Below are 144,179 nucleotides of genomic sequence, written 5' to 3' on the forward strand. Positions count from 1 at the left end.
CAGGTACTGAGATTCGCCGAAATGGTATGAGGGAAATGTAATTAGCCTCTGTGGGCAGAGTGAAGATGCTGGGGGTGGGGGGTTTGCTCAGAGTCGGATAACTTGAATGCAAGTATTATTGATCTGAAATGTTCACTCGGTTTCTCTCTCTCTCTCTCTCGCAGATGCTGTCTGGTTTGCTGAGTGTTTAGGTTAAAGGAATGTTTAATTGTTCAAAGGGATAGGGTGGATATTTCCACCGACAGCAGCGTCAGGGTGCAGAGGACGAAGAGAGATTGTTGAGAACTTGAAAGGAGTTGATACTATGGGTAATTAGAAAATAGGGCAAATATGACAGACACGGGCTTTTTGTTGAGAAGGTGGAGGTGAACAAAGAATATTGTTTCAAATGATTACATGTTGCTGTGAAGTCCATCGAGAATGTTGATGGCAGCAGATTCGATAATAAAACGGATTTTAAAATGAAGGTCTGAACACACGTGGCAAGGGTCGTGGTCATAACAATTGTATTTCTCTTGGCTCAGATTTGTTTTCTCCCTGTGATCCTATGATTCTCAGATACGCACATAGATGTAAGAAAAATAGGTGGGGGGGGGGGGAGCTTGCTGTGGAGTCGGTTTATATATATCAGCAGAACATCGTGTGCTGCAATATTCTCTGATTCCACAAAACCCTCCACACCTCTACCCGTGGTCGCAGATCACCCTTGATGGCTGAGCGTTCATGAGAAGCCGAATCACCCGATATTCAAAATCTAGTTTTTGGCGATGAAGAGACGCAGATATAAAGTGTATGACAAGGGAAGAGAGGAAAATCTGGCAGAGAGGAAGTAATGAGAGAGATAGTGCAAAGAACGAGCATTGCGCACTGGGCTAAATGATATCTTGTCCTGTATCCTTGTTTGAATACTAGAGGATGTTCGCGGAGTGAGTGGAGTTTTTTTTTAACCCAGTGATTGGTGGCTGCCAGGGAGAGTGGTGGAAATAGATGCAATTAAGAGGCGCCAAGATTGATGCAAGGAATAGAGGGAGATGGTTCATGTGCAAGCAGCAGAGTTTGAGTTTAACTTGGGCATCATGTTCGGCGCAGATACATAGGCTGGAGGGCCAATTTCTGTTCTGTTCTGTGTAAGCCTCTGCACCTGCGTTACCCTCGAAATGCTGTCATCTCCGCCACCAGTGGTCACACTGATTGAGAATTACTCTCCAAAATCTTTCTTCTCAAAGCCCTCCTCCAAGGAGCCTCCAAACCGATTCCTTTGATCAAATGTTTGCTTGCTCGTCAGTATTCAGTTCGTGGTGGCGATGTTGCCTGATATTTTTCTTGCGAAATGCTTGGAATATTTAAATATTTTAATTAGAATCATCATTCATAAGCCGTCCAAAATGCCCGACCACACTAGTCCCACCTGCCTGCGTTTGGCCCATAACCCGAGTCTAAACCATCCTATCCATGTATCCGTCTGAATATTTCTCAAACGTTGCAATAATATGTCTCCACCACCTCCTCCGGTAGCCAATTCCATCCGTCCACCATACTCTGGGGGAAAAAAGTTACGCCTCAGGTTTCTATTAGATTTTTCCCCCTTCACTCCGGTTGGCGCCACCATAGGGATCGGACCGGGGTTAGAATCCCGCGCTGTCTATAAGGAGTTTGTACGTTCACCCCGTGCCTGCGTGGGTTCTCCCCGGGGCTCTGGTTTTCTCCCATCGTTCGAAACCTACCGGGGGTGTAGGTTAATTGGGTGTAAATTAGACGCCACTGACTCGTGGGCCGAAATGGCCTGATACCGTGCTGAATGTCCACATTTAAACTTTTTACAATCACTTGAAATCTGTGTCCTCTGGTTACTGATGACCCGAAAGGTTTGGCTGTTGCAAAGCAGTAGCATGTTAATATACAGGTTCCGAAATGACATGTCATCTGTCTTGGTAATAACCCCAATCTGACAGCGGTGTGATTTAAATGCTGACATTTCCTACAGTGTTAACTATTAAACTATTGCGAACCTGGCACACGTTTCCACATCTTGAACAATAATATAATGTGGACTGTGAAGAAAGAAGGAGATCTCTTGACATCCGGGGTCATTTAAGACACTTGGGAAAGAATCCTGATCAGAAAGAAATGAGGCGGTGACGGTGGAGAATCAAGTAAATTTAAAAAATCTCGGATAGAATTCTTTAACAATGCTGATTAAATGGTTTCAGCTATTTTAATGTCTGAACCTGAAATGATATGCATGATTTATGAAGTAGGTGGCCCTTCACGTACGTTTTAATTGGCCCCCTGAGGCCGTCTGTTATTTATCAGACTTGCAAATTGTCGCTGTCCGAGGTACCGAAACTGGTTTTCGCAAATCAATCGGCAACAGTTCTCCATGCGGCTGTTTGCCGGTCGAGTTGGCTGAGCTGTTTTCACACGGCAATACAGAGGGACTCCGGAGAGGATTCGTTCGTGGCGGAAGCAAGTCATCCACGCCGCTGCAGCGGTCATGGAGAAACTTGGCGTCCAAATGAACGATCTGAACGCCGCCAATAGCACCAATGATATCGCCCAGTGGAACGGAGCGTTTCAAAACACCGAGCTCAAACCGCTGCAAACTGCGATCCCGTTGATTTTAGCAGCTCTCTGTTTGGTCGGTTTTGCTGGGAATGTCCTCGTTGTTGCCGTTTTGATCAATAACGCAAAAAAGGGCAGAACTTCCATGATAAATTCGTTAATATTCAACTTGAGCGCGGCGGACCTCCTGATCATCATGTTCTGCGTCCCGTTCAGGGCTATTGCTTACTCCAAGCCATTCTGGGTGCTCGGCTGGTTCGTTTGCAAAGCGGCGGATTGGTTTTTCCAGAGTTGCCTTGCCGCGAAAAGTTTCACCATCGCTGCGCTGGCCAAAGCTTGTTTCATGTATGTGACGCATCCGTCCAAACAAGTCCAATTCAAGGGTCAGAGGGTCGCCGCGCTCCTCATCTCCGGCTGGGCGCTTGCCTTAATCCTCTCGGTGCCTCACTGGCTCTTGGCAAGGATGAGCCGCGAAGGGGAGAAGGTGATGTGCATTCTTGACTGGCCGGAACATGCATCCAATTTCCTGACAGTTTTTGCTAAGTTGTATCCTGCTTTGGTGTATTGCCTTCCTGTGTGCTGTACCTTCACTTATCACTGGAAGGCTTTTCGGAGATGCAAACGGAGAGGAGCCAAAAACCAGAACCTGCGGAATCAGGTCAGAGGAAGGCGACTGACCTCGATGCTGTTCGGAGTCAGTCTTGCCTTCGCCGTCATGTGCGCACCAGAATGGGTGGTGTGGCTTTGGTTTCGACACATTCAGAAGGACGACCCCTCGCCACCTGCAGCTTTCATCCTGTTCTCTCAAGTCCTGGTGTTCAGCATATCTTCGCTCAACCCGCTTATCTTCGTCGTGATGTCTGAAGAGTTCAAAGAAGGTTTCATGGGTCTGTGGAAAAGACTGATCTCCAGCAAGCCACGAGCATCTCTCAATCTGCCAGGCGCCCAACTCCAGGAGACCAGGTCGGAGATCAACCCGGCCAACCTGCCCCGGAGCCAGGAGGAGAAAGCTGTCCAAGTTCCAGACAGTGACCTCGCTCAAGGAAAAGCAGAGAGCCCCGCGGACAACATCGTCCTGTCCGACATGGAACAGTTTTGGCACGAAAGAGAGAACACAGTGGCCTCTGAAGAGGCCGATCCTGTTCCCTGGGAACATCAGAGCGGATCAGACGCTCCGCGCCAGGAGAACAGTGGAAAGATGTGAAGGAGGGGGTGGTCACTAGCAGTTCTGTAAGATGGGTTAAAATTAAAATGACACTATATTTACCAGGGATCCAAGTCCTATTACAAGCGGGATGGGGAGGGTACCTTAATCTGGTTCTAAAAGGAGGAACGGGGGCTGCCCGAATTGTTCTGGCAAATCGGGTATTCCAGGATTGATGCAATGATTAATGAACATGTTTTGAGCTGACAAAACCCGTGTCAGCGGGGATGGAGCTGTTCCTGGATGGAGGGGGTAGAGTTGCCCAGTTAATTGTAGCAAATAAACATGTCTCCAAGTGAAACAATTGAAGCAGGTCACCCATTAAATAATTGAATGGCAAACCCGTCACCACCAGCCCAATAACCAGTTATGGACTTTCATCCAAGCGGCTTGTTTTTTCCGTAGTCATCTATATTGTCTAGGCTATACCATGTAATTATTTTTTATCAACTCAATCTTTTGTTGGGTCGTCACCCCGATTTGAACGCTTTAAGATTGTGAAATTCCGCACAAGGTACTGCGCGTTCGTGCTGAAGGTCTCGCTGTGTTTTATGTGCTTTAGCTTGTATCACCCGTTGTGAAAAAATACTCGTGAGTGACGGTGGTGGTGGTTTTGCTCAATGCGTCCTGGCTTTAGAAGCCCACCTTATCTTAAACCTCTACCACTGAGGTTATACCTCTATCGCATATATTGTATTTTAGCCGTTGTCTTGGCCCCTTTTTCTGCAATGTGTCATCTCAATTGACCTTGTGCATCCATCCATGCCTGTGACCAAGTGCAAATCACCCTTACCTCCCTATTTTCCATGTGTAGAGTAATGGTTTGTCAGAATGTATTGAATATGAAGTAATATTTAAATGTTAACCGTTTGGTCTCACTTTATTTCTGGTGATACATATCATACATGTTGCTCTGTGGGCGCAAAATAAATTGTTCCACACTTCACTGTGTTGGTCTAAGTTGCCTGCTAGAAAAACAATACTTTCACATTGCTCAAACGTTGTAACCAATTGTGTTAAGGTTGACTGACCCCAAATCCTGTAACTGGTGCAGGACAGTAGACCTGAAGTGTGCTCAGGCACATAGGAAAACTATACGTGATTGCCGATTTGTTCATTGGTCCACAGACAGATGAGGAATAATCCATGAGCAACCAAAGGATTTTAAATATTGCAATTGGCTTTGACAAAAGGGTATTCAGGGCAAAAGTCAATAGTCAAATCAATCTTTGCCTTGAACATCCCCTAAAGTTCAGATTATGTGAGAAACTTGAGCAAATACATTGAATACATGCTCCTACCTTATCTTTCCCATACAATAACTAAACAGCCTCTTATCCTGGCTTGGCGTCACCCAGGATGAAGAGCTGGTCAATGCCGCTCGCCGTTGGAGTGACTTTCAACGTCTCTCCTTATCCCTGCTCAGTAAGAGTCGCCCTGGTCAGAGGCCTTATCTGTAACCTGGGGGTGGTGGGGGGCGCTTAATTAATGGGAAATCCATTGCCCCATTAATTTCCCATTCAACCTTATATCCACACATTCCCATCAATTTCACTGCTCACCCACTATATGTGGGATAAAGCCCATGTAATCACAGGGAGAACGTGCAAACTCCCCCAGCACAGGAGGTCAGGGTTGAACCTTGGGTCACTGTTTCTGAGGAACATCTCCACAAACTGCAAGTGTCACCTTTTATTAATTAAACTCGGCCACTAAAATCACTTGAATTTATGATTGACAATACTTCTGACCATATTTATAACTTAATTCAAAGCAGAAATCATTCCAAAACTTAGAAAAAAAAAGATGGTTTATTGCAGTAAACATTTCAACTAGGCAACATTTCCAACACCTTAGTAAATAAAGTCACTTTGAAAACTTACATTTAAACACAAGTAAAAGCTTAAATGTTACAAAGAAAACCCCTTTTGAGATCAGTGACTGATTTGAAAATTACTGGGAACTAAATGCTAGTTTTTACAAGAGCTGTATTGCACAGCCATTTGGTTGGACAAATGACCACACTGCAAGTTTGACATCAGCTGTACTAGTTTTTTTTTTAAAAAAGTTCTTATTTTACACAACTGATGAGTCAAAACTTCAACATGATGACAAGCTGGTACAAATGTGTCCATACTATATACAAAACTGGACAAGCAGACACATTAATACTGCACACACGTTGATAAGTCTGGCAGATGGCTCATGCACAAGTCTCAGTTGATGGGGAGCCTACTCATGCTCAGGAAAGTTTTGGTGTTACTTGGCTGATCGCCGGGTTGGCTCTGATGCAGTAGGAGGTGGGGGAGGTCCTCGCCGATCAAGATCATCAATATAAGCCATAATGAGCTTGCGTCTCTCCTCTGGCACACACTCTAATACTAAGTACCGCTTGTCATTCTGAAGGATCCTTTCGATGTCTTTAAAATGCTGATCTGACTCATGTAATAATTTCCTTGATCTGGTCGGGTTGCGGGGGGGGGGGGGGGGGGGGGAGAAGAGAGAGAAGGAAGTGAGAAAATAAAAGCCCATAATATTTTGATTTGCAGCAAATATAAACAAAAAAAAACAGCTGCTCAAGGAAAGAAATGTGGTTCACAGCTGTATTTTCCAACACCCAAAATTTTCTGCATTGACTGACATTAAACTACCCAGTTGTGCTGTTTGTTTTGACCTCACCTTACAGATCTCAAACTAGATGCCTCTCTGTTGCTGTTATTTGCCACCTGCTTATCATGAACAATGTCTCCTTGCTTTCTGAAACCCTGATGTCTCTCAACTTGCCTCAAGCATTTGAGATGGCTGACCATCCTTCTCCAAAGCCCATCCTCAATCTAAGAGGGGACTTGCTCAGATCCAGCACTTTGATCTATCTCGTTGCAGTGAGAATAGGTCCAACCATTGTATCTTTCACCAACATTACTTCCAATCTCACTACCTCTCATCTCAGCAACATATTTCTTTCAGCCATCATCAGAAAAGATGTTTCACATACACAATGGGTGCACAATCTGCTCCACATCACCACAGCACCTCTCAGTGCAGCCAGACTGTTAGTCCTATCTCCTTGTCGAAGAAAGGTCTAAAGTTGCTTCAATGAAACTAAGACTAAAGTTGTCCTCTTTGATACCATCAGGTATCTATTCCATCTCATTATCCTTACTACTACTACACTAGACTCTTGGCAACTATGTCATTTTTCTTAACTTGAGCAGTTTCAAATCCCATGTCATCCATATTATAATGACTATCCACTTTCGCCTCAAAAGGAAATCCAATCAAACTTTGCTTCACCCCCTCATCCATTGTTGACATCCTAAGCTGGGTTTTTACTATCACCAGACAAAACTGTTTAACAATGGTAAAGGCATCTTCTCATCATCCATTAACAGAACTCAACTCTGCTGCCTCATTCAGTCAGTCATACAGCAGTGTCCAGGCCACCTGTTATACCATTTACCCTTGTCCGAGTAACAGTGCTCGAGGCTTTAGTGATTCCAGTACATGCTTCTTAACTGTACCAAACTTAATTCACCCTTTTATTTGATAGCATGCACTGGTTAATTGACTCAAAGATAAGTTCTTATCACCCTTCAGGATCCCCTCACCAAAACTTGGTATTTCAACTCTCCATACACTCTGCATCTTTCAAGTTCATCATCTGTACATATACAACCAGATGAAACAGCATTTCTGCAGTCAACTATGCACACAGTTACACACAAAACACTTCTCACAAGGTACATAATAATCATATACATCAAAATAAATGTATAAATATTCTGGGATAAGTTAATCAGTTTCATTTATAAAGACCCAAGGTTACAGGATACTGTTAATCTCTAAGCCTGTGGAAAGAAGTTATTTCCCAGCCCAGCAGTCCTGGTTTTGATGCTCCTGTACTTCCTTTCTGGGAGTGAACGGTCAACCCTCAGCACAGTTAACTTACCTGTTCGTGTAATGTTTTTGAAGTGCCAGCAATCCGGGGTCAAATCCACCACTATCAGTAAGTTTACGCTCTCCCTGTGACCACGTGGGTTTCCTCCAGGTGCTCCTGTTTTGTCCCATGTTCCAAAAAATGTAGGGTGTTAGTTGATTAATTTGTCTCGTGGGAGTATTTGGGCAGCAATGGCTCATGGGCCAGATAGACCTCTTACCATGCTTTATTTATAAATTAAATCAACATATAATTCATTAACCATACTCCATAATTCACCACGGCTCTGAAATTTCCTCCCTCAAACTATCCACTGTGAACCATTTATTTGTGATCAGCTGAGATTACTCACCTGTAAGTAATAAATTTGGTCTCTTTCAACAGTGTTCTAAAGTCTGCTTTGGCTGTGATGTACTTGTCTCGAATATATTCTTCAAATTCCCTCTGCTTTTTCTTAAAGACAGCAAAAGTAAGTAAGTACAGAAATGTATTTGGATGAAAGACTAAACACTTGGAAATTCTGGTAGCAAGTCAATTACCCTATCACTTGATGAGAACTTGATACAGCGAGGATCTTCTTTGATCACCTTTTTCACTTCCTTCCATGTCGAGGTGAGAGTAATCTACAATGCAAAAAGATCAAATGTGAGCAACAAACTCACAAGGCAATGCTGACTAGAAGTTCACACAACAGTCAGTGATCATTAATCCATCACAAATGCTGCTCAAGCACATGTTGCATGCATTTCAGATTTGCACCATCTCAGCATTGTGCTGCTTCATTTAGGAAAGTTTTAGTGGTGCAGCACTGAGCATTTGGAAATTCAGGCCTTTGCCCAACTTTCAGCACCCATGACAAAGGGCTCAGGCCCGAAACATCACTGGCTTTTGCTTTCTGACCTGCTGAGTTTCTCCAGCACTTGCGCGGACCCTGCTTGCGCGGACCCTGCTTGCGCGGACCCTGCTTGCGCGGACCCTGCTTGCGCGGACCCTGCTTGCGCGGACCCTGCTTGCGCGGACCCTGCTTGCGCGGACCCTGCTTGCGCGGACCCTGCTTGCGCGGACCCTGCTTGGAAATGCAATGCTTTTTCTATAATCAAATCCATTTTGGCAATTCTAATTCTGGCAATTCAAATTCTGTATGGTTGTGGGAAGACCTGCCTCTACCACCTTCTCAGAGTAGAAATATTCACTGGGTGAAAAAATTCAAGTTTATTGTCATCTGATGGCACAATTGCAATCCAATGAAACAGCTTTCTCCGGTCCTCGGTGCAACACACAGACACACAACTAGACATAACCCACATACAGACAAATACATATGCAGGACAAGTATTCACATTACATACAAATAAATAAATATTGTTTCCATGAATGAGAGTCTTAGATTGTTAGTCTGAGCAGTCACTTTGGTTGTTCAGCATTCTCACTACCCGTGAGAAGAAGCAGTTCCTCAGCCTGGTGATGCTGGCTCTGAGATTCCAGAATTTCTTTCCCAATAGGAGCAACTGAAAGATCCTGGGTTCTCAATGATTTTGCGCACTTTCTTCAGACAATGATCCTGGTAGGATTTGGAATGTTTAGAAGAGTGGACTGAAAAATGGCAGATGGAGTTTAATACTGAAAAGTGTGAAGTGCTTAATTTTGGAAAAAAATAATCAAAATAGGACATATGCAGTAAACAGGAGGGCAATGAAGAATGCAGAAGAACAGAAAGATCTAGGAATATCGGTTCATCATTCTTTGAAAGTGGAATCTTATGTGGATAGGGTGGTGAAGAAAGCTTTTGGTATGTGGGCCTTTAGAAATCAAAGCATAGAATAGAGGAGTGAGGAAGTGATGTTGAGACTATGAGGAAGGATATAAATAAGGTAGAGAGGGTTCAGAGGAGATTTACTAAAACAGTGTCTGGATTTCAGAATCCAGATTACAAAGAAAGTGAGTCAATTAGGTCTTTATTCAGTGGAGCATAGAAGGTTGAGGGGGGATTTGACAGAGGTATTTAAAATTATAAGAGGGACAGATAGAGTAGATGTGAATAGGCTCTTTCCCTTGAGGGTAGGTGAGATTCAAACAAGAGGTAATGAGTTAAGAGTTAGGAGACAAAAGTTTAGAAGTAACATGAGGGGGAACTTCTTCACTCAGAGTGATGGCTGAGTGGAATGACCTTCTGGAAGAGGTGGTCGCAGCAAAGTCAATTTTATCATTTAAGGAAAAGTTGGATAGGTATATGGATGAGAGGGGATTGGAGGGTTATGGTCAAAATACAGGTAGATGGGACTAGAGGAGATCACTTAGATCAGTACGGACTAAAGGGGCCGAGATGGCCTGTTTCCATTCTGTAATTGTTATATGGTTATAGATCATGTCAATTGGTGTTGTGGGGGGGGTGTGGAGGTGGAGGGGAGAGGGAGACTCACTCTTATGCTCCTGTGGATTGGCCTCAAGAGCACAAAGAATCTAGTGCTCTCCTCTACAGTTGACTAGTGGATGATGGTCAATTCTGGTCCTCCTGAAGTCCACAATCATCTCCTTCATCTTGGCCATGAGTCTCAGGTTGTTACTTGAACCATATCACAAGATTTTCCACCTTTTCTTTGTAGTGCAACTCATCATTGTTGCCAACTCCTGTTTTGTCACCTGCAAACCTGATGTCACTTTTGGAGCTGGATCTGACGATGCAGTCATAGGTCAATACCATGAACCAATCGAAGAAGGCTAAGCACACAGACCTGAGGTGCACGAGTCCTCAGCATGAAAGTGCTCGATGTTCTGCTACCAACTGTGGTCTTTCTGTTAGGAAGTCCAGAATCCAGTTTCAGAGAGGGGTGTTGAGTCCCAGCAAGCCTCAGATGCCAAGCTGAAGTCAATGAACAGCACCCTGGCATATGAGGTGTCTTTCTTCATGTGGGTCAGGGCAGAGTGAAGGGACAAGGCTATAGCATCATCTGTGGAATGGTTTCTTCTATAGGCGAATTGAAATAGGCCCAATGTCTCTGGAAGGTGTGCTTTTATGCATTCCATCACCAGACGCTTGAAGCATTTCATAATAGTCAGTGCCACAGGGTGATGTCATTGAGGCCTATAAGTGTCATCCTCTTGGGTACCATGATGGTGGCTGTCTTGAACCCTGCACGTTTCTTCATCTGCTCTCCTCTGATCCCCTCGAACCACACTTTAACCTATATCCACTGATCTTGGACATAACTGTCATGGGCAAAGGTTTCTTGCTATCCACCTCTTAATTTTGAACACCTCTATTAGATCCCCTCAGCCTCCAGTGACACATCTACTAGGAATCAGTCATGCTTACCGCTGAAGTCTCATCCAGAAGCTGGCGAAAATGCTCTCTCTTCTTTTTTGTAAGAGCCTCTATATGTTCACTGAATAATTTTTCTTTCTCTTCTCTTTCCAGTAATGATGCAGATTCCCAGCGGTGGTCTTTCCGAAGGGACCTCCTGGTATCTGACCATGTAACATCTGAAGAACGGACCTGAAGCATCAAGAGAGAAGAATTTTTAAAAAGTAGGAAAGGTGCTGGAACACAAATGACTAAATTGTATTTTCAAAACATACAAATGAGGGGGAAAAAAAGTCAAGATGTATTGAGGCATTGCAGTTGAAGTTTCTGAAGGGAATAAATAACTGCTGATTCACTAGTCTTTATCCATGGATGAAGAGAAACAAGGTTATATGTTTTACCAAGGATGAGAGAATTATGTAATGTTATCAATGAATAATCAGAGAATATTAATGGGTAATTGGCAAATTCGGTGAGTCAAAAAGAACATTCAAGTAGATTTTGAAACACCTAATCTATTATTACAAAATGTAAAAATTAAAAAATGAAGCCTCCTGGAAGGCAAAAAGGGGAAATAAATTCAAAGCAATGCAAGCCTTGCAGTTCACAATATTTTAGCTGCAGAATTTTTGCTCTCAAGGAAATATAAACTTCTACATTAGGACTGGATGGGAACAATAAACCAATGTGCTTAAAACTGACCCCATTTAACAGCTAATGCAAATACCAAACAAACTCGCTCAAAGTGATAATTAGTCAAGAAATTAGATTATTCAGCAGTGCATTCCTCAGATGAAATGACAGCTTATGCTGTCGATTATAAACATATGGGCTTATTACCATATCAGACAAAAGGGCTTTGAAATTCTGAATGGCTTCCTCTCGTTTGTGTTGCTCACGTTCTCTGTCAATTTCCTTGGTCTGCTCAGAGCGAGCTTTCAGAACTTCTCTCTCCCGCTCTCTCAGACTTGCTTCTATTCTTGCCTGGCGCTCTAGTTCCTTCTCCTTATCTGAGTCCATGTGCTGTGAGGAAAAGATGGCAAAGTTACAGAGAGGGTTTACAATAATTCCACTTTTATAAAACAAAATATTGTAACCTGTATTGCTATTTCTTGAATTAAGAAGTTTAAATGAACACCAAGATTTATCGGGAAGGACATACTTCGGTTGGAAAGAGGTAGTAGGTAAGGCAGCACAATGCTGTCAACTGCTCAGGAGGTAAGCTAGCACATGGGCTGAAATGCATGACCCAGCGGAACTTCCATGTTCATATCTTCTAGCTGAATTTCTAAAAATTGCTCATCCATCACCACCAGTGACAGGGTTGTTTAACTCTCTCCAGCACAGTTAAACTTCTGTTTTACACTGCTGGGCAGATACCTAAAGTGGCCAAGGCACAAGATAGCAAAGGCACACCATAAAGCTTGGAAGCAGTTTATTTTTTCCCCCAAAGGTTATTTTAGGATGGGCATGAACTTATTCCCAGTTAGTGGGGTGGCAGCAAGTTTTCTTGAATCTATGGTAGTCTTGAAGAAAACCAAATGGTTTATCCAAATGGGTTGGGCTTACTAATAGGCCATAGAGGATAAACCAGGAATGAAACAACATAATGGCACTCTAGTAGCTTTAGACTCTTCCCTCATTTCAATTACTCAAAATAGAAAGAATTTGCAAATTGCTTTGTTAGCAGTTAAATTCTTTTTCTCTTTATTATCAGTCAAACATCACTCTCTTCACTCAATTTTCTTTTGCCTTCCTGCTGCCTTTGACAGGTACAGGATGTACAAACCTCAGGCATGCTGTGATGCTGCTGCTATGCCACACAAATAAAAGCAGGCACTCATACGGTAACACCTGCTCTGTGCACTCTCACCAAGATATCATTTGTCCTTTTCACTCCTGAAGCTCAGCCAACTAATCCAAAACTCAAAGAGAATGGCAGAACACCCCAGTAGAAGTCTACATAACCATCTTTCAGCCTCTAAAAATAATCTTATTAACTGTGTACTAAATATTATTTCATATATATACATTTAATAGGAGCCAATGCACCACCTTCTTCTGGCCGCAGCTTTGATTTCATTGGCAAATCCTAAATACAAGATTAATCAAAACACCTGAGACCTACTGCCAGAATGTGTATTGCAACTGTGAATACTGATTTAGGTCTTTTCATATTATTTATTTTTCTGTCTTGGCAGAAATTGTGGTAATGTGGCGGCCCGTAACCGCAGAGATCCAGCTGGCACAACTCGCGATAATAAACAGCAGCATAACTCACTAACGTGACCCCAAGCATGGCACGGTTGGAAGCTGGAGGCAGTATGAGACCAGCAGCCATAAAATGGCATAGGCCAAGCTGCCCAGCTAACAGAAGCTGCTTTCAGGTGCATTATCCACCAAGAATGCGCCTGCAGTAGCAAATGCAGACCTGTGGAATGGTCGCTCATGTGGCAGCCCTGAAAGCACTGCACTGTCCACCTGAAAGGGACAGGTGTAGGAGAGGCGCTTCGGAGTGCACTCCAGCTCCTGTCCTTTTGGGATTTTGGGGCAGGGGCAGTCGCTGCGGGGCTGTTAGGCAGCGGGGAATTGGGTTGCCAGCTGATTGTCATCAGCCCGGCCCTTAGCAGCTGCTTTCAAGCGGCTGCATTCAGGTGCCTAGAGGGACTTCAGTGCTCCAGCCATTATCCCTCTTGGAGGAGGGTTGGAAAGTGCGCCTTGGAGGAGCGGCCTGCTCTTTCAGGTGGCCTTCCTGACAGCCCGCATAAGGGTAGAATATGCGGCTTTAATATCGGGGTATTCTGGCCACCTGAAATAGCCTAGAGTAACACCAGGCTGGGGAAGAAGAGTATTCATATGCAAGAATATTCCCACGGGCGGTGATGTCAGCCTATCAACCAAATGGCAGGAACTTCGACTGTATAAAAGGAGCATTTCCAGACTCAATAAAGTCAGAGCTTATCCTCCCACACTGCGATTGTGTGTGTGTGTGTTTCTTCGTAGCGGACGGCTAAGGTAATTTAATTTATGCTATTATAGCTGTTGTATCTGGTGTTCCTGTGTGGTTTCAACAAAAATTTCAGTGCATGGCAGTTATAGCAATAAACTCTCCACATCATCACCTACTCACTAAGCCATTTGAAAGCAATACTTGGATACTTGCTTACCTTGGCCAGTTTCTCCATGTACTGTTTAAAGAAATCCTCCCTTAGTCCAGAACTATCCACGGCTTTGTACCGCGAGTCACTTTCAAATTTCTCCTTTACTTTGCTCCAGCGTAACTGACTGTCGAGATGGTGCTCGGATAGCATATCGAAAAAGTTGCCTTTTATCTGCTCAGTTTTGATTCGTAGATTATAGAGTGGATGGAGCAGAAATGAATACAGAAAATCAGGATGCAGTTCAGCAATTTTGAAATTTTAGTTATCACTAGCTTACTGACTTACCTCACATTGAAAGTGAATATATACTCTAAACTGAAACTAACAAAATGTGCCTTCAGGCATGAATACTAAGAAGCATTTTATAGAATTAGATCTATTTATTTTGTTTTATTTGGACAGGGTGGTTGGATATGTATTTGAATTTGTCAAAGTCAACAAAGCCGATTTAATTAATAGTCTGAATAATGTAAAATTTGGTTTTAAAAATTTTCCATGGAAATACTAATTATTTTTACACATATTTGTGTCAAAAAAAAAAACTGGAGTCACTAACACCACACGCAACCTCCTTCAACTTGAGCAACCATGCACTGCACACCACCAGTCAATGGCACACTCAAATCTGGAGTGGCTATGTCCAGTGCTAGGTCAACAGTGCTGCAGCTAGAGGAGGTGCTTAAGGTGGCAGCTAATGACAACAACTCACATGGACAAGACCAGAGTATCAAAGGTGCCAAACTGGTCAGCACCCAGTTTTAAGAGGAGGAATAAAAAAGACTGACCAATTTTAAATTAAGTGTAACCAACTGCAAATTAAATCAAGAATTTAGTACTTGATCCAAAACCCGGTTTCTCACAGGAACCCATCTATATACCATCCACCTCCATAAAAATGGACTCGATCAATTAAGGATAATTGTAATGTTAAGCAATAGCTTAAGACAATTTTATGGACAAGATGGCTGACGTTAAACACAAAATAAATATCTCTACATGTATTTTATACATATTTAACAGCTGGATTTTTGTTTAGAAAAAGTTATGCACGACAATCATTGGAAACCAATCAATGTTTTAAATACTTTGAACACTCCAGTTAACTTAAAGGTTTTCAGTACAAAATTAAATCAATAAATGGCAACTTTAATGCAAGCTACTTGGTTTTGGTTACATAAAACAAGCAAGCATAAAATGAGACTGAAATTACATGAATAATTGGTATAGTTACATGAAGCTTGCTGAGTCTACAGTGTGATTAATTTCTGTGCTTAAGGCTAAAAATTTATAAATTTATTCAAATTCCTGTTTTTTTTTAAAGATTCAGTGTTAAGATTAAGATCATGTAGAGACTGACTTTCATTTCTCCCCATCTTTGCATCATTAGTAAACCTGGAAGTATTACACATGGCCCATTAATCCAAGTTATCAATTTAGATTATGAACAGGTGATCTGATCCCTGTGGCACACTTAGAATATGCAGCTTTCCTACCAAAATCACAGATTTATTTCTATTGCATTCTCCCTGTTAACCATTCTTCCATCTAGCCAGTTTATTTTTCACCAGTCTCATATCTTCTCATTTTATTTACTCATATTTAGCATGTAATTTATAGAAGGCCTCTTGAAAGTTCACATCCACTGGTTACCATGTGACAATCTCCTCAAACACCAACAAAATTGCCAATCACATTTGCTTAATAATACTAGGGTGGGTAGCAATGATAGTTGTGAGAAATATGTTTATGAACTAGAAGCAGGAGTTAGGCAGGTTAAGTCTATTAGTGGGGATGAAATAAATGGAATATAAAGGGGAAAAATGTCCACTTTGATTTAAGAAACAGAAAAGTACAGTATTTTAATTGGTGATAGGTTGATAGTTATTGTGCAGTCTGGGTATATTGAAATTAATGTGCAGGTAGAAGCAAATAATTAAAGTGCCCAACAGTGATTTGTAAGGTGATTTGAATAGGAGAGAAAATGTATCTCACTTAAAGTATAATGTACTTTGAATATTGCGTGACACATCCAGTTTCTCCAGCTAAGGAAAGATGTACTTGTGATAGAGCAAGATCATCCTTTGATCTGGGCCTACACCTCTGCTTATGAGTCTTCAACCAGAAATATTAATGGCATCTTTCTCTCTCAAAGACGTTGCCTCACCTTCTCAGTGTTTCTTACATTTTATGTTTCAGATTTACAGACCCTGGATATATTTTTTTATTTTCATATTCTCTGGAATGTAAAGTTGGGTCATGTCATTGGAATATTCTCATTTATTTCCACCCCCACCCCCCCCTCCACCAAGGATGAAAGGGTGGATGCAGGAATGAATTTACCTTTGACTGGAGTGTCTTGAGTCTGAAGTTAGAATCTTAAGATGGTCATTTAGAACTTAGAATATAAGAAATTTCTAAACCCAGACAGAATGGATCTCAAGAATTCTATGCTAAGAGGGTAGTGGAGGGGCAGTCCTTGAGTTTATCCAACACAGAGATCAATACATCTTTGGATATTAGACAATGGAGAAAGGTGGAGCACATTCTCTGAAGAAAGTAATTTATTTTTGTAATCTAAGTAGCTATTTTTGTGGCTCTGCATTAAGGGACGGATGGGACTCAGAAAGCTTCACAACATGTTTCCATACCATTAAGTTTGTAACTTGTTAAATTTTAAACAGGATTACATTAAATAAAAACACAAGTTAAAATATCTTTACTTTACAAAAGTTAGCAGTAAAATTTAAAAAGTCAAAGAATGAACTTGATCTGGTTCTATCCAGATCTTTTTTGATTGTTTTGTCTTAACACATTTCTGGGCACAACTTGCACTTCACAAGGAAAAGAACTAAAAAAATGTAAAGTACCAGAGCTGCGGGAGGCTAAAGTCACCACACAGAGAAACACCAATTCTTTCCTCACTAGGGATTCCCATAATACTTTGTCAGTGATTGACAGCTGTCAGACTGAACTGATTGATAGGCCGCACAGCACAAAACTGTAAAGACTATTCTCGTTATGAAACAGAATACATAAAATGGTTACAACGGGCTTTAGAAAACATCAAAATGCAAAAAATCAACAAGTTACAATTTCTATGGCAATTTTTGAAAATTAACATGCAATATTCAAATAAAAACATTTACATGTAAAAATTACAATTCAGTAATAACATTTAAATTAGGCAAGATTATTAATTATTTTCAAAACCATTTAACAAATTACCCTCTGAAAAGCATAACCATTATAAGCAACTTCAGTTAAGACTTTAAAGCAAATGTAATCAAATGTTAACATTCATTTTTTAATTTCTTGTACAATTTCTGGAAAAAATTGACACGAATAGCAGTTACTTAACAAACTCCTGTTTGCAAATGTCATAAATGATTAGGCTTCAGAGGCTGAAATAATCTCATTCGCACAACACACAGGGACTTCCGGAAGGCTTACAATGTGTTGCTATCATAATGTTATTGACGCCACCTCCCTGCCAAGCTGCCTCACAGTAGAAGCCACATCCCCAGGGCTCTTGATATCACAGCCACATGGCATTCAAATCTCATTACTTTTTAATACATGACCTTTAGTTTTGATGCATGCTCATTTACACACTAGATTTTTTTCCCCTCAAAAGCTGCCAGGAAGCCTAAACATAAAAGTGCACTCTGAAATATATAAGCACTCATTAAAAATGAAGTTTTCAGTTAGCTTGATTTCTGTGGGGAGGGTCTGGCATCTCTTACAATCACGCTCTCACCACTCACACCACCGGAACCACAACCACCTTACCTTCTCTGTGCGACTCTTCGAGTCTTCTTTTTCACGCTTCCTCATGCTGGTAATAAACTCGATAAACATGCTTTCCCGATCCTTCATCTTTTCAATGGCCTTGAATCGGGAGTCCTTGCCATATTTGGAAGCAAAGTCACTAAATGTGGATCTAGGAACGTAAATTTGCCAATAAAGAATTCAGATGAGATGCAGAATAAGTATAATGCAGTAACAAGAGTTTCATTTAAAAATGAGGAAATAATTGCAGCCCCATTTGCCACTTTTATTCTGCAAGCTTTAATACTTTGCATATTTCCATGTCAAACACTTTTCTGGGTCAGATTTGGTCAGATTTAAATGCTTTTTTTTTCTTTTTCAATTGTTTAATTTAAAATTCAAAGATTATGCTCATATTTGACAATACTCTTGCATGCTTTTTTTTATTTGAAAAGGCTGCTATGGATATTATTATTGCTATTGCAGTAATAATTATTACTTTTGCTATTCACTGCCCAATAAACATTTTCTCAACTGCACAATATTCTCTATTGGATTTAAATATCCAAGGCAATCCATTATTTTGCAACTGAAGAACAAGTGAACTTGGGTCAGTTTTTACAATACTCTTCCCAGTAGCACAAATGCTTCCTTGGATGGAAATGCTCATACTGTGATAAACTGGGAATTGAAGTTTCAATCAGACTACAAAACTCAGCAGCATAGGAGACCAAGGGACTTCTTTCCCCATTTACACCACTGAAAGCCACACTGGTTCTTTGCACATTAGGTCTGATTATTTGAGACATCCACATATCTCACCTAGAGATATCACACAATTTAAATATCAATTTACAAGATAATAGTGTTTAGCAGCTTCAATCTTTTAAATCACGCTGATTACAAGAATCTAATTAATTTCTACATGAATGATAAAAAACATTCACAAAGATCTAAAAATTCAAATTCCTCATTAAATTTCAAAATGTGCTCCTGCAATATGAAGTTCAAGAGTTTCCATGGAAAACTGTTGTAACCTAGCAAAAGGCTATGTGATCTACGAGAATACTTTGTATCATCTACAAATTTACTAATCCAATTTGCCACCCTATCATCTAGATTGTTAATATATGACAAACAAGCAGTGGGCCAAGTACAGATCCCTGAGACACTCCACTCAACACTAGCCTCCAATTCGACAAACAATTCTTCACCACTCCTCTCTGGATCTCCCATCCAAACATTGCTGAATCCATTTCACTACTTCATCATGATACCTAATGGTTCCACCTTCCTTACTAACCTCTTATGGGGAACCTTGTCAAAAGCCTTATTAAAGTCCAAATAGACAACATCCACAGCCTTCCCCTCATCAACCTTTTTAGTAACCTCCTTGAAAAACTAAGATTTTTTAAACATGATCTATGACGTACAAAATCATGCGGACTCCTCTGAATCAATCCCAGTCTTTCCAAATAGTTGTAATAGGTGTTGTGGACAGCGAGGAAGATTATCAAAGCTTACAGGATGATACAAGATAGTTAGAAGAGTGGGCTGAAAGATGGCAGATGGAGTTTAATACTGATAAATGTGAGGTGCTACATTTTGGTAGCACTAATCAAAATAGGTCATACATGTTAAATGGTAGATAATTAGGGAGTACAGTGGAACAAAGGGATTTAGGAGTCATGGTACACAATTCCCTGAAAGTTGAATCACATGTGGATTTGGGTGGTGATGAGGACATTTAGTATGTTGGCTTTCATAAATCAGAATATTGAATACAGGAGTTGGGATGTTATGTTGAAGTTGTATAAGGCATTGGTGAGGCCAAATTTGGAATACTGTGTGCAGTTTTGGCCTTTGAATTACAGGAAGGATATAAACAAAATAGAGAGAGTGTAGAAGAGGTTGACGGGAATGTTGCCAGGGTTTTAAGGTTTGAGTAACAGAAAGGTTGAGCAGGCTTTATTTCCTGGAGTGAAGAAGATTGAGGGGTGAATTGATAGAGGTATTCAAAATTATAAGGGGGACAGATAGAGTCAATATGGACAGGCTTTTTCCATTGGGAGTGGGGGAGATTCAAACAAGAGGGCATGGATTGAGAGTAAAGGGGGAAAAGTTTAGGGGAAACATGAGGGGGAATTTCTTCACACAGATGGTGGTGTGGAATGAACTTCCAGCAGAGGTGGTAGAAGCGAGATTGAAGTTAAAATTCAAGGAAAAGTTGGATCGATATATAGACAGGAGAGGTATGGAGGGTTATGGGTCAAATGCAGGTCAGTGGAACTAGGTGGGAGATGTTCGGCATGGACTTACAAGGCTGAACTGGCCTGATTCTGTGCTGTAAATTGTTATATAGTTAATACTTAAAACAGAAGACTAATATTAATGCATTTTATGATACCAGTCAATAAATGAGCAAGTTCAGGGGAAGAATTTTCCAGTCAAAGTAGTCTTTCTCCTATTTGTGAAAATATTACGTATGGTGTAAAATCAAGGCTTGATAATAACCATTTTGTGGTACCTGCATCTAGAGCTACTCTGTTGCCATCGGTGAAAGATTTTTGGCATTTTATGAAAACCAAACAATTCAGTAGCAGGCAGAACTCCACAAAGGAATTGATCCAAAGCCACCTGACCTTAGAAAGGTTCTCTTCCCAGTGAGTAGGCAGCTATTCAGAGCTCTGTCAAGAGAAGTTACAAGACAGAGGAAGAGATTGAAAGATGTGTTCAAAACTTTCTTGAAGCAGTGCAAAATTCCCCTTTCTTTCTGTGAGTCATTAGCCTATGATCAAAGTGGAGAAATAACATTTTGAATGATATAAAGAACATTGTGGCCATGTACCAGCAGCTCAGCTCAGACCCTGCACAAGAAGCACCTTGCCAATGCAACCTATGGTCCACCTCACCTTGAAAATAACCACCTGTCTCTTCCACAAGAGGGGATGCAGTCCCCACACTGTCCATCTGAGATCCACTAAAACCAGAATAGATAAAAATTATCCTTGATTCCTCAGAGTGGCTATAAAAGAGGGTATTTCTATCCAGTCTAGTGGGCTTATCAGTGAGCTGCCAATCTGCTCCAAAACAGGGTCCCCTATTTCAGGACCTAAATTTTGCTGCAACTTTCCATCACCTCTCAGATTTCCTAATATGATCTGGAAGGCCAAATGTGCTGAGAGCGCTCTGGTTCCAATCAATTAGACCTTGCATGGCACCAAATCATACACTGTAACAAGATCACGCAAGTCAATCAAAAACATCTCCACCAAATAACAGCTGAGAAAACAGTCCGTCAAACTGTCAAGTTTAGGCAATGCTTCTGAACTTCCCTGATAGTTGGAGCAATCAAAATACACAACATATTTGAAGCAAGAAAAATGTAAGGCCATAATGTTTATCCTGGCATAGAATCTGAGCAGAGTCATCAGCATGGAAGTTGTTAGTGCTCAAGAGCAGCTATTCTCAACAGGGGCTCTATGGTCCTCCTGGGGGCCATAGCACATATAAATAAAAGCCTTTTCTTTTCATCTCACACAAATATTTTAATAAAAAATGTAAACTGAAGGAGAAAAGTATGGAAGAAATCAAAACGACTGCTTCACAGGGAAGGGGCCCACAAACTTTGAGCAGAATCCTAGGGGAGCTATAGCTGCTCTAAGGTGGACTCCACATGGAGACCATGGGTGGAATGTATCAAAAGAGTAGAGACATTGGGATTTTTTTATGGTGATGAACCTATAGCAAAACCTCAAACTTGACTGAACTCAACAGCAATATTTACCCATTATGAATTGCTCTGCCACAGTAAATAGTAAATTTCAAAGAGATGTTGGTGATACAAGAAGTCTGTAGCAAGTGCATTATTAGGGCTACCCTCAGAAGGAAACTGAGTGCCAGAACTTGGTTTGATAGCAAGAACAGTGGTAAAAGCAAAAGGATGGTTAAATCCTTCACTGAATTACCAGACAAAAATGTGAACCAGTACTTAAAAAGTAATTTGCAAATTTTCAGTGGCACAATTTCCACAGCCCTTGAAGTTAATTAAAAGTTAATAATATCTCAATTATGTACCTCAAGGATTTCAAGTTAAGAACATCACTTAAAGGACACCACAGAGATAATGAGGGTTTTCAAGGAAAGGAAACCTGATCTGATCTTCATAAAACTCCAGATGTTCTCCAATGTGGCCAACTGACAAAACCAGTTAGGAATGAACATTCAGTGCCAGCACACACACATTTGGAGAATGGATAAGACACTTGCCTGGGTGTTAACTTTGCATCCTCCAGTAATTTTTTAAAATCCTCCTTTGATTGCTGTAGTTTGTTTTTCTTTTCCTTTCGCTCTTCCTCAGCTCGAGTTTTCACATACTGATCAAACACCTGTTGTGTCACATTGCACGCATTTTTGAATAGAATTTCAAGATATACTTATTAAAAACTGGTAAAGCAGGATGCACACATTTTTCTTCTTTGTGCTATTTATTCAGTCACCAGATCAAATCAAGCTTGCTGGCCAATAATGAGCAGATTTTAAGTATCTTACAGGAATATAATACAGCTGAACCTGAATTATAATTCTTCAGATAACTGTTACATTTAAGTAAATATCAGCAATTGTGTATTTCCACTTTTATCAGCCTGTGCCAACATCAAACGCTTGCCCATGTAGTGAGTAAACTGGAAATGACCACTCTAATTCCATCTTTACAGCAGTAGAACATCTCAAAATATTGGACGGCAGTAAGGATCAGGAAGAATGGATGATGATCTATTGTCTTTGTTACAAAGATTAAATATTACATCACGAGTTTTTGGGATAAGATTAAATCTATCAGTTGGGTGCAAACAACAGGTGAGATCATCACTGGGATCTCCCTTTCCTCTTTTGACCACATTCACCTGGAGTTTTGTTTAAATAGGGCTCAGATTCTTGAGGACCCTTTCCACCCAGCACACAATCTTTCACACTATATTATCATCAGGCAAGAGGCACAGGATCAACAAAATCAGGAATCCCTGGCTGCAAAATTGCTGAACAATATCCTATAAATGACTAAATCATTCCAAAATATTTATATAATATTTACTTTAATCATATATTTATGTATATATGTGATTATTATGCACTATGTATTGTGCACACTGTGGTCTGGTTAAATGCTGTTTTGGTTGTACATGTACAGTCAAATGATAAATTTGAAATTGATATGATCACTTTAGAAAAATAAAACACACAAGGAAATTACAACTATAATTTAAGGCAGTTTAGGGAAGCAATTTCAGAGCTTGGGGAGCTGAAAGTGTGCCCAGTTAAAGTAATAAACAGTTTAATGCAAGAAATTACATTCTTGTCAAATACAACCTTCAGTGAAGATGATAGATTTTATCTACTGGGAAATTAAAACCCACATCCTAAAATCAATATTCCTTCTTTTCACTTGCACGTTAAAGAATATTCTTGGAGAACCACGAATTATCACAGCACAGAGCATATCAACGTCGCTCTTCTAGGACACGAGCAAGAATTCCTAATCCCTACCATGTTTTCCATTGCCCCATCTTTCATGTTTCCTCTTCTATTTAATCATAAAAATGGAATCTGCTTCTGCTTATTTGACAGGGATTTCCAGATAACTATACACCATGTGAGAAAGGTTTTACTGTTACCTCATTTGTTTGGTCAGACTTTAAATCTTTACTAGTTCCTGATCCTTCTGCCAATGGCAGCTTTTTTTTTTCCTTCGCTGCACAGGTTCTTTACAATTTTGAACAATGATCAAAAGACTGCTCAAAATTATGAAGCAAAATTCCACTGATAATACATCTCACCCAAGTTCCAACCCAAGCAAGGAATCCTCCCCTCCCTCCATTCTTTCCTGGTGTTTCTCTCAATATGAGGCTTCTCCCTTCAACAGCAACAAACTTCTTGGTGGAGACGGAATTAATTCCACTGGCTGAAGGTCAGATGTTCAGTGAATGCCAAGGAACTATGTAATGAGTGATAAATCTAGGGTTGCTAACATGATGGAACTTTACTTTTGTACTTCATTTTAGTGGGTTTTAATTATTTGGTAGTGAGTGAAATAAATTCACATTTTTAAAATTTAATTCACTTTTTAAAATTAAAGCCATTTTAAGTGGTGCGAATATGTCAAATAGGGAATGAAAGACTTGGGAAATGCCACCTGACATCAAGATCATGTTTGTATCCAACTCTTCAACACTTATTGCACATCAAATGTGACCTGTCAAGGTTTTGGATGTTTACCAGTTCTTAGGAAACTGAATCACAAGTCTTCTAAGGAAATAGAGCAGAATGGAGAAGAATACACTGGTATTTTTCTGCTCCCAAATTTTAATGGGTCCTATGTTGTGATAACCTTCTCTTGGTCAAACACTATCTTTTTTTTACCTGTTTTCTCTCCTTTGGATTAAGGAGGAGATATCGCGGATCAAAAACAATCTTATGAAGTTCCTTCTCCCATGTTGAAAATGCTGAGACCTAAAATGAGAGAAAACACAAATAATGACTAAAGCTGAATTCATCCAAACCTTTTGAAGTGCTGGAGATTAAAAAAAAATCTTGTAAACATCACCCAAATACCAATTCAAATTCCAATATATTTTTACTGCCACACAAATCCATGACTAATGATGACATTATCAAGCTCCACTGAAGTTCCAAGTAGAGCAGGTAACAAGGTACCGATCATCATTTTCCAAGCTTAATTTTGTTTTATATTAATATTGATTTTACTCAATATAGCAACTGGGAGTCTTCATTACCCCTGGTCATGTCAGGATTTAAAAAAACAGCAAAGGCTTTTGCTTTCTGTCACTGCACCTGTACTGAAAATTATGGTCAAGTGTCAGATCACTTCTTATGGTCAAGTAACATGTCAGTGCTAACCTTCGAGAAATGAATCGCCAGAGGATTGCTTGTGCCTGTGAGACATTACTATTATAGTCAGGGAAAAGGGACAGAGGATGTTGGTTTCATTTATTTTTGGTCATTAAACCAGAAAATCCATCTGAAGATCCATTAATTCATGCCCATCATTTCACCTGAAGTTACACCACCACCTATCTCAATTAGAAATGACAAGAAACAGTGGGACACTGACAATTTTTCCACTAATTAGCCTTGAATTTAACTAAACAATCAAGATATCAGTCAACTAGTTTCTCATTAAAAGACCCACCACTAGGTGACATTTAAGATGACCACAACAGGAGTTCTGACAAAACCAAAGCCTTGAAGTTTGATCTTTTGAATGCAACCACTATTTAGATTTCATGGCTTTAATAAAGTTAGGATTTTTTTTTCAGATATTGGAATACCTGAAGTTCAAGTCATCGTGTGAAACCCAAAATGTTGGGAAAATATTGAAGTCCGTGGAGTTAAAATGTGACATTAGGTGTGTAACGTGAAATTATGATAATTTAGTCCTTTATTGCGGCTTGTTTAAAAATTAAAATTATTTTAACATTTTATGAATGTGCCGGCATGCATGACAGCTGAACTGGCTAAATACTGGCTAAAACTGACTAAATAGCAGAAAAGATGATGCTGGACTTCAAAACACTGAGACCCGAGAATAGACTGAAGAGGAATGCTGCAGATTAACATCCAAAGATAATGACACTTTATAAAGACATTGTTGCAATACACATTTTTAAAAAATATACAGAGAAAAAGGCATAAATGCCATTAAGACAAAAAAAATTCATCAAATTAGTTACTTATCGAGTCCAGGGTGAACCTTTAATTTTAATTGATGGCAAAACAGCAAGCTGGAGCCTTTGAGAACATTGAACAATGAACTGCTGAAGGAATCACCAAGTCAGACATCATTGATGAGTGGAAATGATCAGTCAACATTTCTGAATGGTTTTGAAAATAGGTCCCAACTCAAAATGTAGAGCGACCATTTCTGTCCACAGATACTGCTTGATCAGCTGAGTTCCTGCAGCAGCTCTCATTGTTTGCCCAATATTCCAGTATCTGTAATTTGTGCTTCTCCCTTGAGAATTTTGAAATGTTGGCTGGAGCCTATTCTCTTTTCAATCTTACAGGAAAACGCAGGGCATGTCCTGGCTATGATCCAACTCCCCAATAAATTTTGCTGTCAAATGTGGTGTTACAAAAATGGTTACAGGAAGTTTAAAATTCATGATTGCCTTCTGAAAAGCATTTATAATATTTTCTTACACCAACAAATCTTGCTGTTAACATCAGCACTGGCTAGACCTACAGATTAATAGAGTGTAAATTAGAAATGAAAGAAGTATGATTAAGACACAGATAATACACCATGGAAGAACAACCTCCCAGTGATTGTATGTCTGATAACATGGATTAATTCAGTACTGAGCCCGGATTCAGTCACATCAGTGTTTGTAATCTCAGATGGGACATTATTCAACACAGGGCAATAATGGTTATATGAAGAATACTGGGCTGCCCATTATAATGTAATATTTCTTATGTGCAAGATTAAGCTGCAGAGATGAACCATGAAAAACCTCTAGTCACTCACACTTACTGCTTTTCAGGAGGGTATTCCCATTACTATGACTCAATGTATGGGGGTAGGGAAGGGTAAGAAAGCAACAAGGAGGGTAATTAATTTAAATTACAGTCCTAACTTTCCAGAATCTACATCTTTCTTCAGATAACATACACCTTCTCAATTCATAATGTGACCACATGGCCAAAGAAGAAGAAATAAAAAAGGAAGTGAACAGGTGTGGACTCGAAAGGCCAATATGGCCTGTTTCCACTCCGTAAATGGTTATATGGTTAAAAGCAGGAATGCACATGTTGAGTATAGGCATGGAAACATCAACAGGACAGTATGGCTATAGCCTATTCTCACTTCTGCAAGAGCAGTGCCATTTTCCCCTTATTTTAAATCAAAGATACAGTAATTTGAAGTTAATAATTTGACACCAATTTCTTTAAAGCTATGAATATGCAGAATTTGTGGGAATGGACAGGAGACAGCATTATTCAATGCAATGTACAAGAGATAAATTGGGTCTATTTGATGCCACAAGATTTCTCCATTCACCAAAATAACAAAGACAAACACTACTATATTGTGTATTTTACATAGTACAGCTTCAAATTGAATAAGTGAGCAGCATGCCACCTTTTCGTGAAGTGGAACATGATCTTTGGTTTAGCTCTCAGTTGCAATCACCTCACCATTACTCTGACGACCACATTTGCACTGTTTCCAGGACTCATGGAGAACTGGCAATTTTCATCATCTTCAATATCAACATACACTGTGCTTTCATCTTCAAATAATCCACTTTCACTTCACCTTGTTTATCTGTATTTCACAGGATATGGTAGCAACCATGTCTGGCTTTCAACCATGCCTGATCCACTTCCCACCTGGGCCCTTGCCTTCTAGACTCATAGATAAGTTGCAACCTGCCACACCAGCCTCCTGATTCAATTGTCCATCATCAATAATTGAATGTGATGTTTAACTTGATGCCACCAAATACATCTTCACTCCACCCGAAGTTCGAATTCACTCGATCTTCCAAAGGAACTGTTGTCTCCATTGAATCGTTCACTTGTCCATCTTTTCTACATCCACTCTGCTTTTCATGACATCTTCCAATGTAACTGCAGAAGAATCAACACCTATCATTTCACCTCTTCATTTCCCACCTTCTGTGGGCAAACACACCTTCCAAGTCGGATCTCATTTGTTGCTCTTTCAATTTAGAAAAAATGTATTTGTTGCTCACAACATGGTCTCCTCTACACTGGAGAAGCCAAATGCTAATTGGGTGAGAACTATGTAAATCACCACTTTCCCGAGGATGATCTCGAGCTTTCACTGCCTGAAGCTTAGTATTCCCCACCCCATTCTGACCTCTTTTCCTCTGAAGCTCAGCAACTCTGAGAAAGGATCTGCACCCTGAAATGTTAATTCCATTCTCTTCCACTAATTCAACCTGCCCTTTTTATTTGAGCTGCAGAGCATCTTAGCTTCCATCTAAACACATCACAGTCTCAAGGATTAGATAATGAATTCAACAAATATAGACAACCAGCTTTTACAGCCACTAAAAGAACTGGAAATTCCTGGCGACAAGTCGTGAACTTGAAAGGTTAATGGTTTCTCTCTTCATAGATGCTGCTGCCTGTGTAGTTTGTGCATTATCTGTTCTGATTGCAGACTTTTGCCATGAACTGAGTTTCACTCCCTCAGTCTCCATTTCACTCCTAGTCTCTCCTGCTTTCATTCACCTCTTAGTTTTATATTCCCTGGGCAGATTAAAATGTCTCTACCACCTCTCAGCCAGCAACACTGCTTGCAAAATTGACTTGCTCATGGTCATATTTCCAGTATTCTTTCTCTTCTCTGCAAATTAAAACCTGTTTATTTTGTATGGTTTTTAAGTACTTATGAATGGTCCACAAGCTGAATTGTTAACTTTGTTCGGCTCCTGAGTTGTTGCTCGACATGCTGAGTATTTTCAGCACATTTTATTTTCATTTCAGATTTCCAAGATTTTCTTTTTGACTTGTAGAGTTTTGTCAAGGAAAATCAACATGAACACGTATAATAAATTCACCAATGAATGAACTTTAAAAGATGTTGTCATGTCAATATGCTAGAAAGTTTCCAGTGTCACTGATATACAAATAATAATCTGCAATTGTGAGAGGACTGCTTCTAACAGCATCAGCATATTCTTGCAGTTGGACCACAAGCAGCAGCTTTGAAAGAGTGTGAAAAATTTATACAGGCTCACTGTCTGTTACACCTTGCCTACAGATTTTACATCGATGCACCCATTTAGCATGGCTTTGATACTCATCCACCTTAAGTCATTCCACCACAAGAACTAAATGACCATCAGAATTGCTTCAATAGCCACACAATACCTTCAGACTCTGTTTCCACCATTTGGATGCTTGCAATGTTCTAGCTCTAATTTGCATGGGCAGTGCATAAAACTGCAGGATTACATCCTGACCTGATTGGAACTGGAAAGCGACCTTGAGTAAAAATTCTGGGTGATTCATAAGGTATGCCTTGTAAGAAAACCAAATCAAACAGTTAATTTGCAATCAGAGCTGACAGGTCATCAGCCCCCTGGAGAAATGCAATTCTTGCAGAAGTAATAAACTCAATCTTAAAATCATGGACAGTTCTCAACTTGGATTGACATAAATCAGCATGAAGATCCAAATAAACAGTTAATCAACAGGTTGTACAAAATGGAATACTGCATTAACCAACACAAAAGACTTCAAAAATATTTGAACAGTCACAATATACACTTCAACAAATACATTGGAAATAAAAAATTAGCGTCAGTATTAATATGACAAAACTACCTGGTTTGCCAAAAAAATTGCTACTGTCCTTGAGGCAAGGAAATCACCTATCTTGACATGGACTGAAGAGATTGAATCTTAAATGCCCTTTGAAAGAGCCGAGCTGAGAAAGGCACTCGGTTCAACAATAAGGGGCAGGTACTAAACATCAGCCTTCCTTCTGAAATCCACTTATGAGGAAATCATACATCAAAAAATAAACCCACATTCAATGAGACTTATTTTTAAAGGAAGTGAGATTTCACATCAGGCAGAACCATACAGATGGAATTATCGATGTTTATACTGCAGTAATTTGAAGTAAATTTGCCTCATGTTGCCCAAACTCTGGACATGTCACAACTCTCCCAAAAGGAGGCTCTTGAAACAAGAGGCCCAGATATCACTTGGCACTGAAAGGTTTTCAACATACAACAAGTTCAAGAAAAAATGCTAGATTTCAACAGAGATTGCATGATCTAAATAGTCACAGTAAAACAAAGGGCATATCAGTTTTGGTCTTAAAATCTTCTCTTTGCCAACTTTTGCACAGAAGTAGAGCATCCACAGTGGTTCTTACCCCTCTCTCAAGAAGCATATCCCTGAATTGTTTCATGCGAGACTCCAGAGGAACTATGGCCCTCTCCCGTGCTGCCTTAATTTCAGCTTCCATAGCTGCCTCCTTCTCAGACTCTGGATCTTTAAGGTCATCCTTCCTGTAATATTTTTTGAATTACAAAAAAACAACCTTTACCACCCAACAAAGTATAATTTTTGCAGATCAATGGTGATAAAATATTTAAAAGAACAGAACCAGCGAAGGTTAAAGAGTGCTCATTTTGATGAGATACTGGAGAGCTGAGAATATTGTGTCTCCTCCAACTTCAATTAGTGACATCAAGAAGACAAAGGACTGGTGTTGCAAGTTTTCCCTGGTTCAGAAATCCATAACAAAGGAACCACAATATCAAAAAGAGGGTAGAACATTTAGTACTGAAATGACAGGAGATTTATCACTCAGTTTCTCTACTTTGGTGAGCTGTAAACAATTTGTTATTGATTACAATGGAAACAGATTTTTAGGATGTTAGAGGGATAGGGGACAAGATCAGCCATGATTTTGTTGAAAGGCAGAGATGACTTGATAGGCTGAATGGCCTACATATTTATGTTCTTATGAATAGATGATTAGCTTTGTATGCAAAATAAACAGTATTCTAACTGTTTGAATCAAGGAACTCAGCAGACAAATTGACTACACAAATAGCAACACTTACTTTTAAAGCTTTACTTACTTCCGCTTCTTTGCTTTAATTGGTTCATCATCATATTCATCCTCCATCAGGTCAGATTCTTCTCTCACTAAATAAAAAAGGCAATGATCAAAACTAAATAACACGTCTTTTCCATGTATGCTGCACAGTTTTATTTATTCAAAATTTAATTTCAAATATTTTCTTAGGCAAATGAATTCATGCTAAACCTTAATAAATTCAACACCATTAATAAATACTACCATCTAGAGAAACTGGTACAAACTGCATCAAAATGCACAGGGTTGGTAGGTTACTGGGTTTCAGGATTGAAAGGGCTTCTACCGTGCTATATCATTAAAAAAAAATTTTTTTTTTTAAAAATCAATCAGAATTTATTGTCATGAACAAGTCACGAAATTTGTTGTTTTGCGGAAGCATCACAGGGTAAACATGGATATAAACCACCGTACAAAAATAAATTAAAATATTCAACAAAAAGTTAATGTAAGGCAGTGTCTTTGATTCATTAATCACTCAGGAATCTGATGCAGCAGGGAAGAAGCTGTTTGTCTCTTTACATGAATTGATATACAAAGAAGCAAAACCAACTGCCAATGGGAAAGATAGCAAAGAGTCAACTAGGTGATTGAATGTTAAAAATTTAAATCTTAAATATTTGAATCAGTTCAAATTAAAAATTCTTGACCAATCAAGCCAGGCTATCTACTTTCTAGAATGGTGAGTAGCAACAACCATTTAACATAATCCAGGTCACCAAATTCACAGAAAGCAGTGACAACATTCTCAACAGGATATCTTCTACACTGTTTTCTCATTTTAGAAAAGTCAGGATTTGATAAAGTTAATTATGTTATTGAAATTACATCTTCAACTGCACTGTGACTTAGGACACAATACACTGACACTTGCATTGCTAATCCAAGTATAAAGGCTTGGAAATAAAGACAGAGAGAAAACACTGCTTACAACAATAACTAGGATTTCTCACCAAGTTTCTTCTCAATGTCAGAAGACTTTTTGTGAGGAGGTTCCTGGATAATTTTGTCAACGTCAGCTCTTCCAACCAGTTCATCTGGCCTATCCCACATTGACAGACGTGTTGTTGGGTTATAATAAAACACTCGCTCATCACCAGTCCATACAACACACCTAAAAATGAAGTATTTCATTGAGAAGTTGAGCATTATTCTTTTAAACTGACAAACCAAGACAAAGAACCAAAATGACAAGAAATCAAAGTTAAGAAAGAGGTAATTCAAGGAACAACGGACAAAAGTATTGTGATTTAAGCCATGAGAATTTTTCAGTGGACTAAAGAATTAGAAAATATTGTTCCAGTTCTGAAGTCCTTGGAAACAATATTGGAACCTAAGACAAGTCAAAAAGACTATTGCAATACATTGAAACAGCATTGTAGAGACGGTCTTAGATCAATTGATGAACCTTCAGTTCAGGATGAGTGGTGTCATGAATGCACAAAAGAAAGCCAAAGGATAATGTAGCAGGGAAAAATCAAACCTGAAGGTGAAAGGAAACTGGTTCAGAAAGGCCAAGTTCAATGCAATTTCTCCTGGGGGGTTGTGGGATAGTTAAAAATTGAATCCTCAAGAAAGTAAAAATTTTCAAGCCACCAGTATGTCATTTTTTTGTTGCTTTAGCACCATCTACTGGAAGAAAGGCATGGTTTTACACACTGAGCACTGAATTTAACAGGAGATAACAACATGGCACTGCTGCCTCACTCAGTATCTTGCTGTGTAGTCAGTCTTCGTTCTTTTTTCACTGGTTCCATCAACATTGAGAGATCAATTCATGGAGTAGAGAATCTAGTATTGAACCATGCCACTTGAAAAAAACATGACATTAGTCTTCAACTAATAAACACATCTCAAGCAGGCTAAAGCTTATCCAGATTTATTTAAACCAGATTAGTGCGCTTCACACTTAATTGGGAGGAAAGAAATGCACCTTTACTGATATCTTTGGATCTTGAGCATTTTTCAGATTCTTTCTTCTGATAATTTTTTTAGCAGTTTAAGAAATCTTAAGTTAATTTTATGAAAAAACATTGATGACATTTATTGCAGGAAACAAAACGCCATGAAGTCAGAGTTGTAACAGCAGGGAAACAAGTCCCTCAGTCTAACTCGACAATCCTGACCAAGATGCCTTCCTGAGCTAGTTTCATTTCCCTGCATTTGGCCTGTATCCCTTTAAACACTCTTAAATGCAAATATACCCAATTCCTCTGGCAGCTCATTCCATACACTCTAGGTGAAAAAGTTTCTTTCTAAATCATTCCCCACTCACCTTAAACCTCTGCCTTCCAGTTAGACTCTTTACTCTGAGAAAAGGACTATTTACTTTATCCTGTACAAGTTCACCCCTCAGCCTCCTTCGCTCCTGGGAGAGCAGACCTAGTCTGTCCATTCGCAGTAACATCCTTGCTCATCTTTTCACCACATCACGAGCTTAATTACATCATTTCTATAGCATGGCAGCCAGAAGTACACACAATATTCCAGGTATAGCCTCAGCAACTTCCCTTAAAGCTGCAACATGACCACCCAATTCTTGTATTCGATGCCCCTTCCAATAAAAGGCAAGCCTGCCATACACCTTCTTAACCATTTTGTCTATTTGTGGCACCATTTTCACGGGACTCTGTTCTTGTAACTTTGGTCAATCAATTCCATAACTTCCCCGAGAACCCACCATTTAGTGTACAAGACCTGCCCTGGTTTAACTGCCCAAAGCACATCACTTTGTATCTGATTTATATTTCATTTGCTATTCTTTTACCCACTTTCCCAATTGATCTTGATCCTATTGTAATATTAGACAATACTCACTGTCTGCTACAGGGTGGCTTGGTTAGCACAGCACTATTACAGAACCAGCACCCCAGTTTTGAATCCAGCACTGTAAGGAGCTTGTACGTTTTGAGCTTGTAAAGGTTCTATTATTGTCACATACTACTACATTTTGAATGCGACATGCATGGAATTCTTTCTGGCAGACACAGAGTCATCACATTGTGCAGCGCCCTCAAAGAAACCCACAGCAACTAGTGTTCCCAGGCAGTCTCCCCTCCAAGTCCTGAGCCTGCTTCACTTCCGAGATAAGACTCCCTAGGAACACAGGTGTCATAGCGTCTCCCACCCATCAAAATGTATGGGTGTTGCAGATTAAATGGGGTATTTAGGTGGCACAGGCTCATAGGCCATAAGGGCCTGTCACCATGCTGTATGCCAAAAATGTTATTATACACCAACAATTTTGCTGGCATCTGCAAACTCGCTAATCTTGCCACCTACATTCTCATTGAGATAGTTAATATACGACAGGTGATCAGTACCAATCCCTGAGGCATAACATTTGTCAATGGCTCAAAATCAGAAAAACAGCTCTCCACCACCCCCTCAAGCTCCTTTCACTAGACTAATTTTGAAACCAACTGGTTAGCTCACATGATCTAAACTTCAGGCTAGCCTTCTATGCAGGATTTTATCAAAAGCCTTGTCAACTTTGACAAGGTCTACCATCCTGTTCTTGTCAATCATCTTGGTCACCTCTTCAAAAATATTCAAAACGAGTTCAGGAGACATGATTTCAGACAGTATGCCATGCTGGCTATTTCTAATCATTTATTGAGCTTCAAAATTCAAAAAAAATCCTCTCTCTCAGCATCCCCTCCAGTTACTTGCCCACCATTGATGTTAGGTTCACTGTCAGTAATTTTCTGGGTTGTCCTTGCAATCCTCCTTAAATAAAGGCACATTAGCCACCGTCAAGTCTTTGGGTTCCTCAGCTGTTGCCAAATAAGATAACAAATCTCTGTCAGCTCCAATTTCATCCTTTGCTTGCTACAACACTTGGTCAGGTCCTGGGTATTTATCCATGCTTACATTTGCCATGCTCAAGTTTGCCAACACATTCAATTTTAACAATGATGCGTTTCAGATCACTTTCTTAAAACACTGCAGCATGCAACCCAATCCTCTTCTATAACATTTTGAGTTCTGATTCTATATGTGAATTCAGTGCTCTTAGATTGTTTTGAGATTCCTTAACATATCATAAAATAACAGGTAGCTCCCAAAATCCAAGCTTACAACTAAAAGATATTTATACAATAAACTCAAGAGTTCCTAAAATAATGGGTTTCCTTTATTGGAATCAGATTGGCTTTCAAAACAGCTAAAATTGCCTGCTACTGTGCCATATGTCTAAATTTAAATGTAAGAGTAAAGGCAAAGTGACACAAAGTTCTGTCTCAAATGACAATGAATAATTTGAAAGAAATCGATGAATTTCCATAAGATTCCTCATGTATAATTCAAACAATTGCTTCAACCAAGGAAAACAATCTTCCATCTAACTCAAAGAAATTGGGTGAATGGAGGCCAGCAATGTTCATATGTATTAATTGTGTAAAATATCTTGCACTTAATGGGTACCTTCACGTACAGGTTACCAATCAACAACCCAAATGTCATTCAGAGGAAAGTAGGTAAAAATCACCCTTTTTCCTCCCGACTTCATGGGTTGAGTTTCAAAACCTGCAATAATAAATGAATTTCAAAATTGATCAACAATGTCAAAATAACTCCCAAATGACAAACAGACAGAATTTTTCATAGGTTGCAATCTCAGTTGTTGGAAGCACAGACAGGATTTAATCTGAATGTTGCTTTTACAATTTAAATCAATTCAGAAATTCATTGCTTAGTAGATAGCTTTAAACCATTAGAAGGAAGAATAACTTAATAAACATCTGTAAACATACCATGGTGTGCCTGGGACAGGGGTGGTAGCCACAGGTTTAGCTTTTTGTGCAGCCTTCTCTTCTTCAGTCAATATCTCCTCCTTTGGCTCCTAAAGAAATTAGAGCAACAGACTGCTGTTTTATAAACATTTATTGATCAATGCTGCAGGACATATCCAAGCTCTTTCTCTTCTTGCACAGCTCAAGCTTGCATTATGGAATGCTGTTGGCAGGATGCAATATTAAAAGAAGTTACCAACCTGCATCTATTGCAAGCTGAAAATATCACCAACAGTTTTCAAACCTTTTTATTTCCTCCAATGTGGTGAAAGTGCTGAATGCAATTGCTCAAAAGTCTCTAGCAGCACAAAGTTCAGCAAGAACAAAGTTGTGTGCTAAAGCATTAAATGCATGGAGAAGTTAAATGGACAACGATGAATGCCATTCTTGCACGATACCCACTTAAATTGTGAAATACATCAGCAATGTGGATGTCTCTCATAATCATTGTTCTGTTGGAGGATAAACTAGTTTGTGACATAACTGAATGCACTTGATCACATTCAAAGTGGGAATAAATTGCATTTTAGTACATACAACTATTATCAATAAATATTACTTTGGTTAAAATTCAGATTCAATTCAGCCTGGAAGCTCCATATTCACTTTTACTGATAACTGCTTTTAATTTCCACAAACAACATGGCAACAGGCTATTTCGGCCCACAAGCCTATGCTGGCAATTACATCCAATTAACCCCCAATACGTTTCAAATAGTGGGAGGAAACCGGAGCTCCCGTGAAAACCCACATAGATACAGGGAAAACGTACATGCTCCTTACAGACAGTGTGGGATTCCAACCCAAGTCCCTATCGTTGACTCTGTAACAACATTATGCTAACTGTGCTGTCAAATACAACAGTGATAAGATGAGCATTCTGGATAATGTCCACAGTCATACGCATTATACTACTTTACACCTGTGGTACATTTCAAAAAGAATTGATGACAGAATGCAATTTGAGCCAGGGTAGAGTTGACCAGTTTCAAACATCAACCTGAAGTATAACAAAAATGCAGGAAAAACTCAGCAGGTCAAGAAGCATCCATAGGAAGTAAAAGGCAATAAACGTTTCAGGCCTAAATGTGGAATGTGGAAAAACCTAAATAAAAAGATGGGAGGAAGGGGAGGAGCACAGGTTAACAGGCAAGGGTAATAGATAGATTCTTTCTCTTCTACTCTCCCATGTGAATCTAAGAAGTAGGACATTCGGCTCATCGATCCTGTTCTGCCATTCAATAAGATCAAGGCTAATCTGATGATTGGCTCATCCCCAGCTACCTGTCTTTTCCCCAATATCCCTTAATCCCCCGACAATGCAAAATTCATCCAATTTTGAGTCAAATGTGTTTACTGAAGTAGTCTCCACTGCTTCCATGGGTAAAAAAATTCCATACATTCACTCTCTGGTAAAAACAGTTCCTCCTCATCACTGTCCCAAATCTCCTACCTGTAATCTTGAGGCTATGCTCACTAGTTCTGGTCTTACCTACTTCCATTTTATCTATTCCTTTCATAATTTTTACATTTCTTTATGATCCATCTCATTCTTCTGAATTCCAGAGTTTAGTCCCAAATGATTCAATCTCTCATCACGGCTAACTGCCTCATCTCTGGAATCAATTTAGTGAACCTCCTCTGCACTGTCTCCAAGGGCAGTACATCCTTCCTCAAATAAGGAGACCAGAACTGCACTCAGCACTCCAAATGTGCCTCACCAGTAGCCTGTACCGTTGCAGCATAACCTCCCTGCTCCTAAAATCAGCCTCTCTAACGATGCAAATATTCCATTTGCCTTCTTGATAGCCTGTCTCCAAACTAACCTTTTGCGATTCATGCACAAGCACTCCCAAGTCCTTCTGCACAGCAGCCTTCTGCAATTGCTTGCCATTTTAGTAATAATCTGATCTTCCATTTTCTTTCCAGTGAATAACCTCACATTTACCATCATTGTTCCCCATTTGCCAAACCCTTGCTCACTCACTTAACCTATCTATATCCTCTGCACAATTTGCTTTTCCACTCAATTTAGTGTCAACAGCAAACTCAGATTCACTACGCACAGTCCCCTCTTCCAGATCATTAATGTATATTGTGAACAGTTGCTGGTCCAGCACTGACCCCTGCAACACACCGCTCACCACTGATTGCCAACAATAAAAACATCCATGGAACATAACTCTGCTTTCCATTGGTTAACTAATCCTCTAATGCATGCTAATACATCATCCCCAACTCTATGCATCCTTATCTTATGGCACCTTATTGAATGCCTTCTATAAATCCAAGTAAATAATGTCCACTTGTTCCCCTCCTCTACTGCACTTGATATACAGTGCCCTCCATATTGTTTGGGACAGACACCTTATTCCTTTATTTGCTCCTGTGCTCCACAGTATTAAATTTGTAATCAAACAATTCACATGTAATTAAAGTGCACATTGCAGATTTTATTCAAGATTATTTGTCGATTTTGGTTTGACCATGTAAAAATTACAGCACTTTTTCTACATAGTTCCTCCATTTCAGGGTACCATAATGTTTGGAACATTTGGCTTCACAGGTGTTCGTGATACTTAGAAATATTTAATTAGTTCATTAGTGCGGGTATAAGAGAGCTAGGCTTGCTTCTAAGCTTTTGAGCACCTTTGAAGTCTGTAGTTGCCATTTTTCCCACACGAGGGTCAGAGTTGTGCCAATGAGAGTCAAAGAAGGCATTATGAGGCAGAAAAACCGCAACAATGAGAGATATCACCTAAACATTAGGATTATCAAAATTAACTGAGCGTATTGGTGAGCTCAGTAAATGCAAAGGGACTGGTTGGCCAAAGAAGATCTCCACTGCTGGCGACTAAAGAATTCTCATCATAATGAAGAAAAATACCCAAACGCCTGTCCGACAGATCAGAAACACCCTTCAGGATGCAGGTGTGGACGTGTCAATGACTACTGTCTGTAGACTTCAGGAACAGAAATACTGAGGCTACACTGCAAGATGCAAACCACTTGTTAGCCACAAAAGCAGGCTGGCCAGTTTACAGTTTGCCAAGAAGTATATGAAAGAGCCTGCAGAATTCTGCAAAAATGTCTTGTGGACAAATGAGACCAAGAATGATGGCAAGAGCAAAGTGTGGAGGTGTAAAGAAACTGCTCAAGATCCAAAGCACACCACCTCATCTGTGAAACAGATGGCCTGGGCATGTCTGGCTGCCACAGATACTGGCGCACTTATTTTCATTGATGATGTGACTATTGATGGCAGTAGGAAAATTAATTCTATATAAACATCTAGCTCCTCAAATTCAAGTAAATGCCTCCAAACTCATTGGATGGGGCTTCATCCTATAGCAAGACAATGATCCCAAACATACTGCTAATGCAACAAAGGAGTTTTTGAAAGCTAAAAACTGGAAAATTCTTGTATGGCCAAGTCAGTTACCTGTTCTAAATCCAATTGAGCATGCCTTCTATATGCTGAAGAGAAAACTTAAGGGGACAAGCCCAGAAATAAGCAGGAGATGAAGATGGCTGCAGTAGAGGCCCGGCAGAGCATCACCAGAGAGGATAATCAGTACCTGGTGATGTCTATGAATTACAGACATCAAGCAGTTATTACATGCAAAGGAGATGCAACAAAATATGAAACATGACTACTTTAATATACATACCATTGTTATGTCCCAAATATTATGGTACCCTGAAAAGAGGGGACAATGTAAAAAAAAAAGCACTGAAACTTCTACATGGTCAAATCATAGTATTAAACAAATACACCTGAATAAAATCTGGAAAGTACTTTTTATTCCAGTAAGTTTGTCAAACGAGACTTTTCTCTGCTGAATCAATGCTGCGTCTGCCTGATGGGTCCAATTTGTTCCATCTGCCTATTTATTTTTTTAATGAAAGCTTCAAGCATTTTCCAAACTACAAATGTTAAACTAACTGGCCTATAGCTCCCTGCCTTTTGCCTACATCCTTTGCATGCCATTCGCCACTTCCCAATCCACCAGGACCAGCCCAGTTCCAGATAAATTATCAGCAAAGTGTCAACTATATCTTACACCATTTTGTTCCGCATCCTCGAATGTACTGCATTAGCACCCCTTCTTTAGTGATCACCACTGTATCCAGGTCCTTACTTCCCATCACATGCATACATGGTAGACATGTCTTCCACCTTGGAGACAGACTTAAAATACCATATATTGCTATATAAGGTATTGGTTGTATAGGACGACTCAGGAATTTCCACCTAAAATGGTGGTTTTGAGCAAGACGATCCCCAAATCTGACACTTACCGTTGACCAGTGGATACTTTTAAAAGCAAATAATTATTTTAATCACAAATTATCATTTAAAGATTTACATTTTATTTGGGTATTTTAAAATAAACCGCTGTTGGCTCCTCTAACAAGCTGTTTAAAGCCTGTACAGAGTCAACCAGGCGGAAAGATCCCATGGAGGAAGCACTGAGACTTCACAAATAACTAATGGGGCATGCACAAAATTGCATCAGAGCTGGCGGTGTTGAGACTTCGTCATCAAGGTAAAAACTTAGTCCTGGCGTATAGGACAATGCTGAATTTTAAGGTCAAATTTTAAGTTGAGGATCGTCCTATAAAACAGCAATTTAAAGCCTGCCATTTCCTCATTCCTCCATGGGATCTACATTCAGTTTAGTCACCTTTTTCTGTTTTATGCAATTATAAAAACTTACTCTCCATTTTTATATTTTGTGCCTTTTTTCCCATAATCTACTTTCCCTTTCTTTATTGTTCACTTTGTGGTTCTTTGTTGCTTTTTAAGGTTTTCCCAATCTAGTTTTCCATTGCTCTTGGTGACATTGTTCAACAGGCTTTGAGTTTGGTGCTTTCCTATATTTCCTTAGTTATCCAGGTGTGGCTGCCCCCACCTTTGCTGTCCTTGCTATTAAATAGAATATAATGGAAGAAGCTGAGAAGTGATGGGGGAGAGGGCAGAGGGCTATGGGTAGCTCTCTGAAAGGAGGAATGGAAGAGTGGGGAGCTGCACCAAAGTTGACAGTGGAGAAGGAAAAGGGAAAGAGAGGGAAGAGGGTGAATGGAAATTGGAAAGGTCAATATTGATGCCATCTGGCTGGAGACCGCAGAGAATGAATACAAGGTGTTGTTCTGCCAATTTGCAGGTGGCTTCAATTTTGCAGGACAGGATATGGACAGATATGTCAGTGTGGCAATTTTGTGTGGAATTAAAATGGTGTGTAGAATTGAACTCCAACCTGTTCTGAGTGAGCTCATCCCAATTGAGGCAAAAATAAATGATGCTACAATTATCCTCCCAAGCCATCAGTTAAAAGATAAAAAGAAATCAAGCAGAAAAAGCCCTGTATTCTTACAAGGTAAACATCCCATGATGGCCCTTGAATGGAGCCAAGCAGCTGCTGCACAGCCTTCCCACACACCTCTTTCTTCTCTTTTGGGGGCTCTTCTTTAGGCTCCTCAACTTCCATTTCCATTGGTTCAGGCTCCGCTGGCTCTTTGCTCAGCTCTTTGGGCTTCTCCACTTCTTTTTCCACTATATAGAAAAAAATAGGATTCAACATTTTGCAGATATTCCTGGTTTATTGAACTCGACTCAATTAAGCACGAAGCTAATATTCCCCTTCATACGAAATGCAAAGCCGAGAATACAAATGAATCGGACTCCAAAAAAATCATTGAAAACGACACTCCGCATGATGGAGAGAACAGCAGGAGGTACTAGAATAGTTATCTCCACATCTCGCAAAGTGTGCTCCAATAATAGCTCCAGAATCTGGTAGCTGAAGCTACCATAGAGCTTTGGAAAGAAAACAAATATCAAAATATCATGTGTTCACTCCATGCTTTGTGTCGCACTACTCTCAAGTTTATCAGTCCATTAGCCTAGTTGTGCTATAATTAGGGGAGGGATATAAAATCACTCAAGTCAGAGTTCTGCTGCTATCTTAATCGGACCTGGTTCTCCTGATTTCAAGTGAAATGGGACTTTTCAATTCAGAGAATCTCCTGGAGTGGTCATTTAGTGTGATCATAAAGTACTGGAATACTATTAATCTCAATTAAAAGATGGTTCTGACAAACATGTGAACACATAACATTAAAGTATTTTTTGAAATTTAAATTTAGCACAAGTTAACCTGTTACTGAAATAAGAAAACAAAGGATACAACTTGTTTGTGGAAGCATTTGAAACTATACGATAATATGAAGCAAGAAAAAAAAAGAAGCCATCAAGCAGCAGTAGCCATGGATGCCTTACCCAGGTATTTGGTTACGTAAAGTTTGGGAGCAGGCCAATAATTTAAATCCCAATGTTTTATTATATGCTAGTAGATCCAGTCATTCTTATTTAAGAACAAAATGAAGGAAAGCAGAATATGCTGCTGGATCTATCCAATTTTATCCAGCAACTATTCTTACATGTCTAATGCATCTGGAGTGAATACAGAGAAGCTGGATGGACTCAGTGAGTCAGGCAGCATCCATGGAGAGAAACAGTCACTGGCTGGGTTTGGAGCCTTCATCAAGATGAAAAAAGGAAGGGGAGATGTCAAGCAATAAGGTGGGGGGGGGGGGAGAATAAGATTATAAAGGGGACAAGAGAGATGATGAGGTATTGGACAGAAGGTGGAAAGACAGATAGGAGAGGAGATCAATAAAGTGAAGGCAGGGAGGTGTCAGAGAGAAAAGCAAGAATGCGACAAGGTAAAGGAGAGATGAAAATGATGGAACCAGATAGTGGTGGGGAGTGGGTATTATTTAAAATTTGGGGGGGGGGAAAAAAATCAATGTTCATATCACTGGGTTCAAGGTTATCCACGAATAAAATGTTCCTTTATCCTCAGGTTTGTGCTTTACCTCATCCTGGCAATAGATGAGGCAGAGGACAGAAATGGAATAGTGAGGGGAATTAAAATGTATGGCAAGTTCCAGCTTGGACCTTTAGACAGAGAGCAGATGACCAAAACGGTCTACTTGATCATCTACTTCAGTACAAGATGTGAGCAAAAAATAGGCACAAGTCTTTATGAAGAGCTCAGGCCCAAAACGTTGGATGCTGTGTAACCTGCTGAGTTGCAAGAATGAAGTTTTGAAATTGTTTTCATGATGTGGGTGAGGGCAGGCATCAGACAACATAATGTGGATAGTATGTATTTGTTAGACTGGCGTAAGACTGATGGTTTAAGCAACAAGAGATATGAATCATTGGAGATTCTAAAGCTATAACAGTAGCATAGCCAGGTTTTGATGCTGGAGGAGTGAGCACAGCCACCACAGCTGTGAGCATGTGCACATGCATTTTGCAAACAGCACACCTGAGGGAGTGAGGGCGCATAAGCAACCACAGGTGTCCTCTTCCCTCCCTCCTTCCTCCCTTCCTTCCTCCTATCCCCTCCCCTTCCTTGAAAGAAACAATGAATGACTTGTGGCAGCTCACCACTAGGCAGGTAACTTCTTCTTTTCTTTGGCTTGGCTTCGCGGACGAAGATTTATGGAGGGGTAATGTCCACGTCAGCTGCAGGCTCGTTTGTGGCTGACAAGTCCGATGCGGGACAGGCAGACACGGTTGCAGCGGTTGCAGGGGATAATTGGTTGGTTGGGGTTGGGTGTTGGGTTTTTCCTCCTTTGCCTTTTGTCAGTGAGGTGGGCTCTGTGGTCTTCTTCAAAGGAGGATGCTGCCCGCCAAACTGTGAGGCGCCAAGATGCACGGTTTGAGGCGTTATCAGCCCACTGGCGGTGGTCAATGTGGCAGGCACCAAGAGATTTCTTTAGGCAGTCCTTGTACCTTTTCTTTGGTGCACCTCTGTCACGGTGGCCAGTGGAGAGCTCGCCATATAACATGATCTTGGGAAGGCGATGGTCCTCCATTCTCGATGCTGACGACCTCTGCCATCTCGAGTACTTCGACGTTAGGGATGAAAGCGCTCCAATGGATGTTGAGGATGGAGCGGAGACAACGCTGGTGGAAGCGTTCTAGGAGCCGTAGGTGGTGCCGGTAGAGGACCCATGATTCGGAGCCGAACAGGAGTGTGGGTATGACAACGGCTCTGTATATGCTTATCTTTGTGAGGTTTTTCAGTTGGTTGTTTTTCCAGACTCTTTTGTGTAGTCTTCCAAAGGCGCTATTTGCCTTGGCGAGTCTGTTGTCTATCTCATTGTCGATCCTTGCATCTGATGAAATGGTGCAGCCGAGATAGGTAAACTGGTTGACCGTTTTGAGTTTTGTGTGCCCTATGGAGATGTGGGGGGGCTGGTAGTCATGGTGGGGAGCTAGCTTTCTTCAGTTTTCTTCAGGCTGACTTCCAGGCCAAACATTTTGGCAGTTTCCGCAAAGCAGGATGTCAAGCGCTGAAGAGCTGGCTCTGAATGGGCAACTAAAGCGGCATCGTCTGCAAAGAGTAGTTCACGGACAAGTTTCTCTTGTGTCTTGGTGTGAGCTTGCAGGCGCCTCAGATTGAAGAGACTGCCATCCGTGCGGTACCGGATGTAAACAGCGTCTTCATTGTTGGGGTCTTTCATGGCTTGGTTCAGCATCATGCTGAAGAAGATTGAAAAGAGGGTTGGTGCGAGAACACAGCCTTGCTTCACGCCATTGTTAATGGAGAAGGGTTCAGAGAGCTCATTGCTGTATCTGACCTGACCTTGTTGGTTTTCGTGCAGTTGGATAATCATGTTGAGGAACTTTGGGGGACATCCGATGCGCTCTAGTATTTGCCAAAGCCCTTTCCTGCTCACGGTGTCGAAGGCTTTGGTGAGGTCAACAAAGGTGATGTAGAGTCCTTTGTTTTGTTCTCTGCACTTTTCTTGGAGCTGTCTGAGGGCAAACTACAGGGGATTCACGTTGCTCTCCATTGCAGGCAAAATCTTCGCTAGGATTCTACTAAATAGAATAATACCTAGTGTCGCCGAGAATATTCTCCCAGAATCACAGGCAGGTAAATAGGTCCCGCTTATAAGCCACGTGACGGGGCAGCCGGCCAAAATGGCGCCATCGGGGGTGTTCCCTTCCTCCCAGCACGGGGCTGAGGGGACCACGTGATGCCCGGGTGACGTCAGCGCTCTCCAGCGTGGTTCTCAGCCAGGTCCGGGCTGGGAGTACAAGTACAGCGCAGCAGCCTACAATAAACTTGTCTGCTCACTGAGCTCAACCCGTCTGGTTGTGTGTGTTCTTTAAGCAGTGTAGCTGCCACGACAATTTGTGACCCCGACTGGTTCAAACGTCTTTGAAACCATCATGAGCCAGCCTGAGATAAGTGCTATAGCCGTAAAATTGCTTGAATTCTGGGTTCAGGAGCCGAAGACCTGGTTCAGCCACGCGGAGGCTCTGCCAGGTTTCATCCGACATGATCAAATTCTACCATGTGGTCGTTGCACTGGACCAGGCCACTGCCAGACACGTGCTGCACCTCATTCAACACCCACCCGCTGAAGACAAATACGAGACCATCAAGCGAGTGCTTACCAGATCCCTCGGACTATCCAGACACCAGCGTGCCGCTCGGATGCTGCACATCGACGCCCTGGAGGACAGGTCCCCAATGGAGCTGATGGACGAGATGCTAGCGCTCATGGGTGACCACACCAACTGCCCACTCTTCAAGCGCATTTTCCTTGACCATATGCCCCGGGACATCTGGCCACTGCTGGTCCAGGAGAGCTTCACTGACCTGAGGAAGGTTGCCCAGAAGGCCCAAGAGCTATGGCTCGCACGATTCCTGAAGGGCTCAGCGGTCCAGCACGGGTACGACCACGCCAAGCCCGCCCCTAGTGATGCAGTAGACCATCCGGCCCCTGCAGGGGCCCCCACGAACATAACCAAGGCCACAGCATCTGCTCCAGGCCTCTGCTTCTACCACCAGCACTGGGGAGCCAAGGTTTGGAAGAGTCGTCAGCCCTGCTCGTTCCAGGGAAATCACCACGCCGGCCGCTGTTAATGGCTGCAGAGGCTGGCCAAGGACACAGCCTCCTCTACCTGCGGGACTCAGTCAGTGGACAGCGGTTCCTCGTTGACACTGGAACCCAGATCAGTGTCATTTGGCCACGGCCGTCGAGTCCAGGAACCGACCTTGTGGACTCCCCTCCACGTGGCCAACGCAACAGAAATCTGGACGTATGGAGACAAGACAGTCCACTTCCAGATCGGCCAACAAAATTTCGCGTGGAGGTTCACCGTCTCGTCCCTCCTGACTGCTATCCTGGCTACAGACTTCCTCCTCGCACAGAGGCTTCTGGTAGACATTCGAGGTAGGTGCCTGGTAGACACCCGTATCTTCCAGGTCATTCGCCTCGACGCCTCCCGCTCAGAGCAACCACAGATGGCCTCGATCAGCACTCCCAGAGACGAGTTCCAGCGAATCCTGGACGAGGTCCCAACACTCCTCAAGCCACAGTTCTCAGGTGCCTCGCTGCGCCACGGGGTGTTCCACCACATCCCCACCCAGGGCCCACCGGTTCATGCCAAGGCACGCCAGCTCCCGCCTGACAAGCTGCAGATGGCGAAGGAGGAGTGTTTGCACCTGTTGGAACTGGGGATCATTCGACGGTCTGACAGCCCGTGGGCCTTGCCTCTCCACCTAGTCCCGAAAGGCTCCGGTGGCTGGGATCCCTGCAGAGACTATTGACAGCTCAACGAGGCAACAGTTCCTGACCGTTACTCCATCCCTCACATCCAAGACTTTACAGCCAACTTGCACGGTGCGAGGGTTTTCTCCAAGGTTGACGTGGTGCGCGGATATCACCAGATCCCGGTGCACCCTGAGGACATATTCAAGACGGACATCATCACCTCCTTCAGCTTGTTTGAATTCCTGCGCATGCCGTTCGGGCTCAAGCACGCCGCTCAGACCTTCGAGCGCCTCATGGACTCTGTGAGCGGGGACTTGCATTTCGTCTTTATTTATTTGGACGTCATCCTAATTGCCAGCAAGGACCAAGCGCAGCACAAGGCCCACCTATGCGCCCTTTTCTCCCAGCTGGCCGATTTCGGCCTTACCATCAACCCGGCCAAGTGCCAGTTTGGGAATGAGTCCATGCAGTTCTTTGGCCATACAATCACGGCCAAAGTAGCCTCGCCTGCCGCTGCGAAGGTCACCGCTATCAGGGAGTTCCCATGCCCGGACAGCCTCAAGGGGCTGCAGGAGTTCGTGGGTATGGTCAACTTTTACAATCGCTTCATCCTAGGAGCTGCACCATCAGGCAGCCACTATTCGCCCTCATCGCAGCCAAGCACAAAACGCTCACTTGGAACCCAGAAGCCTGCACTGCATTAAAGGCCACCAAGGACACCCTCGCGAAGGCCATCATGCTCGCCCACAGACCTGCATATGCCACTCTCTGTCGATGCTTCTGCCACAGCCGTCGGTCCCATTCAGGAGCAGCAGGTGACTGGATATTGGAAGCCGCTGGCATTCTTCAGCGGCCTGCTCTGCCCGCCGGAACGCAAGTATAGTGTCTTTGACCGCGAGTTACTGGGCATGTACCTGGCGGAATGACATTTCCGCTATTTTTTGGAGGAGAGGACTTTTACCATCTTCAATGACCACAAACCCCTCACCCAGGCACTCACGATGGCAAAGGATCCCTGATCGGCCCGCCAGCAGCATCACCTCTCCTTTGTGACAGAGTTTACCACCGACTTTCGGCACAAGGTGGGAAGGACAATGTGGTTGCCGATGCATTCTCGTGACTGGCCATCTGTGCACTGACGCCCAGCCTAGACTTTGACCAGCTCGCCCGGAACCAGGAGTCTGATGAGGAGACGAGGGCCTTCAAGACAGCCATCACGTGCCTGTGATTCTGAGACCTCCCGACTCAGAGCGGCAAAGGCACCATCCTGTGTGATATCTCCATGGCCATCCCATGACCAGAGATTCCCCAGCAGTGGCGCAGGCAGGTCTTCCATCACATCCACAACCTTTCACATTCATCCATCAGATCCACGGTCCAGATGGTGGCAGAATGGTTTGTATGGCTTGGGCTGTGGAAGCAGATCATGGGCTGGGCCAGAACATGCACCAATTGCCAGACGTCCAAGGTGCACAGGCACACCAGGGTGCCCGTACAAGAGTTCGAGCACGTCCGGGAATGGTTCAGCCACATTCACATGGACATCGTCGGGCCCTTACCCATTTCCTGGGGCAACTGTTACCTGTTTACGATGATGGACCGCACCACTCGCTGGCCTGAGGCGATCCGATTCCAGACGCCTCCACCAACTCCTGCTCCTGAGCACTGTTGCATGGTTGGGTTGCCTGGTTCGGCATCTCAGGTCACCTCACCAGTGATCAGGGCGCCCAGTTCACATCTGCGCTCTGGGCACAGCTCGCCAACAGGTTGGGGATCCAGTTACACCGCACCATGTACTACTACCCACAGGCCAATGGACTGGTCGAATGTCTGCACCGCCACCTTAAGTTGGCCCTCATGGCCCACCTCACCAGTCCCAACTAGGCGAGCAAACTGCCTTGGGTGCTCCTGGGCATCCGCTCTGCTCCCAAGGATGATGTGCAGGCATAATCTGCTGAGCTGGTCTACGGTGCGCCGTTGGCACTACCTGGTGAGTTCGTTAATGCACCTCACAATCCTCAGTGGTCGCCGCGTAAACTACTTCCTCACCTCAGGGCACGCTTGGACTGTTCGAACCCCCACTGCCACCCAGGCATGGCACTCACCCATCTCACATTCCCAGCGAACTGCTTTCTGCGGAGTACGTTTTCGTTTGGCGGGGCCCGACCGTGGCACCTCTGCAGCAACCATATGAGGGGCCATACAGGGTTGTACAGTGTTCCAGCTCCGCGTTCATGCTGGACATTGGTGGCAGGCAAGAGCTGTATACAGTGGACAGGCTGAAGCCAGCGCACCTCGATCCCATTGTCGTAGCCCAGCCCAAGAAGCTAGGTCGACCGGCGAAAAAGGACATTGGCGCCAGTTCTTGGGGGGTGGTGCTGTGTGGCGGCTCACCACTAGGCAGGTGAACTGGCTCCGCTGTAAGCCACGCGGCAGGGCAGCTGGCCAAAATGGCACTGTCAGGGGTCTTCCCTTCCTCCCAGCACAGGGCTGAGAAGCCCGCGCTGGGGGACCACGTGACAACCGGGTGACGTCAGCACCCTCCAGCATGGTTCTCAGCCAGGTCCAGGCTGGCAGTATAAGTACAGCCCAGCAGCCAGCAATAAACTAGTCTGCTCACTGAGTTCAACCCATCTGGTTGTGTGTGTTCTTTCAGAAGCAGTGTAGCTGCCGCTACAGACTTTTCTTTTATACCTCTCCCAACTCTTTCGAGCTGAACAACCATGGATGTTCCTGTAGAGTGTGGAAGTGAAACTGATGGAGGAAATGTGGTAGACAATCTGTGCAGAGCAAGTTTCCACAAAAGAAAATGACCACACACTTGTTACATTGGTCACGGGAAACCCTGGCATCATCTTACATTCAATGATCTATTATACAGGGCAAAGCAATCTTTCTGCAGAAGTGTTGGGATGATTCCTTGAGCTTGAAGTCAATGGCATGGTACCAAGATAACAAACATCCTTGGCTTACTACCACACACCGGAGTCTGGTGTGTGCATGCGGTAGGCCGAATGGACACAGGGAGGCTTTGGAGTCTGGACTCAGGCATCGAGTGCTCCAGCGTAGACTGAGGAGAGAATTCAGAATCATCTGAACCCTCCCCACAGCAGTCAGCCTAAAGGTGCACACCAGAGATCATGACGCCAACTCCTAACCTTCCCCTCGGCCTACTACTGCACACGCACATCAGACTCCGGAGCAGTTGGACGTCAGGAGATCCAGTCGACCTGAACTGTGAGGCACAATTTGCAAATCAATCCAGTTTTAAAATTAAACAAACATTTTACTCTCCCTCTCTGATTTACTGTTTGAGCATAAATTTCATATTCATTTTCGGCCTTATGTTTGCGCAATTCAAGCATGCACAGCATCCAATCCACACTATCTCATAGCCCAATCAGCAGGGAGCATACACAAGGAGACAGCAGGACAGATCAGAGACGTCTGTTTTTGAACTGTGAGACTACGGCATCTGCGGCAGATGCCACTGCACCATAATATCTAATATTTTTATTCACTGCACTTTTAAAGATTGGATTGTGGGATAGTCTTGGTTAGTTTTGGGCTCGAAAGATAAGAGATAATTGAGTCAAACAATTGGACAGAAATAAACCTGTTCTGAAATTATATTTATTGAAGTAAAATTCTTTACTCTGTTTATCATTTGCACATAAAATTAACCTTTTTTCTTGGATTGGTCATTATAGGTTTTATTAATTGAAAAAAACAGCTGGCATCATTGCCATATGAAGTGTAGAATGAAGTTGGACATCCAACCTAATCTGCTGCATTTGGTATACTTGGTGGCTTTCCCTTTATTGGCGAGACCAAACTGAAGTAGATGATCAACCATGAGTATACAGAATCCTGAAACCGGCCTACAGATTCTATTTCTCTATGATTATAACTACTGCTCTCATGTTTGCTAACTCATGCCAACTACTTCTAATCCTTCCATAGTCTCACCCTTAGCTCTCTCTAAAATCTCTCCTTGTCGTCACTTTGAGATGATACTGTACCTCTGATACTGATCTCCTGTCCACACACTACTTTAAATTTTCCAGCTCACAAGCTCTGCAATTCCTACTTGAAAACTCTTCATTTTTCTATTACTTTCTCCTCCTTTAGTACAATTCCTATACCAAGCCCTATCTGCTCTAATATCCTCTTATGTGATTCAGTGCCAAGTTCTGTAATGTTACTCACCACCTGGAAAAGTTTTATCACATTACAAACAAAAACACACATTCTTGCTCTTGGCCTGATCCAAGTGCTGGTGAAGTGGAGGGGGTGGGGAGAAGAAAAGAGGGGTTGGGGACGAGAACTACCATTGCTAAACTGGATATGCATGGTTCAGGTCCGATTCAGGCATAGCTCCACTATCCCGAATGGGCAAAAGCTTATCACCTTTGACATGAAAACCACCTTACATACTTTACATTCCACTGAGGACCTAATAATCATAGGTCTGTACTTCAGTTGCCTTCCTTTTGGAAAGGAATGGTTACCTTTCTCTTTGAGTTCCTGTGGTTTCTCCCATGTAGATTCTAAAGTCCTGTTGTTATAATAGTATATTTTGCCATCACCAGTTTTATATTCCATCCATTCAGTTCCTGGAATACCTCCGGGAAGGGCAGCTGAAGAAGCTATTGTAACCTGTGGAGGTAACATCGGCACCATAGGTGGGGCCATTCCTGGCAACATACCTGAAATGGAGAACAGTATATTGAAATTACAGCATAATGGCTACATTTTTATTCTAGACAAAAAGCAAGATAAATTCATGAAACTTGATTACAATAGAACCTGTTTTGACTATCCCATCACAAAAAATAAATAAATCTTCTCATCCAAAGACACAAGCTTTCTAAGTATTCAAAAGTTATTTTCACTGTTCTCAATCTTTACATCTTGTTAATAATGTTTTTGTCTGAAAGTACATTCAATTCCTTTTATTTAAGAAGAGCACAATGTCAGGACAACCATTAACTTCAATGGTTCGAGTGGATGCAACTGTTGTGGTTAAGTTGGTGTTCCTCTTGACAATACTGCCATAAAATCAATTTGTTCTAATGTAAAATTTTAGGAAAAGAAAATGGAGTTGAAACTTTCAGAACAAAAATATTCTTTTATACTTTTTCTATCATTTTCATTGCTTCCTTCACTTTCTTTTACAAGTTCATTCAATTTCACACTTCAAATTGCAAAAATATGCAAAATGCTAAACCATCTTGAGGTTCATTTTACATCTTGCAAGATGAAACATGCAGAATGAAATAAGAAATCAGAATCCTGTGCACAAGATGGAAGCAAACATTCAAGCTAATCAAAATGTGTTCAGCTGCTTCCTGCAAGTTTGGAATAAGCTTGTGCCCTAACCTGCAGTATGATTAATTAAAAGCAGGGCAACTAAAACAAGTTTCCATTTGCTTCCAAGGGAAACTCCACCCACAGTAAAAACAATCATAATTTACTTAGTATGAAAAGAATTCTAAATGTAATTTAAGCAGAATATACAAAAACTTTATTAAAATGAGACCTCTGCCTTATTTTAATTTGTGGTTCATGTATTTTTTTTTTAGTTCATCAGCAGAGAAGCAGATCAACATCAGAATTCAAAAGATATTGCACAATGCTTCAAGTAATAATTTCAGCAGGATTTTTTTCATAGCTATTGTTGAAACAATGAAAGATAAACCATATTATTGTGTGGCATTTGAAATGTTAACTTTTGCCGGAATTACCATTTTGCACACATGAATTTTCAAAATGACAACACTGCTCAGTCAGCAGCACATTTGGTCCTTGAACACAATTTAATAAGTGCCTGGGTAAAGATTAGTGAACATTGCACATTCAAAAAGAACCCTTTATTGCAGAATAATCGAAAAGACTGAAATGGCATCATCTTTCAAACAAAATCAACTGCATCTCCTCAGGGAAATGAAAGATCAATTCCCAATCCTATAAGAAGATAATGAGCTTATGCTTTCCTTTTTTCGATAATCCCCGCGTTTCTTTAAGATATTGAAGATATGGTGTTGTTCATTATTTAATGTTAAAACTATTCCACATGGATGTATTTTTTCCCATGTGACAATCAACATAAATTACCTTAATGGCTTGAGCATCACAGTTCTTTACCAATGTTACGCCAAATATTCTCTCATCTCAGAATTGCTGCACACCATCTCTTACTCACACTTATAATGTTCTAGTCTAGTGTGCTCATGAACAATATCCTTACAAACCACATTCTGGATACTCAAGAAATAAAATTTCTGAAGGACCCTCAAAGCCAGTGAATGCTGAAATGTCCAACACAGAATTGTGTATTTGGGGATACTTGAAACAAGTTTTCTATTCATCAATGTTACATTAAAAAACCTGTGGACTACAACACTATTTCACCTCAAAAATGGGCTGGGAAACCATCTAATAAGTGGGCCGCAAAGACATATGGCCTTGAACCTCAAACCATTTGTCTAGAGATATTGCTCACTGGTTAGGATTTGACCAACCACAAAAGAGAGATAACAGGGTCTTTGCTCACTCTAGATGCAAGAGTCAACACAATGGCAGAGTAGCGCCATGAAGTTCAGAGATACTTTTAATTTATAATATTAAAGCCTTCTTCACACAACGCTGGAATTCCTGTACTTTTTATAACCACAATTATTATAATGGCAGAGTTCTCCTTTCTTTCAAATTGGAATGATTTTGTACTGAAAATACATCAACTAACAAACCAAAAAGAAACAGGTTTACAAGAAACTGCAGAACAAAATTACAAAGACAGTTTTGTGGCAACAATTAAAGGCATGCATGCATCTAGTTACCATACATGAAGAAATGGATTTGTACACAAAAGCACTGGTTAACAAAGATAGCACAGGTGGATGGAGAGGCTTTTCTCAAGCACTAACAAACAAATCAATACAAGCAAAAATATTGGTGAACTACATTAATTTTACACATCCCCACCACAGCCCAAAGCAAAACTTTGGAAAGCATGGCATTTTCAAAAACTAATGCTAATAAAGGGCCCCAGAGTGATTCTTTCATTGTTGGAACATTTGTATAATGCTATCTAACAAAATAAAGCCAGAGGTTTGGGATGAGTATTTAGTTGGACAGTTAAAATAAACTCATAACATTCAAATATCATGCCACTAATAAGACAAAAAGGACTAAGTTAAAGTATTACCATTCTTGGCGGTAGTGACTGTCTTTACATACGGGCAGCTGACTATTTGCATCATTGCTACACCTGTAAGAGTGGATAAGCAAGCATGTTGGAGAAAAAATAGGTGTCAGCTGCTGTAATGACTTTAAAGCTGCATTATAGTAAAAGCATGTTCCAATTTCTCACCAAGATAAATACTTGGGAAAAATACAGTACAACATTGCAGAGAAAAGTGTCCACATCAAATTATTCTTCCTCTGCCGCTGTTTGAAGTGTAAATGCAAATTGGCATTCTGAGGGATTTAATGGTACAGTGCATTCCCATGGTATGTATACTTATCCTGGGTAAACATTTAAAAGGAACAAACTTGTGAATATCTTGACACCATTTTAAAAAAAAATACCATGTCATACAGTAACATTAGGAAAGCATCAAGACATTTGCAATGCCTGAACTAAACAGAGTAACAGATCAGTGAAAACTAGGGTAATTTAACTATCTTTAATGCAACTTTATGGGAAGGTATACTTTTAAGAAAATTGTTGTGATTATTCATACATTAATACCACAGTCTCCCGATGAAACAAGGGAAACCGATTCATTTAAAAATCACAAAAAGACACAACTGAGGTATGCACTTACAGGTAAGTGGAGTAGACTGTACTTGTAAACCTGCAAGAATTGACATAGGTACATCCTCAGGATCTAATAGCGGAATCGGTCAGATAATGTACAGAAAGTATGAATTACTGAACATCAAGTGCACATACCAAACCTACTTCAGTCAGAATATATGCACATTTTCAAAAGGAAACAATGAAAACAAATTTAAGTCAGAATATAATGCAGCTTTAAACTAAGCTGGAATCAATTTATTACCAACTGATACCAATTCCATCCAAGAGGAGACAAAATGAAATTGTGCCAAATATGGTTAGTAATTACTTCAAAAATGATTTTTCACCAAAAAAGCTAAATTAAATGCAATTTTTATTTTGCTCAAAAGTGGAAACTGGGAAAAAAAATCAATCCTATTATTAAATTCTATCAAGTTCTGTATTTTTAAATTATTCAAGCTACTCAAATCTATTTTCATTTTGTCCGTTTGGTTGATTTGAGATAAACCAGTGCCAGGTCTTCTGGATGTGGAATCCAAGTTTCTTCACAGCAAATGTTTTACTTCATTCAACTAAAGCAGAATTGAAACTGCACCAAGTCTCCGGACTTCAAATCCAAGTTCCAGCAACAGAATCAGGAGAGGGAACATTTTCATCCTCTCTCACGATGGATGCAACACCTACCTATTACAGCACTTCAACTTAACTAAGGGCATCAACTCATATCGTACAGTTAGTTCCTGTGAACTATCAATACCGTAACTAGCTAAGCCATGAGAAAGCCAACTCAACAAGTTTAAATGTGATTTGTGCAACTGGCACAACTCTCCATTTCCAAATCAAAATATTCCTTTCAATTTTTAAAAGTAATTTTCTCATTCACCTCAGGACTTCCACATTCCTTATGATCTTTGAGGCTTCTTTCATTGTCATTCAGACAATAATACTCTTTTTTTGGGATCCCAAGTGACTCCTCATTTGTGTGCTTGCCAACATTTAAATCTGCCTTGCTCGCAAGCCCTTTTAACATCTTTGCAATTTAAAGCTTCCATGCATTATAATGAAAGCTGTGCATGTGAGTAAATGGTATTTTATCCCACCACATGCCAGTAATAAACAAAACAAAAACAGCTGCAGCTCTAACATCGGTTCTTTCAGTCACCCTGGCTACATGCCATCAATCCGAGCCTTACTGTATTATTCTCCTGATGCTGAACTAATCTCAGTAATTTTATATAGCTGAGGATGCTCAGCTAGTCTGCGCAATCCTCTGGGGTAGGGAATTCCCAAGTTTCATACCTTGACGAAATTCCTCACCTCAGTTCAAAATGGCCTCATTCTAATGACCCCAGTTCAAGCCTCCTCGGTCAATTAAAACTTTCATCACCCATGCATCCGCCTTATCAAGTCCTTTTAAGAATTTTGCACATTTCAATGCAATCTCCTTCTAAACTCCAGAGAATAAAGCTCAGAATGAGCAAAAAGACAGGCGCCCAAATAAGTGCCTTTTGCTCATACCTTGATGAAGGACTCAGGTCCACAACATTGGTCTTCTCTATAAAGAATGCATCGTGACCTTCTGAGCTTCTGCAGCATTTATCTGAAGTGAATATTTCTTGCAACTTCCTCCGACAGCAAGTCCACCCTTTCCAAGATAAAGATCTCAAGTTGTACACAACATTCCGGGTGCAGTGTCACCATGACCCCAAACCACTGCAGTAGAATTTCCTTATCCCTGCAATCAAATTCACCCAAAGTAAGGGCTATTTTTCTTCCATCATTGGGCTGTAGCTGGATGCTCTACAATCACATTTAGATCCCTTTCAACACAACCCAATTTCTCACCCTTTGAAAAATACTTTGCTTTCCTGACCAAAATTTACATAGGAGTTATGCCACTGCAGGCAGTATTGCTTTAGCAAAACAGTTCAAACATCTACTTAATGATAAAGCCCATTAGGTCTGACACTCCGCATTTCTCGAGAGTTTCTGCTCTACTGCCCATGTGTCCACAGAAAAACAATCTGCCTGCCGACACACTGTATGATTTTGTGACCAAAGCAAGTCAGTCATATGATGCTAAAAATCCACCAGTGTGCAGCATATTGCTCCACCCTGCAGCACAACCTTGTTCCATGAGAGCTGAAATATTGTGCAGCTGAATAGAAAGAGTCACCTGGATAATCTAATGCAGAGCACTCTGCTGATCACAATAAACCAGAAAGCAAAAAACTTCTTATTTCTTTCATAATAGTTCACTCTTGTTTCATCAACACAAATCCAATTACTATATCATATTCACTTTCCAATGCACAATGTTCCATCATGGAGACAGCGGAGAGTATAAACCTTGGTGTGCATATAAAGGACAACCTACCCTGGACATACAACACTTTCTCATTAGTCAGGAAGGTGCAGCAGCACCTATATTTCCTAAGGAGGTTGAAGAGGGCAAGGCTATCGGCCACAATCTTGACAGCATTTTACAACAGCACAATTGAGAGTGTCCTTCTGGCTACATTATTGCGTGGAATGGCTCCTGCAAAGCATCAGACTGGAAAGATTGTTCCTTACCTTCCCTACCCCTGACCCCACTGAGAGTTGATGACAAAAGCCTGCTTTAGAGATAAGGGCAAAAGACAAAAGAGCAGAAACAAAATAATCTATTATAAGGATGCAACCACTCTCACCACAAGGACGATAATACCAAGAAAAAAAATCTTCAGACATTTTCCAACGAAATTGTTGGTTTTCTTTGGTATGAGCTCTCTGGACACAATTTGGGTGTCTGGAAGATTTTTGACTCTGACGGTGAGTTTTAATTGAAAGAACTTATGATCAATCCCTCAAACATCTCAATATGTAAAAGAAGTACAAATTAGATAAACAGAACAGTACAGGCCCTTCAATCCACAAGGTTATGCTGACCCTTAGACTGCCTCCTACATAACACTCCACTTTAAATTCCTCCATATGCTTGAATTTGACCAATGAATCTGCCTCCACCACTGACCCAGGTCGTGCATTTCATGCACCGACCACTCTCGGAGTAAAAAAAATTTCTCTCATACCTCCTTTGAACTTCCCTCCCATTACCTTAAAGCTGTGCCCTCTTGTATTGAGCAGCGATGCCCGAGGAAGGAGGCACTGTCTGTCCACTCTATTATCTTGTCTACTGCTATCATGTCTCCTTTCATCATCCTCCTCCTCACCAAAGAGAAAAGCCTTAATCTCTGCTCATAAAGCATACTCTCTAAACCAGGTAGCATCCTGGTCAATCTCCTCTGCACCCTTTCCAACACTTCCACGTCTTTCCTATAATGGGGTAACCAAAATTGGACACAGTATTCTTAGTGTGGTCTAACCAGAGTTGGTAGAGCTGCATCATTACCTCACAGTTCTTAAAATCAATCCCTCGACTTATGAAAGCTAATTCCTACTACCCTGTTGAACTGTGAAGCAACTTTCAGCGATCTGTGGATATAGACCACCCCCAGATCCTTCTGCTTTACCAAGAATCCTGCCATTAACTTTGTACTCTGACATGGAGCTGTCCTTCCAAGTGTCACACTTCTCTGAATTGAACTCCATCTGCCACTTCTCAGCCCAGCTCTGCATCCTATCAATGTCCCTCTGCAATCTTCTACAATCCTCTACACTATCCACACCACCACCAGCTTTTGTGTCATCTGCAAACTTAACAACCCACCCTTCTACCCCCTCTTCCAAGTCGATGCAATCACGAAGGCAGCTCGCCAGCCGCGATACTTCGTGAGGAGTTTGAAAAGATTTGGTATGTCACCAAATTTCTGCACAGGTGTACCGAACCGCTGAGAACACTGACTGGTTGCATCAATATCTGGTATGGAGGTGATAGTGCACAAGACCGAAAAAGAAGATCAAGAGTTGTCAACTCAGCCACACAACATGGACATTAGATTTCACTCCATAACAGACATTTACAAGAGTCAGTCTCAAGAAAGCAGCCTCTATCATTAAGGACCCTCACCACCTCGACAACAGCCTCTTCTCATTACTCCCATCAGGAAGGAAGTACAGGAGCCTGAAGATAAAAAAAAAACCAGGTTTGTCCCCTCTGCCATCAGATTTCTGAATGAACAATGAACCAGACACTACCTCACTTTTTCTGATAAAACACACAAATGCCAGAGAAACTCAGCAGGGCAAACAGTGCCTTTATGTAGCAACAGAGAAGACGCATCATCAAAGTTTTGAAACGTTGGTGATGTACCTTCACATCTACTACATAAAGGCACTGTTTGCCCTGCTGAGTTTCTCCAGCATTTGTGTGTTTTTCACATAATCACGGTGTCAACAGAATTCTGTGTTTTACCAACTCACTTTTTCTCCTCTTTTACATAATTTTTTTAATTATATATTTATGGAAATATAATTTATGTAATGCACAAACTGCTGCTGCAAAACAATTAATTTTGTGACACATGTTCATGACAATAAATCTCATCTGCTCCAAAGCAGAAGAAATATAATTTAGAATTTTTTTTAAAGAAAGTTACAGTTGTTTTGGGGCTGATAGTGCTGGAGAGGTGAAGATATCTGGCACAGTTGGAAGTGAAACTGTCAGAAGAATTTAGGAATGGGAAGAAACCAGGATGCAAAAAAAAAAACCCAGTAAACTCAAGACTGTTGCCTCAAAATTCAAAGGTTAGGGCACAGAAAGTAATCATCCAGGAGGGGGATGTGAAGGCCATGTGAAGGAGCTAGTCAGATGTAGGTTAGAAGAGCTCTCCATGAATAGTGATTCAAAAGACAATTCAAAGTTATCAGACTAAAGATTTTACTTGCTTAAAGTAGAAAGTGATAGGTACGAAAAATAAGACCCCAAAAGCTAAGGCTGAAGAAGTTCAAAAGTCACCGAGATAGTCCGCAGAAAGTCCACAAAGGAGTGGTGAAGAAGGTGCTGCCATGATGTAACACCCAATCTGCAAAAGTTGCTGGAAACAATGGAGACATTAATGAGTGGATGATTTTCTAAGGTAGCAAACGTGCTAAGAGAGATGGCAGACAAAATATTGGCGACGGCACTTGAAAACCTGATAACTCGGACGGACCAAGCCAAAAATAACCTGATAATGGCTCAAGAAAAACTGAAGGCCATGGATGAAAATGCAATGATATGGAAACTGGACAAACAACTGCTGCTGGATAAAATTGATCATATGGAGAATTTCAGTGGAAGGAATAATTCCTTATCATTGGGCTAAAAGAAGGGACTGAAGGGAATAATCCTGTGGTATTATTTGAGGAATGGATCCCACAAGTGTTGGGAACAAGAAGATTCAAAGAAATCTTTCTTGTGGAGAGAGCCCACTGGACCCTTGGCTCCAGAAGACCAGATGATCAAAGACCACGACCGGTCCTAGTAAGATTTCTGAGTGTCCAGGATCAGGAAGCGACGTTAAGAGCAGCAATCGAATATGCCAGGGAAAATAATGACCCATTCGAGTTGGAGGTTAGAAAAGTGTTGTTTTATCAAGATCTTCATGCGAACTTGGTTAAACAAAGGAAGGAATTTGATTGAGTCAAATGACAAATGTGAACACAGAACATGCTCGATGTTATACCCAGCAACATTATACCCAGGATCGTTGTATCGGAGGGTCCTCGAAGATTCTGTAAATCTGCAAAGGAGGTAGAGAGATATACATAAGGACTATAAGGGGGACCTCAGAATGGATTCCAGTAAGAACAAGAAAAAGATAAAGTGAACTGTGAATTTAAAATCTGGGTAAAAGGAAAAAAGTTTAAATTTTGAATTGTCTTTATTGGTTAATTAAAGTAGTATTGAAATGTATAAAGAGAGCTCGGGAGAAGGTGAATACTTAGTAAAATTGTAGCAGGGCAGATACCCCAATTTAAGGGGGTTAATGGCGCTAGAGACGGAGAATTTTTGCAGAGTGGTGCTGAAGTTGGGGGGGGGGGTTTCTTAGATACCATGGGCTCTTTTTGCCGGTTTCTGGGTTTCTTGTTTACATCACCGTCAGTGCAGGGGCATCACACATTTTTTTTAAAAAGGGAAAAAGATTACTACTGCATGAATAAGCAGAAGGGTCATATGGTAGAACGGGATATGTGTAAATATGAATATTAGTAAAATGTTAAGATTTATTAGTTATAATGTTACCAGTTTAAACAAACCCACGCTTGAACTTTATTTATTAATTTTATTTTTGATTTTTCAAAAACTTATGCAAATCCAATAAACTGAATTTTACATTCCCTTTTCACGTAATATAATTTATAGAGTATTTATTTCCACTTCCTTACATTCTCCCCTCACTATCCCTTGAATTATTCAAATACCAAAGTATAAAAATACAGACATACAAAAAACACCTAAATATCTACAAAGAAAACGAACCTCCTTGAAGCTAGAGGACTTCAGATATTAAATAAAAAGAGGTAGGGGCAAAAACCACACACGTTGTCTGTGCCAGGCACACATGAAAAATTAAAGGTGGACATAGCTTTTCGACATGAAACTCACCTTTCAAAATTGGAACAAAATAAAAGAAGGAATGGGTGGGACATCATTACATCTTCTTTCAACTCCAAAATAAGGGGAGTGGCAATTTTAAATAACAAAAATATACCAGTGTTGGTTGAAGACACATCCATTGATTTTGCAGGAAGGTTTGTAATGGCACATTGTCAGATATATGCAGAATACTGGATGCTTTTGAATATTTATGCTCCGAATTTTGATGATGAATCCTTTATGCTGAATGCCTTCTTAAAATAAGTGGAAGGAAGACAAAATGTATTGGTTTGAGGAGATTTTAACTTTTGCTTGGACCCCCCATTCCTGATAAATCAGCGAAGAGAGTGACTAAAGCAAAAGCTGCGAAAGTTACTTTATCTTTTATGAAAGATTTAAATCTGATAGATGTATGGAGATAATCAAACCCTAGGGTGAGAGATTATTCATTCTATTCTCTTATATGAGAATTGATCTTTTAATGTCTGCACAATTGGAAAACAGAGTGGCTGAAACGGAGTATCTGACGAGATTGCTATCCGATCGTGAACAGCTAACTCCAATGAAGCCATAAAAACAAGAGTGTTTATAGAGGGAGTCTTAATTCTACGATGCTGAGAATGACAGATTTCTGTAATTTTATTAGGGGACAAATAGAATTGTTTTGTGAATGAATTGTCCCTGTACTAATGATATTTTTTTCATATGGGACACAGTCAAGGCCAATTTAAGGGGACAGATAATTTCATATACTAAAAAAACAAATGACTGGGGTTAATGCTCTGGAGAAAAATAACAGGGCTGGAAGAAGAGTACCAGGGATTATGTTTGAAGGATAAATACAAGACCTTGGAAAATTTTTAAAAAAATGAAATACAACACATTGCACACACATAAAATAGAAAGAATTATTTTTAAAATCGAAACAGAAATATTATGAATTGGGAGATAGAGCACATGAAGTTCTGTCATGGCAATTAAAGGTGGAAGAGGCATCAAGGATGATTAATGCAATCCAAAAAGAGCCTGATAAATTAACATATAATCCAAAAAATTAATGACACTTTTAAACAATTTTATATGAAACTACAAGTCAGAATTGCTAAGTGACTCTAGCAAGATAGATGAATTTCACACAATAAAATTGCCAAAATTGGAAAATAAAGATCAGATGGAATTCAATGCCTCCTTTACCAAAGAAGAAATTAAAAAAGCCTTGAATACATTACAGATGAGCAAATCACTGGGGGAAGATAATTTTATGGCCAAGCTTTACAGACAATTTAAAGATCTTTTGATGCCTCTTATCGTGGACGTGGCAGGCCAGGCAGCAGAGACTCATACTCTCCTGGAATCCTTCTCAACAGCCATTGTCACAGTGCTACCAAAAAAGAACAAGAGATCCGCTGAGACAGTCCTCATATAGGCCGATTTCTTTATTAAATGCAGATTAGAAGATTCTGGCTAAAGCACTAGCTAACCGACTAGGGAAATATTTAACAAAATTGATATATCTGGATCAGGTTGGCTTTGTTAAAATAAAAGACACTCTGTGGATAATTTGTGTAGATTAATCAGAATAATTCATCTGCCTAAGTCTAAAGTAAACCCAAATATAACTATCTTTGGATGAATAAAAGGCATTTGATCGGTTAGAGTGGCCATTTCTATTCAAAGAAGTTTGGAATGGGGTGTATATTTATTGACTGGATAAAAACCCTTTATCATAAGCCAAGGGTCAAAATTATAATGAATGGTCAGATGTTGTTGATGTTTCCTTTGAATAGATCCAGCAGGCAGGGGAGCCCACTGTCTCCAGGTTTCTTTGTTTTGGCGACTGAACCATTAGCAGAAGTTATAAGGAGGGATCCAGCATAAAGGAATTCAGAGTTGACCAGGAAAAACAAGAATAAATCTGTGGCACCTTCTCAAGCTCTTTCTGGAAAACAAAGTATTGTTCATACCTTGGTCGAACTTTGACCACAGCACAAGTTATTTCCTTCCAGCAAACCCACTTGGATGGCCCAATTACTTTAAATTCATTTTGTTGCTCTGCGGAAACCTCTGATTAAAAAGATTGAGCATTTTCTCAATGACAGATGCCAACAGCCAAAACAATTTGTCGTTCTCCTTTGTTGAATAAAGGAATTAAATTCCATCTTCTCTATCATTATACATTATCTAGACAAACAAAGAAAGTGTAACACCATTTTATAAACAACCCAAGTTACATTAAACGCTTTGGAATTAGTGTAGAATGAATAATCCCTTCACATTGCCAACCTCGTATCAGCAAAAGGTCAAGCAATCACCCAAATTTTCAAATGTCTGAATAGAGGATAACATATACCACTATCTGTGTAAAATTCTTCCATGCATTCACTCCAAGGTCAGAAGCAATAACTTTTCACCAAAAGGTGAAGGTCTGGTTAAATGGCAATTCGTGAGTTTAGCTTCACCTTGTCAGCTTTGTGAATGTCTGAGGCATCCTTTTTACTCTGAGAGTATGCTTTCTTTAACTTGCACAATTACTGATCATTCTTCTCACTCCCTCACATTGTCAGTTCTCAGCATCACTCACCCACAATTACCTGTCCCAAGTTCCACTCCCCACATCCAAATAACCTATCCCACAAACCCCACAGCAGTTATCTGCCCAACTTATTGCCTTACCCCTCTGCTCACCTTCAAGCACATTTACAATAGCCCCACCCCTGATCATCCAATTGATTCCCATCCAAACTTTCTGGTCTGATGCTCTCTTCAAACACCCTGCCCATATTTCACTTTCAGTACAATATTCCAGAAAAAAAAGCCTTCTATCTTGCAAAATTCTGCAAGCCTTCTTTTTAAAAAGGCCACACCAAAAGATGCTTCAGACCAAATTTGAACAGCCTCTCGTCCTTTGAGGGGATGAAGCAGGCCTTTCATGTTATTTTCACGTACAACTTTCACTTTCTTTAGCATTTGGAACTTGTGCCTCTTCATTCCAAAGTTAGCACAAACTTTCTAAAACTAAATATTAAAGCAACAAACAAATTCTCTTGAGCCAGGATTGCAGACAAATTTGTAAAACTATTAATTTTGAGAACCTAGTTGAAATTCTGAGTGAACAAAGAAGCTGAAGGGATTCAGTGAATCAAATAGCATCCATAGAAAGAAACAGAAAGTTAATGGGTTACGATCCTTAATCAAAGAGTACCCCTTCTCCAGCGAGATATTAATTGTTAAACCTAACAAATTCAGCTCCAAAACGCAGGTAAATATTGAATATGAAGTTCAACAGCTAAAACTATTGATGTCAATATAATTTTCTATTCCAAAAATCAGAGCAAGTAGACATTACAGCAGAATAGTTGACCATGAAGCCAGGAAAAAAAAGCCTACTGGATTCTTGAGACTCAATTTTCTAATCTTAATGGAGCCAGCTTTTGACAGCTGATTTCAGAAACGTATGCATCTATTATTCTGCACAAAACATGTACCAAAAAAATGCATCGCGAAGTGGTCGACTTTGCATCAGAAACTGCAGGGATGGGAGGCAGAGAATTCCAGCTGCAATCTTCTCTTAATCTGAATTCTATTCGAACTATCATGAGAAGGGGTTGGAGCATGCAGGCCAAAGGTATCTAATTTTACAAGATGGAGAATAGTCTTCAAAGTTAGAATCTTAAATTCACCCATCTCTCCCCTTTAGCACAGTAGCACTTTGCAGTTATCTATCAGACAAAAGGTTCCATGCCCCTACCTCTCTTCTTGGGACCCAGGAAATGTATGTTGGTAGCTCTTCTGCTTTTTAAATTGAAGTGTTTTTTAGTTAGATGACTCAGAATCACTGCTGAGTCAAGAAGTGTCCAAACATCTTCATTTATATAGATGCACAAATTCACTTAACTGGTGGATTATTTTAATTGCCAGAGGGTTAGCTTTACTGACCTGTTACTGCAGAAAGCCAGGACATACACAAGAAATACAACCAAAATAGAACACACAAAATCCAAGTTTCAAGGAACAGATGCAGTACCAAGGAAAGAAAAGTGACCACCAGGAGAAATGAACAAATGGACACGAGTATCATTACTTTCAGAGAAAGGCTATCTTACCTGGCAGTGGAATTGGCATGCCGGGCAATGGCACACGGAAGGGCGGCACCATCACTGGAGGAAAGGCTGGGATTGCTGCAGCTGGCTGAGGCACTGAATGCGGCTGGGGTACAGGTGGGGGCATAGCCTGTTGCATGGACTGAGGTGCAGATTGCTGCGTTGCACTGGTAGTCACGGCTACAGAGACGGGCGGTGTTGGGGTTGCCACAGAGGCAGCAGGTGGAGGTTGATCGGGAGCTGCAGATACCAGTGGAAAAGTAAAGCTGGCACCGTCACTTGACACACTCCTCATACTTTTTCCAAACCCTTTTAATGCTGAATAAGTTGGTGTGCTTAATCGCATATGATCTGTACCATTGCAAATGAAACAAAAGGAGCTGTTGGAAAAATACATCATACCAAACAGGCTATGAATGCCTTAACTTTTCTATGCAAGTAAAATAAGAATGGCAACCATCTTTGAATAAACCATTTCTTAGATATACCTTTCAGGTTTTGTTTCACAAAACCATAGACTGTACTGCAAAATCACGTCATGGACACTAGCAAATGCCCCATCAAGCTGAAAGAATAAAAATGAAATTGCATATGTCGAAGGGTTGTGGTAGTGAAGATTTACTTTACCATCCTCTTGTAAAGTATCAGTATTTCATCATTTAATTTAAAAACTCATGCCCAGTGTACTTTTAGACATACATACAGCACGGTAACAGGCCCTTCTGGCCCATGAGCCTGTACTGCTCAATTACAACCAATTGACCTACAACCCCTGTACATTTGGAAGGGTGGGAGGAAACCGGAGCACCTGGCGAAAACCCACAAGGACATAATAAGAATGTACAAACTCCTTACAGACAGTGCAAGATTGAAAAAAACTAAACATTTCCAATAACCAAACATACTGAGAGCTGAGGCAACATCAGGTGACTATCACTACACGCTCATTCTATCCACCACATGGCTGCAGAACACACAGCCTGCCAATAATCATGTGAGTAACTTGTCCAGGTAATTCTGACTGCATCTCCTAAAGCTGCAATCTCTGCCACAACAGGCATAGCCAGCAATGTCACCGGCAGGTTCCCTACATCATACTCCATTCGTTGTTGGAAATGCATCACAGCTCCTTCATTGCTTCAGGGTACAAATCCTTAAACTTCTTTTCCAAAAGTATTATAGGAGCCCAAGTACCAGAAAGACCATAGTTGCTGGCTAAGGGCAGGCGATAAATATTTTATCTGTGTCTCCAGAGTTGCAAGCACAGGGAAGGATTCTACAGTCAACCACATCCATGCTGAACATTTAGCTTACCTGCACTAATCCCATTTGCCTGCATTAGGTCCATATACCTCTTTGCTTAGCTTATTTAAGTGTCTATACATGTTTCTTAAAAGTAGCAATTGTTTCAGATTCCACCACTTTGTATGAAAACCAACCTCTTCAAAAAAGTTCCACAAATACTACTTTCACTCACCTTAAACCTACACCTTCTTTTCAAAACCTCACACAAAAAAGATAAACCTCGTCTATGAATCTTATAATTTTGTATACTGGTACTTCTTGCAGGTCAGACTATCATACAAGGGAAAACAAGCCCACCCAGTCCAGTCTCTCCCTCAACTCAAGTACTTCAATCCAGGCAACCACCTCTTGAATTTCCTCTGCACTCTTTCCTCTACAGAGGTAATCAGAACTGAAAACAATAGTCCAAATCCAGTAGAACAAATATTTTGTGCAGTAATTACCCGAATATTTTGTACATCAATTCACCTCATCTGTGAAATGAAAAACCTCCCAAACCTGATCAGACCAGTGACTATCTCACCGAATGATATTCTCTGCCAATGTACTACTTCTGGGCACCAAGTAAATTTCTCCTTGCAGTCTTAGTTCCATAACTCATTTCAACATTTAAAAAGCATTCTGTTTTAAAGACCAACTTCTGAAGAAATATGACTCTCGTTTGATCTTCTTGTTACTAATATCAATAACAACTTCTAGCTTCACATTCATGATGAAAAATGCTTCCCAAAGTTGTCCATCTTGTACTATCAACACTAGAGGGAGTGTGAACACAGCTTTTCTGATTTATGGAACTTAAACACTGAATCGATAACAGAATGCCCATCTTCAAAAATGGACTTGAACTACCCCAACACATAAATTTGTTCAGTTATTATACTTTAAAAATACACTTCATCTTAAACTTTCTTGTGCAGCACTGTAGATTAACCAGTAGTTTTTTCCACATGTGCCAAGATCAATTGTGAAGATTAATGAGGTCAAAAATAGTAGTTTCATACATCTCAGTCATTGTCTGGGCTTTAAGTTGGATAAATTTGAAGGAAAAAATTGTTTGCATTTGTAAAGAGTCTTGCACAACCTCTGGAGGTTACAAACAATTAACAAGTGAAGCATTGAATTGCATTATAAATTAAATGTTTTAGACCTCACCATCAAATCCAGGATTTATTGTCCTATTCTAGTTACCCCTGGGGCAGTGATGAGGAAACTGCCACGAAGGCTGTAATCTCCCAGCTATGGGTTTGTTTCTAAACTCAGGTGTTGACTGTGTGGAGTTCACACTTGCCGGAACCCTGGCTTCCTCCCAATTCCAATGACATGCTCAGAGATCAAATTATCCCTTGATATCAATGGATGGCAAAAGATTCAAGGAAAGTTGTCAGGCATACAAGAATAAGTTTACACAAAAATGTTGGAGAAAATCACCAATGTTTTCGTTGAAAGAAGGAAACGGGAACAACAGTACATGCAATTTGGGCATGTGAGAAAGTGGAAAAGTTTTGGGAAGATCTAAACCAGATATTAAATAAAATCACAAAAAGCAACATATCAAAAAATCCAGAGATCTTTCTTCTAAGTAATATAAGAAGTAAAGAACTTGGACTCGATTTGGATGGAGCACAAAAAAGATTTATTAGGATAGCCTTAGCTGTAGCAAAATAATGTATTATGTCAACCTGGAAATTAGAAGATAGCCTGAGAATACAGCAATGGTACATAGAAATTAATAAATGTATTCCATTGGAAAAAATAACATATAATTTAAGAAATAACATCACAGTATTCGAACAAATTTGGGAACCGTACATGGAACACAACAGAGAAGTCCTACCGCGGACCTCCACCGCCTAAAATGACAGAAGGAGAAGACGACGAAATGAAGTCAACACAGCATTCTTGATGTAGCAAAGATAAAGAGACATAATTAACATTTCAGGCCTGAGCCCTTCGTCAAGGTATGAGCAAAAGGTAGGCAGGCATCTGAATAAAATAAAATGGTGGGGAGAGGGGCAGGAGAAGAGGCACAAGAGATCACAGGTGGATATGGGTGGGAGGGCACAAGTGAAAAAGGCTGATGAGATGGAGAGGGAGATGGAGAGCTGGAGGAAAGAAGACAGAGGTATGGGGAAGAGAGGGAAAGAGCGCAGTGGGCTAATGGAAACCGAAGAAGAATATTTGGTGTTGCTCCTCCAATTTACAGGTGGCCTTGGTTTGGCAGTGCATGAGGCTATAGAGAGATACGTCAGCGTGCAAGTGTGGCACAGAATTGAAATGGTTGGTCACTACCAGAACCCTGCCACTGATGCGGACAGAGCGAAAGTACTCAGTAAAGCAATCTCCCAGTCTGGGCCCAGTCTCTCCGATGTACAGAAGGCCACAAAGGGAACACTAGATTATCCCCACAGATTCACAAATGAAGTGTGGCTTCATTTGGAAGACTGGGGCCCTGAAAGGTGGTGTGGAAGGAGGTCTGGGCGCAGGTGTAGCACTTCCTGCAGTCACAGGGGTAGGTGCCAAGGGGGTGATTATTGGGGAGGAATGAAAGGACAAGGGAGTCATTGAGGGAGTGGTACCTATGGAAGAGGTGTCTGGTAGTGGGATCAGATTGTAGGTGATGGAAGTTACAGAGGATAATATGTTAGATGCAGAGGCTGGTGTGATAGTAGGGGAGAAGGGAAATCCAGTCCTTGTTATGTATTGGGGCAGATGTAAGTACCAAGGCAACATGGGGTTGTGGGTAAGTGTGGATATGGCACAGACGTAAAAGGCCAAATGGCCTCTTTGCAGGTTTTAAGAAATTACTTAATTGGAAGTAATGATTAGGTTCAGGGATAAACTTTGTTCAGAATTGTAAAACTTCTCTGCTCTTCGACATGATTCAGGTAGGGGAAGATGAAAGACTTCATGATTAAAAAGGGGCCATGAGATTATTAAGTGTACTAAAAGCTGACTAAGTCACCTGCTGAGATCAATCCCAGGTTGCTATGGAAAGGAAAAGAACAGATTGTTGAGGCCCTGACAGATATGAACATTTCTCTACTGGATACAAATTAAGTGCCTAATAACTGGAGGACAGCATACATACTATCAAATGGAATAAACCAGGTAATTACACAAGTCTGGACACTAAGATGAGGGCAGGGAAGTTGTAGGAAAAAATTCTTTGGGCAGGATTAGTCTGCAGTTAGAAAGGAAATAAATTAATCAAAGAAAAAGATTAGGAATAAAAAAAATTAGCTGGGATATACTGTTGGAGAGACCTGTGAGTGAGATAGTTGACCAGATAGAAAGGCAAGTCACTGGGTGGTGTAAAAGGCATTAGGTCATAGTATTACCTGATTTCAACTTCAGTGACACTGACAATTGGAAAACAACAATGCAATCCTTGTTAATGTAGCAGCAGTACAGAATTGCCACCGAGTCTACTACCTTACCATTATGGGCTTAATTCCAACAATGAGATGGAGTTGAATGTTTTTTATTTAATTAAAATTTAAACCCTGCAGAACTTTTCACACCAGTAAGTTGAAAGTCCTACAAGTGCTGAAAGTTGGACAAGTGGATGAAGTGTCAATGAGCAATCACTTTGGGGGTAATGACTCCGTTCATTTGCACAGTTTGAGAAAGGGATAATAATGGGTCGTGAAATTTGGGGAAGACAATTTCAATATCATTAGACAGGACTCTTGAACAGACGAGAAACAATGACTTGAAGGTAAATCAACATTTGGGAAGTGAGAACATTTTTAAAGTGAATGGTGGGAGTTCATAAGCAACATGAACTCATAATGGCGATGGGGATTTACAGTACATCCAGAGATGGAGGATTTGATAAATTGAAAGAATCATGTAGAGCACAGAAAAGGGATGAGGCCCTTCAGGAAAATAGTGAGTGTTGGGGAGTTCTTTTAAAAAAAAATTAGGAGTGTGTAAGGGCCAAAAAATATTACTTGCAGCTAAATTTAAGAAAAATCCACGACATTTTAGAAGTTTATCTAGAGTAAAACAAGGCAGAACACAAGTGGGAAACTTGAAGGAAATTGCAATTGTCTTAGAAAATGTTAATCTTTTTATAGAGTGGACAATCCAAACTGGCAAAACTATCACAGAAGAGTTTGTGGAATTTGTCAGGGATTGCTTATTGTTTATTTCTTTTTTTCATGTGCTGTTGACAAGGAGAAAGGTATTGTAGGTGAAATGCTGAGGAGAGACAAAATAGACTAGTCTGATTTTCCTTGGAGCAGAGGAGGCTAAAGGGTGGACCTGAAAGAAGTGTATAAAATTAGGAGGCATGGATTGCATAACTTTTAAGAAATTTTACCCCATGGCAGAGGTATCTAAAACTGGAGGACATCAGTTCTTAGGTGGGGTTCTGAAGCACATTGCCTGAATGGATAGTGAAGGCAGGCATGCTCTCATTCAAGTACAATCTGCACAAGCATTAGAATCAGCAACTTAGCTGCGGACTAAGCCCACATAAGTGGGCCCATTATAGAGATATAGTTCATGTTCACCATGAACATAATGGCCTGTTTCTGTCTTGTACAACTCTGCAACAGTGATTCACAAGATCAATAATCATACAAGCAGCATTCAGGATAAAATATTTTTCAAATTCATGATCTTAGTGATAAAATATCACTTCACCAAAATATTACTCTAGACAGCTGATGGATATTAAGTGAACACATTCTCTGGAAAAGGTACCAAAGAAATTTCAAAAGTCAACTATGAACCTGAATTCATATACTTGCTGAACGGAAAAATGAGCACCAACATATTTAACATCTGTGATTCAGTTGTTGAATTAAAACAAGTGTTCATAATTTCTGCATTCTCATGTATTCCTTGATTACTCACCTGGACCTGCTGCTGAGACAGTAACAACTGATGCAGGTGCACTGGAAGAGGCTGGTGCTGTGGATTGAACAGATGAAGTGGGTGTTGAGACAGATGGAGCTGCTGTACTCCCAATGGGTGTTGACGTTGTAGTTATCACTTGTGAGGCCATAACTGGTGTCAGTTCTGATTGTTGAATTATCTTCACTCCCTCTGGCTTTGACCAGGCAGATTCTCGTGTCCGAGCATTATAATAGTATACCTTGGAAAAGAAAGAAAAGCTCTATAAGCTAATATTTAACAAATATACAGCAAACAGTAGAGAGTTTCTCCTGCATAACAAGGATTAATTATTGTTCAGGTTTATACCAGTGTGCCTGTTACACAATTCACTGTACATGAGGAGAGTGCTGAGGGTTGATCAGGATTTATCTTTGGATAGAGATAGAATTACCCTCATTAGTCGCTTAATTGCTCAAAGTCATAGGGTTATAGGATCATTGGCCTTTTATGGAGCAAAATGTTTTTTTTTGCCTTAACAAAATCTAAGATAAATGAGAGCCTTCAATCATACTGGACACAAGAAATAATCATGGTTGTGTCCCACTTGGACATCAACACAGGGGTCTTCAATGGTGCATCTACAGTTCAATAACTTCCCCTCCATTGAAAGATCAGTGTTACTTGTAACTGTTCCTGCATTCTGCTAATGCTATAAACTCTGAATGACAAAACAGTAAATGTCAATCCACAGAAAGAATGTCATAGATAATGCAGCACAAGTGAAATCTATCAAAGGTCAGTGAAATGAATGTCTGAAAATGCTGTGATTGTAGTTAAAAAATACACTAAAATGGTGGAGGAACTCAGTCAGTCTTTTCAGCTTCTATAGGAGACAAAGATATATTGCCAACATTTCAGACCTGCCCCTTCTTCAAGGGATATGCAGAACAAGCCAGAAGCAGGAAATCTCAGAATTCAAACAATGGGGGAGGAATCCAAACCAACAAAAGGTGTTAAATGGATGAAAGAGACAAGGTAAGAATTTATCAGAATGCTTGGCCCTCCACTCTCTCCACACCAATCTGAACTTCACCATCAAACATACAGACAAGGTTGGTGATGTTGGAGTCTGATGCATTTACCTGTCTGGCTGAAGCCAAATGACAACTTTCAGACACCTTTTACCACACCAGCAGGACCCCACCAAAATTCAAACCACTGTATCACGCACCATCTCTGAACTGATTACTTCTTAGCACATCCTCCAACACCGTAACGACCGTTTCTACCTCCAACCCAAGATCCACAAACCCATTGTCTGTCAAACCCATCTCGTCCACATCGAATTATTCTCCACTTACCTCGATTCTGTTTTTTCATCCCACCAACTCCCCACCTCCCTACATCCAGGATACTTCCCACATCCTTCTTCACTTCAACAACTTCAAGTTCCCTGAACTCGATCGTCTCATGTTTACCATATATTTCCAATTCCTATACACCTCCACCTTCCATGCTAAAGGCCTTAAAGCCTTTCGGTTCTTTCTGGACAACAGAACTAATCTCTCTACCACCACCCTCCTCTGGCTGACTGAACTTGTCCTCACTCTCAATAATTTCTCCTTTGTCTCATCCCACTTTCACCAGGTTAAAGGAAAACCATGGGTACCTGCATTAGCTCCAGCTATGCCTGCATTTTTGTTGGCTATATAGAGCAATCCATGCTCGTTGACTTCATCCATTTTACTGCCAACTTCTACCCCAATCTCAAATTCACTTGCCCATCACTAGCAACACTCTTTCCTCGATCTCTCTGTTGACATCTCCGGAGACAAACTCTCAACATCTTCTATAAACCCACCAACTCCCAAAGTTATCTCAACCATACCTCTTCCCATCTTGTCCCCTATAAGGATTCCATTCCATTCTCTCAATTCCTCCTTCTCCATCGCATCTGCACCGAGGACTTCCATGCCCAATCATCAGAAACGTCCTTCTTCTTCAAACAATATGGCTTTCCCTCTACCACCATCAACTCAGTGCTCACCTGCACATCCTCCATTACCCGCACATCTGCCCTGGCCCCCTCCACTCCCACATGCAACAAGCACAGGATTCCTCTTATCCTTACCTACCATCCCACCAGCCTCAGCATCCAACACATCGACCTCCACTATTTCCACCACCTTTTGTGTGATTCCACCACTAGATACATAATCCCCTCTCCACCTTCCGCAAGGACCACTCCCTCCATGTCTCTCTTGTCCACTCCTCCCTCCCAACCAATCATCCCTTGGGACCTACCCCTTGTGACAGCAGGAGATGCTCCACTTGCACCCACATCTACTCCCTCACCACCATTCTGCACTCAAAACAGTCCTGCTAAGTAAAGCAGCATTTCAATTGTGAATCTGCAGAGTTCACCTACTCCACCACTGCTCCCACTGTGGTCTCCTCTACATCAGAGAAGCTGGATGTAGACTGGGAGATCGCTTTGTCCACCATAGTAGCATGGATCTCCTTGAGCTCATCCATTTCAATTCTTCATCTCATTCCCTTGTTGACATGTCAATCCATGGTCTCATGCACTGCCAGACTGAGACCACCCCCTACCCCACCGCTTCTTCTCTCATTGTCTTTTCCTATCTCTGTCTCTCCATTCCATTTCCTATCACACAAACATGATAAAATCTTACCTCATCCCTTTTCATATACAATTAATACCTTTTGTTGGTCTGGATTCCACCCCCATTGTTTGAATTCTGACACTTTCTGAGATTTCCTGCTTCTGGCTTATTCTGCTTAAAGATTAGCTCAGGCCCAAAACGCCAGCAATATATCTTTGGCTGAATTGCTCCAGCATTTTTCTGTGTGTTTTTACTACCAATCAAAGGTCAGCCTAAGTCTCAATTTATAACCATGTTAAAACAAAATAATTTAACCACCCTTCCTTTGATACTGATCCAAATCCTGAGGGTTTGGATCAGTAAAACTCCAATCATACTCTTTGCAATAATTTTAAATCTCAAGGTGGCTCCCTTCCACTCACAAGGCCTTGGTTCTGGCATTCCCTTCCTGCCCTCCTGAGATCCTGGTTCTCACATTCCATTTAAATTTACGATAATACTGTGTCAATATTAAAAAAAACTCCATTATAATTTAGGTTATCACCCAATCCGGAAAATCTGGGACTATGAAAATCCTAGAGTATCAGCTCATCTGATTTTACTTATGACAAGATTCCAGATTTCTTTATTGTCAGTAATAGTATAGAGCAGGTAATATTACATGAAATCACCTTCTACCTGCCACAAGGTAAACAAAGAGTTGCCATTCGTGTTGTCTGATGCCCTTGATAGTAAGAGAGAAATCCTTCAGTGTCCATGGATTCACCTCCAGTGCTTCCGCAGCCGCTGCAGCTGGCACAGACCGCTGCGATGAGTCCTTCTACCCCAATGAGTCCATCCCAGCTCTCATAGCAATTTGTTTGGTAATATTCCCCTGATCACCTCCCTGTATCCTATGTAACCTAAGAGCATAAGGAGCAGGAGTCGGCCATTTAGTAAGATCATGGTTGAAAATGGTCATGGGCCAATCAACTCTACTTACCCTCCCATTCCTGATAGCCCTCAATTCTTCAACCATGAAAAACACTGTGTCCTAAATACATTTCTTAAGGCAGCCTCTACTGCTTCCTTGGGAAGAAAATTCCAGATTCACTACTTTTTGGGAGAGGCCAAGTTCAAGTCTCACCTATCAGTAGAAATAACTTTTCTGGCTGTCTTATCTGTCTGTTTCACAATTCTTTACAGTTCGACAAGATCCTCTCTCATTCTTCTCAATTCCAGCAAGTATAGCCTGTCACAATCGTGTACTTACCTATGCCAGTCACTGCTGCTGATGTATCTGAGGCGTCGCAGAGTTATAGCACACATGCACAGGTTAGTTAAGAAGGCTGCATATGTGGTGATGGATCTCGGGTGCAGGAGGTGGAGAGTGAGAGTGTCAAGATCACCCATTTGGTGGAGAGCTAATAAAAAGATCAGAGGGTTTTGACCGGGTGGTGTTTGGTGGGATGAAGAATTCAGTGTTGTGTCTGAGTGGAATAAAGCATCTGAGGTGATTTTATTTCTCTTTCACTGTGTATGAGGAGATGAAGACATTATTATTTTTCATTCTTTGTTGTATATTATAATCTTGTCAATCATGTATCCTTATTCTCTTTGTTCATTGTCTATTAAACTTCAATAAAAAGATTGAAAAAGAAAGAAGAGAGTCGACTCCAGTTTATGCTATTAAAAAAAAACAAGTCTTTGTGTGTGTAAACTGGATAAATTAATGCAGCTACATGCCCCAGGTGACTCTATCATTTCCCCATTGGCTAATCCCTTCATCCCCAGAATAAACTTGGTGAACATGCTGGGCACTGCCTCCAAAGCCAGTAAGTACATCCTTCCTCACATCAGGAGACCAGAACTCCTCGCAGTCCTCCAGGTGCAGCCTCATCAGGACCCTGTACAGTTGCAACAGAACATTCCTGCTCTTAAATTTAATCCCTCCAGCAATGAAGGACAATTTCTCATTTGATTTCTTGGTTAACTAATGCACAAGCACTCCCAAGTCACTCTGCACAAAAGCATGCTACAATCTTTCACCATTTAAATTAGAGTCTGTTCTAACTTTTATCTGATACACCGATGAAATCCAGAGTCTCGCACAAGCACTTATATTCAAGCAACTTACAGCAGTACAATAGAGATGGTCCCTGACATACAACTGAGTTCCGTTCTGACCGACCGGTTAGATCTCAAAATGGATGCAAGTTAGACACGTTACTCTGGGCCAACACATTCTTACATTGGAGCCACGGCACTTTATCCACAGCCCAGTCTGGGTCCCACTGTCCACCACTACCGGCACCTGGCCTGCACTCTCCTCCCCCACCTTGAACACCAGGTCTTCCACCACCTTCATGTCCCAAAAAGAGAACACAATCGGCGGCAGCGGAGTCTCGGCATCCCCCAGTGGCTGCCATGTTGGTCCATCAAAATAAACAGTCCCTAGATTCCCAGGACCTGACGTGTGATTTTTTTTATATTCATATATTTTTTTTAAAAATGATACAGTATGATTTTTCAGTTGAATGTATAAATGGTCATAAGTTGCATAAGTCATTGGTAGGGGACCACCTGTAACCACATCTCTGCGATGCAGGAGAAATCATGCACGATAATGAAGCTATGTCAGAAACAAAACCAAGATTGCTATCAAAACATGCCACCAAAAATTTGATGAGACCAGCCAAGTAATATGGAGGCTGCTTCTAGATTGGAAGCAAATTGGTAAATGTGCCATTTATATGGGTTATTAAGTAATTTGACTCATCTGTATTTCTGCAGTGTGCAAATTACCTAGATAAGACCTCTCCAATGAAGTGCAAATAAATTGTGCTGAAGATTTCGGGAATTGATTATTTCCTTACAATATTTGATTTTTTTTAAAATTTCAAAGTAATTTGCAATCTGTCACAGAAAGTGTCTTTCTTAAAAATGAAGGCAAATCTTTGACATTAGGTTGAGATGCAGCATGTAATTTCTATGGCAGTTGACAAAGAATAGCAACAGTTATGAGCTTGAATGACTGGAAAGGGGTGCTCCTTTGCTCAAGATAGAATTTGGGAATAATCTTGGAAATTATAGGTCCATAAACCTAAAATCAGTGGTAGGAAGTCATTAAAGAGGATACTTAGGGATAGAATTTTTCATGCAAACGGATTATATTTAATTTGATTGTTCTGAACATAGACATATGCAGCCTAGTTTTGTGCTCAACAAAAATAGCAGATAAAGCTTGTAGAACTACTGCCTTGCATACCAGTTATATGGAGTTGGGGAGACAGGTAGCAGCAATGAAATTTAAACATTTTAACCTTTCCTTGTCTCAAGAAAATAGCTCCTTGAGGGATGATCATTACAAAGTGATATTGCAACCTTCAACGTTACATTATTTCCACAGAGGACATCCGATTCTAGGCAAAAAGCCAGAATTCTCCTAAAGTTTACCTTTCCTTCTGGGGTTTTGTTTTCCACCCAAATCTCTTCATTGTTTGGCAACCCAGGAGCTGCTGGAGCAGAAACTGGAGGCATCCCTGGCGGAAACATCATTCCTGGTGGTGGAGGCATACTGGCCATAGGAGGAGGTATGAAAGGTGGTCTCTGGAAAAAAAGATATGAACAATCTGAGGCAAGTTGAGAAAAAAAATCCAGTCATTAAACCACTAAGATGAAAATTCCATCTATGTTTGTTGAAAAAAAGTAGAGGATTTTGAATATCCTGATCTACAACTATTTAAATGAATTCTCTATCAAAAATTTCACAATAATGATACAAAGAGAAAATTCCTTCAATTATCTAATTAACAAGCTTTAAATATTCAGTTCAAAATGTGCTTCAAGTATCACAAAGGAAGCCTTCAATCCCAACAAAAGTGAACTTGCCTTTATACTTCCCAAAACAAATAAAATGGTACAAAACCCAGGGTAACTTTGGATAAACAATTAGCAATAGATACTTCTTCTCATTCTCCGACCATACAGCATTACAGTACAAGCTCTTCTGCCCACAATATTGCGCCCTCCTATATAAACTACTCAACAAACTACATCTTCCCTACCTCACACTCATAACCATCCATTTTTTCTTCCATCCATGTGCCTGTCTCTTAAATGTCCCTATTATTCCTGCCTCCAGACAGTGTCCCCTCCATAAATCTTCGTCCGCAAAGCCAAGCCAAAGAAAGAAGAAAAAATTTCCAGTAAATCCCACCCCCACTCCATGTCTCTTTTCCTCTTCCACTCCAACCTCTCATTCTTTTTCCCCTGCTCAACACCAAAACCTCTGTTCTTCCAGCTCCTTCCCTTGTCAGAGAACATCCCTTGTCAGAGAACATCTTTCTCAGCCCTCTGCTGCCTCCATCACTTTGCTGTCCCCTTCCTTTCCTTCCCCTTCCCACCAGCATTCACCCACCACCTGTTTGTCTGCACTCTTCCCCACCCACACATTTTAATTTGGGTGTTTGCCTTTTTTTTAAATTTTTTTATTTTTCACACTATAAACCACATTGATCAAGATACATACATTTTCCTTTTCAAATATATAGTGTTGTTTTCTCCCCCCCACTCCTCCCCTCCCTCCCTCACCTCCCCTCCCATTCATTTAAAGTTCAGAATCTAAGATACATTAAACCTGTCAAACAATGTTGTCACTCAATAAAAATAAACAAGAAATTCCACTGAGTCAGTTCTTTTCATTCTCTTCTCCTTCTGTCATTTTAGGTGGTAGATGTCCACGGTAGGTTTTCTCTATTGTGTTTCATGTATGGCTCCCATATTTGTTCAAATATTGTAATATTATTTCTTAAATTATATGTTATTTTTTCTAATGGAATACATTTATTCATTTCTATATACCATCATTGTATTCTCAAGTTATCTTCTAATTTCCAGGCTGACATAATACATTTTTTTGCTACAGCTAGGGCTATCCTAACAAATCTTTTTTGTGCACCATCCAAATCAAGTCCAAATTCTTTGTTTTTTATGTTACTTAGGAGGGAGATCTCTGGGTTTTTTGGTATATTGCTTTTTGTGATCTTATTTAATATCTGGTTTAGATCTTCCCAAAATTTTTTTACTTTCTCACATGTCCAGATTGCATGAATTGTTGTTCCCATTTCCTTTTTACAGTGAAAACATCTGTCAGATACTGTTGGGTCCCATTTATTTAACTTTTGAGGTGTAATATATAGCCTGTGTATCCAGTTATATTGTATCATACGTAACCTCGTATTTATTGTATTTCTCATAGTTCCTGAGCATAACTTCTCCCATGTTTCCTTCTTTATCTTTATGTTTAGATCTTGTTCCCATTTTTGTATAGTTTTACCATTTGTTTCCTCATTCTCCTTTTCTTGTAGTTTAATATACAGGTTTGTTATAAATTTTTTGATTATGATTGTGTCTGTAATCTCATATTCAAAATTACTTCCCTCTGGTAACCTCAGACTGCTTCCCAATTTGTCCTTCAAGCAGGATTTCAGTTGATAGTATGCCAACACTGTATCACGAGTTATATTATATTTATCCTTCATTTGTTCAAAGGATAATAATTTATTTCCCGAAAAGCAATTTTCTATTCTTTTGATCCCTTTTTTCTCCCATTCTCTAAAGGAAAGGTTATCTATTGTAAAAGGGATTAGCTGATTTTGCTTCAGTATTAGTTTTGGTAATTGGTAATTTGTTTTATTCCTTTCTACATGAATCTTCTTCCAAATATTGAGCAGATGGTGTAATACTGGAGAATTCCTGCGTTGTACCAATTTTTCATCCCATTTATATAATGTATGTTCGGGTATCTTCTCCCCTATTTTATCTAGTTCTAATCTAGTCCAATCTGGCTTTTCCCTTGTTTGATAAAAATCTGATAGGTATCTTAATTGTGCGGCTCTATAATAATTTTTAAAGTTTGGCAGTTGTAAGCCTCCTGGTTTATACCATTCTGTTAATTTATCTAGTGCTATCCTCGGTTTCCCCCCTTTCCATAAAAAGTTCCTTGTTATTTTCTTTAACTCCTTGAAGAATTTCTCTGTCAAGTGTATTGGCAATGCCTGAAATAGTTATTGTATCCTTGGGAAAATGTTCATTTTAATACAGTTTATCCTTCCTATTAGTGTTAGTGGTAAGTCTTTCCAATGCTCTAAGTCGTCCTGTAATTTTTTCATTAGTGGATAATAATTGAGTTTATATAGATGGCCGAGGTTTTTATTTATTTGTATACCTAGGTATCGCATTGCTTGCATTTGCAATCTGAATGGTGATTCTTTCTTAAATTTTGAGAAATCCGCATTATTCATTGGCATTGCTTCACTTTTATTTGCGTTAATCTTGTATCCCGACACTTCTCCATATTCTTTCAATTTCTTATGTAATTCTTTTATTGATATTTCTGGATCTGTTAAGTATACTATAACGTCATCTGCAAATAAACTGATTTTATATTCCTTGTCTTTTATTTTTATCCCTTTTATTTTATTTTCTGTTCTTATCAGTTCTGCTAGTGGTTCTATGGCTAACGCGAACAATAAGGGCGAGAGTGGGAATCCCTGCCTTGTTGATCTGTTTAAGTTAAATTGTTTTGATATATATCCATTTACTGTCACTTTCGCCAATGGCCCCTTATATAATGCTTTAATCCAATTAATATATTTCTCTGGTAAGCTGAATTTTTGTAGTACTTTGAATAAATAATTCCATTCTACTCTGTCAAAGGCCTTCTCTGCGTCTAAAGCAACTGCTACTGTTGGAGCTTTATTTCCTTCTACTGCATGAATTAAGTTAATAAATTTACAAATATAGTCTGTTGTTCGTCTTTTTTTAATAAATCCAGTTTGGTCTAGATTTACTATTTTTGGTACATAGTCGGCTAATCTGTTTGCTAATAGTTTAGCTATTATCTTATAATCTGTGTTAAGTAAAGATATTGGTCTATATGATGCTGGTGCGAGTGGATCTTTCCCTGTCTTTGGTATTACTGTAATTATTGCTGTTTTGCATGAATCTGGTAAGCTTTGTGTTTTATCAATCTGGTTGATTACTTCCAGGAGAGGAGGAATTAATATATCTTTAAATGTTTTATAGAATTCTATTGGGAATCCATCCTCTCCTCGTGTTTTATTATTCGGTAGTTTTTTTTTATTATCTCTTGTGTTTCTACTATTTCAAATGGTTCTGTTAATTTATTTTGTTCCTCTGTTTGTAATTTCGGTAGTTCAATTTTAGTTAAAAATTCATCTATTTTGTCTTCTTTCCCTTCGTTTTCAGTTTGGTATAATTGTTCGTAGAATTCTCTGAAGTTTTCATTAATCTCCGTTGGATTATATATGATTTGTTTGTCTTTTTTCCTTGATGCCAATACCATTCTCTTAGTTTGTTCTGTCTTAAACTGCCATGCTAGAATTTTGTGCGTTTTTTCTCCTAGTTCATAATATTTCTGTTTTGTCTTCATTATGTTCTTCTCCAGCTTATATGTTTGTAGTGTTTCATATTTTATTTTTTTATCTGCCAATTCTCTTCTTTTAGTTGTGTCTTCCTTCATTGCTAATTCTTTTTCTATATTTGCTATTTCCCTTTCCAACTGCACTGTTTCCTGATTGTAGTCCTTCTTCATCTTGGTTACATAACTTATTATTTGCCCTCTGATGAACGCTTTCATTGCGTCCCATAGTATAAATTTATCTTTCACTGATTCCATATTTATTTCAAAGTACATTTTAATTTGTCTTTCAATGAATTCTCTAAAATCTTGCCTTTTAAGTAGCATGGAGTTTAATCTCCATCTATACATTCTTGGCTTGGTTCAGCATCATGCTGAAGAAGATTGAAAAGAGGGTTGGTGCGAGAACACAGCCTTGCTTCACGCCATTGTTAATGGAGAAGGGTTCAGAGAGCTCATTGTTGTATCTGACCCGACCTTGTTGGTTTTCGTGCAGTTGGATAATCATGTTGAGGAACTTTGGGGGACATCCGATGCGCTCTAGTATTTGCCAAAGCCCTTTCCTGCTCACGGTGTCGAAGGCTTTGGTGAGGTCAACAAAGGTGATGTAGAGTCCTTTGTTTTGTTCTCTGCAAGCCATGAAAGACATGAAAGACCCATGAAAGACATGAAAGACCCATGAAAGACCCCAACAATGAAGACGCTGTTTACATCCGGTACCGCACGGATGGCAGTCTCTTCAATCTGAGGCGCCTGCAAGCTCACACCAAGACACAAGAAAAACTTGTCCGTGAACTACTCTTTGCAGATGATGCCGCTTTAGTTGCCCATTCAGAGCCAGCTCTTCAGCGCTTGACGTCCTGCTTTGCGGAAACTGCCAAAATGTTTGGCCTGGAAGTCAGCCTGAAGAAAACTGAGGTCCTCCATCAGCCAGCTCCCCACCATGACTACCAGCCCCCCCACATCTCCATCGGGCACACAAAACTCAAAACGGTCAACCAGTTTACCTATCTCGGCTGCACCATTTCATCAGATGCAAGGATCGACAATGAGATAGACAACAGACTCGCCAAGGCAAATAGCGCCTTTGGAAGACTACACAAAAGAGTCTGGAAAAACAACCAACTGAAAAACCTCACAAAGATAAGCGTATACAGAGCCGTTGTCATACCCACACTCCTGTTCGGCTCCGAATCATGGGTCCTCTACTGGCACCACCTACGGCTCCTAGAACGCTTCCACCAGCGTTGTCTCCGCTCCATCCTCAACATCCATTGGAGCGCTCACACCCCTAACGTCGAGGTACTCGAGATGGCAGAGGTCGACAGCATCGAGTCCACGCTGCTGAAGATCCAGCTGCGCTGGATGGGTCACGTCTCCAGAATGGAGGACCATCGCCTTCCCAAGATCGTATTATATGGCGAGCTCTCCACTGGCCACCGTGACAGAGGTGCACCAAAGAAAAGGTACAAGGACTGCCTAAAGAAATCTCTTGGTGCCTACCACATTGACCACCGCCAGTGGGCTGATAACGCCTCAAACCGTGCATCTTGGCGCCTCACAGTTTGGCGGGCAGCAGCCTCCTTTGAAGAAGACCGCAGAGCCCACCTCACTGACAAAAGGCAAAGGAGGAAAAACCCAACACCCAACCCCAACCAACCAATTTTCCCTTGCAACCGCTGCAATCGTGTCTGCCTGTCCCGCATCGGACTGGTCAGCCACAAACGAGCCTGCAGCTGACGTGGACTTTTTACCCCCTCCATAAATCTTCGTCCGCGAAGCCAAGCCAAAGAAAGAATACATTCTTGGAGGGATGTCCTCTAACTATATTGTCAATATAAGGGGTGAGTGGTCCGATAATATTCTAGCTTTATATTCTGTTTTCCTAACTCTGTCTTATAGCCATTTCATACTTTGTTTATCTTTCCTTTCCGTTTCCTCATCATCACCTTTCCTTCTTATCCATTTCTGCTTTCTTTTTTGAACACTTTATAAGACAACATTTCTAAAACATCAAACATTTCCCTTATTCTATCTAAAATTTCTTTAACCCCACTATCCCCTCCCCTTCCTGAGTTGCCCTTTATCCCTTGTCGGGCAACCACATCTCCCCTCTCCATTTGGATTTGCGAATTCACTCGCAAGCTTCAACTGATTTCGCAGTGACCGTAACTCCTCCCCACCAGAAAGATTTTAATTTTCATATACAACAAAGGTCACTCTCTTAATTCCCTCCTTACTTCCTCTCTTCCCTTTCTTTGTCTTATTAATTCTTATCTATACTCTATATATTTTCTTTTAAATATGGATACACTCATGTACACACATATATACATACACACACACACACCCATATACACACATACATTTAGTTCGTGGTCATTTTTGTTCTCGTTACGTATCTTCCTCTCTCTGTCTGTTTTGTAGTTGTTCTGCAAATTTTCTTGCTTCCTCCGGATCCGAGAATAGTCTGTTTTGCTGCCCTGGAATAACTATTTTAAGTACCGCTGGGTACTCTAGCATAAATTTATATCCTTTTTTCCATAGGATCACTTTTGCTGTATTAAACTCCTTCCTCTTCTTCAGGAGTTCAAAACTTATATCTGGATAGAAAAAATTTTTTTGACCTTTGTATTCCAGTGGTTTTTTGTCTTTTCTTATTTTCTTCATTGCTTTCTCCAATATATTTTCTCTTGTTGTATATCTTAGGAATTTTACTAAAATGGATCTTGGTTTTTGTTGTGGTTGTGGTTTAGGGGCTAATGTTCTATGTGCCCTTTCTATTTCCATTTCTTCCTGTAATTCTGGTCTTCCTAGGACCCTGGGGATCCAATCTTTTATAAATTCTCTCATATTCTTGCCTTCTTCATCTTCCTTAAGGCCCACTATCTTTATATTATTTCTTCTATTATAATTTTCCATTATATCTATCTTCTGAGCTAACAGCTCTTGTGTCTCTTTAACTTTTTTATTAGATTCTTCTAATTTCTCTTTTAGTCCTCTACTTCCATTTCTACGGCTGTTTCTCGTTCTTCCACCTTGTCCACTCTTTTTCCTATATCTGACATGACCATCTCTAATCTATTCATTTTTTCTTCTGTACTTTTTATTCTTCTTTTTATTTCACTAAATTCTTGTGATTGCCATTCTTTTACTGATTCCATATATTCTTTAAAAAAAAATATATCCATTGTCTTGCCCTTCCCTTCTTCCTCTGGGTTGGTCATCTGTTGTTTCTTTGATTTCTTTTTACTCTTCTTTCTTGTTCTCGTTGTTTTCTATGTTCTCTTCTTGTTGTTGTGCTGTGGCTGTCAATTTCAGCTGTGGAGATCGACTCCTCAGCTGGTTCCCCCCTCCCGTCAGTGTTTTTTTTGTCATGTGCGGTTGCGCACTTTTGCTTGGCTCTGCGAGCCATTTTTGTAGTCCCGAGCTCGGGACTTCGACTGACCTGAGGGAGCGGGCTTCTCTCTCCACAGCGGGCCTCCTTGGACAGGTAAGGCCTTCACCTTCTTCTTCCGATGTCTTTTCTTCTTCTCTTCTTCCTGTTGCTTTCGACTTTTCTTTCTACGTTGCCATTTTCTTCCCACCTTCATTTTCACTTTATTTTAATTTTCGTGTTTGTGCCTTTGCGTTTTCTCTGTTTTTTTTTAAACTTTTGCGGAGAGGGTTGGAGTTCCCCGACCGGCCACTACTCCATCACGTGACTCCCCCCAATTTGGGTGTTTGCCTGATCTTGGCATTCCTGTTGAGGGGCTCAGACCTGAAATGTCAAATGACTATTGCTTTCCAAGAATGCTGCATCACCAGTTGAGTTCCTCCATCACTTTGTGTTGTGATCAACCTTTCCAACCTAAGTCAATTCCTCTTAATTTTAAGATTGTCTACTCAAAGTTATAATTGAGGCGATAAATCATTATTTCTGGATAAATACAGGAAGTGTAATTCAAGGAGGGAATAAATGGGAAGGACAACTGATCATGACAGTGTGGTCACCATGGGGATATACTATGTGCTGGCTCACTTTGCCATGCATCTTAATTATTGAAGGCTGATGAATGTATTGAGATGGCATGGGCGACCTGTTTTCTGAAAGAAATTACGTACTGTATTTCATTTCATTCTCCCAACACGAGAAAGAATTTGGGAGGGAGCAGATTAAGAAATTACAGGAAAAACAAAGGGGAAAAAAAAACCAAGAGTCTCATTCTGAAACCATTTGTGTTCATGACAAAACAATGTATCATCATACATAAAGTGAGACCTCACTGAAAAGTCCATTTTTTGTGTCTGCACTGAAATTTTTTTTTTCTTTTACTGACTAAAAATATCACTTTATTTCTGTCCTTGGATATTTATTATCTATTTTTCACTGTCACTGTATTGTGGTAATTTATACTACTGCAGCTAGTCTATCGAATATACCTGTATGGCTGCAACAAATTCTTATGTTGATTCACTGCACTTGTGTAGATGACAATAAGCTCTCATCAAACATTTCCCAGGCATCTCAATCTCTCCTCATTGGCCAACTCCCTCATGCCCAGAATCAGGGGACTGAAAAACCTTTTGATCCATTAGTTTGATCAGCATTAACTCTTTAATGGTAGCAATTTCATGGAGGCCTTCATCTCCCCTCATATATTGAGCACCATTTTTTTAAGCACTGTTATAGGTTATGTTATACATAAATATGTCTTTAATAGAGATAGATTGTGGGGGTTTAGTGTAGGTCACTTCACTAACAGATACTTACACTTCACATCTCATTTAAAATGCAAGAGCTTTGCTAAAGCTACACATTCAGACGCAAGTGATTTTTGCAAAGACAATGGACCTGATTTGGAAGGAACTTCAGAAGTAGGTGCAAATGGAACACTGTACAGGTAGAGGCTGATAAGATCTTTCAAGGATTGGGTTTGGAGCCCTGCAAGAAGTTTTCTGGTTTTTACAAGCAGAGAAAGAGGAAAAGATCAAACAGGTTTCTCTTAGAGAGAGAGTGAAGTCAGTTCTGTAGTAGCTTTTTGAGGCTGCAACATGACAAGCTGGCAAGTTTGTTGAAAACATCATTTTGAAGAGAGGCTGTGAGTTCTGAGTTCAGCACGTTGAAAGCCCTTGTGATCCTTACAAGAAGAAATGGCTGGCCAGAGTGTTTTTTCTGAAATTAGGGAAACAAGAGAAGCTTTGTGGTGACCTGGGGCACGTTTTTTCAGCAAGACACTGAAGTGACTGATCGGAGGAAATCATTTTGTGTCCAATGAACAACAAATATCTCTCTGAAATGAACAAGAACCTTCCTCAGCAGTAGCCATTTACCTTTAAGCACTATAGCCTGATGTTAATGTTAAATTCTGTGCACAGTATGCCTGATACTCGGAGAAGTGAATGATTGGACTATTAAAGCAAAGAACTTTCCTGAACATATACACATTACATACTCCTGCACTTAGAATTAGAAGGGGGTTAAGTTAGGTTAATAGTAATAAGTTAAAGTTTGAACCAGTTTTTATGTTTAAAGAAAATTAAAAGCAACTTTTGTTTAAGTAACCATTTGTGTTGGTGAATTTTTATTGCTGCTGAGCACATTAGACAAGACTTCCACTGTGATGACAAACATAAAATACAGTGGTTATTCAAGGCCTCGCTCAGTCACTTGGGCATTACCCAAGTTAATTCCCCCTTCTCACCTTCCAGGAGACTGATGTCCACTTTAGGCACCATTTTCCATTTTGAACAATTATAAAAACTTTCACTAGGTTTTTATATTTTGTCCTGGTTTTCTTTCATAAACTACCTTCCCTTTCTTTATTGCTCGTTCAATGGTTCTTTGTTACATTTTAAAGTTTTAATTTCATACCTTCCTTTATTTCCTTAGATATCCAGCGCTGAGTTTTCCCACCCTTACTATCCTTGTTTTTAACTGGAATACACCTTTTTGAGCATTGCAAAAAACATCTTTGATAGGCTTCCACTGTTCTTCAACACTCTCACCATATAGCCTGTCTTCCCAGTCAACATTAGCCAGCTCCTCTCTCATTGCTTGCGGTCTCCTTTTTTGTTTTGGATCAAACCCTCCATCTGTGTGAGAAATTCAGTCACATTGGGATTCCTCTTTCCAAGAGGAACCCAATTCAATGAACATCAATTTTATCTGTCTCATTGCACAGACCAGACCAAAAAAAGCATGTTTCCTTGTAGGTTCTGTAATGAACTGTTCAAGAAAGCAATGGCAGATGCATTCTGTTAACTCTTCCAGGCTGCCTCAACTGACTTGATTCATCCAATTTCTGTGCACTCCTCCCATAACAACTAACATTGCATTCTTACGTGCATCAGATATTTTGTGGTTTATTGCCTGCGCCATTAAATTATTATTTGGTGGCCTATAGACCACTACACTATTTAAAATTTGTTTAAATTAACAATTCCTAATGTCAACCTAGATGCGTTCAACATTCTACTCTTTTGTTATTATATCATCTCATCCTTAAATCTATATAGCAAATTCTGATTTAATTTCACTATGAATGCGAGCCAGTTATAGATATTTTTACCAACAAAATAATGGAAACCAATTTCAGAATGATATTATTGCAGAGTGCATTACTAACACAAAACAGGGAAACAAACAAGGAAAAACTATGACAATTGAATTTCAATGAAGGAAATTAGGTCAACAAATCAGGTTCAAAGAAGGGCATGTCACATGATGACGTGGAGTTAGTAACGTAATCCCTACTCTCCCTGAAAAAGTTTAAAAAGACATTTGGGGTTAAGGGAATTTTAGATGTGGGAATAGTGGAAATATTTTATGTTTTAGAAGTGTTGTCATACAGTGCATTCAAAAAAAGAAAATTGAGAAATGGAAATGGGGAAAAGGGGAAAGGTGGTGGTGAGGAAATAGAAATGAGAGGTAAACAAAGTATGAAATGGCCATGTTGAACTATATGACTATAAATATTAATGGAATACATAACCAAATCAAAAGGAAGAGGCCATTAAATTTACTGAAAAAAGAAAAAAATTGATATAGAATTCGTGCAGGAAACACAATTACCAACTACCAAAATTATTATTGATGCAAAATCAACTAATCCCTTTCGCAATAGATAACCTTTCCTTCAGAGAATGGGAGAGAAAAGGGATCAAAAGAATAGAAAATTTTTCTTAGGAAATAATTTATTATCTTTTGAACAAATGAAGTACAAATATGGTATAACTCACGGTACAATGTTTGCATACCACCAACTGAAAACCTACTTGAAGGACAAATTGGAAAGCAGGCTGAGGTTACCAGAAGGAAGCAGCTTTGAACATGTGATTACAGACACAATAATAATTAAAAGATTTATAACAAACATGTACATCAAACTGCAAGAGAAAGAGAATGATGAAATAAGCTGTAAATCCAAACAAAAGTGGGAACAAGATCTAAACATAAAGATAAGAAATGAAAAATGGGAAAAGCTATGCTCCGGAACTATGAGAAATACAATAAACACGAGGTTACGCATGATACAATATAATTGGTTACACAGGCTATACACCACGCCCCAAAAGTTAAATAAATGGGACCCAACAGTATCAGATAAATGTTTTCTCTGTAAGAAGGAAATGGGAACAACAGTACATGTAATTTGGGCATGTGGGAAAGTGGAAAACTTTTGGGAAGATCTAAATCATGTATTAAATAAATATCACAAAAAGCAACATACCAAAAAATCCAGAGATCTTTCTTCTAAGTAATATAAGAAGGAACGAGGCCTCGATTTGGTTGAAGCACAAAAAAAATTTATTATGATACCCTTAGCTGTAGCAAAAAAATGTATAATGTACCTGGAAATCAGAAGAGAGCCTGAAAGTACAGCAATGGTACATAGAAATGAATAAATGTATTTCATTGGAAAAAATAACATAATTTAAGAAATAATGTCACAGTTTTCAAACAAATTTGGGAACCGTACATGGAACACAACAGAGAGGGCCTACTGTGGACCTCCACCCCCTAAAATGACAGAATGAGAAGATGAAATGAACTGACCCAGTGTGTAAAAGTAGATGACACAATTTTCTTGTTTATTTTCATTGTGTGATGACATTGTTTAATGGGTTTAATGTATTGTATATGTTGAATGTTTAGTGGGTGGGGAGGGGGGTGGAAAGGAGGGAGGGAAGGGAGGGGGGAAAAAAGTAGAGAAAATGTCACTGTATATTCAAGAGGGAAATGTTTGTGCGTATTTTGGTTAATATAGTTCATAATGTGAAATATATTTTAAAAATAAAAAAAACATTTAAAAAGAGTAAAAAAATACAGTTTAAAAGTTTAAAAGCAGAGTGAAATAAACCATTGGAAGAGTTGGAGAAAAGAACAGGATGCCACCAAAGAAGGAAAACCTTGTTATTACAGCACTGGAGCTGGAAAAAGAAAAGGACAAGGAGAAAGAAATAAGAACTACCTCTAAGAAGGAGCCTGGAGCTGTTCAGAAGCTGGTCCTCTGTCGTGAATGCCAGGGAGCTGGGGTGACCCTGATCCCTTTTGGTAAAGAAACTTTACTATTGACTTTGGAGGTCAAAGTGTATATGGGTAATCTGCACCAGTCTCTGGAAGAATCATTGCAAAAGACTCAAAGTCATATCTGATAAAGTGACAGAAACTAGAGATGTGACTGGTCAGGTGCAGAATACCATAAAGCAAATGTTTAAGAAAGTAGAAGCTATAAAAGAAAGAATAATAGGAAATGAATTTGAAATACAGCAATTAAAAGATCAGGTGAAAAATTTACAAGCAGAGTCAAAAATAATGAAGGAGCATTTTAGTCAGAAGATGGACACTTTGGAAAATTACAGAAGAAGAAATAGCATCAATATCATGGCTAATGTGATTTATGGTGTGAAAAATAAAAAAATTAAAAAAAAAAAAAAAAAAGATTGTGGGGCTAAGAGAAGGTGATGAAGGTCAGGATATGAAGATGGATACCAAATATTGGGAATGGAAGAATTTAAAGGAGACATTGAAATTGAAAGAGCATCGAGCTTTAAGACCAAAACCACAAGAAGGTCAAAACCCTCATCCAATATTGGTTAATTTCCTTCGCTATGAGGTGAGAAAGTGTTGGAATTAGCAGCAAAGAAAGCAAAAGCAAGACAAGCCCCAATGATCTACAATGGAAACAAGATCTTCTTTTACCCGGATACAAGTTTTGAACTGAAAGTGAAAGGAATTTAATGTAGTTAAAAATGTTTTGTGGAAGAAGGGATATGCATTTGTTTTGAGATATGCTGCTGTATTGAAAATTTGTCTTGATGATAAGCATAAAATTTCTTCAGATCCTGACGAAACCAAAGCTTTTACTGAATCTTTGCCTGCTAAGATGGGAACTAAGGGGTATCCTGCTAAGTTGGAAAGTAAGGGGTGAGGAGGTATATGGTTTGGTTTGACAGTAAAACTGGAAGATTATATGATTATTTGACTTTTCTTCAATTATAAGGGTAGGGAGTTAAGATAATATTAATAGATAGTTCAGTAGCTGAAAATATATGTTGAAGCTAGCTAGTACAAAATTCAGGGGGGGGGGGGGGTGTTGGGCAAGGAAATGTTTGTTGGCTGCCACTGAATCATGTGTGCAGGTGTAGGCTGGACTACCACTCCTATAAATAATGGCGATAAAAAGAGTATGTTTTTCTCGTGCACCCTTTTTGAGGTTTTCTATCGTTTCGTGTTTCTTACCTTTTCAACTTTCCACAGATTTATTGGTATAATAGATCTAATAAAGTACAATGTCCTTATTATGTTAAAGGGGAATTTGGAGGATGAAGGTTGGATGAGTAGGGGTTAATTTGACTGAAAATGATTGGTAAGATTAACTTTAAGAGTTTTAATATTAATGGGATACAAAATCAAATAAAATGTAAAAATAATTTAAAAATATAGATATAGCTTTCTTTTTAAAACAAGAAACATTAGTGGAGAAGGAATTAGATAAATTACAAAGGCATAGGGTGGGTAAAGGAGTGGGAGCCTCATTTAATTCAAAGACATGAGGAGTTGCAACATTGATAAATAAAAAATCTAACAGTAAAAATGTTAAATGTAGAAAAGATCATGGCAAGAAGGTAATGTTATGGTAGAATGTCAAATATATTCAGAAAATTGGACCTTGTTGAATTTTATATGCTCCTAGTGTCGAAGATAGTAAATTTATGCAACTTTTTAATGAACCTGTCAAATGCCAATGGTAAAAGTTTGATGGGAGATTTTAATTTGACTTTAAATTCAAAAATGGATAGATCGGGAAAATTCATAGGAGATAGTAAAGTGTCTAAAGAAGTAAAAGAATTCATGGTAGATATGGGATTGATAGATATTTGGAGGAAAATGCATATGAATGATAGAAATTATTCATTTTATTCTTTCCAGCTAAGACATATGCTGAATTGACAATTTTTATAGGCAGCTCAAGTTCAATCTAGAGTACAATAGGTAGGATATTTGCCATGCACTCTCTCGGACTATTTCTCTTTGTTATTGTCAATAGTATCTGAGGAAGAAAAAAATTAGTGGATATAGGTGGAGATTAAACAAGGTTAGGTCAGATACAGCAATGAGCTCTCTGAACCCTTCTCCATTAACAATGGCGTGAAGCAAGGCTGCGTTCTCGCACCAACCCTCTTTTCAATCTTCTTCAGCATGATGCTGAACCAAGCCATGAAAGACCTCAACAATGAAGATGCTGTTTACATCCGGTACCGCACGGATGGCAGTCTCTTCAATCTGAGGCGCCTGCAAGCTCACACCAAGACACAAGAGCAACTTGTCCATGAACTACTCTTTGCAGACGATGCCGCTTTAGTTGCCCATTCAGAGCCAGCTCTTCAGCGCTTGACTTGCTGTTTTGCGGAAACTGCCAAAATGTTTGGCCTGGAAGTCAGCCTGAAGAAAACGGAGGTCCTCCATCAGCCAGCTCCCCACCATGACTACCATCCCCCCCACATCTCCATCGGGCACACAAAACTCAAAACGGTCAACCAGTTTACCTATCTCGGCTGCACCATTTCATCAGATGCAAGGATCGACAACGAGATAGACAACAGACTCGCCAAGGCAAATAGCGCCTTTGGAAGACTACATAAAAGAGTCTGGAAAAACAACCAACTGAAAAACCTCACAAAGATAAGCGTATACAGAGCCGTTGTCATACCCACACTCCTGTTCGGCTCATGGGTCCTCTACCTGCATCACCTACGGCTCCTAGAACGCTTCCACCAGCGTTGTCTCCGCTCCATCCTCAACATTCATTGGAGCGACTTCATCCCTAACATCGAAGTACTCGAGATGGCAGAGGCCGACAGCATCGAGTCCACGCTGCTGAAGATCCAGTTGCGCTGGGTGGGTCACGTCTCCAGAATGGAGGACCATCGCCTTCTGTTAGGTCTGCTTTGTTCATGAATGAGTGAGACAAACACCAGGCTGAGTCGAAATCAGGGTTCTTTGTTCTTTATTACCGGATTGTAACACTTGCGACTAACAAAGTTAGTCGGAGAATGCATTCTGCCGTTATCAGCAAAATGGTGATTTTTTATACCCTTGGATACATGCTTAGAACATCATCATATCATTACTTGTCCAATGACTAAAACTGTTGCTATCCTTTCCCTGCTAGCTTCCTGCCTCTCAATCCATCAATGTCTCTCTTATCTTGTAAGTACAAGGATGCATTCTGTTACTCCTTAGTACTGGGTGACTCCTTCTCCGGTCCCATCTCATGATGTTTTACCTAACAGGAGTACAAGGACACCTCCCCTTCTTGTTACTGCCCTGTACAGGGTAACTCCCTACACATTCCCATCTCATGATGTTTTACCTTACACTTCCCAAGATCGTGTTATATGGCGAGCTCTCCACTGGCCACCGTGACAGAGGTGCACCAAAGAAGAGGTACAAGGACTGCCTAAAGAAATCTCTTGGTGCCTGCCACATTGACCACCGCCAGTGGGCTGATATCGCCTTAAACTGTGCATCTTGGCGCCTCACAGTTCAGCGGGCAGCAACCTCCTTTGAAGAAGACCGCAGAGCCCACCTCACTGACAAAAGACAAAGGAGGAAAAACCCAACACCCAACCCCAACCAACCAATTTTCCCCTGCAACCGTGTCTGCCTGTCCCGCATCGGACTTGTCAGCCACAAACGAGCCTGCAGCTGACGTGGACATTTACCCCCTCCATAAATCTTCGTCCGCGAAGCCAAGCCAAAGAAATAAGGTATTGTTCAAAAGGAAAGATTTTTTTGATTCTGTAAGAAAACAAATTAAGCTTATTATGGAAAATAATAGATATGGTAAAGATTAAATTTGTTATATGGGATACTTTAAAGGCATATTTAAGAGGACAAATAATTAGTTATATGGTAAAATTTAAAAAGGAGTATTTAAAGGAAGATCAATTAGAAAAGGAAATAACTGATTTAGAGAAAACAATACAAATTAGTCCTAACGAGGAAAGGAAGAAATTAATGGTAATAGGATGCAAATATATAGAGTTGAAAGAGATATTTTGCAAACTAAACAAAGGTATTATGAACTGGGAGAAAGAGCTCATAAGGTGTTGACATGGCCATTAAAGAAAGAACAGGTATCTAGGACTATAGTAGCAATGAAAGACAAGAATGATCAGATGGTTTATAAATCGAAGGAAATAAATGAAAATTTTAAAGTTTTTTGAGAAGTTATACAAGTCTGAGTTAAAACAAGATTAAAGTAAAATCGAGCAATATTTGCAACAAATTCAATTACCAAATTTGTGTGGAGAGGAAAGAATGATCCAATTCCTTTACAGAAGCTGAGATATAGGTTCTAAAAACATTACAAAATAATAAAGCACCAGGAGGAGATGGTTTTCCAGTTGAATTTTATAAGGAATTTAAGGAACTGTTGGTGCCAATCCTTAAAGAGATATTAGATTAAATAAGAGAAGTAAATGATGTTCCAGAATCCTTTAAAATGGCATTGATAACAGTAATACCAAAAAAGGGGAAAGATCCATTACAAACAGCTTCATATAAATCAATACCTTTGTTAAATGTATATGATAAAATTGTTTCCAAATTGTATGGTTGATACTTCTAAAATTGATTAATATGGGGGTTTATTACAAAAAGAAAGGCAGCAGATAATATTGTGAGATTTTCAAGTTTGATAAATGTGGCTCAAAGAAAAAGGAAAGCTTCAGCAGTAGCAGCTATTTAGATGCAGAAAAAAAGCATTTGATAGATTAGAATAGGACTTTCCATTTAAGGTGTCTGGATTTCCTGAGACATTTATAAAAGGAATAAAAGTATGGTATAATGAACCAAAGGCAAAATGTTGGGTTTGATTAGATTATGAAGGTCTTCAAGGCAGGGTTTCCCACTTTCACCATTCTGATTTGTATTGGCAATATAACCGTTAGCTGAAGTAATTCAAGGGGATGAAGAAATTACAGGTTTTGAGATAGGAGACAAAGTTCATAAAATTAGTCTTTTTTCAGGCAATGTCATAGTATACTTGACTAAACACGAAACTTCATTGAATCGACTAAATGAAAGATTAACAGAATATGGATTAGTTTCAGGATACAAGATTACTGTGGATTAAAGTAAAATGATGCCAATGATAAATGTAGATTATACACAATGTAAAATTTAAATGGCAAAGTGAGGGGGTTAAATATTTGGGGAAATATTTGTAAAAATTGATTTATTTACCACTTTTAAAAAGATTGGAGGAAGATTTAAACAGATGGAAGGAATGAGCAATAATGTTATAGGATGGGTGAATTGTGTCAAAATTAATATTTTTCCTAGAATTCAATACTTATTTCAAAAAATACCAATTCAGGTGCCCGAAATGTTTTTTTAGACGATTAAGTAAGAATATTAGGGTTTTTATGGAGAGGAAAATCGGCAAGGATAAGTATAGAAAAGATGACATGGAAGAAAGATCAAGGAGGTTTGAGATTATTATTTAAGTTATTATAATAATATAGGTGAAGAAAATCCAGACGAAATATTATATAAATGGAAATATTAATTTTTTTAAAGGTAGAAGTACCAATTTTGGTACCAATTTTGTTTCAAATATGGAAATGAGATACATGTGGAAAGAGGTATAAGGAATTATCAGTTGGCTCAATTGACTTTAAACCAAAATGGACTCAAAATACAAAGCAAATGGTGAAAAAGTTAAACATCCAAAATCCAAGGATATATGTTAAATCCTCAGCTTCATTATGTGAAGGACAATCACACAAAATAAATTTAAAGGATGTTGGCAATGAAAAGCATATTCAATGTACAATTCGACCCTTGAAAAACAAAAAAAAACTGACTGCGACAAATTTTCATTGAGATTTTTATTGATTCAGCTTAAAACTCGCTTCATTGCGAGTTAGATTGTGTCGATGGACTCTCCATGATAGCATCACCTCCAGCCAACACCCAGCAGATCTATCCACATGATTTGGGGTGGGTGGGGGGCGGGGGGGTTTCGATGTACATGCTGGTCAATGGCCCATCTCAGGCATTGTGATCTTTGGGGGTCAATTTATACACTGGTCAATGGGAAAACTCAGGCATCCAGAAAATGGGGTTGACTTATACACCAAAATATGCGGTAACTACTCACATTGCTTGTAAATTAAGATGAATTGAAAGGAAAAATATGTCAAAAAGAAAAATTATTCCAAATTTGCTGACCATGTTTTCTCATTTATTGAGAAAAAAGGCCAGTTTTATCTGTTTAACTGAGTACAGGAATAGTTTTCTGATCTACAAATAGTGCCATATCTTTTTCCTGTACCAGAGCATGCAGAACAGGTATTGCCCTCTTGAGACATTTCCACTTCATACACAACTAACCACTTCTGTACAAGGGTGGCAAATGCATTTGCGCACTAGGTCCTCTCTTGGTTGGCAATACTTCAGTCTAGAAATGTGTTGAGAGGTGCAAAAGGGAAAATAGCCAGCTTGGAGAACAAACAGTTTGCTGGATATTTGGACATTAAAGGAGATTGTGAAGTGGACCATTAATGTCTGAGGTGAGAAATAACATTCACACCACAAAACCTGCAGGAAATAACTCGATAGAGTATTCAGTCACTTCTATCAACAGTACATTCTCCACTGTATGAAGGCAAGCCACCAATCAAACAACTTAACATCAACTCAGACAAACAAGCCTCAAAACCTTCAATCAATCCTCCTTCACCAGATATTAAAAAAGGCAAGGAGTTCAAACTGCAGAATCCAGCTGATTCAAACAATACACAAGACCAAAAAAGATTTAAAAGATCCATAAAACCCATGAGCAACAGGATATTTACTTGAAGATTGGGCTGGATTTTAAGTTTTCTTTTTAAAGATGACCATCTGCCTCAAAGAATAATTCCATTTTCTTTTCTTTCCATTATTAAGTGGAGGCTCAACATTCACACTAACCATTATACCTGTGGAACCTCATTTCAAGTTGCCAAGCTTCATTCATGAACCAATGGATAAAGATGGACACCAAATAGCCTACAAAGCCCAATTTGACTCTTTCCACATCTTAACTGTTTTTAGAAGATCTTCAAACAACAACCACAAGTGAGATTCTTAAATTATGTTACCTCCTTACAAGTAGAATTCCGATGAACTGAAATTTACTCACTGGGAAAACAGTTCCTAAAATATCAAATCACTGCCTTAAAATAAAATCATCTGATCTATGGTGGTTTTAAACATAACTTGAAAGATTAGATATTCAACTAAAATAGAACAATGTGGGGAAAAAAAATCTTTAAATACAGGACACAGTGGAAAGAAAATATTCATCATTACTTCTTCCTTTTGTACCTACCTGCAAATGTGGTGGAGCCATGGGTGGTGGCATTCCTCCTGGGGGTGGTGGAATTGGTGGCATACTGGGATCAAATGGTGGCCGTCCAAATGGAGGACGAGGTGGTGGTCCCCTCATCATGGCAAAGGGGGGTGGTGGTGGACGCACATGAAGAGGGGGTGGTCCCCGGAGCATTGCATTGGTTGGAGGAGCAGGGCCACGAAATCTTAATGCTTGCTGATGTGCCATCCTATGAAAAGGCATAAAATATGAATAAACATGACCACCACAGCAGTATCTTCAAAGCAAATTTTTATCTATAACGTTTTCACATTATTTGTTCTTTTTCTGTATTGCTTCCATATCCATCAACCAACTTCAGATAGCTTGACATCAAGCTGCTCTTCAATGCAGTGATCATTGGCTTTTAATCTGATATTTTACCATATTTAATGGCATTTAAGACCATTTCTTCCCCCCTCCCCCCATTTCAGCAGGTAATATTTTTTTAGTGTATTTACAGGTAAACATTTAATGTTATTGAAATATGTAGCTACAGTTCAGCAGAAAAAAACTTAGACAAAACATTCAACTGGGTCAACAGGAAAAAAAATCTTTTTTAATAATACTGCTGTAATTTACAAGAGAAATCAAAAGCAGCCTAGCTATAGCAAAAATCATTTAATAAAAACAAATTGCTGCTGTCTGTCCCCATGCTGGTCCCACTACCCCGCTCTCTCCTGAGGTGGGGGAGGCAGTGGGATCAGTGTGGGGACTGGTGGTGGTGAGAAGGCTGATAGGATCAGTGTGTGGGCTGATAGCAGGCCGTCGGAAGAGAGTGGGACTCGTGCAGGGACCGGCAGCAGTCCACCGGGAGAGAGCAAGGCAGCAGGACCAGTGGGAGAGAGTAGTGTAGTTGGTCCAGTGCGGGGATTGAGAGTAGGCCACCAGGAGAGTCTCCCAACAGCCTGCTAACAATGATCCCACCACCCTTCACCCCCGACAGCCCGCACCAGCCCCCAATGACAGATGCTAGTGAGCCAGGCAGCGACGATGATCAATGTCAGCATTACCATTATCATCCTAATTTCAACTTCACATACAAGACCCGGGGAATATTTTTGAGCGATTTTTTTGTGGAAAAATGTGTCTTGTATGCCATAAAATACTGTCATGCAATGATCACATCATCAAGTCATGGATAACTGCTTTGATATTACACAAAAGATATCTCTTATGACTAAGCAGAAATCAGCCTTCAAATCTGGAATCTTGGAATCATGAGGCAAACATACATTCTTTTTTAATATGGAAAGCCCTTTCAGCACAAACACTTATTGTAATCTGAGAGAAATCTTGCTGGACACAGAAACAGTTTTTGCTTTTCCTTTACTGTAAATAGAATTAAGATCCGAAATCTAACATGGACCTGTCAGGAGAAAAAAATTCAATGCGCAACCAAATTTGATAACTGAACATTATAACAAATTACTTGAAATTGCTCAGCAATTTTGCCACAAGGAGTGACAACCAATTTTGGCAATGGGTCCTATTTCGACAATGAGTCATATTTCCTTAGGTAATCTTCACAAGTAGTCCACAAGTCACAAGACCATTCCAACCAAAAAAGTATGTTTGTCAGGAAAGTTAGTCTTTATATAGTCAGCAAGAAAAAAATAATGAACCATGGCTTACTTGGTGAGATCTGTTGCAGCTGGACCAATTTCCTTGAGAATTTCCTATACACCACTTATCAAAAATCAAGAAGAATAAGCCCAATTATCCATCTATACCAAATAATTAGATTATTGGAATTACTCATAGCTTCTCCTCCAGGAAAAACAAGGACTGGTTTGACGAAAACAGCCAGGAAATCCAGGAGCTGCTGGCAAAGAAGCGAGCTGCCCACCAGGCTCACCTTACAAAGCCGTCCTGTCCAGAGAAGAAACAAGCCTTCCGTCGCGCATGCAGCCATCTTCAGCGCAAACTCCGGGAGATCCAAAATGAGTGGTGGACTAGCCTCGCCAAACGAACACAGCTCAGCGCGGACATTGGCGACTTCAGGGGTTTCTACGAGGCTCTAAAGGCTGTGTACGGCCCCTCACCCCAAGTCCAAAGCCCGCTGCGCAGCTCAGACGGCAAAGTCCTCCTCAGCGACAAGATCTCCATCCTCAACCGATGGTCAGAACACTTCCAATCTCTTTTCAGTACCAACCGCTAAGTCCAAGATTCCGCCCTGCTCCAGCTCCCTCAACAGCCCCTAAGGCTAGAGCTGGATGAGGTTCCCACCCTGGATGAGACATATAAGGCAATCGAACAACTGAAAAGTGGCAAAGCAGCAGGTATGGATGGAATCCCCCCAGAAGTCTGGAAGGCTGGCGGCAAAACTCTGCATGCCAAACTGCATGAGTTTTTCAAGCTTTGTTGGGACCAAGGTAAACTGCCTCAGGATCTTCGTGATGCCACCATCATCACCCTGTACAAAAACAAAGGCGAGAAATCAGACTGCTCAAACTACAGGGGAATCACGTTGATCTCCATTGCAGGCAAAATCTTCGCTAGGATTCTACTAAATAGAATAATACCTAGTGTCGCTGAGAATATTCTCCCAGAATCACAGTGCGGCTTTCGCGCAAACAGAGGAACCACTGACATGGTCTTTGCCCTCAGACAGCTCCAAGAAAAGTGCAGAGAACAAAACAAAGGACTCTACATCACCTTTGTTGACCTCACCAAAGTCTTCGACACCGTGAGCAGGAAAGGGCTTTGGCAAATACTAGAGCGCATCGGATGTCCCCCAAAGTTCCTCAACATGATTATCCAACTGCACGAAAACCAACAAGGTCGGGTCAGATACAGCAATGAGCTCTCTGAACCCTTCTCCATTAACAATGGCGTGAAGCAAGGCTGTGTTCTCGCACCAACCCTCTTTTCAATCTTCTTCAGCATGATGCTGAACCAAGCCATGAAAGACCCCAACAATGAAGACGCTGTTTACATCCGGTACCGCACGGATGGCAGTCTCTTCAATCTGAGGCGCCTGCAAGCTCACACCAAGACACAAGAGAAACTTGTCCGTGAACTACTCTTTGCAGATGATGCCGCTTTAGTTGCCCATTCAGAGCCAGCTCTTCAGCGCTTGACGTCCTGCTTTGCGGAAACTGCCAAAATGTTTGGCCTGGAAGTCAGCCTGAAGAAAACTGAGGTCCTCCATCAGCCAGCTCCCCACCATGACTACCAGCCCCCCCACATCTCCATCGGGCACACAAAACTCAAAACGGTCAACCAGTTTACCTATCTCGGCTGCACCATTTCATCAGATGCAAGGATCGACAATGAGATAGACAACAGACTCGCCAAGGCAAATAGCGCCTTTGGAAGACTACACAAAAGAGTCTGGAAAAACAACCAACTGAAAAACCTCACAAAGATAAGCGTATACAGAGCCGTTGTCATACCCACACTCCTGTTCGGCTCCGAATCATGGGTCCTCTACCGGCACCACCTACGGCTCCTAGAACGCTTCCACCAGCGTTGTCTCCGCTCCATCCTCAACATCCATTGGAGCGCTCACACCCCTAACGTCGAGGTACTCGAGATGGCAGAGGTCGACAGCATCGAGTCCACGCTGCTGAAGATCCAGCTGCGCTGGATGGGTCACGTCTCCAGAATGGAGGACCATCGCCTTCCCAAGATCGTATTATATGGCGAGCTCTCCACTGGCCACCGTGACAGAGGTGCACCAAAGAAAAGGTACAAGGACTGCCTAAAGAAATTTCTTGGTGCCTGCCACATTGACCACCGCCAGTGGGCTGATAACGCCTCAAACCGTGCATCTTGGCGCCTCACAGTTTGGCGGGCAGCAGCCTCCTTTGAAGAAGACCACAGAGCCCACCTCACTGACAAAAGGCAAAGGAGGAAAAACCCAACACCCAACCCCAACCAACCAATTTTCCCTTGCAACCGCTGCAATCGTGTCTGCCTGTCCCGCATCGGACTGGTCAGCCACAAACGAGCCTGCAGCTGACGTGGACTTTTTACCCCCTCCATAAATCTTCGTCCGCGAAGCCAAGCCAAAGAAAGAAGAAGAAGACTTATCAAAAATCAAGAAGAATAAGCCCAATTATCCATCTATACCAAATAATTAGATTATTGGAATTACTCATAGCTTATACTTGTAAAACATTTTTATTGTAGTTGTCGGCCTGTGGAAAGGGGGAGGGTGAGTGGGGGTTGCTCCACACAAAGTATTGACGATTATATACCAAATGAACAGAATTAATTTATGAACACAGAACATTGAACTATCACTACAAAACAAAATAAAAAGTCAAAAGTCTGAAGATAAAAAATAGTGGAATGTCAGATTAGGAAAGAAAACATGCAAGGGACCTCAAAAACATTGAATTTCAATTTAAATCAATTAACTACCTTGTTTTCTGGAGATTAATATATCATGTGTTCTTCTACACACCTTAATCTCCAAAATGTATTAATCTCCAAATAACATGGTAGTCTCCCATTCATTCAAGTGCCACAATATTATTTGTTAACACAGCACTAAATTGGAATCCAGTTGAATCAAACCAGTTAAAAAACACCAAAACGCTGGAGGATTTTATGGCAGCTGGTTTATTCAACATCTATAGGTGACAGAAATAGATCGAAGAAGGGCTCAGGCCTGAAACATCAGCAAAGAAAAATTAGAAAAGGCAGAAGCAGTTGTTCCTCCAATTTATGGGTGGTCTCAGTCTGGCAGTACAGGAAGTCCCTGGGTTAAAGATGAGTTCCATTCCCTAGGTCTATCTTTAACTCAAATTTGTATTTAAGTTGGAACAAGTACATATGGTCCTTATTTAGCGACAGGTAATCAATGTTTATCTTAGTATATAGCATATATTTTATCTTTCTATGCATGTAAAACACTTAAAAACTTCCAAATACACTAATCTTAAAAATAAAAATACAGTCCATAATTGGATGATGTAGGAGATGATGATGGAGAGATTGATGGCTACTGTTGGAGAGGATTTGATTTTTGCCATGTGAAACTCTGAGATGGAATCAGCTGTAAAGAAGCATCTATTCATTTCTAGCTGCCTTTAACTCAAGGAGGCAATAATCACTAAAATGTTGGTTCACAAATCACTTGTAAACCTGACGAATAAGAGTACAACACGGTTAATGCATTCCAAGCAAGTTCAGTGCTATGGAAAACTGCACTGTTCAAAGCATTATAACAATGCACTCTAAAGTAATACGTTCTAATGCTATAACAGGGATATAAAAAACTGATTTTTATTGGCTACGTGAACCTCGTTTATTTAAGTAAATATTTGTTTAATGTAGTTTACCCCTAACCCAGGGGTTCCCCTCCATACAAACTGGCATTGTTCAGTGGTTTGGAAACTCGCTGGCCTGCCCCTAACCCTAATGCGTTATAGAATGGCGGAGCCACCCAAGTCAGTAGAAAGGAGCAGGTCATTATACACTTATAGTAAGACCAAGTCTGTGTTATGGTGGGCCTTATAACCTGACTAAAACCTTTTCGACATGTTGTTTTGATGTAGGTAGGGCAACAATTAGCTAAGAACACCTTTGACTGGAATGCATATTTAGAAACAAGTCTGTAATTTTTGGGTGTAGTGGGATCCAAGTTGGGTTTTTTTCAGGAGGGGCTGGACAACAGCACACTTGAAACAAATTGGAACAGTACCAGTAGCCGTGGAACTGTTAATAATGCTAAGTATTATGAGGTGATTTAAATAGCATCAACAATAAAACCACGCTTGAAATGGAAGTTAACGGCATTCTACTTCTAGCCGGCTTATTGGTTCGTAAGTATGAGTTGTATGTAAATTGAATGTTTTTAACCAGGGGGATTGCCTGTACATGAGACCATGGATAGACATGTTGGCAAGGGGATGGGATGGAGAATTGAGATGGATGGCCACTGATATCACAGTCTGTTTCCAGTCTCTCCAATGTAGAGGAGACCACAGCGTGAGCACCAGATGCAGTAGATGAACATGCAGATTCATAAGTGAAATGTTGCTTCACTTGGAAGGACTGTTTAGGGCCCTGAATAGTGATGAAAGAGGAGGTATAGGTGCACATGGTGCATCTCCTGCGGTCACAGGCTAGGTCCCAAAGGGATGATTGGTGGGGAGGGAGGAGTCGACAAAGGAGTCACATTGAAGCCATAAATGCGGAAGGCAGAGAGGGGTATATGTGTCTAGTGGTGGGATCACGTAGTAGGTGGCAGAAATTGCGCAGGATATGTTAGTTGCAGAGGCTGGTGGGGTGGTAGGCAAGGACAAAGTCTATCATGTTTCTCTAACTCAAACCAGCTCCAATACATGCAGAATTAACTTGGAATCTATTTACCTGTATTGGAGTGCATTTACCAAAACTCACTAACAACACTTTCTGTGAAATACAAGAAATATCCAAATTGGATGGCAATGCATTGGTTGACTACTGAGGTTCATTGCTTTCTTTGCAAGCTTAACTGCTTCAATTATCCACAAAAAAAAGCTGATGGAGGAAATCACTGGGTCAGGTATCATTACTGGAAGAAAAACATGTTTGGATTGTAACCTTATTGATAAAGGATTTGATCTGAAACATGGAGAATTCTTTGTCTCCCAGTAGGCCCTTTTATACAGTCAAAAAGCCCGAGTGTAAAAGCCAAGATTCTTTGCCCTTACATCAGGAGACTTACCTCCATGAATGCGCCCTGGCTGGCTCCAAGGAATCAACTGCAATCCCTCTCAGAGGAAGGGCCAGCAGTGGAGTGCTGCACTCCACCGCCTAGCATGATGTAATGCTGTTGCAAGCATCTGGCTAGGGGCAAGCTGATGATGTCACGGTGACTTCCTCAGTCTTTAACCCATCTCACTCACCCCTTTCCCTCCATGACCCCCTCAGGGCAGGTGTGGTCGGCGGAGGCCATCAGGACAGGGAGGGACGGGCCTTCAGGGAGCGGCCTCCAGCACCTCACCGGGCCACTCATCAGTGCCAGTGGCTCAATATGCGGCAGAGCAATGGCCATCTACCCTACCCATAATTCCCCCACGCAACTATAACCGTTCTGGAAAACACAAAGTGGTTCCAGCTGCACAGAGGATCATGGGTAACAAAGTTGACCATTTCTTGGCATGTGTGTATGTCGTCGTGACACTAGTAGCCACACCTCCTGAAAGTCATATAAAAGCCCCAGCCACCTCCAGGCTGAAAGGGGATATAAGAGCAGGTTTTTCTGGGCCTACACAAAAAGGTAAGAAATGCCTTTTCATTTGCTTTTAAGATGGGCTCCATGCAGAGGCTGACTATGAAAAGGCCTAATGATATTCCTTGACCTACTGAGTTCTTCCAATCGACTGATTTTTACAGATTCCAGCACCCACAGTATCTGCTGCAAGACTGACACATAAGTGGAGTACAAGGCTATTGTATTTTGCAGGAGAACATGAACTAAAGAAAAAGAAATGGGAAATAGTTCCAAAGCACAGTACATTTGAGGGCAATTAAATCTAAGGAGAAACTGAAATCTAAATCTTATAACAAGATACAAGTACAAATTTGTGTTCGTATTATTCACTTACTATCGGCCAAGCTTCAAACAAAAAACTAAGTCATTGGAATAGTTCTGAAGGCAATGCCAGTTCTTAGTGGTAAAACATTTTACTTTGGCTTGCAGATTTTTCCAAGGACAGTAACAACCCTTGGTCATTTTAGCCAATCACTCAAAGTTTCTGCATTAGCTGCTGGCAAATTATTTGACAAAACAAAGAGCATGGTTACAGATTAATACTCTGCATGGATACACACAGTTATCCCAGGGAAGCAAGTGGCCAGCAATCAAAACACTGTAATGAGGGATTCACATCACAAGAATCTCCATCCCAGGATCTATATCCTACAACACTGAAAATCACGCAAACCAACATAAACACAATTCTAGAACCTTCCAGATTTCTGCATGTACAATTATAAAATTTGCAAATGAAGCAACTCCACAAGGTCACAAGATAAAGGAACAGAAGTAGGCTCCACAACTCAACCCTCAGCTAAACTGTTCTCGCATCGAGTTCAAATTCTGGCCTTTTCCCCATATCGATACCTTAATTGGATACCTATCAATCTCCTCTTCAAACTCTCCCAATGATCACTTAAAAAGATGGTTCTTTTCAACAATTTTTACTTTGAAGCAAATTCACAGAAAGTTCCAATTCTGATGCATGCAGAAAATTCTAAAGACAGCATATCATTACTGTAAACAAATAAACCAAATGTATTTGGGTAGTGAAGCTTATTTCCTTATCAACCTTGAACTTTTCACAAAGTATTGCAAATAACAAAAATAAGTATAAATAATGTCCTGGATGAAGTTTGACAAATCACTGTATTTTAAGACTCAGCAGATAACAAATATCATTTTGTCCTTGGACAAAATTTCCATTAGATGGTGATAAGGAACAGCAAAAGGTCTGAGTCTCCAACTTAAAAGTACTGAGGTCAAAGATATTACTGCCATAGCTGAACTAAAATAATTCATCCCTGAGTAACAAGGGGTCAAGTAACTGAGGGTCAAAAAGAGAACTAAACTTTCTTTTTCTTTCTTTTCTTCTTTGGCTTGGTTTCGCGGACGAAGATTTATGGAGGGGGTAAAAGTCCACGTCAGCTGCAGGCTCGATTGTGGCTGACAAGTCCGATGCGGGACAGGCAGACACGGTTGCAGCGGTTGCAGGGGAAAATTGGTTGGTTGGGGTTGGGTGTTGGGTTTTTCCTCCTTTGTCTTTTGTCAGTGAGGTGGGCTCTGCGGTCTTCTTCAAAGGAGGTTGCTGCCCGCTGAACTGTGAGGCGCCAAGATGCACAGTTTGAGGCGATATCAGCCTACTGGCGGTGGTCAATGTGGCAGGCACCAAGAGATTTCTTTAGGCAGTCCTTGTACCTCTTCTTTGGTGCACCTCTGTCACGGTGGCCAGTGGAGAGCTCGCCATATAACACGATCTTGGGAAGGCGATGGTCCTCCATTCTGGAGACGTGACCCACCCAGCGCAGCTGGATCTTCAGCAGCGTGGACTCGATGCTGTCGGCCTCTGCCATCTCGAGTACTTCGATGTTAGGGATGAAGTCACTCCAATGAATGTTGAGGATGGAGCGGAGACAACGCTGGTGGAAGTGTTCTAGGAGCCGTAGGTGATGCCGGTAGAGGACCCATGATTTGGAGCCGAACAGGAGTGTGGGTATGACAACGGCTCTGTATATGCTAATCTTTGTGAGGTTTTTCAGTTGGTTGTTTTTCCAGAATCTTTTGTGTAGTCTTCCAAAGGCACTATTTGCCTTGGAGAGTCTGTTGTCTATCTTGTTGTCGATCCTTGCATCTGATGAAATGGTGCATCCGAGATAGGTAAACTGGTTGACCGTTTTGAGTTTTGTGTGCCCGATGGAGATGTGGGGGGGGCTAGTAGTCATGGTGGGGAGCTGGCTGATGGAGGACCTCCGTTTTCTTCAGGCTGACTTCCAGGCCAAACATTTTGGCAGTTTCCACAAAACAGGACGTCAAGCGCTGAAGAGCTGGCTCTGAATGGGCAACTAAAGCGGCATCGTCTGCAAAGAGTAGTTCACGGACAAGTTTCTCTTGTGTCTTGGTGTGAGCTTGCAGGCGCCTCAGATTGAAGAGACTGCCATCCGTGCGGTACCGGATGTAAACAGCGTCTTCATTGTTGAGGTCTTTCATGGCTTGGTTCAGCATCATGCTGAAGAAGATTGAAAAGTGGGTTGGTGCAAGAACGCAGCCTTGCTTCACGCCATTGTTAATGGAGAAGGGTTCAGAGAGCTCACTGCTGTATCTGACCCGACCTTGTTGGTTTTCGTGCAGTTGGATAACCATGTTGAGGAATTTTGGGGGGCATCCAATGCGCTCTAGTATTTGCCAAAGCCCTTTCCTGCTCACGGTGTCGAAGGCTTTGTTGAGGTCAACAAAGGTGATGTAGAGTCCTTTGTTTTGTTCTCTGCACTTTTCTTGGAGCTGTCTGAGGGCAAAGACCATGTCAGTAGTTCCTCTGTTTGCGGCTTGTCATTACAAACACCCTTTTTCAGCAGAGGGACAGCCTGAAAACTACCTGGATGCATCCCCGATCCAAACACTGGCACCTCCTGGACTACGTCCTGGTGCGAGAAAGAGACAAACGAGATGTGCTCCACACTAGGGTCATGCCCAGCACAGAATGTCACACTGACCACTGGCTGGTTCGCTGCAAGCTCAACCTTCACTTCAAGCCAAAGTCCAGGAACAGTAGAGCCCCTAGAAAGAGGTTCAATGTTGGAAACCTGCAGTCAGACAAAGTGAGAGGAAACTTCCAGGCAAACCTCAAAGCAAAGCTCTATGATGCAATCCGCCTCACGGACTCATCCCCTGAAACCCTCTGGGATCAGCTGAAGACTACCATACTGCAATCCACTGAAGAGGTACTGGGCTTCTCCTCCAGGAAAAACAAGGACTGGTTCGACGATAACAGCCAAGAAATTCAGGAGCTGCTGGCAAAGAAGCGAGCTGCCCACCAGGCTCACCTTACAAAGCCGTCCTGTCCAGAGAAGAAACAAGCCTTCCGTCGCGCATGCAGCCATCTTCAGCGCAAACTCCGGGAGATCCAAAATGAGTGGTGGACTAGCCTCGCCAAGCGAACCCAGCTCAGCGCGGACATTGGCGACTTCAGGGGTTTCTACAAGGCTCTAAAGGCTGTGTATGGCCCCTCACCCCGTCCAAAGCCCGCTGCGCAGCTCAGACGGCAAAGTCCTCCTCAGCGACAAGATCTCCATCCTCAACCGATGGTCAGAACACTTCCAATCTCTTTTCAGTGCCAACCGCTCAGTCCAAGATTCCGCCCTGCTATATAGCAAGATATTGGAAACAAATCTTACCATTCTAAAACCATGATTATTATGCAAAAAGATTTTGGCAATTAATTGGCAAAGGGCAAAATTCCACCAATAGCAATATGATATTGATGAATCAGTTTCAGTAATATTGATGGAGATACAAATATTGACCAAGATATTAGGAATAACAGTTTATTTTCAGAAAAAGATTTCAAACCCACTTTAATTATCAGATGACGCTTTGTATAAAAGTTTTATTTGAAAGACTGCAATTGTGACAACATTTGGTCAGAACTGAAAGAGAATGTTAACCTAGATGCTGGATAAATTGCATTTATTATGATTTCCAGTTTCAAAATATCCAAGAGCATTTGCAAACAGTCTGGTACCTTTAGAAACAGTGTCACAGTTTGGGAAACATGGCAGCCAATTGGCAACCTGAAACATTCCAAAAATACCAAAGTGATAAATGACTCATTACGTCCAACAATGAGTTTGTGCAGTACTCAATAAGAACTGCACAAATACATCCAATTTTTGATGGTTTCAAGTTTAGGTGAAAATATCACACACAACTTAATCAGTGAAAATACTGTGGACATATTTGAACTTCCCTTATACAAAAGTTAAATTAGCTCGTATTTATTGTAATACGAGCTCTTCTCTTATTCTGACATATACAAGAATGAGGACGGTTCACTACTTCATATGTTCTGGTCTTGTTCAACCTTTGTCAAATACTGGGAAGAGGTCTTCTGTACTTTATCAATAATTATTAATGTAAACCTAACACCAGATCCTTTAATGACCTTGTTCAGGATGGTTGATCAGAAGGCAGTGAAATTGTCTGCATCTCAACGTTACATATTAACCTTTCCCTCTCTTATTGCAAGACAAGTTAGTTTGATCAGATGGAAAGATGCTGTCCCACCCACTCAATCAATGGTTACATGATTTGATATCACATTTAAATTTGGGGAAAATTAGATGTTCAACAAGTGTTTTAAATTTTCAAATCTTTGAGGCTCGTTTTTGAATAATTTTCATAACCTTTAATGGTAATGATAATTAAGTAATCTGTGATTCTCATGGATTTATGTTTATTTTTATTTTCACTTTATATTAGCCATGAAAATTTGGAATGATTTGGGGTTTGGATTATATATTTTTTCTTTCCTCTATTGTGTCCTTGAATTAATGCATGATGAAAAATCTTTTCTGTTATAGTCAGTTTGCTTACTTTGTTACAGTTGTTATGCATTATATAAAAATCTAATAATATTGAAAAAGAATTCCCCTTGGGGAAATTGAACAATTATGTATATATCAAACATAGAAGTCACTCTATGACTCGCTCTTTCACTCTTCCCTCCCCACACCCCTTCCACTTTCCATGGTATCAGAAAGTCCAAAACATCTCAATACATCTCCCCTCACTTCTAGCCACAGCCACAAACCTTCCTGATGAGGCAAAACATTAATGTGGCCTCCTCTACATTGATCATCAAACATGGATTGGTAATTACATCGATTGCCTGTGCTGCTTGTGGTTTTAAACTTGAGCTTCAGTGGCCAGACATTTCAACTCCCCAAACATTCCTACAATGACATTCTTGGCCTCATCCAGAGTGAGGTCAAATGTAAACTTGAGCAACAACATATCATATTCCTCCAGACAGCCGTAAACCGAAAGGCATGAACATTGATTTTTCTAATTCTAGGTAACCCCCACCATAATCAGATTCCACTGTTTCAATCATTACTTCCTACCCTGAACTTTTTTTTGCTCTAATTTTTCTTCCACCCCCAGATCATTTCACCCTCTACTTATTTCTCCACACCTCTCACATGGTCTTGTGCCCGAACACCTCCAAGGACCCTCCCCAGCTTCTTTCCCTCTTTATATACACAATTCTCCCCCTTCTCTCTAATCTTGATAAAGAGACCCAAAACATTGACTGACCATTTCTATCCATGGATGCTGCTCGATCTTCAGAGTTCCTTCAACAATTCTTTGTTCAACATTCCAGCATTTGTAATTTTTGTGTTTCTGTGCTGTTCTTATTTGCCCTGGACATCTACTCAGTTTAGGGCAACAGTAAGATTGATAAACAGACTCAGCAAGCAATGCCTCAATCCTGTGATAAAAGATGAGATTTGTGCAGTCTAATAGGCTCACTGCTTTGGGGCAGAGCAGTTGGCGTAGTGGTTACGTCATTGCCTTTACAGTGCCAGAGATTAGGACCAGTGTTCGAATCTCGCACTGTCTGTAAGGAGTTTGTATGTTTTTCCAGAGAACAATGAACTGCTGGAGGAACTCCAACCCCAACCGCATCCATTGTTCCTTAGCAGTGTGGACAAGACCATGCAGGGGGAACAGCCAGCTGGGGTGGTGGCCACATCTGCTGACCACCTTCCCCTGGGGGCTCCAGTTTCCTCTCACCATTCAAAACGTTATTGGGGTGTAGGTTAATTGGGTGTAAAATGGTAGCAGACTCGCTGGCCAAAATGGGCTGTTACAGTGCTGGGTAGAAACAGCACAACCCAAGTTCTGATTCAAATAGAAAGGGACCTTTTTTAGTCCATCCTATTGTCTGGAGATAAGGCACGTTTTTATTTTTCTTGCACAATAAAGAGCTGAAATTAATACATGCACAATATAGAAAATCATTCCTAAACATATCATCGCAGGGACTATTTTATTTGATATACAAAGACATATTTTGAAAATTTTACACTGAAAAACACCTCTATCATCAAACACCCTCACCACCCAGCCATGCCCTCTTTTCACTGCTACCATTAGAGAGGTGATACAGGAGCCTTAAGATGAACACCCAACAGTACAAAAACAGCTTCTTCCCCTCTGCCATCATATATTTAAATGGACAATGAACCTCAGACGCTACCTCTTTTTTTTCTCCTCTTTTCCAGTAGGTTTTTTTTAAAGTGGATTTATGGAAATGTAATTTATAGCAATTTTTGCACCCATAACACTCAAAAATGTTGCCGCAAAATAATGAATTTCGTGACATGTTCATGACAATAAATTCTGATTAAGATTCTGAATTGAGTGCATTATTCATTGACACAGATTGCTTTGTTATTTCCTTCAATTACAAATAATTGGAAATAGCCTTCCACACTGGTCAAGCTTAGTCTTGTCCAATGGATGCTTCTTTCCTCACCAAGTTGCTTCAAAGTTCAGGCTATTTTTCATCATCAGACCATTGTCTTGCAACTGAGACATTAACTTCAAAGATACATCCAAGGTACTCCATTGCACATCATGGAATTAACAGGATTTCATCACAAAAATAAATTATCAATTAATTTCATAACTATTTCTGGATCTTCTCTAATGAATTCATTGGATCTTGAACAATGAGATAATTTTCAGTTGTGAAATACATAGAATATTACAGTACAGGCCCTTCTGCCCACAATGTGCTGACCCATGTGAACTTGCTCCACAACAACGTCATTTTTTCCTACCTCATACCCATAATCCTATTTTTCTTACACCGATATATCAAGTAATTTTGAATTACTTTTCCTGCTGGATGCCATCATAGATTTACTCATTTATGGCTCATCAAGGTCTACCACCTTTTCATCTCTGGTGAAAAAGGTCTTGAATGCCTTATCAAGATTATTAATTAAACATGAAAGAAGGCAGGTGACACATCAATCTCCGATTTCTTTGAAAAATTCTTCTCTAAAAGTGCTCAAATTATATTTTTCCACTAAAATGTTAAAAATGTGCTTATGGGCTTAATGACAATTTTTGTTAACAATGTTTTAACAGCCCTCGAACAAATATTTAATAGTACTTTTTTGGCAAATTCAGCCACATCCAGGAAGTATGCAAGATATACACCAATTTATTAAAATGTATTGTAGTCCTAAGTCAGCACAACTGAGCTTGCAGAAAAGAACATTTTCACCATAAGATACTTATCATTCTATAAGGAAAATCACAAATTAATCTAAACAATAACACAATTTTATTTTTAAGTTACCATAATGTTACTGGCCTACTCTGGAGGTCCACAAACAGGCTTTTAACCTGGTAGTCACTTACCTAGAACAAAACTGAGAGGTTGGAGATGTACCTACCTGTAAGATTATCATTGTACAGCAAGGCAGGGGACAAGAAGAGTTATGTCGTATGTGTAGTATGCCTATAAAATAGCTCGACTGCAAAAGGAAGCATCAACTAAGGTCATGTCTCACAATCCACATTTTTAGAAAAGATGAAAAGCAGGTTAAAGAAACAAAGACACGAGACTAAATATCTACAACTAAAATGTCCTTCAACTTTTTTTGTTTTTTTTACACACAGACACAGTGGAGTTTGAGATAATCAAATGCTATTTAACCGGGCCAGTCTCACGCCTCGGACGCCACTCGTGTGAAGTTATTCGGCCATGCCTTCCTTACAAAGTTAGCAGAGTTCCCAGTGGTTTATTTCCTCTTAGGGGGATTTAAAGGGCGAACAAAAGCAGGAGGAAGAAGTGACCGTTGCCTTCTGCCAGGGTGTGCCTGAAGCGGCATGCAGGTGGCGGCCCGAGGCCCAGTCGGATCACTCACTCTCTCTCCCGTGAAGTGGGGGGGGTAGGAAGATTCAGGGCCGATGTCGCTATTTATACCTCAGAATCCCAAGCCTATTCACATCCACATACCGGGCCTGATTGGAGGTGTCGCTGTTGGGTTTCGGCTGTTCGCCGGCTCCATCAGACTGCGCCTGGCCCGGGTGTAAGAGGCCATCCTGCATCATCAACCCCACGTCGGCCATCATGGAGAGCAGTAATTGGAGGCGCGCGGAGGGGGGACCTTCCGCTGCCGCTGACCGCTAAATGCAACCTACCGTGCTACTACGTCCCACCCCCATCACCCACGTCTCATTCGCTGCTCGGGCGCCTTTCTCGCAGGCCACAGGCCGATTGCCTGCCGCTCAGATGACGTCAGCAGGACGGGCGCGCCATCACGTTTGGCTGAGATGCGAGAGAGGAAGTGACGCTACCCCCTTCTCGCTCGCTCCCTGTTCTGCCGTCCTGATACCTTTCTGTTGAGGCTGGTAGGTCTGTCATCAAACAAAAGAAAATCCCCTTCAAGGGCTTTCATTCAAGTCGGGAGCTAAGACACATTCGTCGTGCATTCTGTCCCATCTGGGTTTTTGTTTTGGGGTGGGGGTGGGGGTGGGGGTGGGGGGTTTCAGCGAACAATGAACTGCTGGAGGAACTCTAACCGCATCCATTGGTCCTTAGCAGTGTGGACAAGACCATGCAGGGAGAACAGCCAGCTGGGGTGGTGGCCACATCTGCTGACCACCTTCAAAACTGCCAGCACCGAAATGTATTCCAGTTGGCAGTGTTTCAGGCCGCAGTGGCCCTGCAAAAACTAACCCCCCCACCCCCAAACAAAAATTGGAAATTTCTCAAATGTAAACTAAGAACAGAAAGTTCTGAAAAATACTCGGGAGGTCGGCCAGCATCGTTGCACAGTTAACTGGAGAGACTGCATATGTTGGGATCTGGAGTTCCCCCAAAAAAAACCCTGCTGGAAGAACTTTGAAAGATTCAGATCTAAGGCATTGCTTTCTTTTTCTCTCACTGTTGCTACTTGACCTGTTGAGTTTCTGCAGCAGATTTTTTTTTGCTAACTTTTCAGTTTGAGACATGTTAGGGGGACCTAAAACCAGAGAGCATATCTTTCAGGTGAGAGGAGAAGGATAGGAAAGAGACTTGGAGGTGCATCTTCATACATGGTTGGGTGTGTGGAATGAATTGCCAGAGGAAGTGGTAGCAGTGAGGGACAGTTCCAACATTCAGTGGACATTTAGATGGATAAGAAAGGTTTGGAGGCATATTGGTCAAATGCAGGCAGATATTTGACATGGACAAATTGACTGAAGGGCCTGTTTCCATGCTGTAGAACTCTGACTCTTATGTTCAAGTTAAAGACTTTTACAGTACGAAAACAGACCCTCCAGCCCAACTTATCCACAGCAACCAATGTACTCATTCACATTTGTGTGCATTCAAGCCATGGCCTTCTGTCTGATTCATTCCAGCTCCCCTAGTGTACATTTTAAAGTGTTTTGGGACATTCCTTCCAGTTAAGATCAGGCAAAATGGAAAAAGTATCTGCTTAAACTTTTTAAATCTATGAAGTTGCTTCACAATGGAAAATGGATACCAAGTAGCAGTGGACAAATAAAAATTCCAGCATACATCTCTCCTGCAAGCAACCTGGGAAATAATGTTATCATCATTTTAAACTTGCCTAAAATCTCTGTCTGTTGTATTATCAGTTTTTTACTTATGTAAAATATTCAAAGGTATTTTTCACAACTGATTCAGAAAATATTTCAACAAATGACTTTATTTTGATAAATATTTAGGTTTAAAGTAGCTTATATTAGAGAGCTAAAGATAGATCAGGATAGGAATTCAAGACCTTGTGGACTGAATTAGGTTAATCAAGTTTGCCACAGAGGTCCCTTGTACTGACTGTCTGTTCCCTTTTCCTCTCCTGACTCCTCCATCTACCTTCCTCCTGCCTCCTAGATGTGATTGGGTGAGATATGGAGGTCTGTGGATGCAGTGATTGTAATGGAGACGTGTTGAGGTGCTGGAGAAACTCCACTGCTCTTTCAGCGTCCATGGGAGATGGAGATGTATTGCTGATGTTTCAAGCCTGGGCCCTTCTTCAGGGAATGGGTGGACTGAGCACAGAGTGAGAAATCTCAATACAGGCCCTGCTGGCTGGGGAGGAGTCCAGACCATCGGGGATGGGGGGGGGGGGGGATTGGAGGGAGGAGGGGGTTGATTCCCTGTATTGGGGGAGAGGTGAGAATTGTTTGTTCAACAGAAACAGGGAAAGGGTAGAGGGACAGAGCTGAGGGAGGGCGATGGGAGAAGATGGGGCTGTGTGGGGGGGGGGGGGTTAAATAAAAGTCAGAACAACACCTTATCGACCAACTGGGCACCCTCCAACCAGACGGCATCAATATCGACTTCTCTGGCTTTTGTTAAACCATTCTCTCCCCCCCCCTCACCTCTTCCTCTGTCACCTTCCCCCAGTTCCCTCTATCCCCCACCCACCCCATTTCCTTTCACATAAACAAAATCAATTAACACGGCTCCCCTTATCATATCCAATTAACACTTTTTGTTGGTCTGGACTCCCAGCCAGCACTACCTATATCCTGAGATTTCCTGTTTTTTTGCTTATTCCTTGACGAAGGACTCAGGCTTTTAATGGACGCTGAAAAGACTGAGCTCCTCCAGCATTTCAGTGTGTTTTTACTTTAATCAAGTTTACCAATAAAATCCATTAAGAAATATGTAACTGGAGCTCCTTGAAAGTTGAGTAGACCAGTGATTTGCAGATAACAAAGATTGGCGGTGTCGTGGACAGCAAGAAAGACTTTCAAAGCTTACAGAAGCATCTGGACCAACTGGTAAAAATGGGCTACAAAATGGTAGATGGAATTTATTGCAGATAAATGTGAGTCTTTGTGGCTAGGCAAAATTCAAATGCCATATACAAATTTGCCAATGACATTACAGTCACCGACAGAATCACAGACGGCAATGAGTAAGGGTACAGGAGTGAGATAGATCAGCTAGTTGAGTGGTGTCACAACAATGCTAGCATAACTAATTGTGAACCTCAGGAGAGGGAAATCAGGAGAACATGAACCAGTCCTCATCAAGGGAGAGGGTTAAGAACTCAAGTTCCTGGGTGTCAACATCTCTGAAGATCTATCCTGGGGCCTCCATGTCAATACAATATGAAGAAGGCTCGCCAACGGCTATACTTAGTGATAAGTTTGAGGAGATTTGGTATGTCATCAAAGACTCTGCAAATTTCTGCAGGTATACCGTGGAGAGCATTCTGACAGGTGGCATCATTGTTTGGTATGGAGGTGCCAATACACAGGGCAGGAAAAGACTGCAGAGAGCTGTGATAAAACACAATGCTGGAGAAACTCAGCAAGTCAAACAGTGTACTTGTATCAGCAAAGATAAAGGTACATAACCAATGTTTCGGGCTTGAGCCTTTCATGAAGGCATGGAAAAATGCTTGCAGGTGTCCAAACAAAAAGGGAAGATGGGTGGGGTGGGGGAGGAGTACAGTCCCAAAGGCAGGAGTCCAAATCTAGATGTCAATCATAGCCTCAACATTCTCCTTTCTGCCATCTCACAATGTTCTGGGGCACACCTGGTGTGGGGCCAGAAATGTATTTACCTTGATATGATCAAAGACTGCTAACATCCCTTCATTACTGATGCAGCATGCCCAAGACTACCTTCAATTACCTCCTTCCACTCCCATGCCTGTTTATCATGTTCATCAGAAATATATTCACAAGATCATTCCCATCTCAAGCTCCACACACAAATGCTCTTCCTAATCCTTAAAGGGACCTATTCTTTTCCTCATGACCTTTTTGTTCTTAATATATTGTACTTGTAAAATCTTTTTTGATTCTCTCTTGCACTGCCTGGCCTCTTTATTTCCCACTTCAACGTGCTGCTACATTCCCTCAAACTTGACTGCCTAGATCTGATGTATCCTTCATATATCTTTCTGATCTGTGCCTCTATATCTCTTGTTAATTATGGTTCCTTAACTTTGCCGTTTTTCATTCCTTCTCTTTGCCCAACTGCAAACATGTTCATTCTGGACCTTCCTTATCACACTCTTAAACATCTCCCATTTAGCAGTTGTATTTTTACTCTCTAACTCTCTACTATTGTAACTCCTGCCTAATCTTGTTGAAATTGGCCTTGCCTGAATTTAAGGATTTTAATTTGAGGACCACTGTTATCTTTTTCCATGACAATCTTAAAACTAATAGAATTGTGGTCACTGGTCCTAAACTCAAATTGGTCGCAAATATTGATCTGAACAAAAGACAGGGACGTCATTCATGTGCAGTGAGGCCTTGACTTGAGTAACTCCACTGCCTGACAACGTCACTCCTTATGCCCTCATCCTTCCTGATCGATTCGGCAAAGGGCTCTATACGTTTCAGTTCTATTCTTTAATATGACTGTGCTCTGGATTTTTTTTAATCATGAAAAGCTTTTTTGTAATAATTTCTTTTGAATCTTATAGCACAATATATAATTGTACTGTTTAAGTATTTATAAAGTATAATGTAAACACCAATAAAAAAATATTTTAAAAGGAAGGAAGGGGCTGTATGCAGCACCCAAATTGGACAGGGGAGAGTGGGCAACCTTGCCTAACTCCAGACCTGATGGAGAAGCTGTTTCCCATCATTGATTTGGACTGAGCAGTTTAATTCAACTTCGGATTCCCTCCCCAAACTCCATTTTGGAGAGCACGTCCATCATGTATGTGAGTGATATCTGATTGAAGGCCTTCTCCTGGTCAAAGATAACCAGGCAGGTGTCCATTCCCCTGTCTTACACTTAGGTGATTATATCCCTGCACAGTGCGAGTTTGACAGAGATCTTTCTGCCTGGAACCATGCATGTTTGGTCTGGATAGATTTCTTGCCCCAGGGCAGACTTGAATCTATTGGCAATGTCTTGGATAGGATTTTGTCATCAACGTTTAACAATTATATGGGTCTCCAATTCTTGATATCCTCCTTCTTCCCCTTCTGTTTAAAATTAAAGGTGATGATGCCATTCCTCATGGAGTCTGACATGCTGACCATAACATTGTATACTTACAGCAGATCCAGCCCACTGAATCCTACAGAGCTGTGTACAACTCAGCTGGTAAACTATTGCTTCCAGGAGTCTTACTTGACCAGCTTCCCCAGGCTAATTAGCTGGTCTGGACTTTCCCACTTGTTTTTTAAGGCCTCCATGATAGAAGACTGGAAGTTTTGGGAGGCCTCTCTGTCTTCTAACCATGTTCTTCATTTCAGCATTAAAAGGATCTGCAGAACCTCTGTATTCCCATCTGGGATGATGTGGCTGAGCCGTGGATCACAGAGCTCCCCTGAACCTTTTGGAAGAAGAATAGTGCTCCACTGTGCAGACTGTGGGTCAGAAGATGATCTTGGAGGCTAGTCATATTGAATAGTGAGGCTTGGCGGCCTTCCTTGTATCAACACCTCTCAAATGCAAAAAGAGAAGTTGCTGCAGATCAGTATGGAGTTGGCTCAGTTCCTTCTGCCTCTCTCGGTCACTTCCCACCAGGTCACTGGGGAAACAAAGAAGAGTTTCACGGTTCTCCAACCAGCCCTTTAGTTCCTTTACATTCTCTAGTTTCAGCAACTTCATATTCAGCTTCCATGTTCCCTTGCTTGCCTTCTGGTTCTCCTGTAAGTGACAGTAGGAGTGAAAGAGGCAGTGGTCAGAGAAGAACACTGGCGTGATGTTGGTGGTTCTGACCCTCATGGCCTTCAACACTAAGACAAAGTCGATCCATTTGAATTTGACTGGTGGGCTGTGCTCCACCTGCAGGGTTGATGAAGACTTCCCACAGCTGTGTGTCCTTTTCCGTTTCCTTCAGGAGTTTGGAGGAGCTGTCCAATCTGCTGTCAGCACCGCTGGCTCATCCAACTGTATTGATTATGTAGTTGATGTCACTGGCCAGAATGATGGGTGGTCATCGACTGCAATGTTGGGAGCTGCTAGAAGATAGCTAGCCTCTCACTCCTCATGGGTGGGAGTATTCTTTGATCAGCCAGAGTGGGGTGTCATGGTATTTTAGGTCCACCACGAGGAGATATTCTCCCAACCACCTTCTTAACCTCAGTGATTGCAAAGTTTCATTGACTGAAAATTAGATACTCTATTTCGGCTCAAAGATTGAGAATGCCCATTTAACTGAGTCACAGAAGGTAATAATATTGTGATATTGTGAAGTAACTATCTACGAGAATCAGAAACTGAGAATCTCCAATATGTTCTGCCTAAAAATAGTTGTGAATTGGAAGAGATGCTTGCATTTCCATTGTGCATTTCACAAGCTCAGAATGTCATTTGTTATTTTGCCCATGAAGTTTTTTTAAAAATTCAATCACATTAAAGGTGCAGGAGTAAGCTTCCACAAAAAAAATGTTGAGATTCTAAATGGGAGAAAGGCTCATTTTGAGGAAATGAGGAAGGATCTGGAATGCATGGATTGGAATAAGTTGTTTTTGAGCAAGGATGTGCAAGGTAAGTGGAGGACCTTCAAAGGTGAAATTTTGAGAGAAAGGCAAGGTTAGCAGGCAGTGGGAACCTTAGTTTTCAAGGTATTTTGGGGATTTGATTCAAAAGAGAGATGCATAGCAGGTATAGGAAACTGAGCAAATGAGATGCCTGTGGAGGAGAAAATGCAAGCAAAACCTCAAGAAATAAATCAGAAAGGTTAAAAGATTAGGTACTTTGGCAGACAATGTGAAGGAAAATTCCTAGGTTTTCTACAGGGACATTAAGAGCAAAATGACAGTAAGGGACAAAATTGGTCCCCTTGAAGATCAGAGTGGTCGGCTTTATATAGAGCCAAAAGTGATGGAGGAGATCTTAAAAGATTTTGTTTTCTTCAGTATTCACTCAAGAAATTGCCACAGAGTTGGGGGAAGTAAGGAAAACAAGCAGTGAGGTTATGGAATCAAGACAGATTAAAGAGGAGGAAGTGCTTGCTGTCTTAAAGCAAATAAGGGTGGATAAATCCCCAGGGCCTGACAAGATATTTCCTCAGACCTTGAGGGAGACTAGTGTAGAAATTGCAGGGGCTCTGGCAGAAATATTTAAAATGTCCTTAGCCACAAGTGTGGTGCTGAAGGATTGGAGGGTACCTCACATTGTTCCATTGTTTTAAAAAGACTCCAAAAGTAACCCTGGAAATTATAGGCTGGTGACCCTGACGGCATTAGTAGATAAATTATTGAAAAGTGTTCGAAGAGATTAGATATAAAATTATTTGAATAGTCAGAAACTGATTAGGGATAGTCAACATGGCTTTGTACATGGTAGGTTGTGTTTAACCAAACTTAGTGTTTTTTAAGGAGGTTACCAGGAATGTTGTCAAAGGAAAGGCTGTGGATTACATGGACTTTACTAAGCCCTTTGACAAGGTACCACATGGGAGGTTAGTCAGAAAGGTTCAGATGCTAGGTAATCATGGTGAAGTAGTGAACTGGATTTGACAATGGCTGGATGGGAGAAGCCAGAGAGTAGTGGTGGATGACGGCTTCTCAGCCTGGAGGCCTGTGACTAGTGGTGTGCCTCAGGGATCAGTGCTGGGACCATTCTTGTTTGTTATCTATATAATGTGATAAATTGGATCAGCAAGTTTGCAGATGACACTAAGATTGGAGGCGTTGTGAACGGTGAAGAAGTTTTTCAAAACTTGCAAGGGATCTGCACCTGCTGGAAAAGTGGACTGAAACTTAGCGGATGTAATTTAATGCAGACAAGTGTGAAGTTTTGCATTTTGGAAGGACAAACCAAGAAAGGACATACACGGTAAATGGTAGGGTACTGAGGAATATGGTAGAATAAAGGGATCTGGGAATACAGATACATAATTCCTGGAAAGTGATGTCACAGTTGGATAGAGTTGTCAAGAGAGCTTTTGGCATATTGGACTTCATAAATCATAGTATTGAGTACAGGAGTTGGGATATTATGTTAAAATTGTAGAAGACATTGGTGAGGCCATGTTTGGAGTATTGTGTGTAGTTTTGGTCACCTAACTACAGGAAAGCTATCAATAAGATAGAAAGAGTGCAGAGAAGATTTACTAGGATGTTGACTGGAATTCAGGAACTGAGTTACAGGGAAAGGTTAAACAGGTGATAACTTTATTCCCTAAAGCATAGAAAAATGAGGAGAGATTTGATAGAGGTATTTAAAATTATGAGGGGGATAGATGAGTAAATATAGATAGACTTTTTCCACTGAGGGTACATGAGATACAAATCAGAGGACGTGAGTTAAGGGTGAAACGGGAAACGTTGAGGGGATCATAAGGGGAAACTTATTCACACAGAGTGGTGGGAGTGTGGAATGAGCTGCCAGTTGAAGTGGTGAATGTGGACTTAATTTGAACATTTATGAAGAATTTGGACAGATATATGAATGGGAAAGGTATGGAGGCCTATGGGCTGGGTGCAGGTCAGTGAGACTAGGCAGAAAAATAGTTCAGCACAGACTAGAAGGGCCAAAAGGGCTGTTTCTGTGCTGCAGTGTTCTATGGTTTTAATGATCTGAGAAACACAAAAACTGCAGATGCTGGAACCCCAAGCTAGCAATATCAGACTTTATTTGTTGTCATGAATATGTCATAATATTTGTTGTTTTGAAGCAGCATTACAATGCAAATACTGCTATAAACTACATTTAATAAATAAATAGGATAAAGTGAAGTCGTGTCTCTGGTTCATTGTCCATTCAGAAATCTGATGGCAGAGGGGAAGAAGCTCTCCTTGTGTTGCTGGTGCTCGTCTTCTTGCTGGAGGACTCCATCTCTCTCTGGTTCCACTCTTTACATCTCTAACTGCTCTTGTTCTTTCTTTTTTCTCTAACCACAACCCCCGTACCCTGCTAGCCGTTGCCTCCCTATACCTCTCCAATTTGGAGAGCACGTCCATCATGTATGTGAGTGATATCTGATTGAAGGCCTTCTCCTGGTCAAAGATAACCAGGCAGGTGTCCATTCCCCTGTCTTACACTTAGGTGATTATATCTCTGCACACTCCTCATCTCCTAGCCTTCTCCAGCTTCTTCCATCACTTGATGTCGTTGATATCACCCCTACCCACTTTAGTCTTGATAAAGGTTTCTTACCCAAAATGTTGACTGATCACTTCTTCCCATGGATGCAGTGTGACCCATCGAATTTCTCCAGCATCTCCTTGTTTGCTTTTGTTCATTGATTCATAAATAGCTATTGGCTAGAAATGCCATGGAGTATCTTATACCTACCTGAGAGTAGGTTGATGTGTCACTCAAAAATGGCATCTCCAGCAATGCAGAACGCTTTTAATAATGTCCGTAGAATCACTTTTAATTTTATGTCCAATTCAATGGTGTGGGACATAAATTTGCAGCCTTTCAATTCAGAGGTTAGAGTGTGTCACCATGAGCCTCAGCTGATGCAGAGACAAAAATGACTGCTGAGTTGAATGGAATGAAATTCATTTAAATGTACAGTGTGCACTAACATTAAATTCCATGCTTCAAATATAATAATTTGCCTTGAATGACTTAAGGTTGATGTCTGTGCAACCTTCCTGTCTGGTTACGGGTGAATGCTCAAATTTAAGTTACATTTCATTTCTTTTAAATTTAGACATGGAGCATGAAAACAGGCCATTCAACCCATGAGTCCGTGCCACCCAATTAACCTACACAATCAATGCGTTTTGAATAGTGGGAGGAAACCGGAGCCCTCAGGGAAAACCCTCATGGACATGGGCAGAACGTACAAACCCTTTACAAATAGCATGGGATTTGAACCCCTGTCCTGATCGCTGGCGCTGTAAAGGCATTGTGCTAATCGCTACCCCACCCATGCCACCCCTAAATGCAAGGGTCTAATTTATTAAGTTCACTACCTATAAGATGAATGGATAACTTTTATACTCGTATGCATTTTTTTGGTCTGTCTGTTAAAGCATGGTTATTTTTCAAGTTTATTCTCATCCAATTATTCAAGTTCAACAGTGTTCTCCGGTCCTTGGTTCAAAACATGCAAACACATTTATAGGCATAACACAAATATAGACAAACAATACATATGCAGTAAGTAGTAAGTACCCCTCCATAAATCTTCGTCTGCCAAGCCAAAGAAAGAAAAGAAAAAAAAATACATATATATAAAATATTGTTAAATAAATAGTTGCTTCCTAGAAGGTTTGTCTGAGCAGTTTATCAGTCATTCAGCAGTCTTACTACCCATGGGAAGAAGCTGTTTCTCAGCTTGGTGGTTTTGGCTCTGATATTCCTGTGTCTCTTTCCCATTTTCAATTCAATTAGCACTAATTAGTATCATTAAATGCTGCACCATGCATTTTTCCATCTGAGATTTCTTATTGATCAAACCCACAAATATAGTACAAAGCTTACATGCCTTAATGTATCAGGGAAATATTATTGTTTTGACTACAGTAGATAAATGGGGGTTGTGATAGAATTGTCAGGACTCCAAGATTGTTCTGAAGTCTCAAGTAATTCAACATTAATGGACTGCTTTTGTTAATAACCACAAGAGCAATTTTATCACAGTGGCACAGCAAGTAGTACCAGTGACCTGAATTCAATCCTGACCTTAGAGGTTTTCAATGTGGAGGTTAATCATTCTCCCGCTGACTGCTTGGGTTTCCTCCAGGTGCTCCGCTTACCCCACACATCCCAAAGACGTGGATTGGTAGGTTTAATTGGTCACTGTAAATTGTCCCTTGTGTTTGGTGAGGGATGGATTTGACAGGAGGTAAATGAGAAATCTGAAGATGCTGGAAAATCTATGGTAAATCATCCTTTTTGAATGCTTACCTGATATTAGTTGCAGAACCACCATAGCTTGTGGGTGCAGAATGTGATAAAACCTGTCTTTGCTCATCAATTCTGTTAATGTGAGCCAGAATATTATTTGGGAGAGGTGCTAGGACCAATGGTCGAAAAGTTGTGTGGAAAACACACCAAGAAGTTCAGCATGTCAGAGAGTGGATTTTTCACGCAACCACCTCCTTGTCATTTTATTTCTGGTTTCCCATCATTTCATCACCAATGGTGCTATGGATCTGCACACCATGAAAGGAGAATACAAAGCCTGGCAGAAGACCAGAGATGGCTGTTCACAGATTTCCCAAAGGAGAATTTCAGAAGGAGCAATGGATGTGATGTCATATATGTACTCTGACAATAAATTTGAACTTGAACTTGGATGAAGGTAGAGCTTTGATGCACTGGTTGAGGAGATAGAAAGTTGAGAATATCCTGCTACCTGGTAGTAATGTTTGTGTTGCATCAATCTTATTTAAACAGTCAATGATATTGTGAGAGTACAGATCTATCACCAATATACATTGTGTATATAGTTATTGTATCTAGACTGTGCTTACAGCGATTGGCTGAGAGCTAAGCCACACCTATTGTCTGGGCCTTAAAGGGTTGTGTCCCTAGCCAGGTCGGATCATTCCGGACTGGTCGGCCACCTGTGAAGAGCTCCTGTCTTTTGCTAATAAAAGCCTTGGTTTGGATCAACAAGGCTTTGATTCTTTCAACGAGCTCTACAGATATTTGATACTGTTTCTTCACAATAAAAGTTGGCAATGCATCCTTCCCTTATCAGAACTAAATCATAGCTTTTCCTAATGATGTGGTCTTCACCCCTTTAATTTGGTGAAAGAATCCTCAGAAAAGCTTTGTTCAAAACGTACCAAGGTAAGTTTTTTTAAAATATTTTATTTAAAAATGTTTCCATACATGTAATTAATAAACAGTCATAAAACTATGAGTTGAAATTTTAAAAGATTATTTCCCCTCCCCTTCCCTCCCATACCCTCCCTCCCTAAAACCCCCACCCCCAAGAAAAATAAAAAATAAAAGATGTATAGTATAGAATAAAGAATAAAGTAATCAAAAAATAGGAATAGCTTCATAGATTGCTTGGAGGGTCACTTCAACAGATAGGACTTCAACAAGGTTTATATGATCAGACTTGCACTTAAGTTGACCAATAAAGCAAATATGCATCCAAATTCAGTTACATAAATCTAAGCCATTTCAGTGTGAGTCAAACTTACTCTCTGATATGGAGTAATCAAAGTTCTCTAATCCTCAAATTCTCTTCAAATATCCAATGTTCCCAGGCACCAGAAGATCCTGATTCCTTCCCCACACTCTCTAGACCCTATTTGACCATTTAGCTGATTACAACTGCTGGGTCCCAGGGACCAATGCCTTAAGATATACCCATCTATCAGCTGATTCCAAATCACAGGCCATAGACCATCTTGAACATGGACCACTGGCCTCAAATCAGGAATATAGTCTTCACTTCCCCAATCTCCACCTGAGCCCCCAAAATAAATATTAATCCCAGGTCACACATTATTGGAGGTGAAAATTTGCAAATTTCTTGCAGTTGTGGTGAATGTGGTTGGGATCATAGTTTTGCAGACATTAAATGACAAACTCATTGGAATGCTCGAGAATTTCTGGGCAATAATCGTGTTTTCACTAGTGGCTGAGATAATGGTAACAAGGCAGGAAAATATAAGAGACACACAGGAGACTGCAAACTCTAGAATCTGAAGCTAAACACAATCGGCTTGAGGAACACCAACCATTCTTTTTCTCCCATTCATGCTGTTCCACGCACTAAATTCTTCCAGGAGCTTGTGTTTAGCTTCAAGATGATAAAAGCCCTGACTTTGTTACAGTCAATCAGACACATTCTGTACCTGGAAGTTATTGACAAAGTGATTTATTGATTAGGAGTACCAGATGTATCGTCTGGAATAAAATGCTCACCAAGTCAAAACAAAATTCAAAGGAAGATCTGAGAAATTGAAACAATCTGGGTGGATAAAGCAAAACAAATTCTGTAGTCTTGAACTGTTAAGGTCAAAAAAAATGGCCATACTTTTCTTAAAGACCATTAAGCCCAAGAAGCAATGCTTCCAAAAGTTTCACCATCAAGAATCTTCAGTCGCATGAGAGACTGCAGATGCTGGAATCTGGAGCAAAAAAAATGACCTGCTGAAGGAACATCAATGGGAGAAAAAGAATGATTAATGTTTCAGGTCGAAACCCTTCATTAAGAAACATTGACCATCCTTTTTCTTCCACTGACACTACTCAATCAACTAAGTCCCTACCAGAGATTGTTTTTTTTTTCCCTTAAAAATATGCAGTGACTGATTAACCCATTGGTTATCCCTCAGAACCCAGTCGAGAAAACTTGGCAACCCACTTATGACTGTAGAGGTCTGGATAGCAAAGTAACAATGAGGTATTATCAAATGCTTACTGAAAATGGGTTGTAGAGGGGTAAAACATCAACTAACAAGTTCCACTTGTGCTCCATAAGATAATAAGATGTAGAAGCAGAATTAGGCCATTCAGCCCATTGAGTCAGCTCCATCATTTAAATCATGACTGGTGTATTTTGCTTCTCAATTGGATACTCCTGCATTCTCCCCCTAAGTCTTGACACCCTTACTCATCCAGAACCCATCAACTTCTGATTTAAAGAAACCTAATATTGGCCTCCACTGCTATCTGTGGCAACAGATTCCATAGATATGCCATCCTCTTGCTGAAGAAATTTCTCCTCGTGTCTGTTCTAAAGGGATGTCCTTTTATTCTAAGGCGTGCCCTCTGGTCCAAAACTCTCCCATGTCTGCAAAAATTTTCTCCACTTCCACTCTCTCCAGTCCTTTAAATATTCAGAAGGTTTTAATAAGATTCCCCCCTCCTTCTAAACTGAAGCGAGTACAGGCCCAGAGCCATCAAATGCTCCTCATTCATCAAACCTCTCATCCCCAGGATCCAAGACAATAAGATCATAAGATATAGAAACAGAAGTAGGCCATTTGGCCTATCTAGTCCACTCCACCATTCTATCATGATCTGACCTATTCTCCCACTCGCCTTTTCCCCTAACTTTTCATACCCTGACTATTCAGATATCAATCTCTGCCTTAAATACACCCAACGACCTGGCATCCACAGCTGCCTGTGGTGGCAAATTACAAAGGTTCGCTGCTCTCTAGTGAAAGAAATTCCTCCGCATCTTTGTTTTAAATGGGTGTCCTTCAATCTTGAAGTTGTGTTTTCTTGTCCTAGCCTCTTTTACCTTTGGGAAACAACTTTGCCACATCTACTCTGTCTAGGCCTTTGAACATCCAAAGTGTTCAAATGAGTGCCCCTCTCATTCTTCTGAACTCCAAAGCATACAGTCCAAGAGCTGTCAAATGCTTCTCATCTGCTCATCCCTTCATTCCAGTATCTTATAAAGTGTCAACATCACATCCCTGCTCTTATATTCTATTCCTCTAGATAGGAATGCCAACATTCTTCACCATTGACTCAACCTTGAGGTTCATCTTTATGGTGTCCTGCGTAAGTCTCCCAAGCCTCTTTGCACTTCCGAATTTTTAATTTTTTCTCCATCTATATAATAATGTTCTTTTATTCCTACCAAAGTGCATGACCATTAATTTTCCAGCATTGTATTTCATTTGTCATTTTTTTTTTTGTTTTTTTGTAATTCTTTATTTATCGCACTATGACCCATATCAACCAATATATTTACAGATGCATCTCTTTAAATATTCACAGTAACATTTTCTCTTTTTTTTTCCCCATCCCTCCCTTCCCCCTTCCCACCACCCTCCAAAATCAGTAAATATTGGTCATAAAAAATACAATAAAACAATATATACAAAAGGAATATAAACAAAAAAGACGTATCATCTACTTATTCACATTAAATCTGATCGTGTTTATCTTCTTATCATTTTAGGTGGTGGTGGTCTGAGGCCTGCTCTTTCTGTTATATTCCATATATGGTTCCCAGGTTTCCCCAATCATTACAACTTTGTCTTTTAAATTATATGTGATTTTTATTCCCAATGGGATACACTTAAACTTGGTTATATATTCCATTAATGTTTATAGTCATTTAGTCCAACGTGGCCATCTTATATCTTTATTTTCACTTCTTTTCTGTCTCTTCACCACCTCCATCCCTTTTCTCCATTACTGTTTTTTAAGTTTTCCTTTTCAATCTCAATATATGACAACGCATTTAAGACATGAAATATCCCAACAATCCCCACAAGCAATAACCCTTTAACCTCAAATGAACCTCCCCTCCTTGGATTGCCTCCTGTCCCTTAAAGGCAACCACAACTCCCCTTTCCATTCGGTTTGCGAACTTACTCGCAAGCGTCAACTGATTTTGCAGTGACCCTTATTCTCCCACCACCAGCTCCCCCAGAGAACACTATTTTCTTATACTTATAACAAAGCTCTCTCTCTCTTTTTTTCCCTTCTTCCCTTTCTCTTATCCATCTTTAAATCTATATATACATTATCTTTACTTTATATTTATTACATATTTTTGTATATTTTCTTGCCGGTCATCCTTCTTGTCACTCCTCCTCATCTCTTCTCTTGTCCTGCAAATGTTCAGCAAATTCTTGGGCTTTCTTTGGGTCCGAGAACAGTCTATTTCGTTCCCCAGGAATGAATATTTTGAGTACCGCTGGATGTCTTAATATAAAGTTATACCCTTTCTTCCATAAGATTGTTTTCACCGTGTTAAATTCCCTCCTCTTCTTAAAAAGTTCAAAGCTTATGTCTGGTAAAAAAATATTTTTTGTTTTTTATATTCCAACGGCTTATTGTCTCCTCTAACCTTCTTTCTTGCCTGCTCCAGTATGTTTTCTCTTGTCATATGTCTTAGAAATTTTACCCATATGAATCTCGGTTTTTGATGTGGTGGCAGTTTCGGTACTAGCACTCTATGCACCCTTTCGATTTCTATTTCTTCATGTGAGTCTGTTATTCCCAGCACCTTCGGGATCCATCCTTTTATAAATTCCTTCATATCTGACCCTTCTTTGCCTTCTTTCAGGCCCACTATTTTTATGTTATTTCGCCTACTGTAGTTTTCCAATATGTCAATTTTTTGTGACAATAAATCTTGTCTCTTTAATTTTTTTTCACTCTCTTCCAACTTCTCTCTTAAATCATTTATCTCCATTTCTACAGCAGCTTCTCATTCCTCCACATTTTCTACGCTTTTCCCTATTTCAGTCATGACCAACTCTAAGCTTTGCATTCTGTCTTCAGCTCTTTTCATTTTTCTTTTGATTGAACTAAATTCTAATGATAGCCATTCTTTTAATGACCTCATTTGTTCTTCGAAAAAGGCTTTATCTAAACTTTGTCCTTCTATTTTACCTTCTTTCCTTTGAAATTCTTGGTCTTCTTCCTCCTCTTCTTCTGTGACTGTATCTATGTCTGTCTCATCATCTTCTCTTCTCTGTATCTATGTACATAGGAACATAGGAAGTAGGAACAGGAGTAGGCCAAAAATGGCCCATCGAGCCTGCTCCGCCATTCAATACGATCATGGCTGATCTAATTTATGACCTAACTCCACCTACCTGCCTTCTCCCCATATCCCCTAATTCCTCTATCATGTAAAAATTTATCTAACTGAATTTTAAATATGTTTAATGAGGCAGCCTCAACCACTCCCCTGGTTAGAGAATTCCAAACATTCACTACTCTCTGGGAAAAACTATTTTTCCTCATCTCTGTCCTAAATCTACTCCCCCGAATCTTGAGACTGTGTCCTCTCGTTTTAGTTTCCCCAGCCAGCTCAAAAAACCTTCCTACATCTATCCTATCCATACCCTTCATAATCCTATGTTTCTTTTTTTTTAAAGACTTTATTTAAAATTTTTATAACATGAATACAATAAAGAATTACATTTAAAGAAAAATAGAAAAAAATTTTTTAAAAGGTATGATTACAATATTACATCAGAAAACTACACAAAATAACCCCTCCATTAATTGTAACACAATATTAATAGTCTAACTTAAAATTAGTCCAACCCTCCCCCAAAATAAAGAGTGAATAAAATTGACAATATATATTAAAGAAAATACCCACTTACAAAAAAGAGATAAAACTTAACCTAAAAAAATTCTAACAACAACAAAAAAAAATTGTCAATACTAAAATATCACACTTAAACATATATTTAAATCAAACTTAAATGCATATAATTAGCAAACGGAGTCCACTTTAACTTATAAAAAGACATCTCATCCTGAATTGAAAAAGATATCCTTTCCAGAGTCAAACAAAATTTCATTTCCAAATACCACTTATCTTTCTTTTTCTTTGGCTTGGCTTCGCGGACGAAGATTTATGGAGGGGGTAAAAAGTCCACGTCAGCTGCAGGCTCGTTTGTGGCTGACAAGTCCGATGCGGGACAGGCAGACACGATTGCAGCGGTTGCAAGGGAAAATTGGTTGGTTGGGGTTGGGTGTTGGGTTTTTCCTCCTTTGCCTTTTGTCAGTGAGGTGGGCTCTGCGGTCTTCTTCAAAGGAGGTTGCTGCCCGCCAAACTGTGAGGCGCCAAGATGCACGGTTTGAGGCGTTATCAGCCCACTGGCGGTGGTCAATGTGGCAGGCACCAAGAGATTTCTTTAGGCAGTCCTTGTACCTTTTCTTTGGTGCACCTCTGTCACGGTGGCCAGTGGAGAGCTCGCCATATAACACGATCTTGGGAAGGCGATGGTCCTCCATTCTGGAGACGTGACCCATCCAGCGCAGCTGGATCTTCAGCAGCGTGGACTCGATGCTGTCGACCTCTGCCATCTCGAGTACTTCGACGTTAGGGGTGTAAGCGCTCCAATGGATGTTGAGGATGGAGCGGAGACAACGCTGGTGGAAGCGTTCTAGGAGCCGTAGGTGATGCCGGTAGAGGACCCATGATTCGGAGCCGAACAGGAGTGTGGGTATGACAACAGCTCTGTATACGCTTATCTTTGTGAGGGTTTTCAGTTGGTTGTTTTTCCAGACTCTTTTGTGTAGTCTTCCAAAGGCGCTATTTGCCTTGGTGAGTCTGTTGTCTATCTCATTGTCGATCCTTGCATCTGATGAAATGGTGCAGCCGAGATAGGTAAACTGGTTGACCGTTTTGAGTTTTGTGTGCCCGATGGAGATGTGGGGGGGCTGGTAGTCATGGTGGGGAGCTGGCTGATGGAGGACCTCAGTTTTCTTCAGGCTGACTTCCAGGCCAAACATTTTGGCAGTTTCCGCAAAGCAGGACGTCAAGCGCTGAAGAGCTGGCTCTGAATGGGCAACTAAAGCGGCATCATCTGCAAAGAGTAGTTCACGGACAAGTTTCTCTTGTGTCTTGGTGTGAGCTTGCAGGCGCCTCAGATTGAAGAGACTGCCATCCGTGCGGTACCGGATGTAAACAGCGTCTTCATTGTTGGGGTCTTTCATGGCTTGGTTCAGCATCATGCTGAAGAAGATTGAAAAGAGGGTTGGTGCGAGAACACAGCCTTGCTTCATGCCATTGTTAATGGAGAAGGGTTCAGAGAGCTCATTGCTGTATCTGACCCGACCTTGTTGGTTTTCGTGCAGTTGGATAATCATGTTGAGGAACTTTGGGGGACATCCGATGCGCTCTAGTATTTGCCAAAGCCCTTTCCTGCTCACAGTGTCGAAGGCTTTGGTGAGGTCAACAAAGGTGATGTAGAGTTGAGTTAGTATATTTCTATCTTTCCAAGTAAGTGCTATACATTTCTTAGCCACAACTAAAGCTAAATAAATAAATGAAATCTAATAATCCTCTAAACCTAAATCGATTAATGATTGCATGTTTCCCTAATAAAAATATATCGGGATCTAATACAAGATGGTTATTATATAAACTGTTAAAAACAGATTGAATACCTTTCCAAAACTGTTGCAATCGATCACAAAGCCAAACAGTATGCAATACAGTATTGGCCGACTGATCACATCGAAAACAAGAATCCAACTTACTAAAACCAATTTTTTAAAATTTCTCCGGCGTTAAATATAGCTGATGAATAAAATTATAATTAATCATCACTAGTCTAGCATTAATTAATTTCCGAATACTATTCTGACAAATTTCCATCCAAGCTTCTTCAGCTATTTTATGTCCTAAATCTTTTTCCCATTTCAACTTATCTTTATCCCAGTCTTTTTTTACTATCAATTTCTTGTAAAATACAATACAAATCAGATATATATCCCTTTTTTGGTATTGAAAGTACATATTCTTCAAAACTAGATTCAGGCAATAAAATCATATGTCGACCACATAACTGTTTTACAAAAGATCTTAATTGATAATATACAAATATAGAATTTGCACTAATACCATATTTCCTTTGTAATTCATCAAAGGAACAAAAACAACCCTCAGGAAAACAATCAGATAAATTTTTTATTCCTTTCTTTTCCCATTGTTTCAAAGTGGCATTGGAGACCGTAAAAGGAACAAGTTGATTATTATATAATGGCAATCTTCCAGAATATATATTTTTAAGTCCCAACTTTTTAAGTTTACTTGTCCATAAATTCAATAAATGTTTCAATATTGGCACATCATAAGTTCGTAATAAATTTTTATTCCATCGAAACAAAAACTCATGAGGAAATTTTTCTAAAATAACCGCCATTTCTATCTTTACCCAACTAGGTGGGTCGTCCATATTCATTAATGCACTAAGAAATTTGAATTAAGCTGCTTCATAATAATGCTGAAAATTTGGTAATCTTAAACCTCCAAATTGAAAATCCCACATCAATTTTCTCATTGCTACTCTCGGAAATTTTCCCTTCCATAAGAATTCTCTAATCGCTTTATATAAATCCTTAAAAAAACTTTTTTTTTAAAAATAAGGAATTGATTGAAACAAATATTGTATTCTAGAAAAAATATTCATTTTTATGGTATTAATCCTCCCTAGTAAACCCAAAGGTAGATCCCTCCACCTAATCAAATCTAATTTAATCCTTTTTATAAAGGAAAATAATTAATTGAATATAATTATTGAAATTCCGTATTAACATTAATTCCTAAATATTTAATTTGTGTAGTCCACTTCAAATTTGTAATATTTTTATATACTGAATAATCACCTTTACAAATTGGTAAAATTTCACTTTTAGCCCAATTTACTTTGTAACCAGATAATTGGCCATAAATATCTAAACATTCTTGAATTGCAGGTAAAGAACTATCCGGATCCACCAAATATAATAAAACATCATCAGCAAATAAATTAATCTTATATTCCTCATTCAGAACTCTCATACCTTTAACATTTTCATTTTGATGTATTAATTGTGCTAAAGGTTCAATAACTATAGCAAATAAAGCAGGTGACAACGGACATCCTTGTCTAGTAGATCTTGTCAAAATAAAAGATTCTGAAATTTGGCCATTAACAGCAATTCTAGCCTTCGGGCTATTATATAAAGCCTTTATCAACCCAATAAATGAAGAACCAAAACTAAATTTCTCAAGTACTTTGAACAGAAACTTCCATTCCACTCTATCAAAAGCCTTTTCTGCATCCAATGAAACCACTAGTGGATAATTCAACTGAAATTTAGATTTATTTATCAAGGTTATTAACCGTAAAATATTATCTGACACATACCTGTTTTTTATAAATCCCGTTTGATCACCATGTATAATTTTAGGCAGATATTGAGCTAATCTATTAACCATAATTTTAGCTACAATTTTATAATTTACATTTAACAATGAAATTGGTCTATAAGAAGAAACCTGTAAAGGGTCTTTATCTTTTTTTGGTATGCCCGTAATTATTGCATTAGAACAAGACTCAGGTAATTGAAAAGTATTGTAAGTTTGTTGTAATACATCCTTATAAATAGAAGATACATCAGCATAAAAAACTTTATAAAACTCTATAGAAAACCCACCTTCACCAGGTGCCTTTCCATTTGGCATGTCTCTTATTGCCCTTTCTATTTCATCTTCTGTAAAAGGTTTATCTAACTCTTGTCTATCTTCTTGATTCAATTGTGGCAAGTTAATATTTTCCAAGAAAGAATCTATTGCGTCTCCAGTTACATCTTTACATTCCGAAGTATACAATTGTTTATAGAAATTACAAAATTCCTCATTAATCTCCTTTTGATTAAAAGTAATACCTGATTTCTTTCTAATCGCTGGTATAATCCTAGATAATTGTTCCTTTTTTAATTGCCATGACAAAACTTTATGAGCTTTCTCACCCCATTCATAAAACTTATGCTTAGTTCGATTCATTAAACATTCAAACCGATATGTTTGTAATTCATTATATTTAAATTTTAAATTAGTTAACTGATTCTTTTGCGTTTTGGTAGCATGTTTTTGAAATTCTTTTTCAGTAGCAGTTATCTTTTCCTCTAAGTCTTCAATCTCTTTAATTCTCTCCTTCTTTACTTTAGAGGCATAACTGATAATTTGGCCTCGCAAAAAAAGCTTTCATTGCATCCCATAAAATCCTATATGTTTCTAAAAGATCTCCTCTCATTCTTCTGAACTTGAGCGAATACAATACTAGATGATTTAATCTTTCATCATAAGTCAACCCCTTCATACCAGGGATCAACCTAGTAAACCTCCTCTGGACCGTCTCCAAAGCCAGTATATCCTTCCTCAAATATGGAGACCAGAACTGGACACAGTACTCCAGGTGCGGTCTTACCAGTACCTTATACAGTTGCAACATTACCTCCCTACTCCTGAATTCAATTCCTCTAGCGATGAAGGCCAACATTCCATTTGCCTTCTTAATAACCTGCTACACCTGCAACCTAACTTTTTGCGATTCATGCACAAGCACTCCCAAGTCCCTCTGCACAACAGCATGCTGTACTTTTTCACCCTTTAAATAATATTCAGCTCTTTTATTTTTCTTGCCAAAGTGGATAACCTTACACTTACTAACATTGTACTCCATCTGCCAGACCTTTGCCCACTCGTCCAGCTTAACTATATCCTTCTGCAGACTCTCCACAGCCTCATTATAATTTGCTTTTCCACTCAATTTGGTGTCATCCGCAAACTTGGCTACACCACATTTTGTCCCCTCCTCCAAGTCATCAATGTAAATGATGAACAGTTGTGGGCCTAACACTGACCCTTGCGGCACCCCACTTACCACTGCCATTTATCCCGAATCTCTGCCTCCTGTCAGACAACCAATTTTCAATCCAGGCCAATATACTTCCCTGGACTCCACTTTCCTGTAACTTACTGATAAGTCTCTTGTACGGCACCTTATCAAATGCTTTCTGGAAATCCAAATATACAACATCAACCTGTTCCCCTCTATCCACTGCACCCATTATATCCTCAAAGAATCCTAACAAGTTTGTCAAACAAGATCTTCCCTTTCTAAAACCATGCTACGTCTGCCTGATTGAACCCTTACGTTCCAAAAGCTTCACTATTTCATCTTTAATGACGGCTTCAAGCATTTTTCCAACTACAGACGTCAAGCTAATTGGCTGATAATTTCCAGTCTTCTGCCTACATCCCTTCTTAAAAAGTGGCATGACATTTGCTGTCTTCTAGTCTGCCGGGACCTGCCCAGAATCCAAGGAATTTTGGTATATGACCACCAACGCATCAACTATAACTTCTGCCATTTCCTTCAGAACCCTTGGATGCATATCATCATCATCTTCTCTGTATCTATGTATCTTCATCCTTCTCTGGTGAGCTGCTTCTGTATCCTTGCTGGGCCTCCAGCTGGTGTGTCTCCTATTGTTAGGCCTCCTGCTGCAGGTGGACCCACTGCTGGGTCTCCTGCCGCAGGTCATCCCCTTGCCAGTTGCCCCGTTTCCACTCATCCACTTCTCGTCCGTTCTCTTTCTCACCATTCTTCTTTTCTTCTTTCTTCTTTACTTCCCCCAGCTGAACGCCCCAATACTGGGCATCTCTCAGCTGGCCACACTGCAGCTGACCACTCCTCAGCTGAGTCTCCCTCCCGTCAGTGTTGACCTTTTCTTTTATTTGCACACTACGTATGCGCAACTCTTCGCGCATGCGCAGTTGCGCACCTCTTCTTGGCTCTGAGAGCCATTTTTGAAGTCCGCTGGTCAGGAGGACACCGCTTCTCTGGGGATTCACCAACACCGGAGATAGGCCGCTCCTCTCCATGGTTGCTCTGACGTGCAGGTAAGGCCTTCTTCTTTCTTCTCCAGTGATTTTCCTTCTTCCCTTTTCTCTGTTATTCTTACTTTTTCTCTTTTGGGTGCCATCTTCTGTCTCTTCTCTGTAACTTTATCTTTCTCTTCCTGTATTTTATGCTTATTGACCTCTGTTTTTTCACACTCTTTTTTTCTTTTCTCTGGAGAGGGCTGGTTCCAACTGACCAGCCACTACTCCATCACGTGACTCCCTTCATTAATTTGTCATTTCTTTGCCCATTCTTCTAATCTATCTGTCTCTCTGCAGCCTCTCTGTTAATTCATCACTACCTGCCCCTCCACCCATCTTTGTATCATCTGCAAAGTTAGCCACAAAGCCATTTATTCCATAATCCAAATCATTGACATAAAATGTAAAAAGAAATGGCCCCAACACCAAAACCCTGCGGAACACCATTGGTAACTGGTAACGAATCAGAATGGAATCACTTTATTCCTATTTCTCTTTTTCTCACCAATCAGCCAATGCTCTATGCATGCTCATAGCTTTCCGATAATACTATGGGTTCTCATCTTATTAAGCAGCCTCAAGTGTAGCACCTTGTCAAAGGCCTTTTGAAAATCCAAATAGACAGCACCCACAGTATCTTCTTTGTCTTGCATGCTTGTGGTTTCCTCAAAAAATTGCAGTAGGTTTGTCAGGCAAAATTTTCCCTAAGGAAACCATGCTGACTTTGGCCTTTCATCTGCAGGTACTCCATGACCTCATGCTTGACAACCCACTCCAACAACTTCCCAACTACTGATGTTAGACTAATTGATCTATAATTTCCTTTCTTCTCCATCTCTCCCTTTTTAAATAACAGAGTGACCTTTCAGTCGTCACACCAGAATCTATTGATTCTTGGAAGATCGTTACTAATGACTCCACAATCTCTATAGCTACTTCTTTCAGAGCCCTAGGGTGCATTACATTTGGTTTGGGAGACTTATTTACATTTAGACCTTTCAGCTTCCCAAGCTGATGATCGTGACTGCACTCACCTCTCTTCCCTGACAGCCTTGAAAGTCTGGAATACTGCTCATATCTTACACAGTGAAGAGTGATGCAAAATATCCATTCAATTCCTCTGACAAGCCTTGTCTCCCATTACAATTACATACCCAGTGTTATTTGCTATTGATCTTATATCTAATTGTCTGTTTTTACTCCATGCATGAAAAAAGTTTAGTGTCCTCTTCAAAGTTCATCTTTTCCTTCCTAATGACCTTCTTATTTGCCTTCTGAACTCTTAAAAGCTTCCCAATCCTGTCTCTTCCAACTAATTTTGGCTTCCTTGTATGTCTGTTCTTTTGATTTTACTTTGGCTTTGACTTCTCCTGTCAGCCACAGTTGTGTCATTTTTTCCATTCAAATATTTATTCTTTTTTGAAATTTACCTGTCCTACACCTTCCTTATTTCTCACAGAAACTCCAGCCATTGCTGCTCCTCCATTTTTGTGTGCTTTTGCAATGAACTTTTGCCATATATTCTCTCATACCTCTGTTGTCCCCTTTATTCCACTGATATACTATACACCTAATTTATCCTTCTCAAACTGCAGGACGAATTCTATCATATCATGATCACTGCCTCCTAAGCATTCCCTTACCTTCAGCTCTCTTATCAACACTGGTTCATTACACTATGTCAAATCCTGATTTGCCATTTCTCTGGTTGGCTCAGCCACAAGCTGTTCTAAGAAGCCATCCTGAAGGCTTTTGAGAAATTCCTTCTCTTGGGATCCAGCATCAATCTAGTTTACCCAATCAACCATGACTCAGTAATGGCCAGAATGTCATACTTGCCAACTTTCAGCTGTGATACAAGATCATCAACCTTATTTCTTATTCTGCAGTTATTTATGTACAAGACCTTCAGTGCTGTATTCAGCACCCTTTCAAGTTTGTTTCCAAGCTACCCTGTTAAATCCTTAATCTTACACTGCACTTTTTTCCTCTATTAATTCTTTATCCTTTCTCATAATCTACTTTTGTATCTTCTACCCTATTCAATGCCCTTCAATGTTCGTTCCCATCCACCTGCTAAATGAGTTTAAACTCTCGCCAACAGCCCAAGTAAACCTGCCCACCAGGAAATTAGTCCTCTCTCCTGTTCAGGTGCAATCCATCATTTTTGTACAGGTCATATCCCCAGAAGAGCTCACAATGATACATGAATCTGAGTAAAAACAATTCTTGAGAAACTTAGCAGATCAAACTGAATCTGAACCCTGGCCCCTGCCCCAATCCTTCAGCTATGCATTCATCTGCCATAACTTCCTTCCTGAGATTAGTACCCTTGAGGTCCTACTTCATAGCTTCCTTTCTAACTCCTATATTCCCTCTTCGTCAAGTTTATTGTCATCTGATTGTACAAGTACAATCCTATGAATCAGAGTTCTCAGGTCCTCAGTGCAAAACATGCAGACACACAACCAGACTTAACACATACAAACAATACAAATGCAGAACAAGTATTTATACATACATATAGAAACATATTTTCCCATAAATGGTTAGTGTGAGCAGTTCCTTTGGTCATTCAGCATTCTCACTCTCTGTGGGAAGAAGCTGTTCCTCAGCCTAGTGATGCTGGCTCTGATACTCCTGTCTCTCTTCCTGACAGGAGCAGCTAAAAGGTGCTGTGTATGGGGTGGAAGGGGGGGGGCTCAAAGATTTTGCCTGCCCTCTTTAAACTTCGATCCTGGTAGAGCATGTCAATGGGGGTGGAGGGAGACTTCATTGATTCTCTCTGCCATTCCGATCCATTTCTCTGCTGCAACCATCTTACTGAGATGCAGTCATCCAGTATACTCTCAAAAGAGCTCATAAAAAGGTTGACATTATGGTGGCCGGTAGTCTTGCCAACTTTAGTCTTCTTAGGAAGTGCATTCGCTGTTGCGCCTTGCTGACAAGCAATGAGATGTTGAGTGTCCACTCTAGGTGTTGTGTTTGGGAAAGTATCAGGTTTAGTGGGTTCACAGAGATGAGTTTGGACACAAGTGTTACAATCAAAGGTAAGTGAAGAAAAAATACCACCGCTCAGGGTTCAATTAAAAAGGTCCATAACAAAGGTTGTACATAAAAAATTGCATGTCAAAGGTTGTGAATGTTGTTAAATTGTTCCTGAAAGTGTTCTTGAGGTTCCTGTGAGAAAGTTCATACCAACAGCTCCTAATGCTGGCTAAAAGTTTTCGGTACAGTTCATATCAATAGTTCCTGCTGCTAAAACAAGCTGATGCTGATGGCCAGAAGACCATGAGAATCAGTGAGGGGATCACACAGTATGTTGTGATGAAGTGGAAATGACTTATCACAGCGAGAAGAAGAACAGCTTGAAGGATGGTCTTCTCCTGTGAGGGTGGGAGGGTTTGAGAGAGCTAATAGATTAGTCAGGGGCCACCTCTGGTGGGGGAGGACCAAAGGGGAGGCTGGTCCAGGTCAGAGTGGGCAACACATGGGAAGCTCCACCCCCATGGGGTTTTCCCCCACAATCCTCTCTCCAGAGTGCATACATGTCTCTAGTCACCACCAGCAGGGTGACGTTGCCGAACGTCGCCTGAGCACTGCAAACTTGAGTGGGTACTTCCACCTCTGCACTCTGATCCCTCCAGGAGGGTAAAGGCTTCCCAGATGATTTTCCCAGTTGGCAGTTCCATGAGGAGCAAGATCTCCCATCTATGGTTGGGGTGTGCAGTAGTGACTAAATAGCTGCCAAGGTACTGGTCACCTTTGTGCTCCCTGGGAAATGGTGCTCACTGGGGCCCCCATGGATTTTCACAATCAATGTCCACTCCCTATCAACCCGTGTCCCATCACCAACAGTGTGCTTCTGTGGCCGGCCATGTAGACCCCGTTCTAGGAGGGGATGGAACCTGGCCAAGGTGGTGGGGGTTGGTTGGGGGGAGGGAGCTAGCAAGCAAGTGGGTGGGTAAGCAAGCGACCGATGGATGAACGGGGGGGAGGGTAAACTTACTCTTACTCTTGTGAGTGTGTAATGTGTCATCAGTTGAGGGCAGGACCCCATAAATTGCCAAGGAGGACAAATTCCCGGGAATTGAGACCATGGTGTGAAAGGCCTAGGAGGTCCTGAATTCCCAGGAATTTCACTGGGACAAAGGGTCATCCCCCACCTGCAGTGTGAAAACAGCCAAAGAGAGACAAGTCTGGACACAAGCGTTAAAATCAAAGTTACTTTTTTGCACACACGGGAGACAAACAGGGGAAAATGTTCAATCGATACTTCTTTGGCTTGGCTTGGTCCTCCATTCTGGAGACGTGACCTACCCAGCACAGTTTGATCTTCAGCAGCGTGGATTCGATGCTGTCGGCCTCTGCCATCTCGAGTACTTCGATGTTGGAGATGAAGTCGCTCCAATGAATGTTGAGGATGGAGTGGAGACAACACTGGTGGAAGCGTTCTAGGAGCTGTAGGTGATGCCGGTAGAGGACCCATGATTCGGAGCCGATCAGGTGTGTGGGTATGACAACGGCTCTGTATACGCTAATCTTTGTGAGGTTTTTCAATAGGTTGTTTTTCCAGACTCTTGTGTAGTCTTCCAAAGGCGCTATTTGCTTTGGCGAGTCGGTTGTCTATCTCGTTGTCGATCCTTGCATCCGATGAAATGGTGCAGCCGAGATAGGTAAACTGGTTGACCGTTTTGAGTTTTGTGTGCCCGATGGAGATGTGGGGGGGCTGGTAGTCATGGTGGGGAGCTGGCTGATGGAGGACCTCAGTTTTCTTCAGGCTGACTTCCAGGCCAAACATTTTGGCAGTTTCCGCAAAGCAGGACGTCAAGCACTGAAGAGCTGGTTCTGAATTGGCAACTAAAGCGGCATCGTCTGCAAAGAGTAGTTCACGGTCAAGTTGCTCTTGTATCTTGGTGTGAGCTTGCAGGCGCCTCAGATTGAAGAGACTGCCATCTGTGCAGTACCAGGTGCGAGGATGCAGCCTTGCTTCACGCCATTGTTAATGGAGAAGGGTTCAGAGAGCTCATTGTTGTATCTGAGCCGACCTTGTTGGTTTTCGTGCAGTTGGACAACCATGTTGAGGAACTTTGGGGGGCATCCGAGGCGCTCTAGTATTTGCCAAAGCCCTTTCCTACTCACGGTGTCGAAGGCTTTGGTAAGGTCAACAAAGGTGATGTAGAGTCCTTTGTTTTGTTCTCTGCACTTTTCTTGGATCTGTCTGAGGGCAAAGACCATGTCAGTAGTTCCTCTGTTTGCGCGAAAGCCGCACTGTGATTCTGGGAGAACATTTTCGGCAACACTAGGTATTATTCTATTTAGGAGAATCCTAGCGAAGATTTTGCATGCAATGGAGAGCAGCGTGATTCCCCAGTAGTTTGAGCAGTCTGATTTCTCGCCTTTGTTTTTGTACAGGGTGATGATGATGGCATCACAAAGGTCCTGAGGCAGCTTTCCTTGGTCCCAGCAAAGCTTGAAAAACTCATGCAGTTTGGCATGCAGAGTTTTGCCACCAGCCTTCCAGACCTCTGGGGGGGATTCCATCCATACCTGCTGCTTTGCTACTTTTCAGTTGTTCAATTGCCTTATATGTCTCTTCCCGGGTGAGGACCTCATCTAGCTCTAGCCTTAAGGGCTGTTGAGGGAGCTGGAGCAGGGCGGATTCTTGGACTGAGCGGTTGGCACTGAAAAGAGATTGGAAGTGTTCTGACCATCGGTTGAGGATGGAGATCTTGTCGCTGAGGAGGACTTTGCCGTCTGAGCTGCGCAGCAGGCTTTGGACTTGGGGTGAGGGGCCGTACACAGCCTTTAGAGCCTCGTAAAAACCCCTGAAATCGCCAATGTCCACGGTGAGCTGGGTTCATTTGGCGAGGCTAGTCCACCAATCATTTTGGATCTCCCGGAGTTTGCACTGAAGATGGCTGCATGTGCGACGGAAGACTCGTTTCTTCTCTGGCCAGAACGGCTTTGCAAGGTGAGCCTGGTGGGCAGCTCGCTTCTTTGCCAGCAGCTCCTGGATTTCCTGGTTGTTTTCATCGAACCAGTCCTTGTTTTTCCTGGAGGAGAAGCCCAGTACCTCTTCAGTGGATTGCAGTATGGCAGTCTTCAGCTGATCCCAGAGGGTTTCAGGGGACGAGTCCGTGAGGTGGATTGCATCGTCGAGCTTTGCTTTGAGGTTTGCCTGGAAGTATCCTCTCACTTCGTCTGACTGCAAGTTTCCAACATTGAACCTCTTTCTGGGGGCTTTATTGTTCCTGGACTTTGGCTTGAAGTGAAGGTTGAGCTTGCAGCGAACCAGCCGGTGGTCAGTGTGGCATTCTGCGCTGGGCATGACCCTGGTGTGGAGCACATCTCGTTTGTCTCTTTTTCGCACCAGGACGTAGTCCAGGAGGTGCCAGTGTTTGGATCGGGGATGCATCCAGGTAGTCTTCAGGCTGTCCCTCTGTTGAAAAAGGGTGTTTGTAATGACAAGCCACTGTTCTGCGCAGAGCTCCAACAGGAGGCGCCCGTTGTCTTTGCACTTGCCGACACCATCAATCGATACTTAATTACTACTAAATAACTATATAGACATTCACATCAGACCCAGGTTGGACTCTGCAACCAGCGGGTGCCTATCTTCTATCTGAATACAAAACAAAAACTATAATGGTACAAGCAGGCACATCAGGCACAAGGGACTCCGATACTGGTGGCTGCTTACCCTACAACACTCTCCTACGCATTTCACAGACACATACAACACACTCCCGATTCCCTGTACCAATAGAGGTGCGGATCTCTACAAGCAATGATCAATTGCAGTACTAACAGTTCAATTCAGTGTTGTGCGCACCTTACCCACAACCCCTCCAATGACATCCACAATAGCAAATTGATGTCCAGGGCTTGGACAAAGACACAGTGAGAGAAAAATGTAGTATGCATCGAGGTTTATGCTGTTCTGAGATGGGCGTCTGGCCTACGATGACTTCTGAATGTTTCAGTCAGTGAGATCACTTGATCCTCCACAATCCACAATTTTCCAGACAAGGAGGTCATGTGATCTTCAACAATCTATATGTAACAATAGGTCACTAGTTAAGTGAACTCCAAGGAACTTGATGCTCTCCATTCTTTCCACTACAGAGTTGTTGATGTGGAGGGTGGTCATTCCTCGTCCTCCTGAAGTCCACGATCATCTTTGTCTTGTCCAGGTTGAGACTCAGATTGTTACTCTCACACCATTTCACGAAACTTTCCTCCTCTGTAGTGCAACTCATCATTGTAACTGATGAGGTCAACTACTGTTGTGTCATCTGCAAACTTGATGATATTGCTGGAGCTGGATCTGGCCATGCAGTCAGTCAGTAGCATGAAGAGAAGCGGCTAAGCACACAGCACTATGGTGCGTCAGGGCTCAGCTACTGAAGAACAAAAGGGTCTGAAGTGTTCTGCTCTTCAGAACATCATCCCTTTTCCTATCTATGTTTATTAGTACCAACCTGGATCATGACATCTGGCTGTTCACCCTCCCACTTGAGAATGCTGAGGACTCGATCTGAGATGTCCCTGGCCCTGGCATATGGGAGGCAACATACAATCAGCGAGTCTCAATCTTGGTCACAGAACCTCCTATCTATTCCCCAAACTATCAAATGAAACCAAAGTTTCTCTACTCGACAATTCCAACAATTGATTGACAGGTTCAGTCATTTACATGTTGCACAATGTTAAAGTTGGCAGATAAATGCAAATTGTCAAGGACAGAAAGAAGAAACTGAGAAATATGTTAAAATAAAAATTTGTTGCCAGTTTTGGTACTGTTAATTTTGCATTCTCCCACTTTAGCAACTTTGCATCCAAAACTTTGTTTACATCCTGCAATCAACCTTCTACCCACATTAGTCAGAAAACCAATTCAAACTCTATCAACAATTTTCAAGATTAATTTGGAAGCTTGTCTGTTAATTGCTGTTTGATTTTTCTCGTGACTCAGATGAACCTTATTGGCATCTCAAGAAAAAGTCTTAGCTTTTACTACATTGATAGCCAGATGAGCTATTTTATTGAAATGGAAAGGAGAGCATCCCCTACTCATGTGCAGTGGTTATATGATGTAATGTCCTATTTAATTGTAAAGAAAATCAGATATATTAAAGATGGAAACTTTCAATTTATGGAGCTCATTCTTAGATTTTTTTTTATAATTGGAAGAGTCAATAAGTATTATACATTCTGGGAATTTTTTCCCTGTTCTCGGGGGGTGGGGGGGTGGTCACCAGTGATTCCACATCATTATTGATTTATTTTTCTTCTCAAAAAGGTAACCATTATTAGAGGAGGGAGGGGATTAGATTAGTTTAGTTCAGTCCTCTAATAATAGGTCTAACATGGCTGCATTCATTGTTTTTTTTCTAGATTGAGTTATTACTTGTAACTATTAATGTAGAGGTGCACATTGTATTACTTACTCATTTATTTTCCTCTCCCTTTGGTATGTATTTGCTTGTATACAATTGATTCATTATGTAATCATCATTTATTATCTATGCTTATTATGTTAAACTCAATAAAAATATATTAAAAAGAAAAGAAAACTAAATGTGCGCTTTAATCTTTCGACTTTGTACTTTTGACTTATGATTTTCTTTGGAGGTGTGAAAAACCCTCAGTTTTTGACTGCAGAATCAGACAACCATGTCCTACTGGCTCTTGATTTCCACCTGCTGGTGTAAGTTGCCATAATCACTGCTACAATTGAATTCTCCAGTCACCAGAAAGTAAAGGGTAAAGCTTCAAATAATTAACATTTTAAAAAAGAAAACTATGATGACAAACAATTAAATAACTTAATGGTTACCTGGGTTATGTTTCATCCATGTAATCATGGATGTAATCATAAGAACCTAAGTAACAAATAGGAGCAGGAGCCTGCTCCGCCATACACTGGAGTCACTAGGGGGATGCGGTGGGTGTGGACCGCACTGGATGACATTTTTTGTGCAGCGTTTCAGCAGAAATGTATTATTTCTTATTAAAATATCCCTGTCATAACAACAAAAACATTTTTCGTAAGCCCAGCATACATGTATTATATACCTTCAAGGCTAAAACTCTGTGCTAATTTACTTTTTGAACTTTCTGATGTGCCCTGGT

At 40.7% G+C, this 144,179-nt stretch overlaps 2 protein-coding genes across 16 annotated transcripts; one reads left to right on the plus strand and one right to left on the minus strand.

Annotated features, from left to right (window-relative positions):
* The first annotated feature begins 2,494 nt into the window (after positions 1 to 2,494).
* gpr151 (G protein-coupled receptor 151) lies at positions 2,495 to 3,766 on the plus strand. The gene has a single exon (XM_069899031.1). The coding sequence runs from the start codon at positions 2,495 to 2,497 to the stop codon at positions 3,764 to 3,766; it is 1,272 nt and encodes a 423-aa protein (XP_069755132.1).
* Positions 3,767 to 5,558: 1,792 nt separating this feature from the next.
* On the minus strand, positions 5,559 to 112,239 carry tcerg1b (transcription elongation regulator 1b (CA150)). 15 transcript variants are annotated; one of them, XM_069898984.1, is made up of 23 exons: positions 112,219 to 112,239; positions 96,483 to 96,711; positions 76,629 to 76,781; positions 70,585 to 70,825; positions 64,420 to 64,767; positions 53,822 to 53,851; positions 53,200 to 53,262; positions 50,501 to 50,698; positions 40,778 to 40,956; positions 35,361 to 35,449; positions 31,560 to 31,720; positions 30,590 to 30,656; positions 29,875 to 30,010; positions 28,860 to 29,009; positions 24,354 to 24,443; positions 22,203 to 22,321; positions 17,955 to 18,105; positions 14,172 to 14,336; positions 11,845 to 12,027; positions 11,017 to 11,196; positions 8,243 to 8,326; positions 8,056 to 8,156; positions 5,559 to 6,227 (listed from the first exon to the last, which is right to left on the minus strand). In XM_069898984.1, the coding sequence occupies exons 2-23, from the start codon at positions 96,708 to 96,710 to the stop codon at positions 6,026 to 6,028; spliced, it is 3,318 nt and encodes a 1,105-aa protein (XP_069755085.1). In that variant the 5' UTR covers position 96,711; positions 112,219 to 112,239; the 3' UTR covers positions 5,559 to 6,025. The 15 variants fall into 15 exon arrangements, with proteins under 15 accessions (XP_069755085.1, XP_069755078.1, XP_069755083.1 ...); XM_069898977.1 differs by lacking the exon at positions 112,219 to 112,239 and adding an exon at positions 112,034 to 112,197; XM_069898982.1 differs by lacking the exon at positions 112,219 to 112,239 and adding an exon at positions 112,001 to 112,197 and having other exon boundaries at positions 64,420 to 64,656.
* Between the last annotated feature and the right edge of the window lie 31,940 nt (positions 112,240 to 144,179).

The sequence above is a fragment of the Narcine bancroftii genome, chromosome 9 (assembly GCF_036971445.1).
Source record: "Narcine bancroftii isolate sNarBan1 chromosome 9, sNarBan1.hap1, whole genome shotgun sequence".
Taxonomy (NCBI): Eukaryota; Metazoa; Chordata; class Chondrichthyes; order Torpediniformes; family Narcinidae; genus Narcine; species Narcine bancroftii.

Bases quoted from the DNA above. Each gene is read 5' to 3' on its own strand.
- gpr151 (XM_069899031.1), top strand. From the start codon at position 2,495: ATGGAGAAACTTGGCGTCCAAATGAACGATCTGAACGCCGCCAATAGC.
- tcerg1b (XM_069898975.1), bottom strand. From the start codon at position 112,149: ATGATGGCCGACGTGGGGTTGATGATGCAGGATGGCCTCTTACACCCG. The intron at 30,657-31,559 runs GTGAGAAATCCT...TTTTTTATTTAG, and splicing joins TGACATTGAGAAGAAACTTG to TGAGAGAAGAATCTGACCTG. The intron at 12,028-14,171 runs GTAAGCAAGTAT...TTTTCCTCACAG, and splicing joins ACATGGAGAAACTGGCCAAG to CACATGGACTCAGATAAGGA.